Raw genomic sequence first — 104,209 nt, 5'->3', positions numbered from 1 at the left:
GTAATTTGATACCGGGCCGAAACCAAAACCTCTAAGGGAGGGCTTAGAAAAAGAATAACAAGAGAAGAAGAAGTCGACGCTTATTAAAATCTTTGAAAAATTTGCTCACTAGTCATTGCAGATCAACCAAGCTGCTGCTGTTTCTCAGTTCTCAGTTTCAAGTTTGTCGCCTCATCACCTGCTTCTCCCTCTTTTACTTCTTTCTTCTTTTTTTCTATTTCACTTTTTGCTCTTCCCCCTCTTTTCCTTGTTTTTTCCTCCCTGAATATCTATGCTCATTTTGAAACTTGTGGTCTGATGGGAAGTGAAAGAGACAAGTCCTTTTGTTCACTTTTTACCCATCCGAATGGACACGTGGCTTGGAGAGTACTTGTTTGCCCTCTGTGTAATATGAGAACAATTCCAATCTTTAACTCAAAAAAAAGTACTTACATTAGTGTGTGTTTATATATATATATATATATATTAGAGTTATAAACTATGCTTATCAAAAAAAAAAAAAAACAGACAAACAATGTAAATTGTACAATAGTAATGTTTTTTTTTTTAATATATAAATCGTATACTTATTATTGATATTATAATTATTATATAATTAGACGTAATCTCGAAGCGGTACACCGGTACTGACCGGTACCGAAATATATTGTTCCACTGACTAAACCGGTACAATCTCCGGTACGAAATTGACTCCCTTAGTTGCTACTGGTAAATAGCTTGGAGATTCGTTTTCTTAAAGGAAAATCAAAGTATATATATTATTTGCATATCATGAAATAGAAAGCAAGACATAAATGGCCTGGATCCTTTTCCATGAACTAGTAGAGTCTTGAATATTTCTCCAAATTAATTTGGCTTTTACTTACTAATAATGATAAGAAGTGTAATGAGAACATGATGTGGTATTTCTTTTTCTCACATATGGGAGATTCACCATTTATAGGAAAAGAAAAAATACCATGTCATAGTACTCTGAGAATACCAATTAGTTTTCCTACATACCAGTGCAGTTGCCTTGACGATAACATCACGTGTATGCCCAGAAATCACAGCATCCTCATCAAGGCTTGATAGCATCAAGTCCATGAAATCGCTTTCGCCATTACTCTTCTGCTCTAATTGTTTCTGGAGATGTTCATCAAGCCAGATATCAAGCACCGAGTCAAGTTCCTTAGCAGTCCTCTTCATGGAACCTAAATACCCTTTGTAGTCCATCCATTCAAGGTATGGAATGGCATTCGACAAGACAAACACGCCACTAAGATATAGAGAATCTTTAATGGCGCTGTGGAAACGAGAAGCCTCACTGTTTCTTTCACCAACAATGGAAAATCGCTTACCAACAATCATCCTGAGGCTGATATTGAAGGTCATGTGCTCAAACAACTCACTAATAGTCACCACTTTGTTTTCTGTAGAAAGCAAGTACAAGTCTTTAATCAAAGACTCCACTTCTGAGAACCGTACATGCTTTAGCTTTTCAAGTCGATGGTCTGAAAGAAGCTTAAGAGTGGCCATCTTTCTCACATCACGCCAATACTCCCCATATGCTGCAAGTGCAAAAGTAGCATTGTTGTAGAACATGTATTCTCCTATTGCTCTGCTTGGCCTCGTAGCAATAGTTCTATCATTGGTAGCTGGGAATTCCTTTACCATCTCCCAACTACTCACCACCAACATTCGATGGAGACCCATTTTGAGTGAGAAGAATGAGCCATGTTTATCAGCCATGGCCCCAAGAGTTCGGACAATTGGCATTTCGCCTCCTACAAGATGGAGGTGGCCAATAAATGGTAATGCCCCAGATGGTTCAGGGATTCCCACGCATCTGGTGTAACCCCTCAGTTTTTGATGTGATTTTTAAGACACTAGAGATTGCTATAAAGCAAGAAGTCCTAAAATCGTTTGCATATCAGAAAAAGACTCCATTGTGGTCTTGAGATCCAAGGATGAAGAGTAATATGAGATTGAATATGAGATTGAATTTATAGTAGTATACTAGTAGTCTAGTATAAGTGTCACATGACTCAACCTAAACGCCAAAAAGACTATTCCATTTATAATTGAGACTTATCGTAATGGCTTACATAAGCCAATTCAACCTAGTACATCTTTACTTTATGGGACTTTATACAAACTTATGTTTTTTGGACAAAGTTTAGTGTCAAAATTTATTTTAGCATAAGGTTACAGCTTTACTCAATATCTTTTTATTAGAAGTGAATTTTGATAAATTTACTATTGGATTACATTTTTTTCTTGTATCCTCTATACTTGCAAAATTTCTAGAAAATTAAAGATCAATAACTATTGGGAGAAAGGTAAGGAAAAGAAAAGAAAGAAAGTGGGGAATTTAAGTGAACATTTCTTAATTCGTTTTCTGTTTGGAGAGAGATTTAAGTGATAAGTTAAAAGAAGATGATGGGAGAAAGGTAAGGAAAAGAAAAGAAAGAAAGTGGGGAATTTAAGTGAATATTTCTTAATTCGTTTTCTGTTTGGAGAGAGATTTAAGTGATAAGTTAAAAGAAGATGATGTGGCATGATTCTATTGACTGGTGTAAAACCAGTGCTTTATGCCATAGCCTGATCGAACGTTGTGAGAGTGCTTTTTTCTTAGCACACAGGCCCAAGTAGAGACAATGATCTCAGGCCCAAATACTTGTTGTTTTGGTGGACTAGGCTTGGTTTACCGCAGCTAAATGGGACTGATTACAAACCAAGTTATGCGCAAGTCATATAAAACTCCTCAAGATAAAAAATGCAATTCCTCCTAAGTAATAAAATACCATTATAAGTGTTTTAGTCTCGTAAAATGACCATTTACTCTTACGAAATAAGTAAAATAAGTGTTCATAATATTCACAATGAGAAAGAGATTGAAATAGAATATTTAAGGCTTATCTTTTATTGTATAAATATTTAAAAAAGTTCCTTCACTTGGTACCCGGGGCGTACTGTCATGGGATCCCGGGCATACTATCGTGGAATCCCAAGGCATACTAGGCCTGTAAGAACCCAGAATGCTAATTTTCTGAACTATATGATCTTTTTCCATGTTTATTATGCAATAAAGTTTTGTTATTTCCTTTTACCTCTATGGGTGCTACATAAAAAACACACTATACAATACACATATCTTCAAATAATTGTTAGTTTCTTAGAGTAGGATATACATTTTAATACATATACGTATATGTAAATGAGTTTCATGAGAATGATTCAACTAAGAGGATCATAGCCCCAATTCTCACAGACTTAGTGCTTTTGCACAAGACTTGTGGGATTTGAAACTCAAGTCCAAGTGGCTTTGTTTGGGCTTTGCCTCCCAAGATAATTAGGTGAGAAGGATTTTTGTGGGAGAGAATAACATCTGATGTGTGCATGTTTTGATATATGTTTCTTTGGAGGCTAAGTGTATCCAAAGCCCAAGTTGAAGTGAGGACCCCAGTAAAAGGATTCAGCTTTTGGCTAAGTAAAAGGAAAAATAGCAAGCAAGAATATATATATTGAGCAGCAAAAAACAGTAAAGGAAAACAATGTAATAAAGAAATACACGAAATAATTGTGAGAGATCCTCAAATCAATATGAGGTATTTCATTATTTTTCTTGATTATGAACTACAATATGCTCACTAAGATGTGATATAAGGTCCAAATAAGCTCAAAAATTACAGACTTAGATGGCTATCTAAGCCTCTAATTAGACTTGCAAAGTTTGAATCCTTTTGAATCCGAGTATGTGCTATAATGGCTATTCTCGGGAATACCGAGAAATATTCCTCTGTTTTTCTTGAGTTTTACAGAGTTATCTTAACGATTCTCTTCTGGTTTTTCTATTCTGCATCATGCCCCTTAATGTTGGCTGCTTCCCCCTTTTTATAGTGTCATTTTAGGGTTTGGATACCATTGATTCTTCCCCCTTAGCTCCTTAGGTACCAGAGCCCCTGTTATGCCAGCCATTCTGACCATTGATTCTTTCTCTGTTTCTCATAGTTTTCATCTTTTAGCCCTGTTTTTCTAAAAGCCACTTACTGACTTTCCATTTTGGATAGCTGACATTTACCCTCTCTTCTTTCAAGTCCTTTTACCTCTTGGACTTAGCTTTTTGGCTGTCCTCCTTGCTGTTATTTTTCCCAAGTGAGCAGAATCATTTCCTGCTGGGTTGAAGGTTTTCCAGCCACTTCCCTTTATAGTTCTTTTGGGTTTCCCAAGGTATCGGCCTTTTGTTCATAAATTGTCACTCTCCAAACTTTCTAATTCTTTGTTGCACCACTGGGTGCTTGAAAGGGACATATTTGTTCTTCATTTCTTGTATTTTGTGGTACTCCTTTTAAGCTATTTCAATCCCACTTTAGCTGTGCTGCACGTCCTGAGAATCCTGAGCCACTAGCAGCCTCTAGGGATCCCGGCCCAGTTCTTTCACTGGAATCTGCTAGATTTTTTAATGGCCTTTTTTGCTGGAAATATGAATATACATAGGGCCTTGATGTCGATTCTTCTTGTTGTACAAATTGGGCCTTCTTTATTTTTTATGGAATGGGTTTTGTTGTGAAATTTTGGACCTCAACAAACATATTCTCTAATCTTAGATATAACTGACAAGTTTGTTGTTTTTGATAGCATAAACACACGTATGAATTGAATGCAACCAGTATCTGACTGTTAAATTCTATTATCATCTTGGGGATGATGTGCTTAATCTGAGTGCAGGGTATTTCTCTAGAGTGCTTCTTTGCTGGAGTCTGTTGTGGTGGCTTGATCACTCTTCCCCTTCAGATGAGTTAAATTCTGTTGGTGAACCTGTGGCTATATACACAGGGATAAACAATGAAGGGTTTCATTGATTTTCTATACATTGATAAGATTATTTAAAGTTGAAGATCAGACCTATACATCTTCTAAATTTTACTCATAGTGAACCCTAATAATTTATTCTTAATTCATTCCCATCTAATCAACAAGTTTTTTTTTATTGGATGGGTGAATTTTCTGATCTTGATGAATCATTTCACAACTCTAAAGTGCTAGAGCGGGGTCAATTATGCGTACCTTGGCTTGTGAGGGTATTGGGGTTTTTATAGTAGTAGAGGGTGGACCTCTCTTCCTTGGAGTAGAAGTCTTTTCCTTATAGGAATCCTTATGAGCGTAGATTACGGAATCCTTTCCTTATAGGACTCTAATATTGAACGTGGAAAGCAAGTCATCTTTTTATCATTCATGCGTGGTGATCAAGTCAAGAATACATTGGAGCCGTCAGCTTTGGAGCCGTCAGCTTTGCCTACTCCCTCATTAGGGTCGTCAGCTTCGCCTACTGCCTCGTCAGGGTCGTCAGCTTTGCCTACGACCTTGTTAGGGTCGTCAGCTTTAGGGTCGTCAGCTTTGCCTACGACCTCGTTAGGGTCGTCAGCTTTAAGGTCGTCAGCTTTGCCTACGACCTCGTTAGGGTCGTCAGCTTTAAGGTCGTCAGCTTTGCCTACGACCTCGTTAGGGTCGTCATCTTTGCCTACTCCTTCGTCAGGATCGTCAGCTTTGCCTACGACCTCGTTAGGGTCATCAGCTTTAGGGTCGTCAGCTTTGCCTACTCCCTCGTCAGGGTCGTCAGCTTTGCCTACGACCTCGTTAGGGTCGTCAGCTTCACCTGCACCCTTCAGCTTTATTAGCGTCGGCTACCCATCTTCATTGATTGAGGTTAATTCGTCGGCTATGCGGTGAGCTTCGTGGACTCCTAACATTATCACTTACTAATGGATCCCGACGGAGGTTTGCTTACCCTCTTCAGCTTGTTCTTATCTTCAGCTTACTGTCTTTAGCTTATTCTTTAGTTTACTATCTTCAGCTTACTGCCTTCAGCTTACCCTTCAGCTTACTACCTTCAGCTTACTACCTTTAGCTTACCCTTCAGCTTACTACCTTCAGCTTACCCTTCAGCTTACTACCTTCAGCTTAGCTTACCCTTTAGCTTACTACCTTCAGCTTACTACCTTCAGTCTACTACCTTCAGCTTACTGTTTTCAACTTAATAGAGCTGACGGGTCTTTGGAGGTCAACTTTTATTTTTCCAATTAAAAATTCCCCTTATCAAATGAATAGAGAGTACAAAAGAATGAAAAACTATACAAGGCCACTACTTCTATATATACATGAAGCAAGCAAGCTAAACTCTATAACTAACTCCCTAAAATTATGGAAGGAAAACTGTTATGAAACTAATCCCAAGGTAATATTACACACGTGCTAATTACAATAACTAACTTCTAGCTGGCATGTGCAACTACCTTCATTGTTCCAAGTCAATGTATAAAGTCTTGATGAAAAGGCACTGCTTCTATTGTTTCAAACACCTCAGCACTTGCCAATACTGACTTTGTAATGTTCACTTGATTATCATGCTCCCTTGTTCTGACTGCAACATTAGAGTCTTGACTTCTATGCTTCAATTCAAATGTATTGCCCTGTTGCACCTCATTTAACTGTGCTTTGTTCTTCTCATTTTTAACAATCCCCCTCAAGAGAAAAGCTCTTGCAGATTGACATTGTTTTGCCTTTTCTGGATACTGAATGCAATGAGCAAAAATATTGATTTATCCCAATCTTCTTAGCAACCTTAAGTAACTATCTACTCCAAGTGCCTTTGTAAATATATTAGCTAAATGGTTCTAAGAGGATACATAAAAGGTTTTGATAGTTCCATCTAGAATTTTATTCCTAACTCTATGGCAATCTGCCTCAATGTGTTTTGATCTTTCATGAAATACAGGATTGGCTGAGATGTGCAGTGCAGCCTAGTTGTCACAGTACATCAATGCAGGCTTGTCATGGTAGATGTGTAAATTCCTTAATAAGTACAATATCCAAGTTAACTCACAAGTAGTAGTAGCCATGGCTCTATACTCTACTTCTACAGAGGATCTGGACACTACATTCTGCTTCTTGGACCTCCAAGACACCAAGGCAAGTGGGAGAAGAGAGCGTAAGGCTTTGGCTGCAGAGGCTTAAAGATGTTGCTTATGATGCTGATGACGTGCTAGATGAGCTTGCTTACGAGCTCCTTCGGCGAAAGGTAGAGATCCGAAACCAAATGAAGAGAAAGGTATGCTTCTTCTTTTCATTTTCAAATCCCACTGCATTTCGTTTCAAGATGGCCAACAAAGTTAAGACTATGGCTGATTCACTAAAATGGTTTAATGATCGAGCAATTGAAATTGGACTTATTAGAGTCAAATCATTAGATGCTAATCTTGATACTATGCCAAACCAAGAGACAAACTGCTTTATCGATAATTCATAAATTGTAGGAAGGAAAGATCGTGTTTTAGAAATAGTGTAGTTAGTGACTAATTCAACTAGTCAAAAACTCTCTTGTTCTCTCCGTCTCCCCTATAGAAAATAAGGCCCTCTATTAATATGGCATCACCCATACCTAATCCAAACACGCCATTCTTTTTTCCTTTCCATTTTAACAACCTTAATTTTAATTTTTTTTTCCATTATTTATATTCCTATACATTCCCGCTCAAGCCAAACCATTTTTCACTCTCTTCAATTCTCTGAGTTTCTTTCTGCTCTCTCTCTCTTTCTCATTCGTTCACTTTCTCTCTACTCTCTCTCACTCTATTTTGCTCTCTTAGTGACATAATTTGTTCTTCTCTAATCGCATTGATCATAATTTGTTCTTCTCCGATCACACTGATCAAATCCGATGAGTTCTCTCTGCTCTCTCTTTTACTTACTCAGTCTCTCTCTCTACTCTCTCTCACTTTATTTTGCTCTCTCAGTGACATAATTTGTTATTCTCCGAATCACACTGATCATAATTTGTTCTTCTCTGAGAGAAAATTCCTTTTTAGGAATTATTGAACAAAACTTATTGTTTGTATTGAAAAAGTTATAGGCACTTTTCCAAAAATATTAAAAAATCCTGTCAATTTTACAGGTGAGGATATGGAAGATTGTGTCTATTTCTTCTTAGTGGCTACTAAGTATGAGATACTGAGAGGATTAGATAATGCCAATTTTATAATGTTGTATATTTAGATGCAATTATAGTTTATTTTGTAACAATAAAAAGCATGGATTAAATGTTTGCAGGACAAGATGATTCTGGCCAGGTTTTCTTGTGCAGGAATGTGTTAGATTGGAAAGCACGGGAGGGCCTTTAGGGGTGGCGCATGTGCATCCAACACACACGGACGCACTGTGCAACCGTTGACATGACTACACGCTTGACCAACACACATGGACGCGTCGTGCGGCCATTGACGCGGCTGCACGCGCGTCCAACACGCACAGATGCGCCATGTGTCTTTTGATGTGGTTGCATGTGTGTTCGTGACGAATCTTTTTTTTTCCTTCGATTCAGCTTGATATGGGCCGAAACAGGACCCGAATCGGTCCGATTCAAGCTGAAATAAATTTTTTTTTTTTTAAGTAAAAAATTTTGGCAAAACACACCGTTTTGACTCTAGATCAAAGGAAAAAAAAAAATCTATCTCAAACTCTCTTGTTCTCTCCATCTCCCCTATAAAAACCCTAAAATATGCTTTGCAATATATAGAAAATATAAATAAAAATATATTTAATAATTTATTAATAAACGTATCTTGTCGCACCTGCACTCTGTTTTTTCAAAAATTGCCGAGTCACCACATCGTACCCGCACTCACACCCGAACCCGAATCCACACTTGTGCTTCCTAAAATCAACATGAATATGCATTAAAGAAAATTTTTGTTGAAAAGAATTTATGGTGACGAAAAAAAAAAAAAAAAACCTTGAGTAAGTTTATTAGAACATAAAGTTTGTAGCACATCATACACTCTATTGTTTGGTGCTAGTATATAAGTTTTGTTAGTTTTAATTTTTAATGCTTTTTAATGATGAATTTTTATTCTACAATGTGGTTGTCAGAGAGGCCAGGATTATGGCTAGCTTAAATCACCCACACGTCATTCGTTACTATCAGGTATGGATTTTTTCAACTTAATTCTAATAGCATGTTAAATATTCTTAGTCTAAAAAAAATTTATTGAAAAATATAACCATGCGATGAACATAGGAAGATATACTGTAGTACTAAGACTCAAATTATCACTTTTTTTGATTGGGAGGATAGAAGAATATAGTTTCTTCTTTTTGACAAGATTGAAAATGCAGTTTATATGAATTTACTATCAAGTCCTTGTTAGATAGTGTGTAAAAGTAATTTTTTTATTATTATGTATAAGAAAAATATTATTTTCTACTTTAACACATGGATTGGCTCTTGATTATCTATAAGAAATATTTACTACTTTAACACATGATTTGCTTGTACAGGTTTGGCTAGGTGTTTAATGGGGATGACTTTGAGAAATTTGTAGAGGGACTTGAAGGGTTGAATGATGATTCAAGTGGGAAGAAAGATCCTTACAAGTCTTGTATCTATATTGTGATGGAGTTTTGCTCAAAAACCCTGGAAGATGTATTCAGATAGGGAATCACTAAGGAAACTGCTTGGATATATTTTCAACAGATTGTCCAAGGATTGGACTACATTCACAGTTTAATCCACCGAGACATATGCTCTTTGAATATGTTTTTAGATTCTAAGAAGCAAATCAAAATTGAATATTTTGGATTAGGTGTGGATTATTATTTTAATTTATTTTCTAAGAATAAATCTTAGGAAAATATTTATATATCACCATACACTATTTTTTAATTTCACTATTGTAACTTCTATTAAACTTGTATCGAATTATGTAGCAAAACTTATAAATGTCAAAGATGATGGATATGTGGGAGTACATTTCTATGAAAAAGTTTTCATATGCATAGAATATTTTAAATATAAAAATTAACTATAAACACATTTATTTCAATATATTCATAAGCTTCAAAGAATTTGTATCTCTCTATAATTTCAAAAGCTTAATTGCAATCGATTGCAATTACTTGTCAGTTATTTCGCAATTTTATGACAATTGGCTATTGTTTCATAACTATTATTGCAATAGATTACAAATAACTAACAAAAATAATTCGAGTTAAGTTATTACAACTATATTTTTGTTATAATTATTTATTACTTATGTTTGTATTGTAATAAATTGCAAAATAATTGCTATTAGGTTATTGCAATGATATATTTGTAGCAATGAGCTATCAATTCAAAAAAATATGTTGTAATATATTGGAAAAAAAATAATTAGTGTCAATTTATTACTATGATTTCTTTGTTTTAAGTTATTGCAAGAAAGTTTTCAAATGTTTAAGTTCAAATAAAAAATTGTAAGGCCTAATTGCAATCTATTGCAATTGCTTTTGTTAATTATTTTGCAATCTCTTGACAATAGGCTATTGTTTGATGGCTATTATTGCAATAGATTACAAAAATCTGAGAAAAATAATTCAAGGCAAGTTATTACAATTATATCTTTGTTGTAATTATTTTTTGCTTCGGTGCAATAGGCTATCACTCCAAAAAATTCAATGCAGTTTACAATCAAATTTGTGGAATGTAATAGAGCTCTACTTTGCTCGTACAGGTTTGGCGAGGGTGATGAGATTGAAAATTTTGAAGGGCAACTTAAATTTGAAAGGTGGAGTGACGAAGTACATGTGAAGAAAAATCCCTACATGCCTTGAAAAAAAAAAAAAAAACTTTGGAGAATACATTCGAAGAGAGCATTAGTATGGAAACTGGTTTGCAATATTTTTGCTAGATTGTTGAAGGATTGGACTACTGTTGAATCCCTTCTCAAAGACTCAAACTATAAATTTTTTATATCAAGACCATACCTAAGAAAGCAAGTAACTTTGAAATGAAGAGATTTGCAAGCTATGGCGGAACCAGGATTTTAGTTGAGGGGGAGCAAGATTAAAATAATATTAAAAGGACATTAAGTATTTTTTTTTTCTAATAATTATGTGTTACATATAGAGACTAGGGCTGTTTATGGGTCGAACCGGGTCGGGTTTTGACCCAACCTGAACTCGACCAACCAGAAAATCAATCGAGTCGGTTTCGGGTGAGGATGACCGTCAGTTGGGCTGGTCGGGTCGCCGGAATAAAGAAAGCATTGAAATCTAAAAAAAAAAAAAAGTTGTCAGAATCTGGAAAACTCACCAGTTTTTGGAAGAACTCGCTGGATTCTAGAAAAACTCATCGAAGCTCCTCGAATCTAAGCTTGATCTAGTCAGATCTCCTCAAATCTAAGCTTTATATCGCCTAGGACTGTCCACGGGTCGGTCTGGGTCGGGTTTGTGCCCAACCCGAAACCGACCCGCCGGAATTGGGTGACAAAAAAATGCACCTGCCGCCGACCGCCGGGATAATCGGATCGGGCAGATCGGACCATCAACAAGCAGTGGTTGGGTCGGTCGGGGTCGAAAGTCCAGAAAACGGCAAAAATAAATGCATGAAAACGGCGAAAATCCGGCCAAAATCTTTGAGGTTTCTCTAGATCCGGCCTAATCTAGGCCATTTTTGGCAAGTTCTTGGCTAGATTCGGCGAAATCTCACCGAGATCTTGACGAAAATGGTCTAGATCTCACCGGATCTACCAAAAATCGCCGGAAATCGTGTGGGTCGGTCAGATCTGTTTGATCGGATTCTGGAGAAGGAAAACCGACCTCCGACCCGCCAAACTCAGGTTTTGGAGGAACAAACCCGTCGTCGACAGCCAGAGAAGTCGGATCGGTCAGCGGCGGGTCGGGTTCGGTCAGTGGCGGCGGATGGGTCGAGTTGGCCGAGTCTCTGGACAACCCTAATATTGTCGGATCTCCTCGAATCTAAGTTCGATCTTACCAAATACAGTCGAGATCTTGCCAGATCTCCTCGAATCTAAGCTTTATCTTGTCGGAGTTGGCTAGGTTTGTAGATAACATCGGTCGAGTCTGGTGGCTCAGGTTTTGGAGAAGAAAACCACCACTCGACCTGTCGGCAGCGGGTTTTTAAAGTCGAGATTCAAGTTCGACCACCAGAGAAGTCGGATCAGGTGGTTCCGGGTCGGGTTGGGGCTGGTGGGGCGGGTTGGGCAGGTGGCGGGTTGATTTGGACAGCCCTAATAGAGACCACTAATTGAATTGCCATGAAAAAAAATGGGATAAGCAAGATTTTCACAATACTTTCACAAACAAATCATAAGTGGTAAGTTGATACTGGTTCACATTTCAACTCACCATTGAAATTACCTTTTTGCTCACCAATAACAACTTGTTACTTAAAATTTATTATGAAAGTATTGTTAAAATGTTGTGGACATAAAATTTCTCAAAACTAAAATGATTATAAATTCTACTGTAAAAAGTTCACAAACTGATGTGACAAGAATGTATGACACTTAAACAATATAATAAATAAATGTTTAAATAAATTTTTTTTTTATGATTAAAAACACGTCAATTTGTAAAATTTGTAGTATTCACAGCATTGCTCCACAAGAAAAGTGTTGTGAATAGTAAACTGAAAATAATGATCGATAAAAAAAAGGAATAATGAAATGGTTGAAGATGTACGTGGTGAGATAAAACTAATAAAAATAGTAAATTTCGGGAAAAAGTGATATAATTTGGTACATGGGAGAAGATTTGTTTTCCTCCTTTCTTGGTGTTAAGAGTCTGTACAAGTATTAAAGTGGGAGTCTTTTTTTTTTGGTCATGGTAAAGTACCAAAAAATAGTTCATAATATACCTTCTTCAAGAAATTTTTTTTTTTAAAGGAGCCAGGGGGCAGTTGCCCCCCTCAACCCCCTAGCTCCGCCCCTGTTTGCAAGGGTCAAAAGTCAGTGCAACCTAGAAACATGAGTGATTGTCGTGATCACTGGAGTAGGGAATGATCATACTCTTTGGTGGTAGGATTGCACACATAGTACCGACATGTAGGATTGCACACATAATACCGACATGTAGAGCTTCCTAAATAAAAGAAGGCCAAGGAAGTTCTTAGCATGCCTATCAATTCCGAGTCCACCAACAATGTGACTATCATCACCTGATTCTAAACGGACATAGTCCAAAACTTGTCTATCAACAAACTCTAACAATTCTGCATAGTAGCGATCTTTCACATCGTAATTAGTCACAGAATTCTAAAGACAATAATAAACTTGCCTATCACCAGACTGATAATTCAGCAATATAGCGATCTTTCACATTGTAAGGTGAGGTTATCTAAACACAAGACATCTCATCAGAAAGAACCAAATTAAAGTATGAAAGTTTAGTCCACAAGAGTCTTTGTAGATACTATTGGAACACAGTTCTCCAAAATAATAGAGTACCAATCCTTGGATACACATTTGTTGTATCGAATTAGATTAGGCAATCTACATAGTATCCGAACCAATACATCTTTGCATAACTGAGGGTGAAAGCACACGTCTTTGTTGATCGAATTGACATCATATATAGGATGGTTAAAAGTGAAAAGCCTTCACAGCAAAGCAGTTAAGAAAAATATGAATAAGATTGAGGAACAAGATAAATCAAATTCTATTAGCTTGATAAAAGTGCAAAATTCCTAAATTAAAAACTGCAACGTGCATAATGAAAAAATAAAAACAGTATTAGAAACCAGCTAGAAGCCAAATATAATATAAGAAAAATATGTTAAAAAAAAAAGTGTTACGTCCACAATGTTTTTACAATATTTTTAAAACAAATTACATGTGGTAAATTGTTATTAGTTTTAATTTGAATCCACAACTTAAATTACTTTTTGGCCCAACTTATAATAACCAATAACAACTTACCACTCAAGATTTGTTATGAAAATGTTGTAAATATGGTATTTCTCAAACAAAAAATTAGGTTTTTTTACATTTCAATTTTTTGATTTTGTAGTGCAGAATATAGTTCACCAACAGGTATATATAGCGGAAATCCCCGTCGGCTGAGTTAGGCACTGTGGCACTCACTCTCTCTCTCTCTCTCTGACCACAACCGTCTTTGTGAAAATCATGAGATTCCAGACTTTGACATTTATTGGAACTTACTACGACTTCTTAAAATCACATCACAAACAAAAAAATAAAAATCCCAACATGGCAGGCCAAGCAAGCAACAATGGCGAAGATAGTGATCCAAGACTTTCCTATGACAAGTCTCTCTCGATCTGTACCGTCCATAAAGTTACACTTACACAGCCCCTTCCACCCATCAAAAACAAAAACATGATCTTCACGCAACAACAAAGCCTTAGTAACCAGAAACAGAGCAAAAGCAAGTTGTGGAAAGCACTTTACTGTATAGTGCTGGCGTTGACTTCAATATTAATGACACTGCTTCCAATTGTGACTCTCACGGTCTTGAACCACTTTCTTAGTTTACCATCAATCAATCTTTGTGCCTTTTTTCTATCTAACTTTTTGTGTTTCTGGTTCTCGTTCTCTGTTTCAAGGTAGGTGTCTGTCTCTGTCTCTGTCTATGTCTTTTATTTTTCTCTCTCTCTCTCTTTTATTGATTGCCAAATGGGCTGGTTTACTTTTCTCTTTCTTCTAATGCCTTAAAGCTCAATTGGGTATTAGTTCAATTCAGCAAATATCACCGCTAAGGCCTCTCTTTCTTTCCACATTGCAGGTATTTCTAGTCTCTTTAGTTGCGTGTTCTAGGTGACATACGTTTAGGCATATCAGGTGCTTGAGGTACTACTACTCATAGTCTTTTAGTGCTTTGATTGTCTTCGTTTGTTTGTTTCAAACTCCAATTTATTCTCTTTATTTTGAATTTTTGTTTTGCATTAAGAGATGTTTAGAGGCTAACAACTGGTGTCATTGCCTTTTTTTAGTTGTCAACTTGCTTTTTGATCAATGGCTTCAGTTAGTTGATGATCATGATACTAATGCTTAAGATAGATTTCTGCCTACATGCACTTATTTGAATCTTTCTCCATCAAAGTTCGTTTTTTCTTTCATTAGAATCCGGTTTGGCCACCCTCACTTGCTTTCCTGTTTTGCCTTATCCAAAATGACAAGGCCATGGAGTTCTGTCATGCAAAAGCTGTTTCATTTGGCATTGTTAATTCTTTTCAGTGTCATCCTTGTCAGCTCTGTAAATGAAGAGGGTGTTTCTCTTTTGGAGTTTAAGAGATCCCTTTCTGACCCTAATAACAATCTTGAGAGCTGGAATTCATCTGACTTGACTCCTTGCAATTGGATTGGCATAGTTTGTACTGATTTTAAGGTAACTTCTGTCAATCTCACTGGCTTTGACCTGTCTGGTACTTTAGCTCCTAGCATTTGTAATCTTACTCATTTAACTGAGTTGAATGTCTCCAAAAATTCAATTTCTGGTCCCATTCCTAAAGATCTTGCTATCTGTCATAATCTAGAAATTCTAGATCTTTGCACCAATAGGTTTCACGGGGAATTTCCGACCCCAATCAGCAAAATGATTGCACTTAGAAAGCTTTACCTGTGTGAGAATTACATATATGGTGAAGTGCCTGAAGAGATTGGAAACTTAACTTCTCTTGAGGAGCTTGTCATTTACAGTAATAATCTCACTGGCTCAATTCCTGTTTCAATTAGTAAGTTGAAACAGGTTAGGATTATCAGAGCAGGTCGAAACCTTTTCTCGGGTCCAATACCATCTGAAATTAGTGAGTGTGAGAGCTTAGAGGTATTAGGACTGGCACAAAATAGGCTAGAAGGTTCTCTTCCTAGAGAGCTCCAAAAACTTAAAAATCTTACCAGTTTGATCCTTTGGCAAAACCGTTTATCTGGTGAGATTCCTCCCGAAATTGGGAATATCAGTGGCCTAGAATTGCTTGCCTTGCATCAAAATGCTTTGACTGGAAGTTTACCTAAAGAGCTAGGCAAGTTAACCCAGCTGAAAAGATTGTACATTTATACCAACCAGTTGAATGGAACAATTCCAGAGGAACTAGGGAACTGTACAAGTGCTGTTGAGATAGATCTTTCTGAAAATCAGTTAAGTGGGATCATTCCCAGAAACTTGCACCAGGTTTCTGGTCTTCGCTTGCTTCACCTTTTTGAAAACATCCTGCAGGGAAGTATTCCTAGGGAACTTGGCCGTTTGAAGCTGCTTCAAGGGCTAGACTTGTCTATAAACCGTTTGACAGGCACAATTCCCTTAGACTTTCAAAATCTTATATACTTGGTGGATTTTCAGCTTTTTGACAATCTTCTAGAGGGTTCCATTCCTCCCTACCTTGGACTTAAAAGTAACCTTTCTATTCTCGACATGTCTGCAAATAATCTTAATGGCAGCATACCTCCAGATCTGTGCAAGCATCATAAACTGCTATTTCTGAGCCTTGGGTCAAATTGGTTATCAGGAAATATACCTTATGGCCTAAAAACATGCAAGTCTCTAATACAGCTAATGCTAGGAGACAACCAGCTTACCGGAAGCCTTCCTGTTGAATTGTATGAACTTCATAATCTTTCTGCTCTTGAACTCTTTAAGAACAAATTCTCAGGGCTAATTCCCTCAGAGATAGGCAGGCTTGGGAATTTGGAGAGGTTGCTCTTGTCAGATAACTTTTTTGCTGGGTATATCCCTCGAGAGATTGGAAATCTTGCTCAGCTGGTTACATTTAATGTTTCCTCTAATCGGCTTTCAGGAAGTATTCCCCATGAGTTGGGAAATTGTACCAAACTACAGAGGCTTGACCTCAGTAGGAATCAGTTTACTGGCTATCTCCCTGATGAACTTGGCAAGCTAGTAAATCTGGAACTTTTGAAGCTTTCTGATAACAAATTTATAGGAGCTATACCAAGTAGCTTAGGGGATCTGGCTCGACTAACAGGATTGCAAATGGGGGGAAATAATTTTTCTGGAAGCATTCCTGCTGAGCTGGGTGATCTTACTGTTCTACAGATTTCCCTAAACATAAGCCATAACAAACTTTCAGGTCCAATTCCTGACAATTTGGGGAACTTGCAGATGTTGGAATCACTCTACTTGAATGACAATCAGCTTACAGGTGAAATTCCTGCATCAATTGGTGGGCTGCTCAGCCTTCTGGTATGTAATCTTTCTAACAACAATTTGGTAGGAATTGTGCCTAATACCCCTGTATTTCAAAGAATGGATTCCTCAAATTTTGCTGGAAACAATGGGTTGTGTACCATAGGTTCATACAATTGTCATCCACCGTCAACTCCATCTCTTACTTCAAAACCAAGCTGGATAAAAGGTGGTTCATCAAAAGGGAAATTAGTGTGCATATTCTCTGTTGTTGGGTTCCTTTCTATGCTTTCTATAGTGAGCATTTGTTGGGTTATAAAACGCCGCAGGTCTGCTTTTGTTTCACTTGAAGAGCAAACAAAGTCTGATGTGTTAGATAACTATTACTTTCCCAAAGAGGGTTTCACATACCAGGACCTCTTGGAAGCTACAGAAAACTTTTCAGAAAGTGCAGTTCTAGGAAGGGGAGCCTGTGGCACTGTCTATAAGGCTGTCATGGCTGATGAGGTGATTGCTGTCAAAAGGCTGAACTCCCGTGGTGAAGGAACGAGAGTTGACAGCAGCTTCCATGCTGAGATATCGACCCTTGGAAAGATCAGGCATCGTAATATTGTCAAGCTCTATGGCTTTTGCTATCACCAGGACTCTAATCTTCTCCTATACGAGTACATGGCAAATGGAAGCCTAGGAGAACATCTACATGGAGATGTACAAACATGTTTACTTGACTGGAATGCTCGATATAGAATTGCTCTTGGAGCAGCAGAGGGTTTGTGCTATCTTCATCATGATTGTAAGCCCCGCATCATTCACCGTGATGTGAAGTCAAACAATATTTTATTGGATGAGGCATTTGAAGCATGTGTTGGAGACTTTGGCTTGGCAAAGTTGATGGACTTTCCTTACTCAAAATCCATGTCTGCAGTGGCAGGCTCATATGGCTACATTGCCCCAGGTAATAATATGATTAAAAAGATACTGATTACTGCATTTTTCTGATGCTTTAGTTCTCATCCTTCTCTTCCATAATTTCTGATACAGAAAATTTTCATCTTTGTTTATCATTTGTCAATGATATTAGGAAACTTTTCGGAAGAAATATTATAAGGAACATGTAATGTGGTGCTTTTGTGGGAAGGAAAAAGCTCAACATCATATTTTTAAAAATGGTGTGAGAACTGATATTAATTGGGTTTTTTTTTTTAATCCCACTTTATACCTCTGACCTTTTTTTTTTTTTTTTTCGGTTACAGAATATGCTTACACTATGAAAGTGAATGAGAAATGTGACATCTACAGTTTTGGGGTTGTTTTGCTGGAATTAATTACTGGAAGGTTACCTGTTCAACCACTGGAGCAGGGAGGTGATCTAGTCTCTTGGGTGAGAAGAGCAATCTATGACAAGGTTCCAATAATGGAACTATTTGACAAACGTCTTGATCTGAGTGGGCCAAAGATGACTGAGGAGATGTCTTTAGTTCTCAAGATTGGATTGTTCTGCACTAGTACTGCCCCACTTAATAGGCCAACAATGAGAGAGGTTGTTGTGATGTTGCTTGATGCTAGGGAAGCTGAAAGTGATTCTCCATCATCTCGAACATCAGCAACTGCATTAGATGAAGATGCTTCTTCCAGAGGTTAGAAGTTAAATTTCAAAGACATACTTATTTTTATTTTCTTTTTCTTTTTTGTGAAACTTAGTAATATGATTTTCTATTGATGCCAGTTGCCTAAATAAATTTATAATCTGATTCTTTAAGGCTTAATTTTCCCCTTTGATCTTGATTGCTAGGAGTGAAGTGTGCATTTTTAACTGGAATATATCCAGACAGTCTACCAAAAATGCTTTTGAAAATACTAATGAGTATCGTCATTTTAATCTTCTTCATCCTCTTCGCATTTATTCTGTGGTTGCATTGCACTATTGTTTGCAAGTTCTACAAGACATGATTTTAACGGTTAGCAGCTACTCATTAATTAGAAATAGCTTATGGTAGGCCTCCTCCCTTTTCTTTGTCCTATGACTCAACCTAACTCAGTTAAGCCAAAAGCCTAATTAATTAGGTCAGCTTTTATGGATCCTCTTTAACTAATAAAGGTAGATATTCTATCCATCCCATGTAAATCAGACTTTCTTACCCCTCCCTATTTGGTGTATTCTTCTTCAAGGCATCCCATAAATTTTAGGCCTTTCTTCAACTTCTCCTACCCAATCAAAAGAGAATATGATAATGAAAATTGTTGCATATGATGCATGGTAAATGCCAATAGTTGATATATTTTTTGTTTGGTAATACCACTATGCATTTCAATTCCCATATAAGAATCATGAAAAATTATTTTGTTAATTAATTGATGAGACTTTTTCGAAGGCTTTGTACTAAACGAGTTATACATTCATTGTATTGAGTTTGGTTGGTCAATTATAGCCATTGGTTCCGTCATCTTAAAAAGCAATTCCATACATCCTAGACTAAAAAGTAAAAACCTCCCTCATTTCTCATTTTCAATGCTCCATCACACCTTTCTTGCCAGCACCACCCCCACTACTTAGATTAAGTATGGATCATCAAATGTGCTTTATCCACTAGTTCAGATAGAAGGAAGAAAACTGCTAAGGAGTTCAACTGATTCAATGTCTCTATCATGAGCTCTTTTATCCTCCATCATAGGTACAAAGTAGGAAAACAACAGGCTTCGTTCAAATTTGTATCACAAGCTTCATGCCTATGTCATTGACTTGTTTAATATGATTCTATTGAGATATTGTTCAGATTGGATGATTAATTATTTAGAGAACTAAAATTGGTCTGCATGATTCTGAATTTTGCAGATTACTTGGATCCATAGGAGGCTCTCCTCTATTCTCCAAGGAGAGAGCTTGGACATGCACGTATGATGTATCCATTAATTGCCATTCTCAACCAACGTCTGCCTGTTACCACTTTGGATTATGCAAAGCAATAATGATTTTCTCTTTTGTCTTTGTTCTGCTGCTAACATTGTCTGTCCCACAACTGAATTCAGTAATATTAGTTTAGAAGCATATTGTAATTGCTATTAAAAATAACAATTCATCACTGTACCCAACCTAAATGAGTTATACGCATCTCTCTAATATCCTATTCCAAACATATCTCCCTTTCTTTCCCCTTTCTGGAAAGCACTCCAGCATTTGACAGCACAAGCAAATCTAATCGCATATGGTTGAAACCAATAACAAAGAGGGAGATGACCTCAGTTTTAAACCTATTCGGTTAAATAAAGTAACAACAGTCTCACATTTATACTTATTCTTTCATTTGTTATATAAAACAAATGAAATTCTACAGCTTCTGGTGAAGATTTTTATATGACAGCAGAGCAGAAAATGAATTCACTGTGGTACCTCTATTTGGTATCTATGTCAATTTCAAGTTCTCTTATCGTTTTCCCAGAAGACTGTTGGAGCATTTTAGGGTTCTAAATAAAATCCTGTTTGAGAAATCAAACAGTAAATACATTTTTTGTATATATATTTGAATTGAATTTAGTATACTAAAGTATTCTCTATTGTTCATACTTTCAACCCACCCCACATTTCTTGTGCAAGTTCCTTTTGCCACATCTCTTGAGAAGGCCTTTTGACTAAAGTTAACTAGAGGCCTTTCTGTCCTTTTACTTACTGTAAATTAAGCTGATAGCTAGGTTGTCTACTGCTACTTCTTTTGAAGACTAAACAATAAAAAGCAGCGAAATTTCTATGCGCCAAACACAAGTTTTGATGACTTGATTGGTCTTCTCTACAGAAAATTTTCGAAGAATGCGGACTTTAATCTTATTCAAGATTCTTTAAGTTTCATTCCTTGCCTCTGTTGTCTGTCTATTAATGTTTGCAAAGATTCTAAATCCCTCAGTCCAAGATTTTGGTGGAGGGAAAAAGATAAATATGAGAACATTAATTTGTCTGAATAATAAGTAATCTGTGATGTCTGTTGAGTATGCAAAAAATGTTGGGGTTAATGATTTTAGAAACTTCTTTAACATGCATCAAGCCATGCCTGACAGAACTAGCTGAGAGCTACTAAGCCAGTTTCTTTGGTATGTTGTCCAAAAGATAAACATTATTACCCTTTCAATCTACCAAAAAATGTTGCATGAAAGTGAAATGACAAAGTAAATTTGAGAGAAGATTATCACTGTCACTGATGCATATCATAATTGGCTTATCAACTTAGGTGGGAGCAATTTTCTTTGCAAATTGGAGTTGGCTTCCTTTAACATTACGTGGAATCTCAACCTGAGGTTTCTTAGTGAGTTTAATGGAAAAACCTCAAGAGCTAAAGGTTGATATTGTAGGATTCTGTTGAGGTTACATCCCATCAGTGAAGGCTAGATTAATCCATCAAAACTTTTTCCCCTCAGGTGGGGGTAAATTGAACTTTCCATGCTCCCATCTCATCTAGTCATTCTTCAGCATTAAACAACAAGAAGATTGGAAAGTAGTGTTTCCCTGAAAAGCATTTTCACCTACTTGCACCATAGTGACAAATAGATTTCCTTTCCAAAAATCTTTGCTAAAAGTAGTGTTTCACATGAGTTACTAAAAGAAAAGACGTTCAAATTCTATTGAGTAGAAGAAAGATAACAAGTCTAGCATTGCTTACTTGCAAGCTTTTCTCTCAAACTACAAAGAACTCAACATAACCATTGCTGCCTTTTCAAGACTCAAATTCCCGTCATTTTACAGTGAAAGAAAAGGTGGGAACTTCAACAGTTCAATTTGTAACCATAGTATGTAGACTTTGGGACATCAAAATATAAATACAAGAAAAAATTGAAATACAGATTAAGGGAACAGAAATTCAGGCTTTAGAGCAAAGTAACAATATTTCTTGTGGCATGTGTGTTTCATTTTGGAGTTTTGTGAACTTTTGGAATCTTACAGTGAATGCAATACATTCTTGTCAGCTTTCCACTTGAATAGTTTGTTGAGATAATGGATACACCAAGTTTTGTTCCCTTCTGTCGGCTTGTATGGATGAGTAAATCTGATAATTTTTTTGTTCTTCTTCACATTGGAGTAAACCTTTCCGTCTTGTTTTACCTAATGTGAGTGGGGCCATTATATCAACTACATCTTTGGCAAGTTATTATGAGACTCATTATTAATTAGTTTTTTTTTTTATTCTTTTTAATTTTTACCGTTAGGCTAATTTTCCAAACTTGTCCGAAATTCAAATCTCCCACCCCTAACTAATGAATTATGACCATATTAAAAAAAAAAAAAGGCGAAACTATAATATTGGTCCCTCAAGTTTACTGTGTGTGCGCAATTAGTCTTTTAAGTTTCAAGTGAGCAAAATTGGTCCCTCAATTTTTAAAATTAAGTTATATTAGTTCTTTTACTAACTACCGTTAGTAGTATTACTTACGTAACTAACAGAACAATGACTTGACATTTTTTTAATTATGTAACATGTTTTTAATTAAAAAATTACAAAATAAATTTACACTTAAGAAAATATATTTACAACCCGTACTAGATTAAAAAAAAAAAAGTATTTTCTACTCCACACTCACAAAAATTTCAATCCAAAAACAAAGAAACCAAAAATCCATGTGCGAGTGTGTGTGAGAGGAATTTGCTAGCGGACACGTCGAAGATTGTAGAGACGAACAAGATCTGTAAGAGTAAAGAAGAGGATTGTAGGAAAGTTGTCACTATAAGAGCACAATGAATCTGAATTCCCACACACCAATTTTTGGTGGGGACTTTCATATATATTATATATATATATATATATATTGAATTTGTACGCAATGAAAGGCAACTGATGGGTCCTTAATTCTGAAATATCCTCAATAGTTACTGATGGATTGTTGGCTCTTGGATACGACGCTTAATTTGTAAATCTCGTTGGGAAAAATGTTCCTCCTATCCTGCGAATAATTCTTTTTCCTTCAATTTTCTTTCTTACGCTTTGAAACTACGTTTCCTTTAGTTTCTTGTTTGGCAACTGAGAAAATTTCGGAATAGAAGAGAAAAACAAGGGGAAAATGATTAGGTTTGTTTTAGGTGCGTCTCTGTTTGTTATCTGAGAACAAAATAAGTGAAACAAGAGGAAATTAAAAAAAAAAAAAAAAAATTAGTTTTTTTTTTTGTTTGGTGTGGATAGCCTGACATGGATTTTTGGTTTCTTTGTTTTTTGATTGAAATTTTTGTGTGTGTGTGGTAGAAAATACTTTTTTTTTATTTGGTACCAGATTGTAAATATTGTTTTTTACATCTAAATTTATTTTGTAATTTTTTAATTAAAAACATGTTACGTTTTAATGATAAGTCGTTGTTCCGTTAGCCACGTAAGTAACATCACTAACAGCAATTAGTAAAAGGACTAATACAACTCAATTTTAAAACTTGAGGGACCAATTGTGCTCGCTTGAAACTTGAGGAACTAATTGCGCATACAAAGTAAACTTGAGGGATCAATATTGTAGTTTCGCCAAAAAAAAAAAAAAAATGGAATTGAGAGCATGGGTCATTATTGGGCTTGGACCGAATAAGACCCAACAATAAATTCTAATTTTTTTAGATGGGTAGATAGTGGTAAGAGGGATGGTGGGTTCAAATTGAAATACCAGAAATGGGCTGCACAAATTCTATTATCTTCCTATTCAATATTAAATAAAAGTTGCATAAATAGTAATTTAGTGTTTATTATTATTTTTAATTTGTATTTTTAATTATAAGTGACTTGGTTTTCAACTTTCAAGTTCATGCACATTTTGCTTTTAGGATTTCATTAGATTCACCAAATTTGTGGGGGCTTTTATGTAGGTAAGCTGAATCATGGAGGGAAGTATAACTGTGTAAGTACTGATGATATACGCTGACAGAATTGGTGAATTGTTAAAAGGCTTTTGAGAATTATCAAGGGAGCTAGCTAGATAAGATTAGCATTTTGCCAGACTTGGTCCTCGTCCACAATTTGCCTTTCTTGTCAATCAAAGATTGCTGTTAGGATTGTAGTATTACGCACAGTTAGCTCAGGATTTCAAAAATCAATCTTAATTTTGATGAATTTCATTGAGTCCATACCTGTCATTATTGCAATTATGATGAATGTCTAATACATGATGAGAGGTTTGTTGATTTTATCGAAAACGGGCTCCGGTTTTATATATGCACTAGAGCAAAGCTTCCATCTAGTACTTATGATAGGTATGATATGTGACTTTTCTTAAACGTGTCATGTAAGTGCCGCATCTAATACATTAAAACACCTAAAATACGCAGAGTCGTAATATACTATTCATCTATTGAATTAGACCAAGAAGACCCTTGAAAATTTGAAATTAATGAAGATGTGCGTAAGCAAAAGGAAGAGGTCAATAGATCAATTTGGGACCTGGGTATTGGTTTTGCTATGTTTAAGATTATCTTGATCTGGGAGTGTTTATTTTCAAAAGATCTCATTTATAGGGATTAGTTACAAAAGTAAGACACCGTGCATATTTTATCAAGTTGCATCATTGCTCATTGCTTTTCTCCTCAATTGGCCAGACCATCCGTGACACTATTAGCGTGTTGACGATATTATGTTGAGTGATATGATCATAATTAAGGGTTGAAAACTTGAAATAGTACACGGGTGTTGATTGAAGAGTTGCGTATAATGACGTGCTGTGCATGGTCTACATAAGTTGAATTTGACTTCATCAAATGTTATATACTGTGCCAATGGACATTTTACAGATTATTAGAATTTATTAGGTTACACAATTTCTGACTCATATATCAAATTATTAAATATCCTTGTCTGAGAAGTAAATGGTGTTGAAGAACTTTTCATCTCTTGTTGAAGCCACCTTTGACCTCACTAATTGTTTATGCTACAAATTCTTGGGTAGTCCGTACGATTCCAGGATTCTCTAACTACTGAATGGTATCCCTATTCCCTAGTGCAAACAATTTTATTTCCTCTTAAAATTTTCTTGTTGATTTACGCGTTATGTTAACGAGTGCCTTTAAGACAATAATTAATAATCTATTTTAGAAAAGTTTTGACATCACTGATCACTTTTATGAGAAATGAAAGAAAGTTGTCAAAACATTAATTTTTTTTTTCCTCACAAAAACTTTTTTTAAATGAATTATTAACCATTACTTTAAGGGCATTCATTAACATTTTCCTTAATTCATACCATTTTACTTATTTCAGAAATGTTGTGGAATTAATTCAACGTACATTAGCATTTAGGTCTTTAAACCATTATTTTAGCTAAATTGAAAATTATTATAGTCTAAGATCTTAAAAAATATCACACAGCCGAATCTCCAATAATTTTCAGATTTTTCCAAACATAACGATGTTTAACAAGTTTGGATAGCGTTTTGTTAAAAAAAAAAAAAAAAAAAATCAATTTTTCATTCAAACTTTCTCTCTTTCCTCTCTCTTTCTTTATAGTTAATTCTCAAAAATATAAAATAATAAAACGATTTATGATGAATATTTTAATTAAATATATAAGAAAATATTGGGTGAGATGTATTTTGAATTTGAAAGGTGGATAGTTAATATTTTAAGGGGATACAATTGTATCTAACTTTGAAATTTTGACTGAAATTTGTAAAGCCAGAGCACCCAATCTTGGGAGTTGGGTGGTATTTCATCGTTGTTGGTTGGCCGTTTAGGTGGTGACCTCACCAAGAGGTGGGCATAAAACTAGCGTTATTGGATTGGAATTGGGCGTTTTATTAATGGATCAGGAGAGGGAGATGGTATTCGTAGTTTGTTACACATGTAACCACATTCATATGTTTGCATTTGTAGGGAATTAATACGAAATTTCCAGACTTGTGAGAAACAAAATAGAGAAAACACACGCTAAAGAAAAAAATAATTATACGCACAAGATAGTATCTACGTGATTTGGCAATTTGCCTACGTCCACAGAGTTGCAGAAATTTTACTACTATTAGGAAAAAATATAAAGTGCGGCAATATAGTTTTTTTTTTTAATCAAAAACTACAACAACAAACCCTAATCACTAAAACAACATTTTCTACATTCTGTGCACAGGATTCACAATGGACTACAAAACGTGCCAAAAAATTTCGTCTATTGGCCCAAGCCTCCGCTCCATGGACTAAGCTTTATAAAATCTTCTATTAAAAACCACGCAACATTATTTTTAGTCAGATCGTCATTCAGATCAAACACAACTAGACTCTACAAAGCTCAACAACATTTGGTATATAGGTCACTCATACAGGGATGAGTCCCACTTTTCCAACGTCCATACAATGTGAGAGAGTGTACATAATACATACGATACGTTTTCGTGATTCCATATATAACCGTAGCATAAAACAAAAAATTCATATTGGACTTTGGTTTACCAATGGGAAGTGAGTTGTTGTAGAATGGGCAAGAATGGTGTGGTGGGGCACAGGAGAAGTTGGGAGTTTACTGTATGTGGTGGGGCTATGGAGGTGATTGCTGGGGGTTGAAGATGGTGACAAGCTTTAAGGAGTGAATTTAGAGTCAAGTGTGACAACGATTGCTTTCCATTTCCCCCGACTAATCTCTTGCTTATTGACCTCCACCATTCTTAGGCTACTTTAATTTTTGGGTGTGGGTAGAGGGAGAGGCTAGGCCTTTTTGACATTCCAACCTAGTGTCCTATTCCCAACTCGTGTTTGATATGTCAACAGTATCTAGATAAAGAATATAGAGTTAAACACTGGCCGCCAAGCGCCTACCATGGTCCCCCATGCCCTTTAGTGACCACTTTTGTTGGCTTAAAATGAATATTTTTGCAAAAATATTATTTTAGTAGCAATAAATTTAGTTCATGATATTTTTAATTTGAATGAGTTGACGGTAAAAATCACATTACTATAACTTGAAAATAATATTGATTAAATGACCTGTTACCAAAACATTTTGACTAAATTGACAATAATCTCAAAACATAAGTGACCAAAACGGTATTTTCGCCATTTTTTGTTTCTTCCTATTAATAATTTGACCTATGAGAAGGGAGGTACATTCGGAATTTAGTTTTAAACCTATATAAATTTAATGACACAAAATTTTATTATAATTTTTGCCCGCTATTACCTTAATTTAGCATGCTACAATTAGCATACAATAAAAATGATATTTTTTTATTTTATTTTATTTATTTTTATAATTTGATAGTTACAATAAAAAATGGGGGAATTTGAAACCCAGACGTCTTTGTTGAAACATTATAAAGTGTTGCAAAGCTCTTGACACAATAAAAGTGATATTGGTAGTGAGAACATGTGAAAGTAACATTACAACCATCGTGCACCCTTAGTGTGATGGTCACTCCACGAATATAAGTACTTGTGAGTTGTTAGGAGGGAGAGGGGGAAGAGAGGGGCAAGGGCTAGAGTTCAAATCTCTTGAAGGAAGTTTCACACACATATATACATTTAAATTATGCTAAATATAATTTTTATCTTGTAAAAAAAAAAAAAAAATTACACCTTTCATTTGACCATATATAAATATTTTAAAACTTTATAGTAGAATTACCTTAGCCCTAAAGAATCTAAATCCCTGGTTCCTCCTTATTATCCCCTTAAATAAAATCATTAATTTACTTTTCATTCATTTTCTTATAATCATTTTAACAAGAGAAGCAATATTTTTTTTCTTTCAATTCCTTCTTTATTTATTTTATAATGCTTTATTGCTTTCCATTTATTTATGAACTCCTCCAAAATATCCCTAAAATAATGAGATCAAATTACAATATACTCTAATGTATGCTGAATACTGGATGAGATCTCAATAAGGTTAATGGTATTTTCACAAAGACACAAACTCCCTATGGTAAACCATTCATAAACTCTTGAATGAAAGTTTTGATCAAAGTTGACAAGGTGCTTCTAATCAACAATTGATATTAGTCTAATGTGAACCAAGTTGATAAGTTTTATATATATATATATATGTGTGTGTGTGTGTGTGTGTGTTTGCTAATATATTAATCAAGTTATATTGAGATACTTATCTTATACAGAATGGTAGTACTTTCTTCAAAATCACATTGTTCGCCTAATAAATAATCTTTTAATATGTGTGTAAATTTGCCAATATATTAATCAAGTTATATTCTGATACTTATCGTGTACAATATAATAGTACTTTTATTCAAAAGCACTTTGTTCGCCTAATAAATAATTTTTTAATATCAAGATACGAGTAGTTAAGACAATATATGCAAACATGTAATGATGACTTTTATGAACCGTGTTACTAATCTTTATCGTAAATTAAAAGATAACAATAACACCTAAAGATAAGAAAGAAAATATTGAATATAAAGCTCGTGGTTGAAAAATAGTCTTATGTTGGACCATTTCAGGTTATAAACTATAGGTACATATAATTCTTTTTTATATACTTAATTTTAGTGGTACACTTGGGGCATTACCTTTTTTAATTAGTTACCGGAAGGGAATAGAGGCTATAAAGCCCCTTGCATATTAGTTAATTAATAGGAAGAAAGAAACATATTGAATTCTTTATGTATGTGAGACTTAGATTTAGATCCGTGCAATTATTGCGCGTTGCAATTATTGTGAGTTGTGAGTTTGTTATTAGATGTAAAGTTTGATGGTTGAAAAAGTAAAAGAACTATAAAAATTGAAGGTTAAAAGTTTTTTGAATTCAAGGGCTTAAAATGCGAGCTTTTAATTTTTAATCTTAGCCATTGGTTTACTATTATATAATGCAATAGTTTTATTGAGTTGGATCTTATGAGTTCTGAGTCTCCAATTCCAAAATGCTCTATTCTTTAAAATAATTCAAAACACACACATATAATGGGTTCCTATAAGGCTTCTGTTTGTTTTTTTTTTTTTTTTTTTTTTTTTTTTTTATGAAGATTGAAAAAAAAAAAAAAAACTTGAATAAAATAAGTAGCAACACAAAGTTTTTTATTAGTGTAATTTATGAATACTTTTAATTTTGGGAAAATTACAACTTACCTACATGTAGTTTGATTGAAATTTAAATTTCCTATTTGTGATTTGAAATTTGACACTTTACCTATTTAAGGTTTTATCAAAATATAAGTTGTCTACCTGTGGTTTGAAATCTCATGATGCAAGTGTTTTGTTTTGTTCATTTTGATCTTATATTTTTATGTTTTTTGTGTTTTTAGAGAGGAGAGACATAAAAGTTAAGCAAAATTACATATTTAGTAATATTTCTATCTGAGCTAACTTCATGTGGGTAAAATGTCAAACTCCAAACTATAAATATGTAATTTAAATTTTCAGCTAAACCACAATAGGTAAGTTGTAATTTACCCTTTAATTTTTAAAGATTAATACTTTTGTAAATTTGAAAGGATTAAATGTGAGATATTATTTTATAAGTAATGCTACATGTACAAATTATTTTACAATATTTTTATAAACTGTTGATGTGGCAAATTTTTACTAGTTCTAATATGGACCCATCACTAACATCACATTTTTATTTACAATAACTATTTGGAAAATACTAAAACCATAACGACAGTTTGTAAAAAGAACAAAACTTAGGTATATTACCTTATGTTCTATTTCTTAGATTCCCTCTTAAGGTTCAACTATGTGACTACTTAACTAAAAAATATATTTTCATTATATTTTCATTCTATGAGAAAATACCCACGTGACAAAATTTTAAAAGAAAAATCTAAAAAACAGTACTAAATATTGTACTTTAATCTTATCCTTATGAAAATGTGTCTAGTTACTCTTATTTCATATCCATACACATCAGAAGTATTTATATGGCAAAGTTCTAACAAACTAGTATTAGTCTAATGCTTTATGCTACCGACACTGTGCATTTATTACCCAGAAAGAAAAAAAGAAAAAGAAAAAAACAAACATCAAGCTCGTGCTTTGCGATTTTACCAATTCCTCCATTGAAGTTTGAAGGCACGGGAAACAGCTTCTCCCACACATCCCTATCTTACATAGATCATCATCACGATCGCATTACAAGATTGGTAGTTTCTACTTTCTACTTCCTGTTATAATACGCGACTAAAATGGTAGGCAACGATGAAAATTCAATCATACGCGCATCCCCCATACCCAAATTGTATTTGTAAGAACATGACAAAATACGAAGCATTTTAGTCATTTCCTCATAGTTAGGTAGATACCCTTTGAAAAAAAGCAAAAAGTCGCATCTCTCCTTCTTATATCCTTTTCACACTTGTCGTTGTGTTTCGTTGTATACATCATACATCATACTATTCAATTCATCTTCAAAAATAAGCAGCCACCACAACAAAATTATGGATAAACGCAAACTCAAACCCAAATCATTACCAAAAACCAAAAATTGCGTAGAAACCCAAGACTTTCTGAAAGACCCAGAACCCCCAAAAACCATGGAAGTGAAGCGCCGAACGGTAAAGACCCTTGTGACAAAGCTGGGCTCAGTGTCAGAACGAACCAGAGTCGACGCCTTGTGCGAGCTTCGGCTGATGTCAAAGCTCGACGCGGAGAGCCGACCTCTAATAGCCGAAGCCGGCGCCGTCCCTTATTTAGCCGAAACTCTCTACTCTTCGTCCCATTCTGCACAGGACAACGCAGCCGCCACCCTCCTCAACCTCTCGATCTCCTCACGCGCCACCTTGATGTCCACGCGCGGCCTCCTCGACGCGATCTCTCACATCCTCCGCCTCCACGCCTCCACGTCGTACGCATCGGCCGTGCAGTCCTCGGCCGCCACCCTCCACAGTCTCCTCATTGTCGACGAGTACCGACCCATCATAGGTTCGAAGCGGGATATCATATATTCGCTGATAGATATCGTGAAACATGTCGGGTCTCCTACGAGGTCGGTGAAGGACGCGTTGAAAGCGTTGTTTGGGATCGCGCTTTATCCGCTGAATCGAAAGACGGTCATAGAGTTAGGTGGGGTTGGGACCTTGTTCTCGTTGGTCATGAAGGATTTGGCGGTTGGGGTAGTTGAGGACGCCACGGCGGTTATAGCCCAAATAGCCGGGTGCGAGGAGAGCGAAGAAGCGTTTCGAAAAGTCTCGGGTATTGGGTTGTTGGTGGATTTGTTGGACGGAGCAACGAGCTCTAGTATGAGAATCAAGGAGAATTCAGTCGGGGCTTTGTTGAATTTGGTGCGGTGTGGGAGTGAGAAGGTTGGGAGAGAAGTTAGGGAAATGGGGTTGGGTGTCGGTGTGGTGGAAGGGATTGCTGACGTGGCGGAGAATGGGAGTGGGAAAGGGAAAGGAAAAGCTGTGGCTCTTTTGAAAGTTATCTATGGTGGAAATGGGTGTGTGGTGAGGGATGAGAGATTTGATTCCTTGCTAAATCAATGTTCTTCTTGACCTTGTTTGGGGGTTTGGGGGCTTGTGCTTGAATGGTATGTTGTATTTATTTTTATTTTTTATTTTCTTCTTCTTTCTTTTTAGATTTTGATTGTTAGTTTAGAATAGGGGAAATGGTTTTTGTTATCAAAATTGGCATGTATTGTGTAATGTAAATGATCAATTGGTGGATTTTAGTGATTTATACAGAACATGACAACTTACTTGTATGCTGGGGTTGGAACTTATTTTTTGATTGTTGTTAGAAATTTTACACATTTTTTTTGGTTTCATTGCTAATTTGTTGTCAAATGTTATAGCTTGTTGTTGGAATCTATGTTCGAATCCGCTCTTGCACTTGTTAATGATAGTATGTGTGCCTTTTTTTTTTCAACATCATATCATTGTAGGAACCTTAAATGATCTTATATCAGTTCTTTTATCTAGAGCTTGGAAAGCTAAGGGAGGAATACATTGGTGCTTAGTCAAATTGAAGTATGTTTGAAAAGGTATTCATATTGGTGCCATGAGAAGGTGTATAAGTATTGAACACATGACTTTATCCTCTGTATTGTTCTTACTAGGAAAGTACGTTGTTATTGGCAAATTTAAAAGGAAAAAAAAAATTTGTGGATGAACATTTGCAAGCAAGCCCATTGGAAGCTAATTAGATATTCACTTTGTTAGGTTAAGCATAAATCTTAAGTTCAACTCAAAAGAAGCTTCATGTATTTGATGTACATATAAAAGTTGATATTGTCCATTGATGAGAGATGAACTAATCATATTAGTGAAAGGAACATTAACAGCCAAACTCAAATAAGCAATATGGAATGTGTAAGATAGGAATACATGCTTCATAGTATGTTGAAAGGTATTCAAGTTGGTGCTGTGAGGTGGTGGATAAGTATTGAACCCAGACTCTATCCTCTGAATTGTTCTTACAAAGAAAAAATTGTTGTTTGTGTTAAGAGTTTATTGGCAGATTTAAAAGAGAAAAGAAAATACTGGAGGAACATATTGAAGCAAGCCATGTAGAAGCTAATTAGAAATTCATTCTATCACATATTTTCTCTTCTGTTATTTCGTATAATAATTGAGAGTATTATGTTTGTGCATTTACTTGCATGGTATAAGAACTTTTGCTAAGGATAATTTCTTTCAAATGCTTATAGTTGTATCAGTTCTTAGTTTTGTCTTGATTCTTAAACAGACATACTTGTAATTTACATGAAATCATGAAGTGCCATGTGATTATGAACTTCAATTGGTAAGTTCATGTTGATGGAGATGTTTTGAATATTGATCAGATCCTTTTTCACTTGTTTGAAATGGAGACATTTTATTTCATGTAGAAATTTACTTTTTCATGAATTTAAAGGTACCCACATACTTAGATGATATAGAGGATCCCAATTCCTAAATTTCATCCTGGCATGCAATTTTTCTTCTCTGAATTTATGTAAATTATTGTTTGTAAAAAAGAAAAATGTAAGTAAAATAAATTACTGCATTTTTTTAGCAATTTTGAACTGAAATATCTGATTAAAGCAGATGATAGATGGGAACTATGAGAATTTTGGGCAAACCTTGATACAGAACACTGAGAATTGATTACCAATAAAACTCTGTTTAAGTGGATTGGAGGCACTCATTTCCAGAAATATGACTCGGTTCAATGGTAGAAGGGAACTCTAATAGAATTTGGCTGCATATTTTAAGGATGGGTTTGTGCAAGAACCAGATTTACAGCTAGGATGAAGTCATGGAGTGAGGTTTACATGACCTAAAAGGTAAAGGATAGAAAAATACCATCAGAAAGGTGGTGTTTGTTGCTACCATCTACATAGATGATATAGAGGATCCCAATTCCTAAATTTACCAAAAAAACTCTGTTTAAGTGGATTGGAGGCACTCATTTCTGGAAATATGACTCGGTTCAAAGATATAAGGGAACTCTAATAGAATTTGACTGCATATTTTAAGGATGGGTTTGTGCAAGAACCAGATTTACAGCTCGGATGAAGACATGGAGTGAGGTTTACACGACCTAGAAGGTAAAGGATAGAAAAACACCATCAGAAAGGTGGTGTTTGTTGCTACCATCTATAAGATTTGGCTATAGAGAAATAGGAGAATTTTTGGTAGCAAACTCCTTCCAGAGGATTGTATTAGTAAGGTTTTTAGGGATGCTGTCAGTTTTAAAGTTAGTGGCAATACTAAATTCAAAAATTCCCCTCAGAATAGGGTGTTCTGCTGTGTGGAGGATTCTTAATTCTATTCCAAGTTAGGCTTGGGATGAGTTGTTTTCTTGTCTTTGCAGCCATCTGCTGCTGTTGACTGATTTTGGTGTGGTTTTATATATATATATATATGTGTGTGTGTGTGTGTGTGTGTGGGCGCGCGCGCGCGCGTACACACATATATATACACTACACTAAGAACTAGGACAAGATTCAAAGGAATTGCATTAGAGTAAAGTGAAGCCATTTGTTTTGGATGTGTTTTCGCTTGGTAGGTGAACAGAGTCATGGCATTACAATGGGCAGAGTGTCTAAATCATTGTTATTGATTCTGTTCTGTTTCGGCCAAAATGGCCGAAATATTTTGTACCGACATGCAAACCAGTACCATAATACCTCCCATTCCACCTCAGGTCAAATTTTAGGGTGTTCTGGCCAATTTTGGCCGGTACCAGATTTGGGCTTTATTTAAAAAAAAAAAAAAAAAAAAAAAATTTTTTTTTTTTTTTTTTTACCAAACATAAACTTGGCATTACTAAATGAGAGAGAGAGCAGAATCTCAAATCAGTACCAAATGATTTGTTAGGGAAAAAAACTAGAGAAAAAGAAGAAGAAGAAAGTAGAAATCCAAGCTTTGGCAGAATGATGGAAGAAGTGGAAGTCAATTTGCTTATCATTTGAAATTTGAGAAATTATTGTGTACTACCGAAGTACTATAAATGTGTACTCCCTCCTCTCACATGAATAGTGAGTCTCATTAATTAAATTCATGATAGAACTTACTATTCATATAAGAGAGATGACTATATATTTATAGTACTCCGAAAGTAACTAATAATTTTTCTCTCTTCGAGGCTTGTCTAAGTTGTAAATGACAAATAGAGCTTTGAAAAGTGATATTGGAGCTTCCCAGAAGCTTCATGAATCATGATTATAATCATCCCAAATTCCCAAAATATTCATTTATTTACAAAATTTTGCTTTAAAAAAATTCATTTATTTACATAATAACTCAAATATGAATTTTTTTAAAATAAAAAATCTAGACCACTTTATTAAGATTTTCTTTTTAAGTCACTATATTAATAGCAACCAGTAATGGTATTATTTTATTTAATTTTTTATGGGATTATTTTATTAATTACTATTGTGTAAGTAAATGATTTGTAATATTTGATATTTAGTAATACTTTTTTGAATTGATAATTTTATGTTGCATAAGAATGTATGTATCCCTTTAAAAAATTTTGAAACACCTTAAAACGGTACGCCGAAATAGGCTGGTACTAAAATATTTTATTCCATTGGACAAACCGAAATGGGTTCCGAAACGGTATTCATAAAGCATGATCTTTGAAATTGATATGGCAGTTCGCAATTAGAAGCTGCAAGAATATGATGTTCATTAGTTCAATCATGTTTTTAAAATAGAAAGTGATCAGAAATAGACAACAATGTAATGATGACCTGTTTAAGAAATGAAGAAGTATGTAGTGAGTGGGTTTTGCATGTTGTGTACACTCTAGAACTTGTTTCTCACAATCATTCTTAGGGTGGTCTATTGATGATGCATCATGCAAGCCTCCATAAACAGGAACAACTTTGACCATTGATTATATATATATATATATCAAGTTACACCTGGTGGTGTAATTTTTGCCAATATTACATCTCATAATTTCTTTTTATTGGATGTGTAGTTTAACAAATTTACTATTGGATTATTTTTTCTCTTTATACCTTTCAAACTCGTAAATCCAACATGATTAGAGATCAATAACTAATAGGTGCTTCAAAGTTGCGACTTCCACACGCACCTAAAATGCGCATTTGGAGTTAAAAGTTCGATTAGCGACTGCCATCTTCATATGGGTCCAGATGACTACTGACTACGGCAATTGAAATGGACGTTATATGACAATTGATTTGAGGTTAATTAATATGTTGTCCTACTAGCAAGTGAATTCTACTTAACCTAATACAAATTCCATGTTGACTCATGATATTCATTGAAAAAACAAACAAAAGGAAAAACAAAATGAAAAGAAAAGGCGAAAAGGTAAAATAAGGAACATTTCAGAGTACAAACGTGTAGAGTATTGGTGACTACTAACCAGGTCAAGGTGACCATGGTCATGGAATTGAAAATGCATGTTTATATGACATTTGATTTGAAGGAAATGCATCGTCCTATTGGCTAACACAATGAACCCACATAACCCACTAGAACTCTCAAGTCATGGTTTTAGATAAGAGAGTAACCTGAATTGGTTGGTTGCTAAAAAGCTGGTTTGACAAATAATTTAGTGCCTTTAAATTATTTCATTTTCAACCCTTAGCCATAATAAGCACTGTGAGTCTGTGACAGTGAAAGATGATGGAAAAGTTTGCAGCACCTAGAATTTTGTCATAAAATCATGGTTATTCAGGGTATGAAAGGAAAGTGGCATAGAATTTGAAGATCAAGCATGATTGCAGCATTAGTTTTGTTAATTAGGATAGTGCAGGGATTAAAATGTATATCAAATTGTTGGGAAAGCTTCCATAGGCAAGTCCTAAATGTTAGAGATATATATTAGACAGATATTAGCCCAATGTAATAGGCCCAACCCCAGTCCTACTTGTACTAGTAGTCTAGGGTTTAGTCGCCTATATATACTCATGTTAGGGTTCATTATAATAAAGGTTATTGTACTACACTCCTATACAATAAAGATGTAGCCCTTAAGGGATTCCTCCGTGGATGTAGGTCGTCAAGACTGAACCACGTAACTCTCGTGTTCTCAGTGTTCCTATTCTATACTTCATCTTCCGCATCCACTCTAACATACACAACATGGTATAACACATCGCGTTTGCTAATAATATTGTCCATTTAACATGGTATCAGAGCTAATATTCAACATGGTATCAGAACCAAACTTCGTTCTTGGCATCAAACAAAATCTCTGACAATCAAAGAAGATTCTCATGTGCACACCACCATCAAAAGTCACACATGCTTCTCTGCTGGATTTAGACTCCATGGCATCTCGCAGCCACTGTGGCTTAGTGCTGTGTCCAAGATCCACAAACTCAAGCAAAGCCGTGACTCAACTTCTCAGATTTGTGCAAATCCAAGCCTCGCCTGATGAAACCAACACCACAGACGTGATCCACGACCTCCCGCGACCAAAACCTAGGAACTCGGCCACCAAAGGAAGCTTCACGCGCCGCCACGCGCCGCCACCAGCTCCGAAACCTCCCACATGCGCCGCCTCTGATTCATGAATTTCATATCGTTTTCTTGGTACACGCGCCACCCTGACGGCCTCCTCGTTCACCGATCTACAAACCCTGAAATTCCGGCCATAATTTGACAAAACACGCGCCCTCACGCGCCAATGGAATTTCTGGCATCTAATCCACGCGCCGGTGGACTTCTCACGTGCCATCCACGCGCCGAAGAACTCGCCTGATGTCATCATGACGTCATCTGATGACGTCATCCTGCCACGTCAGCGCCACGCAAGCCGATGCCACATCAGCCCTAGTCCACGTCAGCGACACGTCATAGGATGACGTCAGCGGCTCTGCTGCCCGATTCGTGACCCGACCCGGAAACCTGGAACCGACCCGGACCAGTATCCGTTGACTTTGACCCTGGACCAGTTGACTTTGACTTTTTGCGTTGACGTTTGACCAAAAGTCAAAATTTCCGAAAGGGCCTATCTTGCTCAGTTTTTCGCGTAGATTCCAATTTTGGACTCCGTTTCTTCATTTGAAGCTCCAAAATTGGTCAATTGGCACATTCTTCATTGTGGTTTCTTCAAAGGCATTCTTCAAGGCATCTCCAAGTGATCTTCTCATGCTTATCCAACCTCAAGCCTTCATCGAGCTTCCGCCTTGAGTTTGAGGGAGGGTGTTAGAGATATATATTAGACAGATATTAGCCAATGTAATAGGCCCAAGCCCAGTCCTACTTGTACTAGTAGTCTAGGGTTTAGTCGCCTATATATACTCATGTTAGGGTTCATTATAATAAAGGTTATTGTACTACACTCCTATACAATAAAGATGTAACCCTTAAGGGATTCCTCCGTGGATGTAGGCCGTCAAGACTGAACCACGTAACTCTCGTGTTCTCAGTGTTCCTATTCTATACTTCATCTTCCGCATCCACTCTAGCATACACAACATGGTATAACACATCGCGTTTGCTAATAATATTGTCCATTTAACATGGTATCAGAGCTAATATTCAACACTAAACAAGTAGTAGTTTTTTTTTCCTAACAATAAGTGGGGGATCAAAATTATGTTCTTTCTGAGTCATAAGGTTCTTGGCCTAAACAAAAGGTTGTTGTACAAGGTATATTCCCACTATTGCTTTACAACGGTGTTTAGAATATTGATTAAACTATTGAATTCACTATTCTTTTAACAACTTAGAATATGTTTGGTAACTATTTTTTTCCCTTATTTTTTGCTTCCAAAAACAATTTTCTATTTCAGGGGCTAAAAAACTTGTTTGGCAACCCAAAACGGATAGAAAACAAAAACTGTTCTCAAAACTCAATTTGTGAAGGAAATTGAAAACATGCAAAAAGCTATTTTCAATTTTTAATTTTCAAAATTCAATGAAAACATACATTTAATTTAATGAATCTGTATCATTTAATGAGTTAGCATTAGACTTCAAATTCTAGTAACAACATATTTTAGTATTTTTTTTTTCTTCAAAAAACTATTTTTTTTAATTTCAATTAACCAAACATGTTTTTGATTTCAAAAATACAAGAAATTTTTTTTGCTTTATATTCCCAAAAACAAGTTTTTGAAAATAGAAAATAAAAACTGTTACCAAACATAACCTTAGTCTTTTGGAAATAATTTATCGTGTTATTAGGTAGTCTTGAGTTCAAAACTCCTTTCTAATCCTCATTCAAAAAGTTAAAAATATCATGAATTAAATTATTGATTCATAAGGTTCATGGCCTAAAAAAAAGCATTTGTGCATGATGTATTCCCACTATTGTTTCACAATGTGAGAACTATTTGATGTTTAGAATATTGATTAAACTCTTGAATTAACTATTCTTTTAACAATTTAGGCTTTTGGAAATAATTTATTTTACTAGGTAGTCTTGAGTTCAAATCCTCTTTCTCCTTATTCAAAAAGTCAAAAATATCACAAATTAGGCCTTACTTATCAAAGGCATGTTTAGACTTACATACGAGGGGGGTAATAAAATATTGGTCAAGTCATTAATTTAACATTTTTAAAATATTTAAACCTTTTAGACAATTGGTAATTTATTATTTGCACTTTGGTAACTTCGTTGCTCGAATTCCTCCCTTATGAACGTGCCAATTGAACTACAAGTCTTTTGGGCCGCGTTAAGTTGAAATTGGAATATGTTTTACATTTTCTATTGAAAGCTTGAGCTGTTTGTAAAAGGTACTTCATAAATCAGTACTGAATAAGAGTAGAGTAAATTACATTACATCAAATTGGAGACACTCAATGTGTGTGGCATGAGCAGCATGGCTTAGGTGAGGCCAAATGTTATCGACATCATGCAATGTTCTTGAAACCTCAAAGCATGGTGAGTCATCTCCATCAAACCTGTCGCAAGGTTTTCCCATAATAAGAGAGAGCATTTTTTTGTGGGTATAACGTAACATCAAATTTTTGCTTATTTTGGATGAGCTTTATTTAGATGGATTTTATGTTGCTAAATCTTGTCACTCTATACAAGGAAAAATTATCATAAAAAGCAACGCGGTTTGAATATAGAGCAAGGCCCCATCTGTGTATCGTGCCTCGAATGCTTTCTCTTTCTATTTTTACTGACAATAGTTTTCTATCACCATAACTAATTCTTGATGAGAAAAAGTTTAGTCCATGTTCTTCTCCAGGTGATGCCTTATGCTTGAATTCTTCAATACGACTACTAAATACCAAGTCTTCCAAGCCCCTATGTACTAAACGTCATTGTCTGCATCAATTATGTGTATTCAAAGTTCCAAATTTTGGTTAAAACTTAGAAGTCCTCTCGGACCAGGCTCTGTCTCTGTTCAGCTTGACATGTTTCTCGTGACTTACATGGCATGATCAAATTATACAAGTCTATGATCTAAATTTCTTGGTAGAATACTGGATAGAATGCACAAATAGGAAGATTCCTATTTCACAACTTGTTAATTTATGCGTTTATGAGTAATCAATAAAAAATGAAGTCCATGTAACAGGAGATGGTAGAAACTAGAAAGTGTCTATCATTCTTAGTTCCACGCATAACACATTAGCATGTTATGAAAAATAGGTGTATATTAAGTGTGTCCCTCCAATTGTCCTCACTTAGCCTATGGATGTAACTACTTTTCTAGTCTAGGATTTTTTTTTATTTTTATTTTTAATTTGATCTTTATTTTTTTACCATGTGACATGATATTATTACATTAACAAAACATCTAATACTATTTTAGTCAACTATCTCAAATAATTTGAAGCACAATTTAAGCTCAAGGAAGTCTAAGTAATCCTCAATTTGTATTAAGTTTGACTCAATTACAACTTTGAGAAAAAGATAAGAGTTAAATAAAAGAAATTTGTAGGAAGCCTAAAAAAGAGATTAGCACAAAAAAGGGGGGGGAGGGGGGTCGAGGCTAAAACAAGAGTTTGTAATAATTTTGTGTTATTTTGGAAAGCTGCTTTTTCACTATTTGGAAAGGTTAACTTTTAGCCACCGTTACAGCTAACTCGTTAGTCTTATTTATGAGAAGGTCATGATCTCAATCAGTAGAAAGTTAAATTTGGAGTGTGAAGTTGGTTAGGCATACTGTTTGCCATACTATCATTAATTAATAGAGAAAAAAATGTTAATGTGTTAAATTTGGAGGAGAAAGAGATTAGTGATGCTAAATGTTAATGTGTTATGAGTAGTTGTGTAATGTGTACATTCAATCCACCAATTTGTTGTACCTAACTCAATTCAACCCATTCCAATGCCTTGGGTTGGTTTTTCATTGATTGATTGATTTATTTTTATAAATATTTTGATTAGGTTGAGTTCATGTTGGCAAATTTTTTAAATAACCCAATTAAGAACAAGAATAAACCAACATAACCACCCAAAAACAAAGCAACAAAGAAACAAAAGACTCCATATACAAATATATGAAACCCAACAAATAGAGTGATTCATGGACTTTGGGAGGGCATCCCCAAGCAACTCAACTTCAGCGAAAGATTTGGATTTGGTAATCCATTTGGCTAAATCTCATGTGCAGTTTTGTTTATTTATTTATTCACCTGCTTGAAGGAGCATAAACTTAGATAGTTGAACGAAACTCATATTTTATTAGGCCCAACAAAATGATGCTAAGTGTCCATTTAAGATCTGCTTATTTTGCTGAAATTGAAAACTTTTTGTTGAAAATATTATAGATAAATGTAAAAATTAACTGAAATAGTACATTAAGACTTATAAATAATACTAAAAAGTGCAATGTGACCCATAAATAGTAGTAAAACTAAGCTGAATAGTAAAATACGTTGACAAAAATAATTCATGCCAAACGCACACTAATCCGATAATCGAACACAACCTAACCTGAACCTCGTGGTTTATAAACCTACCATAGGTTGAGTTGGTTAAAAATTTCTTAAGTTAATGAACTCATGATGGATGGAAAAAACTTTAAATTGAATTCAAGTATACAACCCAACCAAACTCATACAAACGTATTATTACGACGGACTTGAGAAGGGGTAAAAAACAAAAAAACAAAAAAAAAAATGAAGAAGAGGGAGAAACAAGGAAAGAAAAGGAACCCAATCTAAAATCAACACCAAGAAAACACTTTCCTTTACCAAAACCCACTATACCATTAGGACAGGTAATTCTCCACTCAATTCCTATTTTACCAAAGTTTTTGCTAAAAGCTACCATTGATTTCTCAATGAATAACTTCTTAATTCTACTCCTATGAGACTCACAGGCTCCTCTGACCCATTAAGGAGAAAAAAAAAATATCCTTGCATCATAGATTTTGTTGGGCTTTTTAGAGGGTTTCACTTTCACTTATTTCAATAGGCAAAGAAGACTTTTTAAGGCTGAGCGACTGAGTGCAACATCTCTTTTTGTTTTTGTTTTTGTTTTTTTTTTTTTTATGAGAACATTTCTTTTTGTTAATTTGATATCTTGGGTGGTGACTAATAATGCCACTTTTACATGTAATTTATTAACTTTTGATGAGAAAAAAAAAAAAAAAGTTGGTCTACCCCTACCCCCTTGAAAATTAACCACTAAAAAGGAATAAATAAACTATAATTTGCACATGGAAGAAGACTTTCTCAAACCCATCAATGAGATTTAACTTCTGTGAAAGATTGAATCTAAAAAATGGGTCTTAATAATAATAATTATGCTTTAGGCATTTATTCCATCATTCTCCAATCAGATCCCCACAAGTGATGCAAATGTTCATCATTATTTTGGTCTAAATATTTGTCAGCATTTTTCCTGACGAGGCTAGAGATCAAAGGCTATCAAGGCACTATCTTCAAAAGCCCACCACTACCTCTTTTTTTTTTCATCTACTTTTCAACCACCTTTCAAAGGCTGGCCAATGGCATTATGTACTTTTAATCCTTTTGATGATTGTAACCCCGTAAACTTTATTTTTATTTTTTTGTTTGAATCTGAATTGGTTCCAAGTGCCTGACCAAGTGTGAACAATTAGGATTTTTTTTTTTTGTGTTTGAAAATAAATTTTTTGATGGTTTTTTTAAACATTTTTTTGATAGCTTTTTTCCAAGTCCTTTGTTTGCAAGGAGTTTTATTTTATAATACCATTTTTCCTTTCCATATCTAAGTATCTAACATCTAAATCCAAAATTTGCCAATCTTATACCGTTCTACGGGTCAAAATTTAAATATTTAATGTTGTTCTAAATTAATTAGCTTACACAATTCATGGAGTAATCAAGAACAATTTGAGTAAAATTTTTCTCAGCTAACATAAAACTAGATTGGATTGTTGTTTCTTTTTTTGGCCTTTAAAAAAAGAAGAAGAGGATATCTAGTAATTTTACTCTGGTAGGTGTCATTTGGACCCAAAAAAGCACATAATATTCTGAAATACGATAATCAGAGTTATGCATAATATGTAAGTGGAAAACTTTGGACCCAAAAAAGCACATGAGATTCTGAGTTATGCACAATCTCTAAGTGGCAAACTTTCGAAATAAAAAAATATCCAAATTTCACTAATGTAACGAAAACCTAAGCCAACAAACTAATCAATATATATAGCCAGAGATATTATATTCAATATCTCTGCCAAGATGGTAATTTGATATTTGGAATCCTATCTTATTTAGAATTGGAAGAATCGTACTAATCTGGAGCTTGATAACATGCGACCAAGAAAGAAATTCGTATTTTGGATAAGTATAATAAAAGATAATAAGGAATAACAGCAGCTGGAATAGCTCAGTTGGTTAGAGCGTGTGGCTGTTAACCACAAGGTCGGAGGTTCAAGCCCTCCTTCTAGCGCTTTTTTTTTTTTTTTTCCTTTTATCCTTAACATCAAGGCCTCTCAACATCAAGTAGGGTAGGTCCTTTTGCTAATAATAAAAACTTGTAACGTTAATTTTATTATATGAATTTAAATTAAATGGAAAGAGCATCTAAGTTCACTCACCCCCACTTCCAACTTCCACAAAAAGAATTTAGTCATTTAGTGTTGACAGATTTGATTGTGGGTCAGGTCAGGGTCGGGACTAGTAGAATTTTGAGTAGATTTGGTAATCAATGAAATATAGTTCAACTTGAAACTTCATCACTAACCACTGACCAAGGCCTACAAAGGCTTGCTTTTATGGCCAAATGGCCAAGTTTCTGTTCCTAGTGTCTCCTATATTCCCTGCCCATAACCATTCATTTCCCAATTGTAACCAACTATAGCCATTTACAAACCTTGGCTGAGTTAAGCTAGACAAATTACAATATGCATTCTTCATTGGCAATCCAATCCTTTAATGAATAGAACATGTATTTCATGTTCTCAATTAGCCATTGAACCAACTCTCGCATGGATGCTTTACAAAGCTATAATAATAATAAAATAAAAAAAGGTATAGTTTAAATGCGACAACTTGTAGCCACATATTAAATTATGTAAAAAGAAAAGAACCCTTTTATGCAAAGTGCTTCAAATGAAAATATAAAAGCAACAAGAGGCTAAAATTTTTAATGTTGGTTAAGGATTTCCTTAGATAACACCTAAGGTTTATGATTAAGGAATGAAGTCAGACAATCCAAGACCCCAAGTTTTTTATCAAAAAAATGACTCTAGCTAGGTTAATAGTTCACCACTTGATGAGGCATATTATGATTGGCCACCATTATAGCCAAGGCAGAATCAATGCGCCAATTGAAGGTGTTATTAGAAAGAAAGCCATTAGCATTTGGGTCTAGTGGTTATGAATCAATCCACCCAAAAAAAACTTTCAAAAAGGCACACACCCAAAAAGGCAAAAAGGCAAAGCTAAGAGAGAAAAAGAGAAAGAAAGAGAGAGAGGATGTGTGTAAAGAAAGAGAGAGAGGGTGTGTGTGTAAGCTAAGGTTTTTTGAGTGAGGATAGCACATATATTGGCTGGTAATTGAAGAAGAAGAAATAAGCTTGTGGTGGTGGTGGTAGTGAATTGGTGATAGGGATAGAGAGTGGGTGACAGACCCACGTGAATGACCCACCACCACCACCACCCCCTTATAGGCCCAAGTGGATGTCTTGGTTGGCTTCATATCAACGCTAACAGCCAAAATAACCCAACCACAACAATAAAACCAACATACCCACAATCACAAAACACTACCCAAAAAAAAAAATAAAGTGAAAAAGGAAAGTTAGGAGGTTAACATCATTAACTCATTTGACAAAGTGAAACCATTTTTCTTGGTTGCCCACTAACCCTAAAAACTTTCCTTCTCTCTTTTTTTTTCTTTCTTTCCTTTGGGTGGCCACTAATACAAGCTAGCCATTCTTTTTTGTTTTTGCTCTCTCTCTCTCTCTCTAATGCTAGTGGTTGTCTCTCTTTCTTTGCAGTTATGAACTTATTTGATGGGTTCATACATGTTAGCAGCTAAAACAATATAGGTAAAAGTTTAGCATAGCATGGTGAGAGAATGAGATGGATCACAAAGAAATTAACAAAGAAAGCCCATCTCTTCTCTCTAACCACACCACTACAACAACTAATACTACTACAATCAAAGAAGACTCTCCAAGAAAACCATTTGCTAGTGGTGGTGGCAGTGGTGTTGTTGTTGGTGGTAGTAGTGATAGGTTGAAAAGAGATGAGTGGAGTGAAGGAGCGGTTTCAAGCTTGCTTGAAGCCTATGAAAACAAATGGGTTCTCAGAAACCGAGCTAAACTGAAGGGTCATGATTGGGAAGATGTTGCTCGCCATGTTTCGTCGCGTGGCAATTCTACAAAGTCGCCTAAGACACAGACACAGTGCAAGAACAAGATTGAATCCATGAAGAAAAGGTACAGGTCTGAGTCTGCCACTGCTGATGCCTCTTCATGGCCACTATATCCACGTCTTGACCTTTTGTTGCGTGGAAATGGACCAGTTCAAGCTCTACAACCACCGCCGCCACCGCCTCCGCCACCACCTCCTCCGGTTAATCCTCCTTTAATGTTATTAGAGCCGTCACCGGTAGTAGTGTTGCAACCACAACCAGCAGCAGCAGCCGCTCCAGTTCCTCCACAAGTTGGGGTCACTCAAAACTCTCATGGATCCAATGGTGTTGATAGGTTGGCTAAGGTCTGTGATACTGCTAATGCTTTTTCTTTTTTGTCAATTCTAGTTGTAACATGTAACTCTCACTTTATTCTTTCTTTCAGATATATATAAACCATTTCTAGCCATTGGGCTACTAAACTGGTTTCTCTTGTCTTATGATTTGTTCACTGTAGTGCATGAGAAACTGATTGATGTTTTTCATGACTTTTTGAAATTGTCAGAGAATTGCATCTCATATCTTATCAGATTTATGTACCACTTCCCATTATCTAGAATCTTTTTTCCCCCCAATTTACATTTCATTTTGATTACTAGAATAACTTTCATTCTCTTACTGGAAAACCCAAAAAGAAAAAGAAAAAGGATAGTATCATTTTTTTTTCCTAATATATAGGAAAGGATAGCATCATTGTTTGTAAATATGGCAAGATCACTAATAAATTACATATTTCTCAAAATTTAAGTAGTTAGGAAATGTTCATTTAATCATAATTCTGACATTCCTTTTACAAAATGGAGGGTTGGAACTCCACATCACTTTATTTAATATCATGATAAAATAACAATTGTCTCAAATTAAAACTTAAATAGTCAAGAAATAACAAATTTAATCGATGAACCATAATTCTAAGAATCACTATTAAGTAAACATGTGTTATTCTTCCAAGTAGTAGCTTGTAAACATGCTATAGCTCTAGGAATATGAAAATACAACTCATGTTGATTGAAGTGTTGGTAAGTTTATTAAAATACATTGTTTCATGTTTGACAGGAGGATGGAGTAGGAACCAAATTATCTGACCAAGTATCTGACAAGAATCATTTGGAGACAGATAGTAGCACACCAGCCCTTTATAATAGTGACAAGGACAAGTTAAGGTCCAAAAAAATGAAGATGAAAATGGAAAAGAAGAAGAGGAGAAGAAGAGAAGAATTGGAGATAGCTGAGAGCATACGATGGCTAGCAGAAGTAGTGGTGAGATCAGAGCAAACAAGGATGGACACCATGAGGGAAATAGAGAGGATGAGAGTAGAAGCGGAGGCAAAGAGAGGAGAAATGGATCTTAAGAGGACAGAAATTCTTGCTAATACTCAATTGGAGATTGCTAGGCTCTTTGCAGGCATTGGCAAAGGTGTTGATTCTTCATTAAGGATTGGAAGAAGTTGAGATGATAATTGGAAGCTAATTATTATATGTATAGGCTTGTGTTTTAACACTGAAAAGGGAAAAGGAAACTTTTGGAGAAGAAAGTCTTGAGGGAGATTTAGCTAGTACTAATGGGACTAGTGTTTTAATTATTAAGAATCATATGGTAGGTAAAATAACATCTCTATTTCATTGTACTATTGTTCTCTTTCTCTAAGTAATGCAGTGTTTCTACACAGAAATTGAAGTACATGTTATTAACTTCATAATTAATGATTTTTAAGCACAATGACATATGATTATGATCATGGATATGCACTAAGAGTGTAGAACAAAAGTACATTGTATCATTAAGAGTGTTTCACTTTCTGTTACACTAATTACAATATGTTATGTATTTAGCCCCCTTTTTTGTTAACTTAGAAGGAGATAACAAAAAAACAAATGAATGTCATAAACTGTGGTTGGTAAAGCGTACATCAGAACAGATACATTGTTCGGATGTTTATTTATAGTACTATACATTCAATATATACCCAAATTTGTGTATTGATTACCAATAAATGGTCTTGTGTTACTGTGCTCCCAATTTTAAAGAAAATTGATTTCCCATTAATGAACTTTTTAATTCATTTCAAAGATTCGTTTCTTCAACCGGCTACATAAAGTATCACAGTTCAGACCTAAAGGAAAATAAGTTCCAGGTCAACTTTGATATTCATTAAGGCTTAGCACTTGGAAGATTTACAATAATTGGGCTTCAATAATTGCAAATGAATATGATTGTCACTTTTTTGTAGTCTAAGGTTTAAGTTGAACTACTATACTCTAAGTCAAGATCATATGCAACGAAATTAAGGTTTTGAGTTCAACCACTCTAAGTCAAGATCATATGCAACGTAATTGAGGTTTAATTATCTTTAATCACTCTTAGTCAAGATCATATGCAATGCCATTATAACAACGTTCAGCTCACCAGACAAGAAAACCTCAAATTTATGAGAATTACTCACACTTATGGGAAACCTCCATATAGAAGGGAGAACTTCCCCTTCCCCTGTAGGAGTGAATAATTTCTTCTACTTTAATACAAATATAAGTATACTATCTTTTTTTTCTCTCTCTTTTTCCCTTATTAATTAATTGAGAATGAGAAATGGATAAAATGTTATATTGGTATGAGCGTCTAGTCCACTTCAAAAGGAATACATTATACATTTCCCTTCAAGCTATAGCTTGAACACATAGAACTAACATCCTTCTAAGTTAAGGAGGCTTGAACACATATAAAACTAACATCCTCACTGCTTAACTTAGGTGTATATTAGTGAAGTTATTGAAATATATGTGCTTGTGTGTTTGGGCGCATTCAAGTATGTTTATGTATATAACTAGGATTGGATCCAAGAATTGATTTTAGAGGAGGCAAAATGTATACACATATGCATGTGTGAACTTGAACATATATCTACTTGCCACCAATAATATGAAATATAAAAAGTCATTTAGCTGTATATTAAGCAATATTTTAATGTAAAAAATCCCCACTAAACCATAGCATGTTCATTATTTTGTTTATCTTTAAGGATTTTTTTGCATAAATAAATCATTTTCTATTTTTTTTTTTTCACTTTCAAAATATGTCTAAATTTTTTTGCTTGTTACAAAATTTTTATAAAGGAGGATAAATTGTTACTGTAGGGTTAGGATTTGTGACCCAAGCCCAAAAACAATAAATTTATAGAGTGTGGATGATAGAGATAGGTTAACTATGGAGCTTACAACGGTTGATCACAGCATGTAAGTATAAACCAACATAAAAGTACATGTAAAGACCAAGTAAGTTCAAGTTCGAAGAGACTTATGATAAATTGAATACAGGTTACAATTTTTTTTTGTTACAGTTAGACCTCATTTTCTTTCTTTTAGGAGCCATTCTTCTTTATATAGCATCCTCCCCCATCATCCCGATCGTCCACTTATTCTTCATCCAGCTCCCTACTTGAGTATATTGTTAGGACGTTGTGGTACGGGGCACACAATTACAACTGAAGTAGAAATGAGAAAAATGAAAAATAATGAACACCAAAATTTTACGTGGAAAACTCCCAAATAAATTAGGAGAAAAACCACGGACAAATTGTTGAAGGATTTCACTATTGCAAAAGGATTACAACAATTTCTCTCTAAAAAAGGAGAGCACAAATGACAATACTCTCTCTTATAATAGGAGAAAATACACTCTTTCTAATAAAGGAAAAACAATATTTAGGAGAAACCTCACTTTTGTTCTCTCTAAAGTCTCTCTCTCTTTTTCACCCAAAATAGGATTTTGCCTTCAAAAATTGGGATTGAAATTATGAAGACAAAAGACATGTATATATAGAGAAGAGAGGCGGTGAAGATGGCGGTGAAGTTAATGTGAATACAAGCTATTTTACAGCTTGATATACAATCAGAATTCTCCACCGTCTTTGACTTCAAAGACTTAATATAGAAGCTTAATTGCTTCTTATCCTTTTGGTCAACAAAAGTGGCTTTACCGCCACATATCTCCCACTTAAAGTCACTTTTGTAATCCTTTTATCCTTTCTAGACTTGCCATCTTCATGCTGCTTACATTTCTGCCAGGCCAATAGATGATCGACACCAAGTAAATTTGTCATTGTTGATAGGCTTTGTTAACATATCAGCTAGGTTGTCTTTGGTATGGATTTTATGTATATCCACACTTCCTTCTTCCACCTTCTCACGAACAAAGTGATACTGAACTCGTATGTGCTTTGTCTTCGAATGAAATGCTGGATTCTTTGCTAGATGCAAAGCGCTCTGACTATCACAAAATAGAGCAATTTTCTCTTGTTTGTGTCCAAGCTCCTCCAGTAGCATTTGCAACCATATTGCCTCTTTGCTAGCTTGTGTAGCTGCAACATATTCTGCCTCCGTTGTAGAAGTAGCCACGATAGACTGCAATTTTGAAACCCAGCTTACAGCTCCTTTAGCAAGAGTAAATACATAACCTGAGGTGGACTTGCTCTTATCAAGATCACCTGCATAATCTGAATCAACATAGCCTCTAACAATAAAATCTGATCCTCCATAACATAATGCAACATTTGAGGTACCCTTGACATATCTCAGGATCCTCTTTACAGCACTCCAATGCTCTTTACCAGGATTCGCCATGTATCGACTAACCACTCCTACTGCTTGTGCAATGTCTGGTCTTGTGCAAACCATAGCGAACATTAAGCTAACCACTGCTGATGCGTACGGTACTCGAGACATTTCTATCTTCTCTGCTTCGTTGCTAGGACTCATACTTGAGGATAACTTGAAATTAATAGGAAGAGGGGTAGAAATTGGCTTACAATCTTGCATGTTGAAGCGCCGCAAGATTTTCTTCAAATAATTTTTCTGAGAAAGCCATATCTTCCTATTATCTCTGTCTCGGTATATTTGCATCCCTAGAATCTTGTTTGCCGGTCCCAAGTCCTTCATTTCAAACTCCCTAGCCAATTGTGCCTTTAAGTCTGTAATACGATCTTTGTTGGGGCCTGCTACCAACATGTCGTCAACATACAACAACAGAATAATGAAATTACCATCACCAAATCTCTTGTAGTAAACACAAGGATCTGAACTATGTCTGTTGTATCCAAGGCTCATGATGAAGGAATCAAATCTCTTGTACCAACATCTCGGCGCCTGTTTGAGACCGTATAGAGATTTGTTCAACCTGCAAACCAAGTTCTCTTTTCCTTTTTCTTCAAAACCTTCTGGTTGGAGCATGTAAATCTCTTCTTCAAGTTCTCCATGAAGAAATGCAGTTTTCACATCCAACTGCTCTAAGTACAAGTCAAAGTAGCACACATCGCCAGGACTACGCGAACAGTTGTGAGTCAAACAACAGGAGAGAATATTTCGTTGAAGTCTATACCTTCTTTCTGAGCGAAACCTTTCACCACCAATCTAGCACGATACCGCTCCACTTAGTCATTGCCATCTAGTTTGATCTTGTAAACCCATTTATTCCCAATGGCCTTCCTTCCTTGTGGTAGTGGAACAAGATCCATGTCTTGTTTTTATGGAGAGCTTCAATTTCTTCTTGCATTGCTGCCATCCACAGAGAAGCTTCTTGGCTTTTTGTAGCCTCTTAAAAAGTTGACGGCTCTCCATCCTCTGTTAGTAGACAGTATGCGACATTTCCCTCCATGATGTACTCTGAGTGCCAAGCTGGTTCTCTTCTTCCCGAGTTGACCGTCGAACTTGTGGAGTTGAAAACTCAGCTTGCTCTTGTTCTTCGTGTTCTGGTGCTGCTTCAGAAGAATCTGGAACTTCTTATTCTTGTCTTTCTTCAACTTGAACTATAGTAGTCTCTGGTTTTTCTTTTGAAGTGTTATCATTTTCTTTCCCTTGTACCTTATCTTCTATAAATATCACATCTCTGCTGATAATCACCTTGTGGGCAGTGGGATCCCACAGGCGGTACCCCTTAACTCCATCAGCATACCCTAAGAAAATGCATTTTCTGGATTTTGGATCCAGCTTTGATGTTTCTTGGGCGTTGTACATAACGTAAACAGGACTTCCGAATGTATGTAAGTGAGAATAATCAGCTGGCTTACCAGTCCACATCTCCATCGGCGTTTTCAGATCAATTGTAGTTGATGGTGACCGATTGATCACATAACAGGCGGTCTTGACTGCTTCTGCCCAAAATGAGTTGGCCATCCCCGCAGTTCTCAACATTGCTCTTGTTCGTTCTAACAAGGTTCTGTTCATCCGCTCTGCTACTCCATTTTGTTGTGGAGTGTACGCCACCGTGAGCTGCCTTTTGATACCTTTTTGTTGACAGAAGTTATCAAATTCATTACTGGTATATTCTCCTCCATTGTCTGTCCTTAAGCACTTGATCTTCTTTTCAGATTCAAGTTCAACCCGCGCTTTGAATATTTTGAAAACTGGAAATACGTCCGCCTTATTTTTTATTGGATACACCCAACATCGCCTGGAGTAATCGTCAATAAAAGACACAAAGTATTTTGCTCCTCCTAGGGACAAAACTGGTGCTTGCCAAACATCAGAATGGATTAATTCTAAGATAGCTTTGCTTCTAGCATTAGAACTGCTGAACTTTAATCTGTGCTGCTTACTAATAACACAATGCTCACAAAAGGGTAATGATACCTTTTTGAGCCCTGGAAGAAGCTTTTGTTCAGCAAGAATCTTCAAACCTCGTTCCAACATGTGGCCAAGCTTACGATGCCACATCAGTGTTAATTCTTCTGCCGAACTTGACAACGCAGTGGATGCTTCTCCTTCTTGTTGTGTTTCTCCTTTAAGCATGTACAAATTTGCCGCTATCTTTTCCGCTTTCATCATTACAAGCGCGCCTTTAACTATTTTCATGATCCCATCTTGAATATGGGTTTTACACCCACTATTATCTAATTGTCCTAAAGATAATAGATTTTTCTTTAGGCCTTTCACATGTCGTACCTCTTGGATGATGCAAACTGTCCCATCAAACATCTTTAATTTGATGGTACCAATACCAGCAATCTCCAAGGCATGATCGTCTCCCATGAACACAGATCCTCCTGGGATGGGTTCATATTGATGGAACCATTCTCTCCGGGGAGTCATATGCCATGTTGCTCCTGAGTCCATAAGCCAGACATCAGCAAATCTTCTTCTACCTTCAGTAGCAGTTGTTGCCTCACTGTATAAAATTTCACCATCATTTGAGGTGCTTGCTACACAACCCTGAGCTTTTGATGACTCAGGACCTTTTCCTGTGGCTTCTTCTTTCTTCTTGAGATGCCAACACTCCCTTTTGTAGTGCCCTTTCTTGCCACAGTGATGACACTTGACATTTTTCTTACTTCTGGATTTTGATCTACTCTGATTTTGACTCCCACTGGGGCCACGTTCCGTTGATCTCCCTCTCATTATTGTTAAAGCTTCGGCTTGCTGTGAGCCTCCCGATCTATCTTCTTTACCCTTGCGCCGACTTTCTTCTTCAAGAACGGCAGCTGCAATATCATCGAAGACTAGAACTTCAATGTTGTTGGTTAAGTTGATGATGAGTTGATCATACGAATCAGGTAGACTTTGAAGTAGAATTTCAGCACGTTCACTCGTCTCTATGTTATGCTCCATTGCTGTGAGCTGTGAAAATAAAGTGTTGAGGGTGTTGATGTGGTCAGTCACCATTGTTGACTCCATCATCCGAAGGGTGTAAAGTTTTCTTCTCAAGAAAATTTTGTTGTGTAGTGATTTGGCCTCGTACAATTTAGTCAGAGTATCCCATATCTCTTTTGCTGTCTTTTTCTCCGCCACACTTGACAATACTCCATCAGCTAGTGCTAGGTGCAAATTAGCAATAGCATTGCCATCCATCTCGTTCCACTTGCCGTTGTCAGTGATCTCATCGGGCCTTTCTCCAATTGCCGCCAAGCAGTTATCTTTCCTCAAAACTGCTTTTATTCTCATTTTCCACAGTGAGAAATTATTCCCATTGAACTTCTCTATTTCGTACTTCGTCGCCATTATTGAAGATGCCTCTTTTCCACTAACTGGATCTGACCGTAGCACGAAAACTAGCTATAAACCTGGCGCTCTGATACCACTGTTAGGACGTTGTGGTACGGGGCACACAATTACAACTGAAGTAGAAATGAGAAAAATGAAAAATAATGAACACCAAAATTTTACGTGGAAAACTCCCAAATAAATTAGGAGAAAAACCACGGGCAAATTGTAGAAGGATTTCACTATTGCAAAAGGATTACAACAATTTCTCTCTAAAAAAGGAGAGCACAAATGACAATACTCTCTCTTATAATAGGAGAAAATGCACTCTCTCTAATAAAGGAAAAACAATATTTAGGAGAAACCTCACTTTTGTTCTCTCTAAAGTCTCTCTCTCTTTTTCACCCAAAATAGGATTTTGCCTTCAAAAATTGGGATTGAAATTATGAAGACAAAAGACATGTATATATAAAGGAGAGAGGCGGTGAAGATGGCGGTGAAGTTAATGTGAATACAAGCTGTTTTACAGCTTGATATACAATCAGAATTCTCCACCGTCTTTGACTTCAAAGACTTAATATAGAAGCTTAATTGCTTCTTATCCTTTTGGTCAACAAAAGTGGCTTTACCGCCACATATATGTCATGTCATGTATCTCTCTCAGCTTTTGTGAATGTCGGTAGCTGAAGTTGTACTGTTCAGGGGTCTTCTCCACATAAATGCGGCCGGAAAAGTTGTTGTAGTGCATTTAATACAGTGGTGGCAGCTTTTTCTTTTAGATATTTCCCATTCTCATTATCTCCAGGCGTGTCCAAAGTTTATTTAGACTACTGAAGTCACTAGTAAGCTCATTTGAACCCTACAGATATTTATATGACCCAGAATCTTTACACCCAAGAATAATGATCTCTTCGGAACACTAATTCTCTCTTCAGACGGAGTCTCTTCGTTCTCATGTATCTTTCTTTCACGCGAAGTATCCCTCGACAATTTTAGCCTCTTCGGACCTACAATAACCTTCACACTGGGCTTTAGGCCCACTGCATATGGTTGGGCCTTTCCCCACCACAGTTACATTAAGAATTTGAGGTTGGTTATAGATCATCATAATCCGTGTATTTCTAAAAAAATTTGAGATCACATGCCCCCCGCCCCCCCTTTTTGCTCCACTTATGATTTTCTATGTCAAATTACATATTTAATACTTGTAATTGTCATAAACTGATTTTCAAAATTTTCATGTTAATGAAGTGTACGGATTTTTATTTAGAAACTCAAACCAAGAAGAAAAAAGAAAGATCCTCCTTTAGAAGCAAAATTTATTTTTGTGAGGGGTGAACACTGACTTGATTCGAGGACCAAAACCCAAAAGTTAAATCTGAGGAATGTGCCCAACCTAAGGTATGATTATAAATGAAATAGCCTACAGGTTGAGAGAAACCAACTGGGCTTACAATCATGGAAATCCGAGATAACGACCTTCTTGAGGACCATAATTGAGGTGACCCCTTAAACCCATTTTTTTTCGAGGTCATAAAGGTACCCCGGATAGTAACTTCCTCCCTCATGTAGAACCACTCATCTTCCACATCTTCCCTAAGGGACACGATGAAGAAAATGCAAAATCTAATGAAATATTCACCTCCACATTAATGAGACCCCCTACCTAAAGTCAACCACATTAAATGCTAAATGATTGGCCCGAACTGTGAAAACACTCCCAAAAGTCCATTTTCATGATCAAGAAATGGCAAAGTGGAGTGCTGATGGAACAAATATCCCTCCAAATCTAGTTGGGAGCTGGATAGCTGGAGGAAGAGGGAAAATGGCTATAAAAGGAGGAGAAGGGCAACAGGAGAAGGGATTTAGAAAAATAAAGAGAGAAAGTCTGAGCAAGAACTAGAGAGAAAGTGAGTATTTTTCTTATGCATTTGCTTCCTTATATCTTTCTTCTATACCTCGGGAACATTGTTTCCATATATATGAAAAATTAATTTTGCTTATATCTGTCTTCAATCAACTGCATATTCTTTCCATTGTGGATCTTTTTCCCTTCTTTTAGAAAATAGTTGTATAGATCAAGAATATTTGTGGTTGAGTTAGTATAGAGTGTTTTAGACTCCCACAATTTCTAAAAGTTTGAGTACACCCATTTCATATTTCTGATCAGTCTACAAATTCTTTTTTTTCTTTTTTTATGAAAGATCAGTCTATAAATTATATACCTTATATATATTATGAATCAAAAACTACCTCATAATATATTTTTTATTGGTGAGCTAGTTAGTCCCTTGCCTTCACGGACTGCCTAGCTAACTAAATCTCTCTCTCTCTCTCTCTCTCTCTCTCTCTCTCTCTATATATATATATATATATTATATCCAGTCCCAAATTTTCGCTCATTACGCTCAACAAGAAACCACAATACACATAGTATGAGATTTTAGTTGGGTCCATTAAATTGGGCTATCTTTTGCTGAATATCTTATGTCACAATTCTTCCAACAACCATTATATATACCAATGGCTCCAAGAATCTAATAGGCTCATAACCCAGCGGAACTTGACCCAAGCTTTTTCTTGAAACGTAATTTTCACCTTAGATAGCTGGTGCCTTCGTCTGGCTTGCACATAATGCTCTAATATTCTTCCAAGAGTCTCAAACTATTCCTAAAACCATCTTTCAAACCATCGAAATTAGTTCTTTCAATTCTTCTGGGTTCACACATTTTGTTACAATTTGATGATATAATTAATTTTGATAAATGAACTATCATTTTTAGATGGATTTACAATTTTTTCTTCGCCACTTAAAATCAACAGTATCAAAGTTATTATAGTACATAAAAGTTATGTCTATCGACTTTTTCTTCTTGTTTTCCTCGCCAACCCATACCACAAAGTCACAGACTACCAATTGTTAGAACATTGTCTTACTTTTTTAAAATTAAACAAATGGGAGTGTCCAAGGTGATACGGGAATTACAAGAGCTAGGGTCTCATTCTTACAAATAATTTCTCCCCATGATTCCTTTTGAGAGAGAGAGAGTGGTGGTATGGTATGATTGGTAATTTGGTATCTCTTATGATGTGTTGGTGAGGAGATCAAATCCCAGTTCCAAGTAGGAATACAAATCTCCTAAGAGCCAAACAGAACAACACTATCCACTACCTAGATTTTGCTGTACTTCAAACAAAACCCATACGCAGAGTCAATCCTTTGAAAGTTAAACCTTAAAAAACCCCTTCCCCTCCAAATCCCTCTCTCTCTCTCTCTCTCTCTCTCCCAAATAGCTAAAAATGGCTCTTCTCCAAATCCACACACCTGCTCATAGCATAGCCACCACCCTCTCCCCCATTCTCTCCTTTCATTCCTCAACACCTCCTCCTCCTCTTCACCTTTCTCTTCCTCACTCCTTGAAATCCCACCACAAAAACTCACTCTTTTCCACCACCAAGACCACACCTTTCTCACTCTCAACACACCCAACAAGGTTGCTTTGCCAACCCCCTCAGGGCACACATGTTAGAGAAAACTATCTTGTGGTATGTGTCCCACACAAACTCTCATTGACATTGTCATTACCTATTATAAGTTGCTGTGTTCTTGTAAATTTGCTTTTGTTTTGTGGGTTCAGCATGATTTCTTTGAAAATGTTGGAAAAAACAAGAAAAGTTAAAGAATTTTGATAAATTCAATTCTGGGTTTTAGTTTACGGTATAGATTCTTTTGGAAGCAAAATTGGGTTTGAAATTTTTAAATCTTTTTCCATATTTTAATGTCAATGTTGTCTGGGCATCCAGATTGAGCTTGAAGTTTAATGCATATGTTTGTTGTATTGGGTGAGCAGAAGAAGTTGTCAGCTCAGGAGGTTCAGGAGCTGGTAAAGGGAGAAAGGAGTGTACCCCTTATCATTGATTTCTATGCAACATGGTGTGGACCCTGTATTTTGATGGCCCAAGAACTCGAAATGGTAGTGTTCGATATCTGCATTATAATATTTAAGGCAATTCTAATAGTAGCTCTAGTGCTGTGCTTGCAATTTAAAGTGTTAACATATATTAACTGCTCATGCTTTTTTAATTGTAATTCAAACTAGTCATGGTATAGATATCCCCCTTTACGCTTAACCTGCCTGAGGCTCTATAGATGGCTTTGATGGAGATATAATTTGTAGGGAAAATTATAGTTTATGCACATGAGGTATACTCTGCTAATATCAATTACATCTGCCATTAAAGATTTCTATATAGTCAACAACCATAAACACATGTGCACCACAGCTGGGAATTTTTCTTTTTCCTAAATCACAGGACATTAAAGTACTAATTTACTAATTGAAAAATGGATGAAGTGTCATATTTCTACAAGCACATTATTTGTGTACGCGTGTTTTTTAATTAAAGTTTGAAGGAGATTAGTAGAACAAATTTCAAGAAGGTAAAGTGTAACTTATTAAACCATACGTTTGGCACCATATATTATAGGTAGAAAAAGTGTAGTTTCCCTTAACTTTGTAATGTGAAGAGACCTAGGAGAAAAGAAGGTGGGGTAGGGGCTACAGTGAGACTATATGACACGTTTATACCATTTTTTAAGAGTTAGTAGTTCCTAACTAACTCATATGGTCTTTTTGAATATTGTAAGAGTTGTACATTTGGTAGATTGGTTGGAAATCATGATACTGAGATGGTTGTGTAATTAATTAATTCAACCAGTTGAAAGGAGCGTATGGGCGGACCATGTTCAACCAGAGTTAAGTCATGTTGACTCTGTCATGTGAACTGAGGTTGATCAGTTTTATCTTCTCAAATTCTTGGATTAGGTGCTTCAGTTGATGGCTTTGATATATCTAGGTGATCATTTAACAATTTGACTGGCTGGTATACCTACTTCTTTGAACAATGGGTTATGCCTCTTGGAGAATTATCAAAATAGGTAACTCATTAGCTGGTTTTGGAGCAGTTATGCTTTGGTTCCTTTTTGTGATTTGCTTCCGGTCTCCAAACAATTATATTTTAATGCTGTTAGACTTATTTTCACGTGATTTGACTTGTTTTGGAGCAGCATTGGTGTGTCGGACTATGTCCAATATTTAATAGTTAAGATGCCTTACCTCAGCTATGCATGAGCTGGTTTGAAAATCATTGACAGAAATAGGATTCTTGTTGGAGTTGCTGATGAATAGCATTTTGAGAATTGTATATTATAGATTCTCAGTTTTCACAGTGAAGGAATTTTTCATATATCTCTTCATTTGTAGAGACTGTTATTTATAAATTTTCACTTCTTCACTTATTTAAATTGGGTTCATATTCTATCTCCATAGCACAGTGCTTCTCATGTGATCTTTTTCACTCTGTGAATTTTACAAGGCCATGTATTGGACCACAATTTGGTAGCTCTCTTGAGTATTTGGGATGAGCAGTTGTGTACAGATTTAGGAACACAAAAAAGAGATACCCTGTAAATATTTTATATACTTTATCAGGATAAATTTTTTTTTCCTTGCCGATGTCCCTTGACCTGTTAGTTTCAACAACTTCTGCATCATGCCAGCTGACTGCAGTTGGTTGGGTTGTAAATTCATCCAAACTTCTGTATAAAACTTAAGCAGGACTTAATCTGCTCTTCTTGAGCTGCATTACTCAAAAAATATAAATTGCAAGTTTTTTTAAAAAATAATAATAAATTGATTATGAAGAATTGACCATATTTCATGCTTCCTTTTCAAATGGTCAATGAAAATCACTTCAACAGAGGAAAAAATCTTGGAAAGATCATTGCTTTGGATTTTTTTTTTCTATGGGGATATTGACTTATGATACTGATGTGAATATGTTTTGTCATCGGAGAATTTACGCTTTTACATAATCTTATCTCAAGGAGGCATGGCTAGCCTGTTTATTTCGTAGAAAGCAGTCTGATGAACAACAAAAAACGAAGTTATCTTCTATTTTGGATTTAAGAATTTGTTGTGGGCAGTATTAAACTTGTTACGCTGTGAGCACAAAGTCTCTGCATGTCTGCTTGATCATTCCTAGGATCTCTACTTCAAAATGATGACTTAGTGTTGTCTAGGATTAGTAGTGTTGTCTAGGATTAGTAGATGCTGGGAAAGGAATAAAAAATTCTGTTTTGATTCAAACAACTTATTTTTACATGTTAATTCTGATTTATATCAATTCCAGGTTAGGCTGTACACATTAGCCTTCTCCCTTGTGATGCAAATTTATGTTCTATGAAGTGATATTCTGTTTCACTAGCAGCTTTTATAAACCTCTTTGTTTGACAAGCTTATCAGGGCTGTTGATAGACTAATTTTCTTAATTTGATAAACAAACTGATAAGATTTGTCATCAGGTTGCTTTTGATTTCAATGAATTTGGAAATAGACAATCACCATTTAGTAATAGAAGCAAAATTGCCAAGTTTGGAATTCACCAGCATTGGAATTTTAAGTCAAAACCAATGCTGCACGAACAGATGTTTCCTGACATGCATTCTGGGGAGAGAGAGAGAGAGAGAGAGAGAGAGAGAGAGAGATGATAGACTAATTTTCTTACTTTGATAAATAAACTGATAAGATTTGACATCAGGTTGCTTTTGATTTCAATGAATTTGGAAATAGACAATCACCATTTAGTAGTAGAAGCAAAATTTTCAAATTTGGAATTTAACAGCATTGGAATTTTATGTCAAAACCAATGTTGCATGAACAGATGTTGCCTGATGTACATGCTGGAGAGAGAGAGAGAGAGAGAGAGAGAGAGAGAGAGAGAGAGAGATGGTAGACTAATTTTCTTAATTTGATTAACAAACTGATAAGATTTGACATCAGGTAGCTTTTGATTTCAATGAATTTGGAAATAGACAATCATTATTTAGTAGTAGAAGCAAAATTGCCAAGTTTGGAATTCAACAGCGTCGGAATTTTAAGTCAAAACCAATGCTGGGGAACAGATGTTGAGAGAGAGAAAGAGAGTCTTAATGTACTTCTTATCATTCAAAATTTAGTTTATCACATATTGTGTGTACGGGTTATTTAGAAATTTTTATAACCAAGATTTTATCCCTTGGGACACAGAAATTTCTTGTTCTAAAATTCATGGATTTTTGTTAAAATATTTATCAAAAGAAGTAATCGTCATGATAGTATGATTTATTCTAGGGTTTGTGATCTCATGACTAATCTTTGCATCTGGATTCTTAATTGCAGCTTGCTGTGGAGTATGCGAACAATGCAGTGATTGTCAAGGTTGATACAGATGATGAGTATGAATTCGCACGGGATATGCAGGTAACCATTTGCTTTTAATTTTTCTTTGCCCCCTGAATTTCTGTAGGTTGCATTGAGAAATTCTTGACAGGAAAGCAGGAATGCCATAGTAATGTTGTGCCTTAATGTCAGAGGATATTTTCTGGATATGTTGGGCTGATGTAATACTGCTATTTATCCAGAGCCATACATGTCATAAATGTTCTCTAGCAATAAGATTTCTGTTGCAATACCAGCACCATAGAATATTATGTTCTGTGAATTTATTGGCATACAACTATAAAGAAAAAAGAAAACTTATTTGAGCTCCTTGTGTCTCAGGTGCGAGGCTTGCCAACACTACTTTTTATCAGTCCAGATCCAAATAAAGAGGCAATCCGGACTGAGGGGCTTATCCCAATACAAATGATGCGGGATATAATTGATAAAGATTTGTGAAGAAGCAGTTGAAACATTAGTTCCCAGCCAAAATAAAGAAAAAGTAAAACATTAGTTTGCGAGCAGACAGATTTGGAGGCCTCTGATTTTTGTGGGTGATGATGGTATGGTGGTATAAGCCTTCCAGTAACTAATTTGAGTTTTTCTATATTACAATTTGTGTAACTGAGATACTGCTTTAGAGTAAAAAAAAATTGTGTAGCTATATGATGTATGATAGATAGGTGGTAGGAACATTTGCATTCAAGAATTTATGTGCATTCTATTAAAAGAGGGGGATGATATATGTCTCAACCTTATTCTGCAAGCAGGCATATCTTGGTGTTAGAAGGTGTGACATATCCTGTTGAGACTTCTAGTTACCTTTTAAAAAAAAAAATTAATTAATTATTAGTTGTAACCCTTGCCGGAAAGCTGCTTGTACTTCTTTAGCATAATACAAAGGGTCAACATTCTGCAAATAAGATGAGACCTAAGTAAACCATGTTGTAGAGGTAAGATGAGGATTCCCATGCTAGGTGAGAGTTCAACTTCAATCCCACTCCTATGGTGTGGATGCATAATAAGATGAGACCTGCACAGATGTGCGGCGAAATCACCAACGGACCGGCATGAAGGACAAGTTTACTTGCAATTGATATAAAGTTGTGCCATTTATAGAGCAGGTCATGTGGCTCTATAGCTACAGCCTAACAGGCCTTGTGTGATCTGCTCATTCCCTGTGTTGGATTATTGCTTCATGCTGCCCAAAACCCATTTTATGATCGAGCCTTTTGTAAGCAAGTTGAAATCCTTGCACTCTAATGTAGAGATTGCAATGCAAAAACCAATAAATGGGATATATCATAGAGTTCGGATTGTTTGATTTATTTATTTAAGATATGATAAAATTTGAACCAATGGTATCTAGTATCTAATTCGATGACAAAAGACTAATAGTTGAGTTAATTAGAATTATTCGTGTTGATTTTAAGATGTGGTTGTGTATATAACTATATATCTTTGTAAAGCAATTGGTAATCGCTAGAGGATTTTATCTCAAATACTTTACGAGCTTCTACATGGATAGATATGAATAAATTTTAGACCTCTGTGTGAAATAGTCTTCGAAATCTACCAAATTTTAAGATGCTATAGTTGGGAGTGGATGACCCAAGTTTGATTTTCCTATATTTTAATTTGTAGAAGCGTATAATTTATTTAACCCATTGAGCCGCATATAAGTTCTTTACTTTTGTGTGCAACTTTGTACAATTCATCAGAAATGTAGGTAAAGTAACAAAATTCTTATTTATGCAAAATATGAAATGAACAATATTCTTGAAATGTCAAGTTAGAATCTCACACTACAAAAAAAGTGGGCCTGTATTGGCGTTCGAAAAATGCTACTAAAAGTCCTAAAAATGCTACTTTAACCCAAAGTGGGCTATAATGATGTCTTCTATCGTGGCATCACAATGTCATTATTGTACCGTAAGTATAGACCTATAGCACATTTTACAAAAACATCACTATTAGGCTATAGCAGTATTTTAAAACGCTACTATAGGTATGTGCCTTTATACTTTAAAAAAAAAAAAACAAAAAACAAAAACAAAAACAAAAAGGGCTGTAGTAATGTTTCAAAACACCACTATAGCCAACAACCACCAACAAAACAAAATTTTGAAACATAAAAATAAATTCTTTCAAATTTTAATTAAACTAAGAAATACAATTTAGAATTAAAACAGAAAAAAACAAAATAAAACAAAATACAAACACAAACTCACAAAATTCAAAATCAAACACAACATGCTCACAATACAAACACAACATGCTACAAAATACAAGAACACAAACCCATAAAATCTATTTCCTTCAATGAAACCAACCCAAATCCAACACCAAATCCATTCAAGGAACATAAAAGCACAAGCTCAAAAACACAAACCCAAATTTAAACATAAGCACAAGATAAGAAATACAATAGCACAAATCTAAGAACACAAACCCAGATTTCAACCTAAGCACAAGATCAGAAACACGAGCACAGATCCAAAAAAATTCAAAATCAAAACCCAAATCCAAATCAAGACATAGACACAAGCATTACTAGAATATCCACTTCATTCAAAATGTTCATCATTTCCTCCATTTTCTTACTAGCCAAACATAAAAGAGCAAAAAGAAGAAGAAAAGAAGCTAGATCTACATACAAAAAAACACAAAGAAGCAATGTTTGTGTGAGAGATAAGGGGAGAGGAAGGGAAAGGGTCTAATTGGTAGTGGCGGCACGGGCAAGGAGGCACGGGTCAGCGATGACATGGGCAAGGAGGGATGGGTTGGCGGCGGCATGGGCAAGGATGGCTAGGTCAGCAGCAGTCAGTGATGAGAGAGTTAGAGAGTTGAGAGATAAGATTGAGAGAATTACTAGTGAGTCAGAGATATTTTTTTCAATTTAAAAAAAAAAAAAAATGTTGTTGGACCTATAGTGGCATTTCAAATGGGCCACTATAGGTCCCTTAATTTTTATTTTCCCTTTGGGTTGGGCTATGGTGGCACTTTCCAAATGCCATTGTAGGCCCTAAACCCTAAACGCCACTGTAGGTCCTTCAACTTTTTTTTTGGTTGGGCTACAGGGGTGTTTGGAAATGCCTCTATAGGCACCTTATTTATTTATTGTGCTAGACACTATAGTTCCTTTTTTTCTTTTTTCTTTTTTCTTTTTTATTTTTTTTATTTTTTATGCTAGACCTATAGTGGCATTTCCAAACGTCGCTATAGGCCCTTGTAAAACCAAGACATATAGTTGCGTTTGAAAAACACTGCTATAGGTCCCTTAAACATTTTTTTTTTTAGTTGGACCTATGGTAATGCTTTCAAACGCCACTACAGGTCTTTGTAAGACCGGGCCTATAGTAGCTTTTTTGAAACACTGTTATAGGCCCTTTCAAACACTGCTATAAACCTAGTGTTTTCAAGCGTTGCTATAGACTCTTTAAAATGCAGTTATTGAAAAATGCCACTATAGGGTACCTATAGTGGCTTTAAAAAAAGAAAAAAAAAAAAAAAAAGGGCACTATAGGCCTTGTTTTTTGTAGTAATGAATTGTGTTAGAGATTGTTGAGGTCCAAAATTACAATAAGGAACTAGGCCCCTTAAAATTAAGAGAGGGCCAGCCCATGAAGAAGAAAGGCTTAGCCCTCAAATAAATAAAGAAGTAAGGAGCTTGGCCTATAGAAGAGAAAATGATAAAATATTGGGTCTTAGGAAGAAAGAGAGACATAAAGGGAGGCTTGAGTCATGGGCTTAAGCAGAAGAAGGTATTCAAGGAAGCCCAACAGGAAGGTAGGTGGGAGCTAGGCCAAGTTACCTAGGATCCACCAATGTTAGAGGAAGGGGATCTTCAGGAAGTGTAGGAAAGAACCAACTGGGACTTGGACAGCTCAGGGAGGCATGCCCATGGGCAAAAGGAACAAAGAAGGCCATGTCCCATTAGCCGCTCACAATTCAGAAGAAAAGTTTTGGGAACAGATGATGACCTAGGAAATTAGCATTTGATAAAGGAGCCTCGTGCAAAGCAGGAAGGGGAACCAAGAAGGAAGGTGGCTAGGAGCCCTTTTGCCTTCCATCAACAACAATGAAGAATCTGCCCATTTAGAGGAAAGAGACAAAAGGTGAAGCAGCCAAAGCTCTAAAATGCCTTTTTAGAGACCTTGGGAAAGGGATGAGAAGTTTTGACTTGGGAAAAGTCATCTAGGGTTGGTCAAACAAGATCTCCCATAAGAAGAAGGTTAGCTAAGGACTTTTAGGCAGCCAAACCTCAAAAGGGAAAATAATGAGAGAATGGGGAAAGGACCAGCCACCAATGTTATAGATATAACATTGGTCCTAGTAGCTAGAGCACAAAGGAAGGATCCATGGCATGGAAAAAACCTTAGAAGTGGCACTATAAAAGGAGCTAAAGCTCCAACCAAAAGGCATTCAGAAAAAGAAGCACCTGATACACTAGAAAAGATACAAAAGAGAGCTGTAAGCTTGAAACACAATAAAATGAGTGAGATATCATGAGGGATCTTATGGAAATATTAAATGATACAATTGGATTCAAAGGGATTTAAACCTCGCAAGTCTTGGAAGCCCATGAGAGCTATCTAAGTCTATGATTTTTGAACTTTATTGAACCTTGTGATATATCCCAGCTGAGTAGGACTCAATGTATTCAAATATTTAATATAATGAAATATAATCTCACTCTATTTTGAGGATCCCTAACGTTCCTTTTATTTGCACTCTCTTAGTCACTTTGCTATTCCTTAGTTATCCGCTTAACCAATAAATATATTTATGTTTATGTATATTTGTGTTGTAAAGCCTATGTTTTGTGCACAGAGTGACTTTTAAACGGCCCAACAAAGCCGTGGTGAGCCAAGCCCAATCCACCAATTATTTACACTATCCTTTGTAGGCCCAGGATCCTCTTAGATTATTGGGCTTGGGCCCTATCCAAAGAAGGAACCCATAGAGATCAAGCCTTTTGAATGTCCTAAATGAACCTTATAAATTGTATAGTCGATTGGAGATCACACCTTATAAAGTATAGGTTACTAATTTCTTTTTTACATCAAAAGTTATGAATAAATTTTTTTTAAAGGCCATAGGCCCACAACTCCAAAGTCCTTTTTTCTTTTTTCTTTTTTTCTTTTTTTTTTGGTAACTTAAAGGTTAAAATCAAATATTTTTAGTTTGTTGTTGTAGGCTTAATGCCCGTTTGGATTGATGGGGAAGGGAGGGTGAGGGGGAGTGGAGGGAAGTAAAGTAAAATCAGTTGAAAATATGCTAATTTTGAGTCAATTCTACTCTATTATGCTCTATTGACACTCCATCCCCCTCAGTCCAAATAGACCATAAAAAGACTTAATAAAATATTCCACCCCATTTCTATCTTTTCCTCTAAAATATATACATATATATATATATATATATATATACTATTAGTGACCTTAGAAGGGATGGAACTCAAGGAACTGTACGCTAAATATTCAAGCCCAAGGTCACAACTGTTTCACTTAGGAATGGCAACGGGCTGGGTTCGGGTCGAGTTTTTTCATACTTGAACCCAACCTGCGGGTCTGTCCTGGAAACCCGAACCCAGCTCGTTTATTAAACAAATTTTTTTCTTAACCCCAAACCCAGCCAGTCAGGCCCCGCAAGCCATGCCACAATTTGGGCCTAAACAGTGGCCTAATCCCCCCCCCCCCAAAAAAAAATTGCTTAAAGCCCATACTGTGGCCCAAAAATTTAAAAAAAAAAAATGTTTGCCCTGATTCATTATTTTTAAGAATGTGTTTGCCCAGATTCAAGCCTTGAATCTGGGCAAACATAATTTTTTTTAAAATTTTTTTTTTATACTAGCAGAAGTATACTTAGGTAGAGAAAATCAAAGAAATCAAAGACTGGAATACACACATACAAAAATTGTTGAAAAATAATAAAGATTTGACAATCAGTAGAGAAAATCAAAGATTGAAATTGAAAAATTGAAAAATAAAGAGAACCACCAGGAAATCATGGATGAACAATGACCAAAGATTTATGATTCTCCCTTTCAAAATCACAAAAACAAACACAAATCCTAACACAAACACAAACCCAGAATTTTCAAATTTATAATTTTCCCATTCAAAATCACAAACACAAACACAAATTTTGATTTATGATTTTCCTTTCAAAATCACAAACACAAACACAAATCCTAACACAATCACAGACAACTCACATGATTGAGATGAAATGAACCTAGGAAAAAAAAAAAAAAAAAAGATAGAGAATGAGGTGGTCCGATGGAGACACATGGAGGAAGCGAGGTGGCTGGAGGTGCAAGTGATGGCCAGCGGTGAAGGGCTTCAGACTAATTAGGCCGGCGGTGATAGATCAAAGGTTGGGGGTGAGTGAGAGGGAGTGACCAAGTGAGAGTGGGAGAGGAGAAAAAAGAGTGCAGGCGGCTCAGAGTGATTGTGTGAAATGGGAATATGGGATTAGGGTGTTTTTTTTTTTTTTTTAACTTATATATATATATATATATGGGTATTTTAGTATTTTTAACTTATATATATAAACGGGTTAGGTTTGGGTCCGAGTTCAGGCCAAGTTTTTACAAAATCTCGAACCCGACCCAGACCCGCTTCGGGGTTTTTTTTTTTTAAACCTGTACCCAACCCTATAATTTATCGAGTTAGGTAAAATTTGATCTATTAGGGTCGGGCCGGGTATCTGCGGGTTGGACATAAATTACAATCCCTAGTTTCACTCTAATCCTTCCCAAGGAGTTCAGTAAGTGTGAGTAGACTGAGTAGTTGCATTGCCATCGTGGGGAAGGTAAAGGAGTTCTGGGTAAGGATTTCAGAATGCTTGAATCCAAATCCAAGGGTGACACAAGTAAATTACTATTTTTGCATTTATATACAAGATTCTAAGTGAAAAAAAAAAAAAAAAAGATTGTTATTTTATTAATAAATGACCTTTACGCATTTTACCTATCTAAAGTATTTATTAAAGTCCATTTTAAGACACTCGGATGATGGGTTTAATGGATAGAAAGGATGTCCCGCAAACCCAAAAATCCAAATTCCAACCACAACATCAATTCCTAAGGTTTCTGCTTTCTAGTGTGTCTTGACAATTCTTTAGTGAATAAAATAGTATTGCCAAAGACTACGACTCAATTCCTTTTATATATAATAGACAAAAACTATTTTGTATATATATATATATATATATTTCACCAAGATTAAGATGCAAACCAAGGTGTAAAGTTCTTTAAATGTTGTCTTATTAGTGTTACTTATAGCATTTCCTAACTGGCGATTCTTTAGTAAATAAAATAGTCTTGCCAAAGACTATGATTCAATTCCTTTTATATATAGACAAAAACTTTTTACCTGTAGTATATTTCACCAAGATTAAGATGTGAATGAAGCTGTAAAGTTCTTTAAACGTTGTCTTATTAGTGTTACTTATTGCATTTCCTAATCACTAAACCGACTATTCTTTAGTAAATAAAATAGTCTTGCCAAAGACTACGCTTCAATTCCTTTTATATATATACAAAAACTTTTTTACATGTAGTATATTTCACCAAGATTAAGATGCAAAATAAATTGTAAAGTTGTTTAAACTTCGTCTTATTAGTGTTACTTATTGCATTTCCTAATCACTAAACCAATGATTCTTTAGTAAATAAAATAGTCTTGGCAAATACTACGACTCAATTCCTTTTATATATATACAAAAACTTCTTTGCATTTAGTATATTTCACCAAGATTAAGATGCTAATCAAGTTGTAAAGTTCTTTAAACATTGTCTTATTAGTATTACTTATAGCATTTCCTAATCACTAAACCAGTGAATCTTTAGTAAATAAAATAGTCTTGCCAAGGACTATGACTCAATTCCTTTTATATATATATATATATACAAGAACTTTTTTACATGTAGTATTTTTCACCAAGATTAAGATGCGAATTAAGTTGTAAAGTTCTTTAAATGTTGTCTTATAAGTGTTACTTATTGCATTTCCTAATCACTAAACCGATGATTCTTTACTAAGAGTCTATTTGAATACAGCTAAAAACTAAAAACTAAAAACTGAAAATTAAAAAGCACTGTAGCAAATAATTTTTAAATGTGTAAATAGTACCATGGGACTAATTTTTAATGAAAAAGTTGCTGAAAAGTGAAATTTGTGGATCCATGAACAGTAAAATTTGTGGAAAAAGTCAAATATTACGGCTACTGTTCATAAACAGTAGCTGTAACAATAATGAACAGTAAAAAAATTGACTGAAACACTTGAAAAAAACAAAAAGCTAAAATGCAAATGTGCATTTCAGCTATTTCAGCCCAATCCAAACGGGCACTAAATAAAATAGACTTGCCAAAGACTACGACTCAATTCCTTATATATATATATATATATACACACACAAAAACTTTCTCTGCATATAGTATATTTCACCAAGATTATGATGCGAATCAAGGTGTAAAGTTCTCTAAACGTTGTCTTATTAGTATTAATTATAGCATTCCCTAATCACTAAACCGGCGAATCTTTAGTAAATAAAATGGTCTTGCCAAAGACTATAACTCAATTCCTTTTACATATATATACAAGAACTTTTTTACATGTAGTATATTTTACAAAGATTAAGATGCGGATTAAGTTGTAAAGTTCTTTAAACATTGTCTTATTAGTGTTATTGTATTTCCTAATCACTAAACCGGCAATTTTTTACTAAATAAAATAGACTTGCCGAAGACTATGACTCAATTCCTTTTATATATATATATATATATATATACAAGAACTTTTTGTTTTTTTTTTGCATATAATATATTTCACAAAGATTAAGATGTGAATAAATAGACTTGCCGAAGACTATGACTCAATTCCTTTTATATATATATATATATATATATACAAGAACTTTTTGTTTTTTTTTTGCATATAATATATTTCACAAAGATTAAGATGTGAATCAAGGTGTAAAGTTCTTTGTCTTATTAGTGTTGCTTATAGCATTTTCTAATCACTAAAGCGTGTTCTTGGTCTAAAAAAAAAGAGGAAAAAAAGAACCGTGTTCTTGGAACATTCTAATTCCTTTCCCAAACGAGGTTCACAATTCACATGCTCATTTGTTCATATGTCTTAGTCGGTCGAGTAAAAGGAGCCGTCATTTTCCGAAACAAGCTCGGTACCAGCCGCCATCGTATTCGTTTTGGGCTCTTAGCAGATGGTTTTTCCATTAATGGTATTGGGTTAGGGTCGTAGGGACACTACTCGTGACTAAACCAATAAGGAACACGTGCCTCCTTAAAAGGCATGTTCCTTTACTCCTTGGCCGCCACTTATACAATCCCTTAACATGGCGCAACCAGCGTCACACGCAGCATAATTTACGAAGTTAATTACTTCTACCTTCCTCCCAAAAAAAAAAAAATTTCTATCAATTTAAGGGTGAAAATGATAAACATAAATAAATAGTTAAGTATTCGATGATATAGTTATGGAAAGGGTTTTTATGTAACCTGAATTGCAGGAATTTTTATATAACCTTACTGTGTAGCTGTTAAAAAAAATCTTTTACGTGTATTTATAATCATATGATGCTTTTAATAAGTCATATGACCTACTCAAATAATACATTTAGATGATATTTTTAACTATCTTATAATGGGTTGCAGAAAAATTCTTACAATGCAGGTTCTATAAAAACCTTGCTCTATAATTATTTCTATTAGAGCATTCATATCCGTTTACAGGTTGCATAAATACCTATTTTACATTTTAAAAAACTATTTTAACTATTTTACCAACTTATTTAACAATATATCTAACATCCAATTTCTTATTTTTACATACAACATTATAAAATAATAGAAAGAGAGAGAGAAGGGAGAGAGAGTAGAGAATAAAAATGAATATAAAATAAATACAAACTCACTTTTACAATTGCTATAAATACAGATTTAAAGCATTCACAATTGCTTTTTTTTTTTCTTTTTTTTTTTTTTTGCAATACACACCTGGATAAATAATAATTATTATTATTATTTTGGCGATACACACTTGGATAAAGCTCAATTTGAATGTGTGTAGCTAAAATAGCCATTTGGGGCTCATTGCTAATGCTATTATAAGTCCCATTATAATCTTGTACTTTTCTCTTAGGCTTCGCATATAATCCTTGTATTAACCATAAAAACAAAGAAATTAGGCTCAAAGCTCTCTTTATTCAAATCAAATGTGGCTAATGCTGTTATAAGTCCCATTATAATCTTGTACTTTTCTCTTAGTCTTCGCATATAATCCTTGTATTAACCATAAAAAAACAAAGCAATTAGGCTCAAAGCTCACTTTATTCAAATCAAATGTGGCCCAATCTCTGCGGGCCTAGCCGCCTATTTATTAACGAGGATTAAGACTGCTCAGTGTCTTTACTTTACTTTTAGCTAAACCCAATTTTAAAGCGGAACAATTATGGAGGGCGGTAAGAGCAAATGGTTTTTAAGTGTGGTAATCTAACTAAGAAACTTGTCCTCTCCCTTTAAAATACATACAACTTGTCTTTACCAGATACTACCATTGTATAGCTAAAACTCCTTTTGGGATTTCCTTTTTCGTCACTTCGGATTTCACTTTACACGCTTAGATAAGATAATGGATTTGAGCTCCATACAAAATTTTTTTTACAATTTTTATCACCTTTCAACTTTTTAAATTTTTTTCCTTCTAAGAAATAGTTTCAATGGCGTCATTTTGATAATTATTCTTTTTATTATCCAATCAAGGGAATCATTAGTTTTTTGTGTAGACGAGACATCAGTTAATTTAGTTGTAATTAGCATATAATTAGAGTATTACTAAAATAAAGAGAGATCTATGTAAATGTGATGATACTCAGGATAAATTACCGATTTTTCTAAAAGTTTAAATTATTAGGATATGATAAATTTAATCATTTAATCAATACTTTTATCATTCCCCCTTATATGCAGATTGAAACTACCTTTTAATAGATGAGACCTAACATGTGAAAATTTAATAGGAAGATTTCTTGCATATTATGTTAAATTACTAATTATCTTAAAAATTTTAATTATTAAAATATAATAAATGTAAACATTTAACCAATACTTATAACCGCCCCAATTATAATTTGTTTTCTTAATAAGTTATGACAAATTTTTTTTAATCTTTAATATTGCTGCCAAAGTTACATTAATAACCTTAATATTAGTAGTGTTTCTTCACACACCATATTCTACATAATTTCACACACGCACCTAAAATTTTTATGGATTTAAAAATCGTATATTCAAGTCATACCATACACATTTTAAGAAGGTTGTCATAGCAAAAAAAAAAAAAATTAAGAAGGTAGTGCACTAGCTAGTATTTTTTCTAATATTAATATCCAAAAACAATTATGTTTTGAAGAAAAGACAAAATCGAGGATAATTCTTACGTTTAAATCATAAACGCTAGCATCCAAATTCCAGTTCCTCCTCCAACATGGAAATATCTTTTTCCAAGAATATCATTTCCCAAATATATCATAGATACAATTTTTACTTCAACCATAAAATTCGAAAAACAAAAAAAAACAAAAAACACGATAACCCTCAATGGCTACAACATAGATACAACCTTGAATCGAACACAAAACAAGTGAAACGTAGCACCAGCAATCCAAGTGTAAAACTGAGACCACCCTTGCTAATCAACTTCACTATTATACGTATAACCTTTACTTTTACAACACCCTCTTTTTTCAACACTAGCTGATCAGATCAAATCGATCAAACCGTGTAAACAACAAAGTCTCCATCAATGGCCTCAGTGGGAGAGAAAGCCAAGAACATGAGAGCAGCCATGAGCCCAACAGGAAACAACAAGAACATCAACGGTGGAGGTGGCAGCGGTGGCAGCATCGGAGGCAGAACCACCATAGAAGCCGCCAGAGCCGCCAAAACCAGAACTGAACCTAAGCTGAAAAACCGAACCATACTAATATTCCTCTTCTTGATGATGATGATGATCTTATTCTTCTTATCAAACACTTGGGCACTACAAACATGTCCTTTTTTCTTCACCACTGATGATAATGTTACTATTATCTAACACTCAAAACAAAAGAAAGAAACCAAAACTAAAATGGAGGCCTTTGTCTACTTTAAGCTAAGGGATAAAAGGTTGTGCCTTTTGAGTTTTAATAAAGAGGTTGTTTTTGTTGGTTGTGTTGAGCGAGTGTGTATGTTTTTATATAGAGTTGCTAGTTGGGTTTGTGGGGATTGATGTGATGGGTGCGAGTTCATTGAGTGTGATGATGATGGGGTGAATTTTAGCCGATGGATTTTTGAGTGATGATTTGTGGGACCATATGATTATTGGGATTGTGAGAAAAATCTTGTTTTGGGTTATTGGTCCGAATCAGACAGAATCACAGCGCCAGATCCCAATAATATTCAGCAGATACGTTTCGGAACATCTACCGTAAAATTAATATAAAAAAAGAGAGGCTATCACTTAGGTATTTTAAATTGATTTAGTAATTAATCAGTGTGTTATGATTTAGTACTTTAGTGTGTTTGGGCATATTAAAAAGTCAACTTATTTTACTATTTATTTTATTTTTGCTACTATTTATAAGTTTTATTATACTTTTTTATACTATTTATAGGTTTTACTGTATTATTTCGGCTAATTTTTACCTTTCTCTATAGTACTTTCAGCAAAAAAATTTTAAGTTTTAGCAAAATAGGTAGACCTCAAATAAACCTTTAGAGTCTGTTTGGATAGAACTTATTTTGCTGAAACTGAAAACATTGTAGTAAAACAAATTTTAAATGTGTAAATAGTACTGTGGGACTCATTTTTAACGAAAAAGTTGCTGAAAATTGAAGTTTGTGGGTCTCGTAAACAATGCATAGACTCACTGATGTACTGAAAAGTAAAAAATTTCGGCTATTGTTCATGCACAGTGCATGAACAGTAGCCATTTCAGCTAAATTTTGTCTCTGAAATGCATGGAAAAAAGAAGAAGAAGAGCAAAACGTAACACAAAACGCAAATGCCATATAATTCATATCCAAACACATACTTAGTGAGATTTTTTTTAATAAAAAATTCTTGGATTATGTAAAATGTCACAATTTGTGTTACGTTGATATAACAGACTATAAATAATGGAGAAAAAATAATAAGTATATGTGAAAGTAATAGACAAACCATTATAGTCTAACCTCTAAAACAGTTGTAGCAAAAATTGTAATATTTTATATGATACTAGGGAGTGTGTTTAGATATCGCTTATTTGTTGAAAATTGAAAACTTATTACTAAAAATACTATAGTAAAATAATTTTTAAATATATAAATAGTACTATGAGACTCAAAAATGTATTGATAAACACATTTTTATGTTTTTGTCATGATCGTAAATAGTGTCATGGGACCCCTCCATAGCTGCTATCCAAACTCACGCTAGAACTATTCTTTTTTTTTTTTTCTTTTTTTTTTTCTTTTATTGGGTTTTTCTTTTTGTCTTTTCAGATGATGCTGTGGTAGCTAGTCATAAAGATGTCATCATATATGATAAATGGTTTAATTATTTTTTTAGAATCAATTGTTTAATTATTAATTCGTAAACATTAATTATAGTGTATAAGATAACATGTTCTTTTTTATCAATTGAGATGAGAGTTGTAAAGTTCCATCGTGTAAGTACTAATACAATTAACTTATATACTCCAAATCTTTTTCTGAACTTGCTTGGCATCTAATTACTGATTTATGATGATGATAGATTGCTCAAACTAATACACTTGGCATGAAAACTTCTATAATTCACTGATTACTACCATGTTATGCTTTTTTTTTGGAATTAATTCCATGTCAAGTTAGATATACTATGTTATTCTTTCTTTTTTAGAATTAATTCCATGTCAAGTTAGATATACTATGTTATTCAGTTAAAAGTAAGTTTATGGTACCTATTTCACATTCATAAAAAAAAAATGATACCTATTTCATAAAGCATTAATAATAAAATTATTCAAATTTTACTTCTCTTTCCTCCCCAGTCTACTTATCTTAATAAAATTTTCCTCCTCTGTGTACTTATCTTAATAAAATTTTCGTAACTTGAAAACTAAAGTTATATAAGCTTATTGAAATTTGTGACCTCCATTTATAAAGTGTGGTCCCTAACTAAATGTGCTACCTTCGAGTATTATTAATAAATAAATTATCTCACTAAAAATCTTGTGACATAGGTGGTAAGAAATTAAGAGAATCAATCATCCATATAACATAGCATAAGTAAAATTTGAATAAAGCTTATATGAATGAAACTAATTAATACTATGTTGTACCCGTATTTGGTGGATCTTGAACCTATTGTAAATGAGAACTCTTATAGAGTTTTTGGTTTTTTTTTTTTTTTTTTCTCAATCATTGTAGAAGCAAGGGAAGTTTTAGAATCCATTAGAGCCATAGTTTGGAATATCACATTATTTCTTTTCACTCGGTGTCTAGAGTTTATAATAAAGCTACACAAGTATATATTGGCAGCTGCTACTAAGGAAATTCAGGAACCCTCAATCTGGATTGAAAAATGCCCTGCTATAATCCTTCCCATTGTAGACTTTGAGTTACCTTAATGAACAGCTCTAGTTTTTTCTTCAAAAAAGTAGTAAAATAATAATTGAGATCATTCCACAATGATATAAAAATCAATTTTTAAATATAAAAATTAAGGGTAAAAAAAAAAAAAAAAAACCCTCAACCTTTCTATGAAGAATGATATTTAATTTGGTTTAAATTGCAAAGAGTTTGTTCTTTTCTTTTTTGGATAGATTTAACTGCAAAGGTTGGCCGAGCTCCACAAAAAGATATTCTTCTTATCAAACACTTGGGCACTACAAACATGTCCTTTTTTCTTCACCACTGATAATAATGTTACTATTATCTAACACTCAAAACAAAAGAAAGAAACCAAAACTAAAATGGAGGCCTTTGTCTACTTTAAGCTAAGGGATAAAAGGTTGTGCCTTTTGAGTTTTAATAAAGAGGTTGTTTTTGTTGGTTGTGTTGAGCGAGTGTGTATGTTTTTATATAGAGTTGCTAGTTGGGTTTGTGGGGATTGATGTGATGGGTGCGAGTTCATTGAGTGTGATGATGATGGGGTGATTTTTAGCCGCTGGATTTTTGAGTGATGATTTGTGGGACCATATGATTATTGGGATTGTGAGAAAAATCTTGTTTTGGGTTATTGGTCCGAATCAGACAGAATCACAGCGCCAGATCCCAATGATATTCAGCAGATACGTTTCGGAACATCTACCGCAAAATTAATATAAAAAAAGAGAGGCTATCACTTAGGTATTTTAAATTGATTTAGTAATTAATCAGTGTGTTTGGGTATATTAAAAAGTCAACTTATTTTACTATTTATTTTATTTTTGTTACTATTTATAAATTTTATTGTATTTTTTTTACTATTTATGAGTCTCATTGTACTATTTCAGTTAATTTTTACCTTTCTCTACAGTACTTTTAGCAAAAAATTTTCAGTTTTAGCAAAATAAATAGATCTCAAACAAACCTTTAGGGTCTGTTTGAATATAACTTATTTTGCTGAAACTGAAAATACTGTAGCAAAATAATTTTTAAATGTGTAAATAGTATTGTGTGACCCATTTTTAACGAAAAGGTTATTGAAAATTGAAGTTTGTGGGTCCTGTGAACAGTGCATGAACCCACTGACGTACTGATAAGTAAAAAATTTCGGCTACTCTTTATGCACAGTGCATGAATAGTAGCCGTTTCAGCTAAATTTTGTCACTGAAATGCGTCGAAAAAAAGAAGAAGAGCAAAACGCAACGCAAAACGCAAATGCCATCTAATTCATATCCAAACACATGCTTAGTGTGATTTTTTTTTTAATAAAAAATTCTCGGATTATGTAAAATTTCACAATTTGTGTCATGACGATATGACAGACTATAAATGATGGAGAAAAAATAGTAAGTATATGTGAAAGTAATAGACAAACCATTATAGTCTAACCTCTAAAATAGTTGTAGCAAAAATTGTAATATTTTATATGGTACTAGGGGTGTGTTTAGATATCGCTTATTTGTTGAAAACTTATTACTGAAAACACTATAGTAAAATAATTTTTAAATATGTTAATAGTACTATGAAACTAAAAAATTTATTGATATACACATTTTTATGTTTGTCATAATCATAAATAGTATCATGAGACCCATCCTTAGCTGCTATCCAAACTATCCAAACTCACGCTAGAACTATTCATTTTTTCTTTTTTCTTTTATTGGGTTTTTCTGTTTTGTCTTTTTTGATGGTGCAGTGGTAGCTAGTCATAAAGATGTCATCATATATGATAAATGGTTTAATTATTTTTTTAGAATCAATTTTTAATTATTAATTCGTAAACATTAATTATAGTGTATAAGATAACATGTTCTTTTTTATCAATTGAGAATCTGAGATGAGAGTTGTAAAGTTCCATCGTGTAAGTACTAATACAATTAACTTATATACTCCAAATCTTTTTCTGAACTTGCTTGGCATCTAATTACTGATTTATGATGATGATAGATTGCTCAAACTAATACACTTGGCATGAAAACTTCTATAATTCACTGATTACTACCATGTCATGCATTTTTTTTAGAATTAATTCCATGTCAAGTTAGATATACTATGTTATTCAGTTAAAAGTACGTTTATGGTACCTATTTCACATTCATAATAAAGCTACACAAGTATATATTGGCAGCTGCTACTAAGGAAATTCAGGAACCCACAATCTGGATTGAAAAATGCCCTGCTATAATCCTTTCCATTGTAGACTTTGAGTTACCTTAATGAAAAGCTCTAGTTTTTTCTTCAAAAAAGTAGTAAAATAATAATTGAGATCATTCCACAATGATATAAAAATCAATTTTTAAATATAAAAATTAAGGGTAAAAAAAAAAAAAAAAAACCCTCAACCTTTCTATGAAGAATGATATTTAATTTGGTTTAAATTGCAAAGAGTTTGTTCTTTTCTTTTTTGGATAGATTTAACTGCAAAGGTTGGCCGAGCTCCACAAAAAGATTAGCAGAGCAGCCATATCATGTAGAGCTTGGAGCAAATAACACATTTTACTACTGTGCTCATTTTCCTTATTATTCTTGAGAGAGAGAGAAACTTTTCACTTGAAGCATAGTTTAATTCCCATCTCCAACCCATTCAATTACTTTGACGCAGCCTATTGTAATTTGAGTTCATATTTCGTACATCCATGAAATACGAGCACATTGACTGCAAAGTGTCCAACTCAACCTCATTAACACATTGCACCAGAATGTAGGGACCGAGCCTTAATATAGAGTTAGGGGGGCAGCACTATTATTGACTATGTGCGGCGGCTATCTTCCACTCTGTAGTGTTAGGCATTAATGAAAAAAAAAAATTTTGGTATCTTTAATGTGTGTCTGCTACTGGGTAAAAGCAAATTTATTTTTGTTTAAAATTTTTTAAAAGATAGAGTTATTTATTTTGGGTAAAATTGGTTGATTGGATTTTTTTTTTTTAGTTTTAAAATTGGAAATTTTTGTTTTTTGGTTAATTTATTTTTGGCTCTTGTATATTTTGTTTTTGATTTTAGGTCTATAAATTTTTTAAGTGAACTCTAAAATGAGAAAAATGCTAGAATTACAATTTTTTTTTAATAAATTACTAATGTGATGAGTGATTATTAATAAATGAATAAATCATATAAATGATAAATCTAAATGCGAACTAATAAGAATTTACTATCTCAATAATTTATAAAAATATTGTAAAAAAATTTGTTACTATAAAATTACTTTTAAAAGAATTAATAATATTATTAAGAAAGACAAAGGAGAATTTCATAGTAGAAAATTACTAAAATTAGTGGGCCCCTATGTCCAACCGTGGCTCCTTACCTGCCAGAATGTTTAAACATCAGATTACGAATTTTGTTAAGAGATAAAATGAATTAGGATTAGAAACTAGAAAGTGCATGCACAATCCAGGCCTTTAAAGTAGGCCATGCATGCATGCATGTGGCTTATATATCGACATGTTAAATTAGTCAATTGCAGTAGCTTACACGATTTAAACCTGGAATTTTCGCCACCTTCAAAACATGCTTCCGTATCAGAAATTTGACCACCGAATTTGTACTTTCTTTTTTCTTTCTTTTTTTCATTTTTTTTAATGGTTTTGGACTTTATCTTCGCACTTGGAAAATAATCCCTTCAGAGAGTAAAGTTCTTGGACAAAGACACGTACGGGTCAAACCACTCTTTTTTTACAAGAAAAATGAGCTTTTATGTGATAATTAGCTTTTGACTTTTAATGCTCAAATTATCCCTTGATTAAAATTCAATTTACTTTTAAGCTAGATAATGTGTAGTTTTTTTTTTTTTTAATATATATATATATATATATAAGAAAAATAAATTCATTTTTATATACAATAATATACTTTTATCCAATTTATTTATTTGTAAAATAGACCAATGATTTTTTTTTTTTTTGGGAAGAAAATAATCCAATGAATTTAAGTTATATTGAACTGACATTATTAAGTGTACATGATATTTCCAATGTGACCAAAAAAATAAGTGATCCTCATTTATCATAGAACATAAAATAATATAATTAAACCATTAGATAAACCGCACAAAAATAAAAGTGATAAAAAAATCATTAAAAATGATAAGGACTAAAATGACATCCTCCTGTAGAGGGTCGTCTATGGTTGCATAGGATTGTAAGATTGTTCACAGTATGATAGTCGTCCAGACAATATACTTGTCCATAAGCTCTGCCATTCAACACTTACAGAAAATTTCACCAAATTTGACAGAAATGGGATTTACCGCATCAGACCACTACTTCGAAACGTGTGAGTATCTTTGCATAATTCGCTCTCACTCTCTCTTCTCGATTAATATACCTCCTACGATGGTTGCACATGAGCCTGCCCGTTTTGCTAGATGTAATAATGTTAGCCAAGTGTGGATAGGTGTATCTCCTCCTGTAGTGAGAAATTTGATCCACTTGGATCGATTGTAGCTGGGCTGCTTTCTGTGCCTTGTTGTAGTTCAATTTCTGAATGGTATTGCCGAAATTGTGGGATTTTTTTTTTTTGGGCACTCACACATTGCACTCCTCACACGCACAAACCGGGGCAGATTAGGCAGAGGAATTACGGCAATATCATTGCCGTAATTCAACTTTTTCTCTCTCCTCCACTTTTCTCATTCTCTCTCCTCATTTTTCTTGAATTTCGGCAACGCTGTTGCCGAAATTCAACATCTCTCCTCATTTTGCCAAAAAACTTCAAACAGTACCTATAATGCAAAAATGTTTTAATTTTGGCAATATTTAGCCAAAAGACTCAGAAAAATAAATTCATTTTTATATACAATAATATACTTTTATCCAATTTATTTATTTGTAAAATAGACCAATGATTTTTTTTTTGGGAAGAAAATAATCCAATGAATTTAAGTTATATTGAACTGACATTATTAAGTGTACATGATATTTCCAATGTGACCAAAAAAATAAGTGATCCTCATTTATCACAGAACATAAAATAATATAATTAAACCATTAGATAAACCGCACAAAAATAAAAGTGATAAAAAAATCATTAAAAATGATAAGGACTAAAATGACATCCTCCTGTAGAGGGTCGTCTATGGTTGCATAGGATTGTAAGATTGTTCACAGTATGATAGTCGTCCAGACAATATACTTGTCCATAAGCTCTGCCATTCAACACTTAAAGAAAATTTCACCAAATTTGACAGAAATGAGATTTACCACAACAGACCACTACTTCGAAACGTGTGAGTATCTTTGCATAATTCGCTCTCACTCTCTCTTCTCGATTAATATACCCCCTACGATGGTTGCACATGAGCCTGCCCGTTTTGCTAGATGTAATAATGTTAGCCAAGTGTGGATAGGTGTATCTCCTCCTGTAGTGAGAAATTTGATCCACTTGGATCGATTGTAGCTGGGCTGCTTTCTGTGCCTTGTTGTAGTTCAATTTCTGATTTAATGAAAGTCTCTCTTATCAAAATATATATATATATATATATATATTTCTTCTACGAGAAAAGTGACATAAAACACGGAATCCCACTCAAAATATCCTAAAAAGATTAGATGGGACCAAATTTGAGGTAAGGGAGAAATTCTAACTCTTAAGCACCAAAAGAGTTTTTGGAAATCTTTAGAGAAGTTTTAACTTTACAATCGAGAGTCTTTAGTCGGCACCACATTAGTACATTTCGATTGTATTTATTAAATCTTTTTTGGTCTTCCGCCACATCTCGATTTAAACAATCAGTCCACTAATTCCTTGCATCCTCAAAAATGCATCTTTTATCTTGTTCTATCTCACAATGAAAATTATTAAAGGTCAAGTTAAACTACAAATATAATTGATCATTTACTAATCAATTTTCATAGTCTTTTGTTTTTTTGAGATAGCTGAAATTATAGTCTATTTATTTTTATCTATGCCAACGATCAGCATTTCCTACTTGCTAGGATTTGTCTTCTATCTTATTAACCAAATTAAAAAAAAAGGGTATAAATGTATGTCCAGATAGATACATACACGTAGGTTTATATCAATGTATATATAAATACATTCATGGCCATGCAAAGTGTCGGACCATTTTCTAAAGAATCCAATTAACAATGACTCCTAACTTTCAAACCACAATCTTTCGCTTGCAGGACAATGGGCGGGCTATCCTATTTCCTATCCCATCTCACAAAGAAGATATGATATGATGCCTGAAAAGTTCAGAAGAATAAACAATAAAGAATGGAATCCAAAGATGCTCCCAAAATCCAAGGATCGCTAGGGTAGGATTGCCTAAATCGTGGAAACACAGGCATTGCCCAATATATTTTATTAAAGACTATTGGAATATCGGAAACGACGGCGAAGTTCAGCGACTCAGTTCAATGCATTCTTTGTCAATAAAACAAGTCGTGAACAAAAGTTTTTCTTTCTTTTTATTTATATCTTTCATTGCTGGCAAGTCAGAGACAGAAGATTAGAGACATGATGGTGTCGATGATACTTTGCTTTGTAGAGAGAATATGTGCAAGTTGGTGGTACAATTGCACTTCTACTTTGATCTTGTTCAATGTATCTAGGCTTGCCTATTCCACGCTCCTACGTCTCTCTTTCCAACACGCACCTACTAAACAATATCTTTTGGTTGCTGAATTTTTTTTTTTGTTGTTGAATATATATATATCGATTTGGATGTTAGGGTTCTAAAGTTCAAAGAAGATTTTTCTCCACATGACCTTGGATTTGGATTTTGTTTTGCAAATAGCATCTGACTCAAATCAATAATAATAAATAAGCAAAAAATAAATCATAAGTGTACAAAAAACATAAGAATTTACGTGGTGTAGAAAACTGTTTATTTCTATGATGACAATAAAAACATTTCACTATAAAAATAAAGAGATACAATAGTGTATATAACACTCACAAGAAAACACAAGACTAGAACAACCCTCTCTTTTCTATTTTCTTTAATGTGTCTAAATTGCTAGGCTTTGAAATTCTCTTCTAACTTTGCTGCATAGTAGCATATATATATATATATATATATATATAAAGGTAGTCAATACCGTACTAGTACCAACCGTACCGGCCAGTATGTATACCGGTATCGAAACATTAATGCTTTGTACCAGTTTAAATACCGGCCGTACCGGCCTTGTACCGGCCAATTTCGAGCAATATCGGGCGTATCGGCTGGTGTAGAAAAAAAGTTTTATTTATTTATTACTTTTTATTTTTTTTAGTTTTGTAATTTTTGAATTTTTGTTAGGGCAGAATGGTAACTTATTTACATTAACTTATTAGTATTATTTGTTTTCTTATTATGCAATGCTAACTTTTAAGTTTTCTATTTTTTATATCGTGTTTTTTTTTTTTCTCTTTTAATTGATACTAAAGTTTAAAATCATGAATAATTAGTTCTGCATTAAGGAAATGTTTTGTCGTAAACATTTATATTTATTATAATACATGCACGCGCGCGCGCACGCGCACACATATATATATATATATATATATATATAAATATAAAAAATAGCGCTAAATCCGAAACGGTACACCGGTATTGATCAGTATCGAAAATNCAAATTCATTGCAAATCAATTTATAAGTTTTGTATACTAAAATTTTTAATAACTTTAGCATTATTCCCCAAAAAAAAAAAAATTATGGATGAAAAATGGTAAAACTACTACAAAAATCTTACATACTTATGTGACAAGAATATGGTTAGCACCACTTAAACAATATAATAAATAAATATTTTTAATCTCCTTATTCTAATTAGTGACATGTCAGTTTGTAAGGCTTATATAGTAAATTTGCAATATTTATAATATCACTAAAGTGAATTACTTGTATTAAAAAGTAAAAATAATGGTTTAAGTGATATTTAAATATAAAAAGTCTCATTTTAAAATTATTGTCTTAAGCCTCAAATTGTATTAAGCTGACCCTTTAAATCACATAATATTATGTCCCAAATATGTAACATCTAAACCACAAATAAAATAAGTGAAAATTAAAATCTAAACCAGAAATAAAAAAAATTGAAAGGTTGAGAGAGAGAGAGAGAGAGAGAGAGTTGGTGATTTGCCAAGGTTAAGCATGCAGAGTAATTGGCTTGAAAGAAGCAATTGGAGAATGGGGAAGGGTAAAAATTGAAAGACAGCCTAAAAGAGGAATGTGAAAAATAACGCCTAAACTAGATGAATTTGAAAATGGAATTTGTGACATTAAATCTCAACTAAAACTCCACGCAAAAAAAAAAAAAAATGCAATTTTCCCTCATTAGGGTCATCAAACAAAGGAATTAGTAAATTTCTTCTTCAAATTCTAGCATCTAACTAAATTATATTTCCAAATATTATTCACACAAATACACTTGAAGATCCACCTCACTCTTTCCATCTCATTTCACCATCCCAACTTTACAGATTCAATTACAGTGCAATAGTTAAGGTAATTACATAGTGCACTAGATCCAAATCCAAATTTGTTAACGTGGGCTTGTGTAGCTATGAATTGCCAAGCCCATATTAGTCAATTAACCAAATACAGCATGAGAGGGATTTCCCCAACTGACCCAATATTAGCATCATATTATATATATATATATATCCATATATCAAGGGAGTCAATACCGTACTAAAGGCTGTACTGATTTGACCAGCGGTACGATATATTTCGATACTGATCAATACCGGTACCGTTGAAAGTGGGAAACGTGGTGCTGCCAAAATTTAATGTGGGCACACATTAAGTCTTGAAACGCCAAAAACGCGCATCGGGCAGTCGAAAATTGCCAGCATTAACACGAACCGAAGTGGGGCGACTCGTCTAGAGGGCCCGCAGGTATCAAAACCCTCCTCCCCGTTCGAGGGAACGTGCAGCAGGGTTTTAAGGGGCTATTGTGGGGCCCGGGGGCCTGATAGCCTCACCCCATCGTGTAGCAGGCCCAAGGCCCACGCCAAAGAATACTGACCATTCTAGGCTAAATTGGGGAAAGCCTCTTTTTCGGATTCACGCCGAGGACCTCCTCATCCTCGGCATGACAAGGATGATTTTTGGGAAAGACCAGGCCCAAAGTAAGTTGTCACCCTCACACTTAATGCATTCACCTAACCCCTCTGGCCGCATTAATGGGGATATAACCCCTTAGCAGGGCAGCGTTGATCAGAGTGAACCACTTGAGTACTGATGAGGCCTCTGATGGGATGGCCGGCCAAAAAAGAGGCGAATGGATGATCGACAGATGGAAGAAGGAGATAGGAAGATGAAGACTATATAAGAAAAGCAAGTAAAGTGAAAAAGGAGGGGGGGAAAAAAAGGGGAGAAGAAAAAGGGCTCCTCGGCCACGGGCCGAAGAGCATCCCTCCAGATTGTAAAAAAGTTCTAAGTATTTTTTAATAAGAAGAATGGGGTTCATGTTTGGTGATCGACGGCCAGCGCCTAAACCTTTAACCCACTCTCTACAAATTTACTGTTTGGGCTTGTTGAGCTGAAAACTCATTCATACTCAGGGTCAAATCTAAAATTGAGTCCCTACATTGGTAAAAAATTTTGCGTTTGCTATCTCCCTCTCACGCCAATATCTATTAGCTCTCTCTCTCTCTCTCTCAGTTTTTTCTCCATAACCCAGCCACCTCCAATCCCTCTTTCCCACCCATCACCGGCTCTAAGATTTAATCGGCACCACTAGCAAAAAACTATGTTAGAAATATACTTACCATTCCAATCAGCTATTCGAAGTAGTAATGAGACAAAGTGCTCATCATTCCCTTCACCTTTTGACCAAAAGGAATTGTCTTATTGTGGTCTTCTAACCTCCACACACATAGAATGGGACCCAACATCAATAGAGTTATCAATAGTAGTGATAATGGGTAGATTACCATCATGTCAGCATCTATGGAATGGGGTTTATTTTGTGTGCAAGCAGGTCCTTTTGACATCAACCAACGATTTCCAAAATCTCCCATTTTGGGAAGAACAATATCTGGGTTTTTTTGGTGTTGATTTGGTTGTGTGAGATTCATTTATTTCTTTGATGATTTTGATTTTGCTTGTGTAGGAGTATATAATTATTTTGAGATATGGTATAGTGTTATAATTTATTTTTAAATTTTATTTATATAATTTGTTCTCTTTAAGATATAATAATTTCTAAAAGTAATTTTTGTTTCTCTATTTTTACAAATATATAATTTTATTATTTTTGGTGGTAAAATTGTCCGTATTCATCTAACTATTATTATTGTGCATTATATTTTCTTAACAAAATATCATAATTCACGTCTGTACTTGAGTTTACCTAGTTAGGAAAATGATTTCATTTGAATCATAAGTGTAATTTTAATTTTAAAAAAAAAAATAAAGTCAATAAATAACATATTCATGTATAAACAAACCTTTAACAAATAAAAACAATATAATGAGTATATTATTTTTTTTACGGATTTTATTATACCAAAATATCGCATAATATTTACAAGAATAGTTAGTTATAAATTAGAATATCATGTGTTTCTGCTTAGAATTATTGGTTGTTCATTTATGATATAACACATTTTTTNCTCAGGGACTTCTCTATGACATGATCTTCAGGGGATACTAAGACTAGTCCTACCCTTGACCCTCTTTGGTTTGCCGCGCTATCAACATATACTTTCTAGCATGGTGACCTCGGGATAGAGACTGCTCTAACTGGCTTCTCCTCAGCCATCCTTCCCTCGGCCCCCACTTCTATAGTAGGCTCAGCGAACTCCGCCGTTAAGTCTGCCAGAACCTGGCCCTTTATGGCAGTCCGAGGCATGTATTTAACGTCGAAGGCCTCTAAGATGGTATTCCACTTTGCAATTCTTCCCGTGTAATTGGCGGCCCGAAGTACAGATTTCAAGGGTAGTTGGATTAAAACGACCACCGTGTGAGCCTGGAAATAATGGGGCAGCTTTCACGTAGCGTGGACCACAACAAGTATGGCTTTCTTCAAGGGTGAGTACTTGACCTCGGCTTCGTCAAATGACTTACTAACGTAGTAGACTAGTTTTTGGATGCCACTGTCATCTCGTATCAGCACTAGGCTCATAGCGTGGTGCGCCACAGCAATGTATGCGTATAGGACCTCGTCGGCCTCCGGATTAGACATGATAGGTGGCTGGGCCAAGTAATCTTTGAGTTGTTGGAAGGCCATGGCACATTCTTTGGACCACTCAAATCCCTTCCACTTATTGATCAGGAGATAGAACGATCTGCATCGGTCGGCCGACCTGGAAATGAATCGATTCAGAGCTGCGATCATTCCAGCAAGCTTCTGGATCTTTTTGGGGTTTCGCAGAGGCCTTAGGTTTTGGATAGCTCTGATTTGGTTGGGGTCAACCTCGATCCCTCGGTGGGTGATGATGTAGCCTAGGAACTTGCCAGATCCCATGCCAAACGAGCACTTGGAAGCATTTAGTCGCAACCTGTACTTTCTGAGGACGTCGAATATACAGCCGAGGTTCCCCAGATGCTCGGACACCAGTTTGCTCTTCACCACCATATCGTCAACATAGATCTCAATGTTTTTGCCTAACAGCGCTCGAACATTCTCGTCATCATCCTCTGATAAGTAGATCCAGCGTTCTTCAGGCCGAATGGCATCACCTTGTAGTGGTAGTTCCCAATGGATGTCACGAAGGTCGTCTTCTCCTGATCCTCCGAGGCTAATGGGATCTGATGATAGCCCTGAAAGGCATCTAGGAAGCTCATCCAAGGATGGCCTGCGGTCGTATCCATCAGCTGGTCTATTCGTGGCCTTGGGAAGGGGTCCTTTGGGCATGCTTTATTCAGGTCCGTGAAGTCTACGCAAACCCTTCATTTCCCTCTTTTCTTCTTGACCACCACAGTGTTGGCTAACCACTCGGGATAGAATACTTCTTTAATAGCGCCCGCGCGCTTAAGCTTATTGACCTCTTCCTTAATTACTGCGGCGTACTCCTTTGACGGACGTCGGGGGGGCTGCTTCTTGGGGGTCACAGAAGGGTTGACATTAAGGTGGTGACAGATGAAGGATGGGTCAATCCCTAGGGCATCGCAGGGATCCCATGTGAACACGTCAAGGTTCCTCCTGAGGAACTCAAGCAACTCCTCCTTCTCTCGGAGAGGCAGTTGAAAGAACCTCTCCTGGTCGTTGTTGATGACCACTTTTTCTAGGCCTTCAAGCTTTGCTTCCTCGGCGGCCGTGTCAGCTGGTGCCACCGAGGTGGTTAACTGCTATAAGTTTTCGGCCATGGTGGCCGAGGATTCCGTATCTTAAGGACGTGAGGTGGCTGCAACCATACACCGCCTTGCCGTTGACTGGCACCCTCGGATCTCGAGGATTCGGCCTCCAGACGGGAATTTCACCTTCTGGTACAAGGAAGAGGCGACGCCTCCCAAGGTGTGGAGCCAAGGCCTTCCCACAATGGCAGTGTAGGGGGAGTACGTGTTCACCACTATAAAGTCCACCTCCACTACCTCCGAGCCGGTCTGGATGGGCAGCCTGATCACGCCCTCCTGGATGACTAGCTTCCCATCAAAGCTCATCAAGGGGGAGCTATAGGGCGACAAGTCCTTAGGCTTTAGCCCCAGCCCCTTATAGAGGTCAGGGTACATAACCTCCGCCGCGCTGCCACCATCCACCATCACCCTTTTGACGTCATAGTCCCCAATCCTGCGAGTGATCACCAAAGCGTCGTCGTGGGGTTGGGTGGTCCCGTCCTTGTCCTCCTCGAAAAAAGTTAGGGCCGGGTGACAGCCTTTTTTGGCCCTCTTTGGCTTGGACTGGGACTCCCCGGCGGCCATCTGGGTCACGGACAGCACTCGCGAGGGGCGCATGCCTATTCTTCCTAGCGCAGCCAAGATCACATTAATCGTTCCAGCGGGCTGCCTCATGGCAGTGTCCCTCTGTGGCTCTTGGTAGGTCTAGCCCTGCTGGCTGTTGGAATGGTGCAGGAGGTGCTTCAGCTTCCCCTCCCGGACTAACTGGTCCAGATAGTTCCAAAGATTCCTGTAGTTCTCCGTAGCATGCCCGTGGTCCTGGTGATATTGGCAGTAACGGTCTTGATTACGCTTCTCAGGATCCCCTGACATCCTATTCGGCCACTTAAAGTACGGTTCGTTCTTGATCTTTTCCAGCACCCTGTGCATCGGCTCTCGGAACACAGCGCCGACAGCCTGGGCGTTTGTAGCCCCAGATTGTCCCATGAAATCTCTCCTCGGACGAGCGTTGTTATACCGGTCCGACCTGGAATCCCTCATCTCCTGAAGGATAGCCTTCTCCTTCCCCTTGCCTTGTAGCAAGTCTTCCTCCACCTTTTTGTATTTGTCGATCCGATCCATTAACTGCCGCACGCTGGTGGCGGGCTTACTAGTTAAGGACTTCCTCAGGCCGTGCCCCATCGGAAGCCCGTTCTTAAATGTGTTGATGGCGACATCGTCGTACTTGCCGTCCAGCTCGTTGTAAATCTCCCAATACTTGTCCGAGTAAGCCTTGAGGGTCTCGTCATCGCGCATGGTCAGGGACAGCAACTCGCTCATGGGTTGAGGAGGTCTGCTGTTCGTGACAAAACGGGAACCAAAGGCCTGGGTCAGCTGTCTGTACGAGTCTACGAAATTCGTCCTCAAGCCGTTGAACCACCTCATTGCCATAGGTCCCATGCTAGACGGGAAGACTTTGCACATCAGTGCCTCGTTCTTAGAGTGAACGGCCATCCTCTGGTTGAACTGGCTCACGTGCTCCACGAGGTCCGTTTTGCCATTCTAAACGGTGAAGGTTGGTTGCTGGAACCTTCGAGGGAGCACCGCCTCTTCTATGCGACGCATAAAAGGCGACCTGGAGAGCCGGTCCAGTGCCCTGGTCATGGCGTCACTTCCCAAGCCCCTAGGGGTTAGGCTGCCACGCCTACGCCTCTGGTAGCACTCATCCTCGTGGGAGAAAGTTTCGCTCGGGGGTGTTGTCGACCTTTGCCTATAGTCGTCATCATTTTCATCGTCAGAGGGTAAGTCAAGGCTGGGCTCGGATCGCCTTCGCTGTGCATGGCGCAGCTTTCTCTTCAGATCATCTATCTCTCGCTGCATGGCCACCTTACCGTCCTGTCTCTGGGATGCGTGACTCTTATCCTCTTCCAATCGCGTGGCCGGGCCATTATCGCTCCTTTGGGGCACGCGACCGCTTCTATGCGTGTGGCTTTCGCTAGTTTGTAAGGTATGCACGCCTCCTTCTCGGAATCGTCCGTTCTCCTCGTTGTGGCCGTGCCCAGTGTCACCATAGTTATTCGGACGCTGGGATCTAGCCGGTTCGTGCCGATGGGAACTCCCTTGATGAGGGTCTAACCCTACCATGCCTGGCTGTTGTCCTTACTGATGCACGAGTTCTTCCCACAGACGGCGCTAATTGTAGGGACCAGGTTCTGGCCTCCCTGTGTATTACGGGAATGGACCCAAGCCCTTCTAGCCCTGCAATTAATTTATAGAGAGCGGGGTCAAGAACTAGACCCTAGTAAGGGGTGCAACGACCACGCGTGGTAGTTCTCAAGTGAACGTGAACAATGATGCTCTTCGACCTTTCTCCGGTGAGCTTCCTGTTCTTATGACTTCCTCCCTTTTTTCCTTTCTTCCAAAAGAAAAGAACCCTCCTTGCCTTAAGAGGGATCCCTTACATTATATACTCCTTTCCCCATTGATCACGGCCCTACATTTGTTGAGTAACTAGGCTACCACTTGAGTACCTGTCCCATCAGCCACCTTCCTATTCTTCCAGTGGGTTGCGGCAACCAAGGCAACACTGTTCTGTAATCCCCTTCTCATTAATGCGGCTAGGACGTTAGTTGAGGGCATTTAATGTGGAGGTGACAGCTCGCCTTAGACTTGCTCCTTCACTGTGCTCCTGTTGTCGACGCGTGGCTCTTGCCCTTTCCTTCTCGGATATTTAAGAAGACTCCTCTTTGGTGGTGGGGTGCTCGTGTATTTCTGAGGTCTTGAATGTCCGAGGACGGGGTCGTCCTCGGACATGTTCCTTGGGGGCTGGACATCGTACTTTTATCCTCGGACCCCACACGCATCCTCGGTATGGGCCTCTAGGCCTGGTTTGAAGTGGGCCGAGGCTGCCTGACTTTCTGGCCCCACAGTAACATATCAATATGTACTACTTATGTAATAAAATTTATAACATTTCTAACATCACTTAATTTTTGAGCATTTTTAAGAGTGAAAGAAAAAAAATACTACTCGTATTTCTTTAGATAAAAAAAATATATTACTTGTGATCATAAATATTGGGTGTTTTTCTCTAATAGGAAGCCCTAGGCCAGGCCTGGCCTAACCTTGGTGATTTGTGAACAACTTTGTGGGTGGGGAAGTTATATTATTATTATTATTATTATCGTCATCATCATCGACCATATTTAAAAGAGAAATATGAAGATAACTTACGTGTTGAACTTAAGTCATTTTTGATAATTTACACAAAAAACATCAATTTTAGACCAAAATAATCCAAAATACTCAGTTGACAAAAAACACTTAACTATAATTTCCTAAATCGTATTTTCAAATTTCACATTTTAAAATGACAATTTTATAAGAACACATTTAAAATATAATATAATAAAAAATAATCCAAGTGGATAACGATGACTACAAATGTCTTAAGTATTACTAAAGATCATTAGAACAATCTTAAGATTTTTTCAAACTTAATTTTAGGATAAACTAGTTGGCAGACTTGTGTAGGAGTATATAATTATTTTGAGATATGGTATAGTGTATAATTTATTTTTTAAATTTTATTTTATATAATTTGTTCTCTTTAAGAATTAAACAATTTCTAAAAGTAATTTTTGTTTCTCTATTTTTACAAATATATAATTTTATTATTTTTGGTGGTAAAATTGTCCATATTCATCTAACTATTATTATTGTGCATTATATTTTCTTAACAAAATATCATAATTCACGTCTGTACTTGAGTTTACCTAGTTAGGAAAATGATTTCATTTGAATCATAAGTGTAATTTTAATTTTTTTTAAAAAAATAAAGTCAATAAATAACATATTCATGTATAAACAAACCTTTAACAAATAAAAACAATATAATGAGTATATTATTTTTTTTACGGATTTTATTATACCAAAATATCGCATAATATTTACAAGAATAGTTAGTTATAAATTAGAATATCATGTGTTTCTGCTTAGAATTATTGGTTGTTCATTTATGATATAACACATTTTTTATCAAAGAAATCCCAACCTTGATTCAGCACATAAAGGTTATGTAGAGTGATTGCCTATATGCATATAGCACACCGATTGTGCAGAATCCTTTTAATCGGAAATGGATCTTATATTGGCTCATTGGGCCCGCATTAACTATTCGCAATTGTGGCTGTGGACTCAGCGCACAAATGAAAAAACTGAAACATCATGAGAATGAGCCTACTAAAAAAAGTTGCAAATTACTTTTATCCAATTCAGTAAGTTTCATTAAAAAAAAAGGTTGGTCAGTTTTAAGATTAATTATTGTCTGGGAGGGGTGTGCAACTAACCCACCAATCTGCCAAAACTGACTTGATCTAACCTAACTCACTGGGTCAGTTTTTAGAAGTTGGTTAGTTGGGTTGGGTTGGGTAAAATACTATAGTGGGTCGGATTGGGTTCAGATTATAAGATTCACAAATTCGCCTAATCTAACTTGACAAGCTTATATTTAATATATATATATATATAATTTTAAAAATATATTATACAATTTTGTTATGTACTTTTTTACCCATCTTCCTAAATAAAACCCAAACCCTAAATTCTCCTCATATAATTTGTGTTAGTTTGATATATACTCATGATTATTCGGTTATAAATTTGCTTTTATTTGTGGTAGTGTTGTTCTAATTCTCAATTTAATATTAATAATAGCAATTAAAAAAATCTGTCCAATCTGTGAGTCCAACTTGTTCTACGTGAGTTGGGTTGGATTGATTTTTTTTTCACCTATTACAGTGGGTTGGGTTGGAAATTCCATAACCCAACCCATGAACACCTTTGACTCTGACTTACCGAAACTTGAAATGCAAAGGTCACAAATTGAGCTTTTTTTTTTGGTTTTTTGATAACTTAGTAGCCCACTGTGTAGCCCAATAGGCCCTATTTTGTAACTAGACGGGTCAACCTCTATCCCTGCTCAACCCCCAATCTGTTTGTTGGGCCCTAATCAGCAATGATGGTCCCAACTCCCAAACCCCCCTTGTTTTTTTTTTTTTTTTTAGCTCACTTCTTATAAATTTCATCATTCAAAATATATTTGTGCACGGCATTGGCAACAAAATTCTTAATACAGGAGGGAAAAGGAAACAAAAACATTAAAAAAAAAAAAAATACATAATAGCTATGACTATGGAGAAGCTACAAGATTGATTATTTGCTCCAATGTTATATGTCATAAACTTACCTTATCATGATGATAGCCTTCATAATAAGTCATTATTCTTGTGCACCTGTGGTGATGAAAGATAATTTTTATATATTAGAATAATAAACTTTGTCTTTTAAATAATGACAGTATGCTGAATGAGGCATTTCGTAGAATATTAAAAATTAAAGGAATTTTCCTCAAAACCTAGTAAAAAGAATCTCCTTCAAACTATTATGTGGGAATTCATAGGACAAATATGTGCATTAAATCACTTGAGTCATTAAATTATTTAAACACGTCACATAATTACTACACTGGTCATATGTCTAAAACTACATGTTGATGATCATATGAACAATCACATAGTGAATTGGAGGAAATTTTCTTTAAATTGATTTGGAGGAAAATCTAATAATGACTTAATGCATAAATTAAGCTTTCATTTATGTTTTACTAGTAAGAAAATTCATGATGCAGGAATGCCCATTTGTAGGACTAACAAATCCCAACTAATTTAGAATTTGTGGAATTAGTAACCATTTAATTAGAGTTTATTAATGGGTTCCAGTTAGCTCAACTGGTAAAATTTCTGATGGTTGTATAAGAGATATGGGGTTCAATCCCCGCCTACATCAAAAACTGATTGGTGTCTTGGTTTGATAAATAATTAGTCACATGTTAAAATTCTTATTTAAATTTAATACTACGTATGATTATTTTTTTTATTATAATTTTTAATAAGATAAAATATGTGGTGATTTTTATTGAGTATATATGATTTCTTTTTTCAGAATTTTTTTTTTATAGTTCATTAATATAAGATTCGTAGTATTTTGCACTCATTAACTCGCTTGACACAAAGATTAAAAAACTTTAGAGGACACACGACACAAACTTAAGTGGATAATTATGATGTGGTTCCTGCATAAATTTAGACATATGGTGCAAAATTGGATTCTAATTTCAAATTCTAATATATATATATATATATATTGTTACTTTTTACATATTATACTCCATTACATAATTTTATGTATTCCCACACATTGCATGGGATTATGACTAATTATACTTAATTATTGACACAACCATTTGAATGTTACAAAAGTAACCGATTTGTTAGAGGATTTTGCATGTTAATAATCTATATATATATATATATATATATAACGACCCAAGGAAAAACGCTAACTACATCTGCGCTATATCTCAAAAGGACTAGTCACAATTGAGGCTCCTTACAGTTGTTAATAATTATGGTGTGGTTCCTGTATAAATTTAGATATATGGTGCAAAATTGGATTCTAATTTCAAATTCTAATATATGTATATATATATATTGTTACTTTTTATATATTACACTCCATTACATAATTTTATATATTCCCACACATTGCGTGGGATTATGACTAATTATACTTAATTATTGACACAATCATTTGAATGTTACAAAAGTAACCGATTTGTTAGAGGATTTTGCATGTTAATAATCTATATATATATATATATATATATAACGACCCAAGGAAAAAAGCTAGCTACATCTGCGCTATATCTCAAAAGGACTAGTCACAATTGAGGCTCTTTATCGTTGTTAATAATTATAGTGTGGTTCCTGCATAAATTTAGACATATGGTGCAAAATTGGATTCTAATTTCAAATTCTAATATATATATATATATATATTGTTACTTTTTATATATTACACTCCATTACATAATTTTATATATTCCCACACATTGCGTGGGATTATGACTAATTATACTTAATTATTGACACAACCATTTGAATGTTACAAAAGTAACCGATTTGTTAGAGGATTTTGCATGTTAATAATCTATATATATATATATATATATATAATGACCCAAGGAAAAACGCTAGCTACATCTGCGCTATATTTCAAAAGGACTAGTCACAATTGAGGCTCTTTACCGTTGTTAATAATTATAGTGTGGTTCCTGCATAAATTTAGACATATGGTGCAAAATTGGATTCTAATTTCAAATTCTAATATATATATATATATTGTTACTTTTAGATATTACACTCCATTACATAATTTTATATATTCCCACACATTGCGTGGGATTATGACTAATTATACTTAATTATTGACACAACCATTTGAATGTTACAAAAGTAACCGATTTGTTAGAGGATTTTGCATGTTAATAATCTATATATATATATATATATATAACGACCCAAGGAAAAACGCTAGCTACATTTGCACTATATCTCAAAAGGACTAGTCACAATTGAGGCTCCTTACAATTGTTAATAAAGCCTAGTTCAACTCAGTAAATACCCGATGTGGGACTTATCACACACCACACATATCACACAATCAATCAAATTAGGGCATCACAATCTTCCCCACTTAAATCTCTAATGTTCTCGTTAGGACCCACTTTATGGAGTAGTGTCTCCGAGCCCACACCAGGTTACTGGGCCGGCTTTGATACCATATGTAACGACCCAAGGAAAAGCGTTAACCACATCTGTGTTATACCTCAAAAAGACTAGTCACAATTGAGGCTCTTTATAGTTATTAATAAAACCCAGTTCAACCTAGAAAATACTCAATGTGGGACTCATCACACACCACACATATCACATAATCAATCAAATTGGGGCATCACTATATATATATATATATATATATAGGTTATTAACATGCAAAAGCCTCTAACAAATCAGTTACTTTTGTAACATTCAAATGGTTGTGTCAATAATTAAGTATAACTAGTCATAATCTCAAGCGATGCGTGGGAACATATAAAATTATGTAATAGAGTGTAATATATAAAAAGTAACAACTATTTTAAGTTTTTTTTAAATCTTTTTATCTCTACAAAGTACAAATATATCATACTATTATATCTTGTATGTTTGATTAATATTATTTTAAGGTAAACTATATTTTTCTAATTTCTATTGTAGTGTATTATATTTGATATATAACTAAATTTTATAAGTTTCAAATTTATTATTCAAATTTCTCATCTCTTGAGGAATAATGAAATTATCACAATAATAAAAATTCATCACAAAATTATAATTTTATCTTAACCAAAATTAAAATGAAACAAAATGAATAAAAGATAAAGTTTATAATAATTTATTACTCAAAAAATTGGTAGGCATGTTCAAATTCATAGTCATGTAAATTATGTTTTGACATAAACTCAAATTTATTTTTCCAAAAAAACTAAGTATTTATAACCCAAATCAAAATTCAACCAAAACTATAAAAGGGAGAGAGAAGACTTTCAAATGAAAAAAAAAAAAAAAAACAGTACCTGAACATAATTTTTTTTTTTTTTAAATCAACCTTAATCAGAATTATAAGAAAGAACAAAAATACATGAGAGAGAGAGAGAGAGAGAGAGAGAGAGAGAGAGAGAGAGAGAGAGAGAGAGAGAGAGAGAGAGCGCACTCACAGTTTTTTTGTGAGGAAAATTAATATGGATTGAATGGAAGAAATAATATCAAATTTATATGAAATAAAATAGGGGAGAAAAAGAGTTAACATATAAGAAAGAGAAAGTGATGAATGAAGTGTAACAATAAAGTAGAGAGTAGTAGAGAGATAAAGAGGTAAAGAGGGAGGGGAAAGGTTGAAGTGTAAACATGTAATAGTAAATGTGGATTAATAGGGAGAAGGAAAGTTTTTCTTTTTAGAATAAGTTTAGAAAGAAAAAATAAGTAGATGATGTGGCTGCTGATGTGATTCAAATTTATTATTCAAATTTCTCATCTCTTGAGGAATAATGAGATTATCATAATAATAAAAATTTATCACAAAATTATAATGTTATCTTAACCAAAATTAAAATGAAACAAAATGAATAAAAGATAAATTTTATAATAATTTATTACTCAAAAAATTGGTAAGCATATTCAAAATTCATAGTCATGTAAATTATGTTTTGACATAAACTCAAATTTCTATTTCCAAAAAAACTAAGTATTAACCCAAATCAAAATTCAACCAAAGCTATAAAAGGAGAGAGAAGACTTTGAAATGCAAAATTAAAAAACAAAAAACACAATACCTGAATACATATTTTTTTAAAAATCAAACTTAATTAGAATTATAAGAAAGAACAAAAATCCACAAGAAAGTAGAGAGAGAGAGAGAGAGAGAGAGAGAGAGAGAGAGAGAGAGAGAACTCATAGTTTTTTTGTGAGGAAATTAATATGGATTGAATGAGAGAAATGATACAAAATTTATGTGAAATAAAATGGGGGAGAAAAAGAGTCAACATATAAAAAAGAGAAAGTGATGAATGAAGTATAACAGTAAAGTCGAGAGTAGTGGAGAGACAAAAAGGTAAAGAGGGAGGGAAAAGGTTAAGTGTAAATGTGTAATAGTAAATGTGGACTAATAGGGAGAAGGAAAGTTTTTTCATTTTAGAATAAGTTAAGAAAGAGAAAATAAGAGAAAGAAAATAAGTAGATGATGTGGCCGCTGATGTAATTCAATAGGAGCATAGCAACAATAAATACTGCGTTTCAACTTTTAGATATATATAGATATAGACTAGTAATAATTTAACCCTATGTCATGAAATGAGATATTTATAGAGTAAAAAGATATAAACCAATTTATTGTGATGCCGACAACTTCAATGGTAGAAATCAACAAATTAAAAATAGAGTTCATTTCACTTTGGAAAATACACTTTTTGATTTTAAGTAAGCTATTTAAAGAATATGTATATGTATATATATATATATATAAATCAAGTGTTTGGGTATTATAGTTTATAGAACTAATTAGGGCACCTGCAAAGTGTTCATTATAACTTTGCTTTTACCATGCCATTACAATGTGAATGTTGCGTGCTTGCTGCAAATGATTGAGCCAAATTTCATAAAATTAAGATCAGTTGCTTATTATCCCCCCCCCCCCCCCACCCCCAAAAAAGGAAAAAAAAAAAACTTGGTAACGAATTTCATCCAAGGCATCAGTATATAAAGTCACACATGATGCTTATGAATAGCATTTTGTTATAGAAAATCTAAGAATGCTTATCACTCTGAAGTTGGTTCCTAATGGTTGCACAAATGATGCTCATCCATTGATAGATATAGCCAAAGAAAGGCACTTCACTCTATGGTGTGTGAGGCACTGGGACCATTAAAAGAGGACATGGTCAGCCTCGGTACCTTGAGAAGTTGCAGGTATATGATCAGCACTTTTAAAATATTTGAAGTGGTTGTTTAGGAAAAAACTTAAATTGGGTATTCAATGGAAGACTTTGTATTGTTTTCGAATTGGCTTGTTTATACTTGCTAAGTTTTCTTGGAAGAGACATGCATTGGGTTTGTTTAAAAGATTTATATTGCTTTTCAGTGTATGATGTTTGTCATGGGTTTGTTTTTGAGTGAAGTTATACTCTTCCTATTTTGTTACAATTATAACAGAATGAAAGACGAGTTTGTGGTGCTTTTGACTTTCTATGGAATTTGTATTGCTCTTGATGAGTTTGTTTCCGAGTATGCTTACATGTTTAGGAAGAAAACTACTGTTCTTAAGATCGGATGCTTCTTAAGTTCGGATTTGTGTGTTTTGCTTTCCAACTCAATGGTAAGTGGGAGGTGAATAAGCTGTGTAATGGTTTTTTATTTATTGGCATAATGGTTTTTTATTTATACGCTGAGGCAGTTTTATGGCAATCGTGCTAACTTATATTTCTATAAAGATATATTTTGGAGTTCCCTCTATTGGCTCGAAATAGATGACTGATTTGTTTTACATTTTTGTAGTGCCACTATGGACATAAACTGAGTACAAAACCGATGCCCCACATGACAAGGCACCCCTAGAAGCATCCGAGATAGCTATAGGAAGTTAGAAACAGTCATGTGTATAATTTTTGCACTTGAGGTATAAACTTGATGCCTATTTTGTTGTTGTATTGAACTACAATTTTGCTATAATAAACTTTTGCAGTTTATAAACTTGATGCCTATATGTGATTGATAATTGGAATTCTGACATGTTTGAGAAAATTCCAGAATTTTGCTAGAATAATAAGTTAGAATTGTGTGTGTGACAGGTTTTTATAGTAGCGCTTTGTATTTGCATTCGTCATTTGACCTAGAAAAAAAAAAAAAAAACCTATAGCCACGTTTAAAAACGCGGCTACAATATTAGTGTGCACAAGTCGGGCTGGTCCTTAGGCCGCGTTTAGGACCAGCCCTTAGGCCGCGTTTTAAGCGCGGCCTAAGGGCTGCTTCTTAGGCTGCGTTCTAAACGCGGCCTAAGGGTTGGTCCTTAGGTTGTGTTTAAAACGTGGCCTAAGGGCCTATAGTCACGAGTTTTAGGCCATATTTACGAATGCGACCTAAAAAAATGCGGCTATAGGCCAAATCGGGCTATGGCCACGTTTTTGTGACCTATAGCCACGTTTTAAAACCGCGGCCATAAGCCCTTTTTTTTGTAGTGTAAAGAAGAGTAAAGTATTCACATCAAATGTGCTAAAAATTTTAGCTTCTAGTATCTAAAAAAATCTATTTATCAATTTTAATACCTCATTTTACAATACATCTAATATCAATTACTCTATTCCTTTACCACTTCATTTAACTATTATTTTTTCTTACCACTCAAATCTCTCTCTCTAACTTTCACTTTTTAAATAATGTTTTTTGTGTTTATCACTAGTTATAGTAAACTGCTAAAAATGATAATTTACTATAGCTAGGTGTTAAAAAATTATAGGTTCAAAACATTAGATGTAGTGGACTTTTTTAGAGTTTTGAGGACTGAAATAACATTTTAGCACATTTAATGGACTTATTCGGATACCAATCGTAGCATAACTAGCTTATCAAATTTCAAGTGGCATAGCAATTTTATGCTTTGCTAGAATAAAAAATATTCCTAAGAGGGTGTGACTTTCTAATCAAAACCAATTTATAACATCTACCAAGGTAAGCATAATTTACCTGTGGCTTGAAGGCTTGAAGTCTTTGTATATTAGTTCCAAGAAGTTTTCGTTGAATTGAATTAAGCTCAATAATAACACCGCTCATGTTCATCCTTTCTCTTGAAAATTCCATAGAACAAGCAAACTCGAATTTCAAGTATCAAAATCAAGCATTCTTGACTTTTTGGACTTCCATTTTGGCTTTCATTGTGAGTAAGGTCATTCATCTTTGTCTCCCCCACTTCTCCTTTTTGAAGAAGGATAGGATCTACAATGTCAATTATTCTTTCGGGCAAAGTTGCATTGACAAAGTCATGAAGGTTAAAGCTATCTTGGAAAATATTATCAGTAGGCCTTTTTCCTGTAAACATCTCTAGCAATAATACGTCGTAACTATATATGTCACCGTATATAGACACCTCATTTCCCACACCATATTCTGCAATTACACATAACATATATGGAATGTGACCATAATTTTGTATCAAAAAAAGAAGGAAAAAGATATATAACATAACAGGTATTAAATGAGGTTTTTGAGTGGCATGTAATCAGCCAAGTAATAAGAGAAATTTGATAAATAACATATCATATCTTCTAGCAACAATACATCCTTGTTAAACTTGTCCTAAAGGTTTTAAAACACAATAAAAGCCAGCGAGAAAAGCAAAAAAAAAAAAAATAATAATAATAAAAAAATAAATAAAAAGATAATGATATTCACCTGGAGGAAAAAAAAACAGAGTACCTAAACACATATTTAAAAAAAAAAAAAAAATCAACCTTAATTAGAATTATAAAAAAGAACAAAAATCCATAAGAGAGAGAGAGAGAGAGAGAGAGAGAGAGTACTCACAGTTTTTTTTATGAGGAAAATTAATAAGGTTTCAATGGGAGAAATGATATCAAATTTATACAAAATAAAATGGGGGAGAAAAAAGTTAACATATAAGAAAGAGAAAGTGATGAATGAAGTGTAAGAGTAAAGTAGAGAGTAATAGAGAGATAAAGAGGTAAAGAGGGAGGGGAAATGTTGAAGTGTAAATGTGTAATAGTAAATGTGGATCAATAGGGAGAAGGAAAGTTTTTTTTTTTTTTTAGAATAAGTTTAGAAAGAGAAAATAAGAGATAGAAAATAAGTAGATTATGCGGCCGTTGATGTGATTCAAATTTATTATTCAAATTTCTCATCTCTTGAGGAATAATGAGATTATCATAATAATAAAAATTTATCACAAAATTATAATGTTATCTTAACCAAAATTAAAATGAAACAAAATAAATAAAAGATAAACTTTATAATAATTTATTACTCAAAAAATTGGTAGGCATATTCAAATTCATAGTCATGTAAATTATGTTTTGACATAAACTCAAATTTCTATTTCCAAAAAAACTAAGTCTTAACCCAAATCAAAATTCAACCAAAGCTATAAAAGGGAGAGAGAGAAGACTTTGAAATGCAAAATTAAAAAACAAAAAACACAATACCTGAACACATATTTAAAAAAAAAAAAATCAACCTTAATCAGAATTATAAGAAAGAACAAAAATCCACAAGAAAGTAGAGAGAGGGAGAGCGAGAGTACTCACAGTTTTTTTGCGAGAAAAATTAATATGGATTAAATGGGAGAAATGACACAGAATTTATATGAAATAAAATGGGGGAGAAAAAGAGTCAACATATAAAAAAAGAAAGTGATAAATGAAGTGTAACAGTAAAATAGAAAGTAGTGGAGAGACAAAGAGGTAAAGAGGGAGGGGAAATGTTAAGTGTAAATGTGTAATAGTAAATGTGGACTAATAGGGAGAAGGAAAGTTTTTTCATTTTAGAATAAGTTTAGAAAGAGAAAATAAGAGAAAGAAAATAAGTAGATGATGCGACCACTGATGTGATTCAACAGGAGCATAGCAACTATAAATACTACGCTTCAACTTTTAGATGTATATAGATATAGACTAGTAATAATTTAACCCTATGTCATGAAATGAGATATTTATAAGACAACTTCAATTGTAGAAATCAACAAATTAAAAAATAGAGTTCATTTCACTTTGGAAAACACTTTTTGATTTTGAATAAGCTATTTAAAGAATATATATATATATATATAAATCAAGTGTTTGGGTATTATAGTTTATAGAACTAAAGAAGTGTAAAGTATTCACATCAAATGTGCTAAAAAATTTAGCTTCTAGTATCTAAAAAAATCAATTTATCAATTTTAATACCTCATTTTACAATATATCTAATATCAAATACTCTATTCCTTTACCACTTTATTTAACTATTATTTTTTCTTGCTACTCAAATCTCTCTCTCTAACTTTCACTTTTTAAATAATGTTTTTTGTGTTTACCACTAGTTATAGTAAACTGCTAAAAATGATAATTTACTATAGCTAGGTGTTAAAAAATTATAGGCTCAACACATTAGATGTAGTGGATTTTTTTAGCGTTTTGAGGACTGAAATAACATTTTAGCACATTTAATGGACTTATTCGGATACCAATCGTAGCATAACTAGCTTATCAAATTTCAAGTGGCATAGCAATTTTATGCTTTGCTAGAATAAAACATATTCCTAAGAGGGTGTGACTTTCTAATCGAAAATAATTTATAACATCTACCAAGGTAAGCATAATTTACCTGTGGCTTAAAGGCTTGAAGTCTCTGTATATTAGTTCCAAGAAGTTTTCGTTGAATTGAATTAAGCTCAATAATAACACCACTCATGTTCATCCTTTCTCTTGAAAATTCCATAGAACAAGCAACTCCAATTTCAAGTATCAAAATCAAGCATTCTTGACTTTTTGGACTTCCATTTTAGCTTTCATTTTGAGTAAGGTCATTCATCTTTGTCTCCCCCACTTCTCCTTTTTGAAGAAGGATAGGATCTACAATGTCAATTATTCTTTCGAGCAAAGCTGCTTTGACAAAGTCATGAAGGTTAAAGCTATCTTGAAAAATATTATCAGTAACTCTTTTCCAATAAACATCTCTAGCAATAATGTGCCGCAACTATATATGTCACCGTATATAGACACCTCATTTCCCACACCATATTCTGCAATTACACATAACATATATGGAATGTGACCATAATTTTGTATCAGAAAAAGAAGGAAAAAGATATATAACCTAACAGGTATTAAATAAGGTTTTTGAGTGGCATGTAATCAGCCAAGTAATAAGAGAAATTTGATAAATAACATATCATATCTTCTAGCAACAATACATCCTTGTTAAACTTGTCCTTAAGGTTTTGAAACACAATAAAAGCCAGCGAGAAAAGCAAAAAATAAAAAATAAAAAAAATAAAAAAAGATAATAATATTCACCTGGAGGAGTATAACCAACTATCCCCCTTACTCCAATGCAGCTTGAATGGTTAATAGAAGAATCTTCGGTAGCATCATAGAGCAATTTTGCCAAGCCAAAATCGCTTACATGTCCAATCATTTCATCATCAATAAGAATACTGCTAGGCTTGAGATCGCAGTGAACAATTGTTGTGTGGCAATTATGATGAAGATAATCCAATGCATTAGCAACATCAATGGCAATATTCAATCTCTGATGAAAACTCAAACTCCTTGGTTCCTCAAGAGTCTCATTTGATCTTGATGTTGGATGCAACCATTCATCTAGGTTGCCATTTCTCATGAACTTATATACCAAAGCATTAAAATCATGACCTTGATAATCAATACCAAAACATGATGTAAGCACCTTTACTAGATTTCGATGTCTAGTGTTTCGTAAAGCCTCACACTCAGCTATGAAACTTTTGGAAGCTCCATGATAGTAAGGTTGAGCACCTTGATAGCAACCGTATTCATTTGTCCACCCTGATAAAGAATTCCTTTATACACAGACCCAAAGCTACCCACACGAATTAAATTGGTAGAAGAAAATCCATTGGTTGCATTTAAGAAACTTTGGTAAGATAGCTTTAAAAGAAATTTTTTTGAGAAGTCTCTTAAGGTATTTTCTTTTCTTTTCTTTCTTAAAGAGTAAATTAAAAGAAGTGACAAAACTAAAGTTACTCCAAGAAGCCTAGAAAATATTGAGATTATTAACTTTAAGGCAATAGTCAACTTAGGTTTTTTGTATTTGCAATTAGGAAGCTGAAACTTAGGTATGCCCCCACAAAGCTTACTATTTCCCTCAACTAAAGTTGCACTTATATTCTTGAAAAACCCGTCTGTTGGTACTTCACCCTCAAAATGGTTGTAAGATAGATTTAAAAATTTCAAGTAGACAAAGGCTTCAAAAAATTTTTGGAATTTGTCCAGACAAATTATTTTCAGAAAGATCTAGATATTGAAAACCTCTTAGTGATTCCAAAGATGGAGGAATGTTCCTTGGAAGAGATTTCTTCCCATGAATAGATATTCCAATTAACTTTATGTAGCTTCCAAGACTTGTTGGAATTTTCCCAAACAACATGTTTTCAGCGATATCCAGTTCTTCTAGATTTATAAAATATCCCACTTCCATGGGAAGGACTCCAGTAAATTGGTTGGCAAACAAATTTAGAAAAACTGGTGATAATGAGAGACCAATGACTTGTGGGGCTATTGAACCACTGAGACCGTTATTAGCAAGATCCAAAGAAAACAAATTTCGGCACTTGCTTAGACTTAGAGGGATATTGCCTTGAAGATTATTCTTGTATAAATACAAGTGTGTCAAGATAGTTAAATTCCCAAGAGATATAGGAATGTTCCCAGAAAAATTATTTTGAGATAAGCTCAAATATTGTAATTTTTTAAGCTTTCCAATTTCAGAGGGGATATTTCCAGATAATTTGTTTTTCCATATATAAAGTCTTTCCAAGTTGATCAAATTTCCTATTTCAGTAGGTATCTTTCCAGATATTTTATTATTATCTAGAAATAATCTGATAAGAGTA

General features: G+C 34.8%; 7 protein-coding genes, 1 non-coding gene and 1 pseudogene across 10 annotated transcripts in view; 5 read left to right on the top strand and 4 right to left on the bottom strand.

Moving 5' to 3' along the window:
• Positions 1–1,929, bottom strand: part of LOC112028265 (dimethylnonatriene synthase) — a 10,416-nt gene extending 8,487 nt beyond the window's left edge. Inside the window, exons 1-2 of the mRNA XM_065782784.1 lie at positions 1,925–1,929; positions 1,003–1,828 (exon numbers count right to left, since the gene is read on the bottom strand). Of these exons, the coding sequence (XP_065638856.1) occupies positions 1,003–1,828; positions 1,925–1,929 (831 nt within the window). The remainder of the gene's footprint in view (positions 1–1,002; positions 1,829–1,924) is intronic.
• A 12,092-nt stretch (positions 1,930–14,021) lies between these two features.
• Positions 14,022–20,048, top strand: LOC112010913 (leucine-rich repeat receptor-like serine/threonine-protein kinase At1g17230). Of its 3 annotated transcripts, XM_024043290.2 has the most exons (4): positions 14,022–14,380; positions 14,560–17,869; positions 18,168–18,551; positions 19,748–20,048. In XM_024043290.2, exons 2-4 carry the CDS (start codon positions 14,947–14,949, stop codon positions 19,762–19,764), a joined length of 3,324 nt encoding a protein of 1,107 aa, XP_023899058.1. In that variant the 5' UTR covers positions 14,022–14,380; positions 14,560–14,946; the 3' UTR covers positions 19,765–20,048. The 3 variants fall into 3 exon arrangements, 2 of the variants coding, with proteins under 2 accessions (XP_023899058.1, XP_023899057.1); XR_010632749.1 differs by lacking the exons at positions 14,022–14,380; positions 19,748–20,048 and adding an exon at positions 17,996–18,083 and having other exon boundaries at positions 14,403–17,869; positions 18,168–18,272; XM_024043289.2 differs by lacking the exon at positions 14,022–14,380 and having other exon boundaries at positions 14,409–17,869.
• A 10,112-nt stretch (positions 20,049–30,160) lies between these two features.
• Positions 30,161–31,500, top strand: LOC112010920 (U-box domain-containing protein 11). Its single transcript, XM_024043297.2, has one exon. It carries the CDS (start codon positions 30,239–30,241, stop codon positions 31,289–31,291), a length of 1,053 nt encoding a protein of 350 aa, XP_023899065.1. The 5' UTR covers positions 30,161–30,238; the 3' UTR covers positions 31,292–31,500.
• An 11,484-nt stretch (positions 31,501–42,984) lies between these two features.
• Positions 42,985–43,058, top strand: TRNAN-GUU (transfer RNA asparagine (anticodon GUU)). The gene has a single exon. It is a non-coding gene; the product is annotated as a tRNA-Asn (tRNA).
• A 1,325-nt stretch (positions 43,059–44,383) lies between these two features.
• On the top strand, positions 44,384–46,710 carry LOC112010896 (trihelix transcription factor ENAP2). The gene is made up of 2 exons (XM_024043274.2): positions 44,384–45,334; positions 46,086–46,710. The coding sequence occupies exons 1-2, from the start codon at positions 44,696–44,698 to the stop codon at positions 46,479–46,481; spliced, it is 1,035 nt and encodes a 344-aa protein (XP_023899042.1). The 5' UTR covers positions 44,384–44,695; the 3' UTR covers positions 46,482–46,710.
• Positions 46,711–56,013: 9,303 nt separating this feature from the next.
• Positions 56,014–61,029, top strand: LOC112010916 (thioredoxin-like protein CITRX, chloroplastic). Its single transcript, XM_024043294.2, has 4 exons — positions 56,014–56,543; positions 56,849–56,971; positions 60,218–60,298; positions 60,599–61,029. Exons 1-4 carry the CDS (start codon positions 56,298–56,300, stop codon positions 60,713–60,715), a joined length of 567 nt encoding a protein of 188 aa, XP_023899062.1. The 5' UTR covers positions 56,014–56,297; the 3' UTR covers positions 60,716–61,029.
• A 25,741-nt stretch (positions 61,030–86,770) lies between these two features.
• On the bottom strand, positions 86,771–87,739 carry LOC136071459 (uncharacterized). Its single transcript, XM_065782783.1, has 2 exons — positions 87,302–87,739; positions 86,771–87,166 (listed from the first exon to the last, which is right to left on the bottom strand). The coding sequence occupies exons 1-2, from the start codon at positions 87,737–87,739 to the stop codon at positions 86,771–86,773; spliced, it is 834 nt and encodes a 277-aa protein (XP_065638855.1).
• Positions 87,740–87,859: 120 nt separating this feature from the next.
• On the bottom strand, positions 87,860–88,594 carry LOC136071458 (uncharacterized). Its single transcript, XM_065782782.1, has one exon. It carries the CDS (start codon positions 88,592–88,594, stop codon positions 87,860–87,862), a length of 735 nt encoding a protein of 244 aa, XP_065638854.1.
• Positions 88,595–101,946: 13,352 nt separating this feature from the next.
• Positions 101,947–103,228, bottom strand: LOC136071466 (probable LRR receptor-like serine/threonine-protein kinase At3g47570; annotated as a pseudogene).
• Positions 103,229–104,209: the final 981 nt, after the last annotated feature.

The sequence above is a fragment of the Quercus suber genome, unplaced genomic scaffold (genome assembly GCF_002906115.3).
Source record: "Quercus suber isolate HL8 unplaced genomic scaffold, Cork oak 2.0 scaffold_315, whole genome shotgun sequence".
Classification (NCBI taxonomy): domain Eukaryota; kingdom Viridiplantae; phylum Streptophyta; class Magnoliopsida; order Fagales; family Fagaceae; genus Quercus; species Quercus suber.
The sequence above is the reverse complement of the archived record's forward strand: the minus strand, read 5'-3'. Positions and strand labels throughout refer to the sequence as shown.

Coding starts and splice junctions, on each gene's coding strand:
- LOC112010920 (XM_024043297.2), top strand. CDS start 30,239: ATGGATAAACGCAAACTCAAACCCAAATCATTACCAAAAACCAAAAAT.
- LOC136071459 (XM_065782783.1), bottom strand. CDS start 87,739: ATGGCCGCCGGGGAGTCCCAGTCCAAGCCAAAGAGGGCCAAAAAAGGC. Junction 87,167..87,301: donor CCTCTTCCTTGTACCAGAAG/GTGAAATTCCCG, acceptor AACTTATAGCAG/TTAACCACCTCGGTGGCACC.
- LOC136071458 (XM_065782782.1), bottom strand. CDS start 88,594: ATGGGACCTATGGCAATGAGGTGGTTCAACGGCTTGAGGACGAATTTC.
- LOC112010916 (XM_024043294.2), top strand. CDS start 56,298: ATGGCTCTTCTCCAAATCCACACACCTGCTCATAGCATAGCCACCACC. Junction 56,544..56,848: donor TTAGAGAAAACTATCTTGTG/GTATGTGTCCCA, acceptor TTGGGTGAGCAG/AAGAAGTTGTCAGCTCAGGA. Junction 56,972..60,217: donor TGGCCCAAGAACTCGAAATG/GTAGTGTTCGAT, acceptor TCTTAATTGCAG/CTTGCTGTGGAGTATGCGAA.
- LOC112010896 (XM_024043274.2), top strand. CDS start 44,696: ATGGATCACAAAGAAATTAACAAAGAAAGCCCATCTCTTCTCTCTAAC. Junction 45,335..46,085: donor GTGTTGATAGGTTGGCTAAG/GTCTGTGATACT, acceptor CATGTTTGACAG/GAGGATGGAGTAGGAACCAA.
- LOC112010913 (XM_024043290.2), top strand. CDS start 14,947: ATGACAAGGCCATGGAGTTCTGTCATGCAAAAGCTGTTTCATTTGGCA. Junction 17,870..18,167: donor ATATGGCTACATTGCCCCAG/GTAATAATATGA, acceptor TTTCGGTTACAG/AATATGCTTACACTATGAAA.